The sequence below is a fragment of the Larus michahellis genome, unplaced genomic scaffold, assembly GCF_964199755.1.
Source record: "Larus michahellis unplaced genomic scaffold, bLarMic1.1 SCAFFOLD_69, whole genome shotgun sequence".
NCBI lineage: Eukaryota > Metazoa > Chordata > Aves > Charadriiformes > Laridae > Larus > Larus michahellis.
In genome coordinates this window covers 927,945-1,069,519 of record NW_027436445.1, presented here as the reverse complement: position 1 = coordinate 1,069,519, position 141,575 = coordinate 927,945, and the positions used below count along the sequence as shown (strand labels likewise).

The 141,575-nt window shown below is 52.3% G+C and overlaps 3 protein-coding genes and 2 long non-coding RNA genes across 5 annotated transcripts; 2 read left to right on the top strand and 3 right to left on the bottom strand.

The window, feature by feature from the left end:
- Window positions 1-23,422: 23,422 nt before the first annotated feature.
- Window positions 23,423-46,460, bottom strand: LOC141737450 (E3 ubiquitin-protein ligase RBBP6-like). Its single transcript, XM_074572153.1, is given in 19 exon segments — window positions 23,423-24,280; window positions 24,283-24,426; window positions 24,429-25,555; window positions 27,708-27,765; window positions 27,858-27,936; window positions 28,016-28,112; window positions 29,230-29,357; window positions 29,800-29,903; window positions 30,667-30,845; window positions 31,116-31,255; window positions 32,081-32,177; window positions 32,296-32,384; window positions 34,517-34,561; window positions 38,648-38,684; window positions 39,757-39,856; window positions 40,743-44,304; window positions 44,898-45,263; window positions 45,383-45,506; window positions 45,632-46,460. Coding segments are annotated over 16 exon segments (2,727 nt in total). The 5' UTR covers window positions 40,909-44,304; window positions 44,898-45,263; window positions 45,383-45,506; window positions 45,632-46,460; the 3' UTR covers window positions 23,423-24,143.
- Window positions 45,150-54,774, bottom strand: LOC141737444 (kelch-like protein 10). Its single transcript, XM_074572140.1, has 8 exons — window positions 54,770-54,774; window positions 54,508-54,651; window positions 53,499-53,996; window positions 53,098-53,198; window positions 52,940-52,982; window positions 50,875-50,900; window positions 45,383-45,506; window positions 45,150-45,336 (listed from the first exon to the last, which is right to left on the bottom strand). The coding sequence occupies exons 1-8, from the start codon at window positions 54,772-54,774 to the stop codon at window positions 45,150-45,152; spliced, it is 1,128 nt and encodes a 375-aa protein (XP_074428241.1).
- An 8,366-nt stretch (window positions 54,775-63,140) lies between these two features.
- On the top strand, window positions 63,141-92,691 carry LOC141737443 (uncharacterized). The gene is made up of 5 exons (XM_074572139.1): window positions 63,141-63,157; window positions 80,202-80,278; window positions 80,537-80,823; window positions 87,356-87,686; window positions 91,609-92,691. The coding sequence occupies exons 1-5, from the start codon at window positions 63,141-63,143 to the stop codon at window positions 91,899-91,901; spliced, it is 1,005 nt and encodes a 334-aa protein (XP_074428240.1). The 3' UTR covers window positions 91,902-92,691.
- Window positions 92,692-114,370: 21,679 nt separating this feature from the next.
- Window positions 114,371-122,405, top strand: LOC141737452 (uncharacterized). Its single transcript, XR_012585182.1, has 3 exons — window positions 114,371-114,468; window positions 115,534-115,903; window positions 121,767-122,405. It is a non-coding gene; the product is annotated as an uncharacterized LOC141737452 (long non-coding RNA).
- Window positions 122,406-126,246: 3,841 nt separating this feature from the next.
- LOC141737451 (uncharacterized) lies at window positions 126,247-134,917 on the bottom strand. The gene is made up of 3 exons (XR_012585181.1): window positions 134,818-134,917; window positions 133,128-133,306; window positions 126,247-128,285 (listed from the first exon to the last, which is right to left on the bottom strand). It is a non-coding gene; the product is annotated as an uncharacterized LOC141737451 (long non-coding RNA).
- Window positions 134,918-141,575: the final 6,658 nt, after the last annotated feature.

Below are 141,575 nucleotides of genomic sequence, written 5' to 3'. Positions count from 1 at the left end.
CCCGGCACCTTGGGGCTGTGTGCCCCGGTGTCCCTCCTGAGGCCAGCTGGGGGACAGGGCTCTGCATGAGTAAATAGGGTAGAAAATCTACCCTGGTACCACGAGCACGAGTGCTTGAGTTGCAAGTTCAAGCAGAGTGAAGAAAGAATTCTTCCAGGAGGTTGGCTGCTCCAGTCCATGGTAAGGTGTTCTCCGAACCAGATAGGAATCTCTCTGCTTATAGTGTGCACTGGTGCGCAGTGTACCCTATTGCCCTTGAATCATAAAGGGGCAAAATCCCACTATTTCTGGTGTGACAGGCGTGTCTCAAGAACTGACTGTACTGGAGGTTGAAGTGAGCCTAAGTGGGAATAAATGGGAGCCGCATCCCGTTTTGACTGGCCCGGTTGCTCCGTGCATCCTTGGCACAGACTACCTCAAGAGAGGGTATTTCAAAGACCTGAAAGGGTATTGGTGGGCGTTTGGTATAGCAGCTGTAGAGACTGAGGACGGTACACAGCTGTCTGCCTTACCTGGCCTTTCAGTTGACCCTTCTGTGATGGGACTGCTGAAGGTTAAAGAATAGCAGGTGCCAATTGCTACTGCCACGGTGCATCGACGATAGTACTGCACCGACCGAGACTCCCTGATTCCCATCCAGAACCTGGTTCGTCGGCTGGAGACCCAAGGAGTGCTCAGAAAGACTCGCTCACCCTTTAATAGCCCAATATGGCCCGTGTGGAAGTCTGACGGAGATGGGAGATTAACAGTAGACTACCGTGGCCTGAAGGGAAGCCACACCACCACTGAGTGCTGCTGTGCCAGACCTGCTAGAAGCGCAACATGAACTGGAGTCAAAGGCAGCCCAATGGTATGCTCCAATTGACACTGCTAATGCATTTTTCTCTCTTCCTTTAGCAGCAGAGTGCCGGCCACAGTTTGCTTTCACCTGGAGAGGCATCCAGTATGGACTGCCCCAGGGGTGGAAAGACCGCCCTGCTATTTGCCATGCGCTGATCCTGGCTGCACTGGAGAAGGGGGGAGCTCCAGGACAGCTGCAATACATTGACGGTATGATTGTGTGGGGCAATACAGCAGAAGAAGGTTTCAAGAAAGGTCAGAAAATATCCAAGATCCTTCTGAAAACAGGTTTTGCCATAAAAAGAGGTGAGGTCAAGGGACCTGCAGGACACATCCAGTTCTTGGGAATCAAGTGGCAAGATGGTCGTCGCCAGATCCCAATGGATGTGATTAACAAAAGAACAGCTATGTCCCCGCCTCCTAACAAAAAGGAAACACAAGCCATTTTAGGTGTTGTGGGTTTCTGGAGAATGCACATTCCAGGTTATAGTCAGATTGTGAAACCTCGCTATGAAGGGCCTGGAAAGAAAAATGATTTTAGGCGGGGTCCTGAGCAACGACAGGCCTTTGAGCAAAGTAAAGAGACCGTGCATGCAGTAGCTCTTAGACCAGTCGGAACAGGACAGAACATTAAAAATATGCTCTCCACTGCAGCCGGGGACAATGGACCTACCTGGAGCCTCTGGCAGAAAGCACCAGGGGAGACTCAAGGTCGACGCCTAGGATTCTGGAGTCGAGGCTATAAAGGCTCCAAGGCCAACTATACTCCAACAGAGAAAGAAATCTTGGCAGCATGTGAAGGAGTTAGAGCTGCTTCAGAGGTAACTGGTACCTGAGCACAGCTCCTCCTGGCGCGCCCATGGCCAGTGCTGGGCTGGATGTTCAAAGGCAAAGTTCCTTCTACTCATGACGCCACCGATGCTACCTGGAGTAAGTGGGCTACCTTAATCACGCGGTGAGCTCGAATAGGAAACCCCAGTTGTCCAGGAATTGTAGAAGTGATCACAAACTGGCCCGAAGGCAAAGGCTTCACAATGCCACCTGAGGAGGTCGTAACCCGTGCTGAGGAAGCCCCACCATATAATGAACTCTCAGATAATGAGAAACAGTATGCTCTGTTCACTGATGGATCTTGTCGTAGTGTAGGAAAACGCTGAAGGTGGAAAGCTGCTGCATGGAGTCCTACACGACAGGTCGCAGAAGCGACTGAAGGACAAGGTGACTGGAGTCAATTTGCAGCGGTAGAAGCCATCCAGCTGGCCCTAGACATTGCTGAATGGGAAAAGTGGCCAGTACTCTATCTCTATACTGACTCATGGATGGTGGCCAGTGCTCTGTGGGGGTGGTTACAGCAGTGGAAGCAGAACAACTGGCAGCGCAAAGGTAAAACCATCTGGGCTACTGGATTATGGCAAGATATTGCCGATTGTCTAGGGAAACTAGTCATGAAAGTACGCCATGTAGATGCCCACATACCCATGAGTCGAGCCACTGAGGAACATCAAAGCAATCCGCAAGTGGACCAAGCTGCTAAGATTTTCAAGACAGATTTGGACTGGGAACATGAAGGTGAACTGTTTTTAGCTCAGTGGGCCCATGACACTTCATGACATCAAGGAAGAGATGCAACATACAAATGAGCTCATGACCGAGGGGAAGATTTAACCATGGACGCTATTGCACAGGTTATCCACGACTGTGCAACATGCGCCGAAATCAAGCAAGCTAAAAGGTTAAAACCTTTGTGGTATGGGGGATGATAGTTGAAATATAAATTTGGGGAGGCCTGGCAAATAGACTACATCACCCTCCCTCAAACCCGTCAGGGTAAGCGCTGTGTGCTTACAATGGTGGAAGGAAGCACCGGATGGTTGGAAACCTACGCCATACCCCATGCTACTGCCAGAAATACCATCCTGGGCCTTGAAAAGCAAGTCTTGTGGCGACATGGTACTCCAGAAAGAATTGAGTCAGACAATGGGACTCATTTCAAAAACAGTCTTATAAGTGATTGGGCAAAAGAACATGGTATTGAGTGGGTAGGTCATATCCCCTATCATGCATCAGCTTCTGGGAAAGTTGTGCGATACAATGTATTGTTAAAAGCTACCCTGAAAGCAATGGGTGGTGGATCCTTTAAAAACTGGGACAAGCATTTAGCACAAGCTACCTGGTTAGTTAACACCAGGGGATCCATCAATCGAGCTGGTGCAGCTCAGTCAGACCTTTTACATACTGTAGAAGGCGATAAAGTCCCTGTGGTGCATGAAAGGATATGTTAAGGAAAACTGGTTTTTTACTGCCTCAGGCAAAGGCAAACCCATTTGTGGGACTGTTTTTGCTCAAGGACCTGGATGTACTTGGTGGGTGATGCTGGAGAATGGGGAAGCTCAATGTGTACCCCAAGGAAATTTAACCCTGGGTGAGAAGACTTAATTCCGAGCTGTATGATATTAACCGTTATATGATACTAACAGTGTTCTGTAAGTGTTTTTCAGGATAACACAGTAGTGATGAAACCTGAACCAGCTTCATCAAGTGATGTCCAGCACAACCCTTTGAGATGGACATGATACCCATGGGCACGAACCACACTGAATTTCATTCATCCCTGAGAATTTCATTTATCTTTCCTACCCTGAGATTCTGCTATGAGAGATGAAACTCTACAGTTACGAACTAAATGGACTTAGTGAACTTTTGTAGGTAAAATCATAACTGAGTAACCTGCATGTATCTATTTTTTTATATATATATATATATATATGGTATATGGATAGATTTGATAGACAAAGTATTAGTGATCTGAGCATGACGCAAATAGTATGGAATAAGGGGTGGAATGTCCTGGTTTGAGGTAAAACAGAACCAACTTTCTGTTCAGTAATTTTTACTTCTTAGCTAGGCCTCTTCTAACTCTCTGAAATTAACAGCACGTTGTGTCTGAAACGGTTCGTTCAGAGTGATAAGACAATTTGTGCCATGGAATGGTGTGCACAGAGGCTCTTATACTTATTGCTGTAACAACCAAGGTCAGCTAATTTTGTTATTTGCCCCGTTAGAGGGTGTCCTGGTTCCGGTGGGGATAGGGTTAATTTTTCCTGGTATTCCATGCCATGTGAGCCACGCCCACCCTGAGCTGCCGGGGGAGGGGGCAGGAAGTTGCTGCTTAAAAGCGGGCTGGGGCATCCCGGGTCTGGTCCGGCCGGTGAGCGGCGGGGAGCGGCGGTTCCGTAATCGCGTTTGTATATTCCCCTATCCGTGGTGTTGTTGTTGTTGTTGTTGTTGTTGTTGTTGTTGTTGTTTGCCTGTTCCCTTTACTGTCCTGTTAAACTGCCTTTGTCTCAACCCAAGAGTCTTGCCTTTTCTTACGATTCTTCCTGTATTAGGAAGGCGCGAGCGAGCGGCACGTGGTTCTTTGTTGCCGTCTGAGGCTAAACCACGACAGTCCTTTTTGGCGCCCAACGTGGGGCTCGAAGGGTTGAGATAACTGGTCATCATGTTGCTTGGTTTGTTCTCATGGCTGTGTTACATAAATTCCTATATGGCTTATGTACTCCCTGCGATGCTGTTTACCATGTCTGGAAGAGGGATGAGGATTATCATTCTCCTGTCCTGTGCATTATCTGTTTATGATATGATAACATCACTGTTCAGACGGCTATTTTGGGGTGTTTATGTGGTTTTGCTGTCCTGTCCGTACATTGGACACCATCTCTCAGAATTTGTTAATAATTTCCCCAGCCCTTTTGCCTCCCTTTTCTCCTTCGGGTCAGGTATGACAGCTTTTGAGAATTTTGAATATCCGTGGGATACTCAAACCAGCGTGTTCCTAGTGCTATGTCTCCTGAATACGTTCCAGGTCTTGTTTAGGGTTAAGCGACTATTTAAGACTAACACCTGGAGATCTCCTCCGAGGCTGGATAGTCAGGGGTGGCATGGCATGTGGGAGAGCATGGGCAGGTACCTAGAGAACCACTCACCTCCAATGGTCTGGGACTTCACCCCTGAACAATTACAGGACCCTGATAAAGTGGTAGAATATTTGAAGGGAAAATGCTGTGGCTATTCTAGAGAGGCACAACTCACCGCGCTGTGCTGGGCCCTGGCCAGTATCTACCAGGCACTGCTCAGAATTATGCAGCACCCTCAAGGGGAAGAGATGGAAACCAGACCAGCAGCCCCTGCGGCTGCTGCAGCCCCTGCGGCAGCCCCTGCGGCTGCTGCAACCCCTGCGACGGACACTGCGGCTACTGCAACCCCTGCGTCAGCCACTGTAGCTACTGCAATCCTTGCGACAGACACTGCGGCTACTGCAACCCCTGTGGTAGACACTGCAGTTACTCCAACCCCCATAGCAGCCACTGCCACTGAACCAGGGAACCAACCCGTGCCGGTATCAGTTGCCCCCATACAGAAGAAGAAGTACACAAAGAAATCAGTTCGCTTAGTAAGAGATGATGATGAACCAGGGCCATCACGAGAGCAGGAGGAAGAGGCAGAACCAGAGATAATTACTCGATCCCTATCCTTGAGTGAGCTGCGGGATATGCGAAAAGATTTCAGCCGACTTTCAGGCGAGCACATTGTCACCTGGCTGCTCCGGTGCTGGGATAATGGGGCCAGTAGCCTGGAATTAGAGGGTAGGGAGGCCAAGCAGCTGGGATCCCTGTCTAGGGAAGGCGGCATTGACAAGGCGATTGGGAAAAAGACCCAAGCCCTCAGCCTCTGGAAACGACTCCTGTCAGGTGTGAGGGAGAGGTACCCCTTCAGTGAGGATGCTGTATGTCAGCCAAGCAAGCGGACTACCATGGAAAGAGGTATCCAGTACCTGAGAGAATTAGCCGTGCGGGAGATGATTTATTATGACTTGGACAATGCAGACTTACCCACAGACCCTGATGAGGTGCGATGCACAAGGCCCATGTGGCGGAAGTTTGTACGGAGCGCACCATCGTCATATGCCAACTCCCTGGCAGTAATGGAATGGAAAGGTGAAGAGGGACCAACGGTGGATGAGGTAGCTGGCCGGCTCCGGCGATATGAAGAAAGTCTCTCTTCCCCCCTTGTCTCAGCTGTGGAGAAACTGTCGCGGAAGGTCCAGCAACTTGAAGAGAATATGTCCTACTCCCCACCTGCACGGGCCAGCATCTCAGCTATTAGAAGCAGGCATTTCCCCACTCAAGAGAGAGAGTACAGAGGGTACACACCACGAGGCACCCTGTGGTTCTACCTGCGGGACCACGGAGAGGACATGAGGAAGCGGGATGGACAACCTACTTTGATCCTGCGGACACGGGTACAGGAGTTGCAAGGAAGGACAACCATAAAAGGGGATCCCTCCAGGAAAAGTGCCGCCCCAGTGTCCAGCGGGCAGTTCCCCAGACAAAGCAGAAGGCCTGATCTTGCTTCTGATCCTCTTGAAGGAACTTCCAAGTCATTTATGCAAGAAGTGAGTAATGGATACTATGACCAGTATTAGGGGGCCCCTGCCTCCGGCCAGGTGGAGGAAAGGGACAACCGGGTTTATTGGACGGTGTGGATTCGATGGCCTGGCACATCAGACCCACAGGAGTATAAGGCTCTAGTGGACACGGGTGCGCAGTGTACTTTAATACCATCAAGCTATAGAGGGGCAGAACCCATTTGTATTTCTGGGGTGACAGGGGGATCCCAAGAGTTGACTGTACTGGAGGCAGAAGTGAGCCTAACTGGGAATGAGTGGCAAAAGCATCCCATTGTGCCTGGCCCAGAGGCTCCATGCATCCTTGGTATAGATTACCTCAGGAGAGGGTATTTTAAGGACCCAAAAGGGTACCGCTGGGCCTTTGGCATAGCTGCTTTGGAGACAGAGGAAGTTAAACAGTTGTCTGCCTTGCCTGGTCTCTCGGAGGATTCTTCTGTTGTGGGGTTGTTGAGGGTCAAAGAACAACAGGTGCCGATTGCTACCACAACGGTGCATCGGCGGCAGTATCGCACTAACCGAGACTCTCTGATTCCCATGCATGAGCTGATTCGTCAACTAGAGGTTGAAGGAGTGATCAGCAAGACTCGCTCACCCTTTAACAGTCCCATATGGCCGGTGCGAAAATCTAATGGAGAGTGGAGGCTAACTGTAGACTATCGTGGTCTGAATGAAGTCACGCCACCGCTGAGCGCTGCCGTGCCAGACATGCTAGAACTCCAGTACGAACTGGAGTCCAAGGCAGCCAAGTGGTATGCCACGATTGATATAGCGAATGCATTCTTCTCAATCCCTTTGGCAGCAGAGTGCAGGCCACAGTTTGCTTTCACTTGGAGGGGTGTCCAATACACCTGGAATCGACTGCCCCAGGGGTGGAAACACAGCCCCACCATTTGCCATGGACTGATCCAGACTGCACTGGAACAGGGTGAAGCTCCAGAACATCTGCAGTACATTGATGACATCATTGTATGGGGAAACACAGCAGAAGAAGTTTTTGAGAAAGGGAGTAAAATAGTCCAAATCCTTCTGAACGCTGGTTTTGCTATAAAGCGAAGTAAGGTCAAGGGACCTGCGCAGGAGATCCAGTTTTTAGGAATAAAATGGCAAGATGGACGCCGTCAGATTCCAATGGATGTGATCAACAAAATAGCAGCTATGTCTCCACCAACTTGTAAAAAGGAAACACAGGCTTTCTTAGGTATTGTGGGTTTTTGGAGAATGCATATCCCAGATTACAGTCAAATTGCAAGCCCTCTGTATCAAGTAACCCGGAAGAAGAATGATTTTAAATGGGGTCCTGAGCAACGACAAGCTTTTGAACAAATCAAACAGGAAATAGTCCATGCAGTGGCCCTGGGGCCAGTCCGGGCAGGACAAGATGTTAAAAATGTGCTCTACACCGCAGCCGGGGAGAACGGCCCTACCTGGAGCCTCTGGCAGAAAGCACCAGGGGAGACTCGAGGTCGACCCCTAGGGTTTTGGAGCCGTGGATACAGAGGATCCGAAGCCCGCTACACTCCAACAGAAAAAGAGATATTGGCAGCATATGAAGGGGTTCGAGCTGCTTCGGAAGTAGTTGGTACAGAAGCACAGCTCCTCTTAGCACCTCGACTGCCGGTGCTGGGTTGGATGTTCAAAGAAAGGGTCCCCACCACACATCATGCAACCGATGCTACATGGAGTAAGTGGATTGCACTGATCACGCAGCGAACTCAAATGGGAAACCCCAGTCGCCCAGGAATTCTGGAAGTGATCATGGACTGGCCAGAAGGCAAGGATTTCGGAATGTCACCAGAGGAGGAGGTGATGCGTGCGGAAGAGGCCCCACCATATAATAAACTGCCAGAAAATGAGAAGAAATATGCCCTGTTCACTGATGGGTCCTGCCGTATTGTGGGAAAGCATCGAAAGTGGAAGGCTGCTGTGTGGAGTCCTACACGACGGGTTGCAGAAGCCAGTGAGGGACAGGGTGAATCGAGCCAGTTTGCAGAGGTGAAGGCTATTCAGCTGGCTTTGGACATTGCTGAGCGAGAAAAATGGCCAGTACTTTATCTCTACACTGACTCATGGATGGTGGCAAATGCTCTGTGGGGGTGGTTACAGCAGTGGAAGCAGGGCAACTGGCAGCGCAGAGGCAAACCCATCTGGGCTGCTGAACTATGGAAAGATATTGCTGCCCGGATAGAGAATCTGGTTGTGAAAGTACGCCATGTAGATGCCCACGTACCGAAGAATCGGGCCACGGAGGAACATCAGAACAACCAGCAGGTGGATCGGGCCGCTAGGATTGAAGTGGCTCAGGTGGATCTGGACTGGCAACATAAGGGTGAACTATTCATAGCTCGGTGGGCCCATGACTCCTCAGGCCATCAAGGAAGAGATGCGACATATAGATGGGCTCGTGACCGAGGGGTGGACTTGACCACGGGCACTATTGCACAGGTCATCCATGAATGTGAGACATGCGCTGCGATCAAACAAGCCAAGCATTTGAAGCCTCTTTGGTATGGAGGGCGATGGCTGAAATACAAATATGGGGAGGCCTGGCAGACTGATGATATCACACTGCCACAAACCCGTCAAGGCAAGCGCTATGTGCTCACAATGGTGGAAGCAACCACTGGATGGCTGGAAACATACCCTGTGCCCCATGCCACTGCCCGGAACACTATCCTGGGCCTTGAAAAGCAAGTCCTGTGGCGACATGGTACCCCAGAGAGAATTGAGTCGGACAACGGGACTCATTTCCGAAACAGCCTCATAGACACCTGGGCCAAAGAGCATGGTATCGAGTGGGTGTATCACATCCCCTATCACGCACCAGCCTCTGGGAAGATAGAACGATACAATGGACTGTTAAAAACTACACTGAGAGCAATGGGTGGTGGGACTTTAAAACACTGGGATACACATTTAGCAAAAGCTACCTGGCTAGTTAACACCAGGGGATCTAACAATCGGGCTGGCCCTGCCCAATCAAAACTTCCACGTACTGTAGAAGGGGATAAAGTCCCCGTAGTGCACATGAAGAATATGCTAGGGAAGACAGTCTGGGTTAGTCCTGCCTCAGGCAAAGGCAAACCCATCCGTGGGATTGCTTTTGCCCAAGGACCTGGGTGCACTTGGTGGGTGATGCGGAAGGATGGGGAAGTCCGATGTGTACCTCATGGGGATCTGATTTTGGGCGAGAATAGCCAATGAATCAGATTGTGTGCTGTTAATTGCTAAGTAACACTGTCACTGTATGTCCTCATTGCTATAATTGCTATCAGTTGTACTACAAGTAAGGCACAGGGATGATGGGATAAGAACTGATCTCAGCAGCTGGCGCCCAGCAGTTTCCTCAAGATCTACATCTTCAGCCCACGGACTGCATGCATGAGCCACACCAGGTGCACCAGTCACAAGCTCCGAAAAATACAGCATGCAACAGACCAGCACCACCCCGCATCTCACCTGCCCTGAGAGACTGTTCTAACAGATGGAGCCCAAAGCCGTGGATTAAAAGAACTCAACGGACACTTTGGAGGGATGGCCCATAAACTAAGGGCATTATATGTGTGTATATATATATATATATAAAACAGGGGAAAGTGGTGGCAATTCATTGGAACCTGCTGGGCATGGCATAGATGGTATGGAATAAGGGGTGGATAATGTCCTGGTTCCGGTGGGGATAGGGTTAATTTTTCCTGGTATTCCATGCCATGTGAGCCACGCCCACCCTGAGCTGCCGGGGGAGGGGGCAGGAAGTTGCTGCTTAAAAGCGGGCTGGGGCGTCCCGGGTCTGGTCCGGCCGGCGAGCGGCGGGGAGCGGCGGTTCCGTAATCGCGTTTGTATATTCCCCTATCCGTGTTGTTGTTGTTGTTTGCCTGTTCCCTTTACTGTCCTGTTAAACTGCCTTTGTCTCAACCCAAGAGTCTTGCCTTTTCTTACGATTCTTCCTGTATTAGGAAGGCGCGAGCGAGTGGCACGTGGTTCTTTGTTGCCGTCTGAGGCTAAACCACGACAGAGGGTCAGAAGCGGAAAAGCGCAGAGGGGTCCCACCTGCGGGGAGGAGCGGACAGGACAGGTGACCCAAAATTGACCAACACGGGTATTCCATCCCATCTGCCCCATGCTCAGTGTGAAAGCCGAGGGATCAAAGGGTCAGTCTTTTTCTTCAAGGGCTGACGTCTGAGGAGGACGCTGTCTGTTATCTGCCTTTGATCCCGATCCGTGTGTTCCTGACTCCAAGTCTGTCCAACGGGTTCCCACCCGTTGCTGAGTCCAGTCTGGGACTTCCCTAGTGCCTGACGGTGACGTCATCCTGGGAGCTTAATAGGGTTTTGTATAAACTGTATCTGTTTCATTATTTTCCTTTTCATCTTATTATCAATATTTCATTAAAGTAGTTTAGTTTCTTCTAAACTCATAAATCTCTCTTTATCTCTCCCCCTCCTCCCCGTGCACAAGAGGCTGGGCGGGGAGCATCTGTCGCCGGCCATTGGCCAATTTGGCCAAAACCATGACAGAGGCCAAGGAGGCCAATGGTCTCCTGGGGAGCATTACGAAGAGCATTGCCAGCAGGTGGGGGGAGGTCATCCTCCCCCTCTACTCTGCCCTGGTGAGGCCACATCTGGAGATCTGTGTCCAGTTCTGGGCTCCCCAGTTCAAGAAGGACAGGGAACTGCTGGAGAGGGGACAGCAAAGGGCTACCAAGACGCTGAGGGGATGGAGCACCTCTCTGCTGAGGAAAGGCTGAGAGCCCTGGGGCTGTTCAGCCTGGAGAAGAGGAGCCTGAGAGGGGATCTCATCAATGCTCATCAATATGTAAAGGGCGGGTGGTAAGAGGATGGGGTCAGGCTATTTTCAGTGGTGCCTTGGGATGGGACAAGGGGCAACAGGCACAAACTGGAACACGGGAAATTCCATCTGAACATGAGGAAAAACTTCTTTACTGTGAGGGTGGCAGAGCCCTGGCACAGGCTGCCCAGAGAGGCTGTGGAGTCTCCTGCTCTGGAGAGATTCCAAACCTGCCTGGATGTGATCCTGTCCAACCTGCTGTAGTTGAACCTGCTTTGGCAGGGGGGTTGGACTAGATGATTTCCAGAGGTCCCTTCCAAGCCCTACCATTCGGTGATTCTGTGAGAGGAGCAGGCATAAACATCTTTTGCTTCCTGGTACTGAAAGAGATTTTCAGACTGTGGGAAAGGACGTAACTGTGAGATGCCAGAAACTGTAGAGATGTGAGGAGAACACTACACGGATGGGAAGAAGCAGGGGTCTTCCCGGGAGGTCCTGGGGCCACGCCTGGGGTGTGTGAGCACACGGCTCTGGGACGAGACGGAGAGTACAGGATGGGGGTCTGGGGGCACCAAGAGAGGACCCATGGGCCAATGGTGAGCTGGCTCCCTGCCCCCCCCAAAGTGGACGCCCTGCCCCTCCTGACCCGGGGAGCGGGTCTCAGTGGGGCCCTTTGTGACATCACTGCGTGACACCCCACAGCACCATAGAAAGCCAGCGTGGCTGCAGTCCTGCAGTGTCCGGCAGGACGGCGACAGGACAGGGCGGGAGTGCGGAGCTGGCGAGGAGACTCCAAGCGCAAGCCCACTTCTTTCCCCGCCACCCCCAGTAGCCCCACGGCACTGAGGTGTTCCCCTTAAGCTGCCCTCCCCTCTCCCCCACGCTTTCCTCCATTTGGCAGGATGGCGGAGAGACCCCCCAGCAGCCCCAGGGTGGCCTGGGAGGAGGTGGCGGCTCCCCAGGAGACCAGGTCTCCAGCGGAGCCCTACGAGGTGACCACGGTCCAGCAGCTGCAGATCGGTGAGTGAGGAGCCCCTCCGGGACTGGCAGGGCCAGCAAGCGCGACCGCCTCGATGCCGGAATCCCGTTTCCACGGCACACTGGCAGCAGGGGTCCCACGGGCAGGGGGCAAAGCGGTGCTTGAATGCCAGGGCCGCTCAGGGCTGGAGCCCTCCCCAGCACAGCCTCCTCCTCCTCAGCCATGCCGAGCTTAAAGCTCTTTCCACCCTTTGGGAAGCTTGTTGGCAAAGATGTTGTATCCTACTGACTCTTCTCTGTTTCCCCTCCTTGTAGGCAAGACACTGCCAGAGGAGAATCCAGAGCATCCAGAGCTCGAACCAGGATGGGATTCCGAGAGCAGCTGCTCGCTTTCTTCGCTTGACAGCAGCGAGTCGACCACGGTAACGAGCTGCCCCCTTCCTGGGACTCTTGTCCGTGTCACCAGCAGGAGGCTTGTGTGAGCAAAGGGACGCACAATCAGTGGGTCTCACGTGGCCTCCCTGTCCCCGGTGAGAGGGTTCCTGCTGTCCCCGCGCAGGGACTATGTGAGGGGGGCACTCCAGTGTCCCAGCAGCAGCTCCAGCCCTCCTCAGCAGCAGCGAGCCCTGGTTCTCTCTTGGGCCAGCACACTATGCCCATGAACCCAAGCCTCCTCCCTCACCCTGGGGACCCTCTGCTCTCATGCTCGGCCCTGCAGAGACTGCAGCCCCTGCTGCCACCTTTGCTGCGGGCACTGCTGACAGCACTGCCGGGCATCTGTCGCCAGAGCTCCTCGGGTGCTCAGTCTAGCAGCACCAGCAGGGTGCTTGGCATGACATGGCTTCCCTCCCTTCCTTCCTCCCGTAGGTGTTTGGACTACACCTTGAGCCTTCTCAGGTGACAGACATTGTCCTCATTGCAATCGAGGCCTTGACATCAGATGACATCTGTGACAGGCAGATGGGCAGCAGCATCCTGGACATGGTCGTGCTAGACCCTGGCTACTGGCTGACAGACGTAAGTGCCCTGTGGCTGGACTGCCCTGCCTGTGAGCCCTGCCAGGCCTTGCTCTTCCCTCCTTCCCTAAGCCAGCTCTCTCGGGCACCTGAAGCCTTTTCAAGGCAACAGAGAGGGATGGGAAGGGCAGCAGTTTCAGTCGCAGCTGGAGAAATGGCTGCACTCCAGTGGCCACACCATCCTCACCTGTGTCCTCTCCAGGTACCAAAGTTCATGAGGTACATCCACAAAAACGTGGAGTGCATCTGCACGGAGCCAGCCCGGCACAGCCTGGACTCACTTCTCCTCCGAATGACCGAGTGGTGCCCCAGAGAAGCGGTCAGGAGCCTGTTGAAGATCTCGCCAACCTGTGACAGGTACTAGCCCCGACAGCCTTGAGGGCTTGTGACCTGTGGGGAGAGGGACGCGGGGACTCTCTGGCTGCCAGACCCAAGGAATATTGCAGGACATCCCTGAGGAGCAGGGCCCTCCATCCCACCACGCTTCCCAGAACCAGTGGGTCACCGGGCCTGCAGCAGCCAGAGCTGGCCAAGCCAGAGCCCCACCACCACGCTCCTCCCAGCCCCAGGGGGAACACCACCGCAGCCCCCTGCCGCCTGCCCAGTCAGGGCCCCCGCACACCCCAAGTGAAAGGGCCAGGGCTTCAGCACAGCCAGGGCCCGGAGAGGCTGGCCCAGGCACGGCGCAGTGGCCGAGGCAGCCCTGCTGACCCAGCGCTCTGGGTCTGCAGCGCTGCCCTGGCCATGTGGGAGGTGATGATCTCCGTGCCTTGGATTTTGTGGAGCGTCTTGACGGAGCTGCTCAGCGTGCTCCAGGACCAGCGGGTGCGCAAGGTGTTCAGCTGTGCCACGGAGGACGCCTGCATCTATCCCTTGGCTGTGAGTGACCACGCTCATCCTCAGGGCTGTGCCTGCCTCCCCAGGGAAACGGGCACGGAGCCCTCCCCTCCGGTCTGCCTCCAAATGGCCACCTCCCCCCATACAGAGGGACACAGCCCCTTAGGGCCAGCAGGGCCTTGCCCAGCACCAGCCAGACCCCCTGCCAGACTCTTGGGGCCACCCTGGGCCCTTTTGACCCTGGTGCACAAACACAAAGCCTGCGCCTGCCCGGGCAGCGCTCTGATTCCCCCCGCCCCGCTCTGCAGCCCCAAAACCTGGGGCAGAGAAAGGGGCAGAAGCCAGAGCCAGGCCAGGTGCTGGGCCTGGGGCAGAGGCATGGCCTCTGCACAGCCTGAGCGGGCTTCAACTCTGGGGAGAGGAGACGATTGCCACCGCTGGCGGGTAACGCCTCCTTCGTGCCAGCGTGGCGGAGGGAGCCCCGCAGGCTCTGCTGCTCTCTAACCGCTGTCTTCGTTTTAGCTGCTGCTCTACACTGACATTGACACCGAGGAGTTTGCTGCCCTGTACAGAACCCAGAGGTACCTGAGGCGTCCAAGCTCAGTGATGCTCTCGCTGGTGCTCAGTGTCCTCATCACGCTTTTGAAAAAACCTAAGATGGTGAGCAAGGTGTAGCCAAGCGGAGCCACGTTGGCAGCTGGGGCCTGGGGCAGTGGGTGATGCGGTGGCTTGGCCTTGGCTGGGAGTCAGAAGGTGGGGTGTCAGGTCCAGTCACCCTCCCTGCTATGGAGGGGGCTGGTGGGTGCCTGGGGAGCCCTCCAGGCACAGAGGGTTACCAGTCCATCTGCCCCTTCCGCCTGGTCGGTAAAGGGCATGGCTGAGTAAGGGGACGCTGCTCTCCCGCAATCCCTTCCCTTCCTCCTGCTCTCCCTGCATGCCATCAGTGGCCAGTGCAGGCCAGGAGGCTGCTGCAGTGACTCCTGTGCCACCTGCTGGGAAGCTGCACGGGAGGCTGGTGCTTAGCAACCAGTGCATTTTTGCCAGGGTGGCCGTTCACCATTTCGTCATAAGGAAACTGTGTGTTTCATACAGGCAACAAAAATGCAGGTCCTGCTGCCAGACATCATGGAGAACCTGCAGGATGCCAACACCGATGCCAAGATGAAGGCCCTGGTGTTCCTCAGGAGCATGATGGGTGACATGAAGACTGAGGAGGCCAGCCTCATTGCTGTGCAGCTGGCGGAGAAGCTCCTACCCCTCTTTGATGATGTAAGGCTGCCGTGGGCACCTCAGCCCTACAGATGGGCGCTCTGCACAGACAGCTGCCCCTCAGCCCAGCCCGGTGGGCAGCACTCGGGCAGGGCTGCCCTCCTCGCTCCTCTTGCCTGGCCTTTCAGGGCTCTGGGGCCATTCAGCTTCAGCTGCACAGCGGGCCCACAGCTCCTGTGTTCGGGATCTGAGCCCAGAGCATCTCCCCTCACATCAGCCACGCTAGCGCCCTTGCTCACCGTGGGCAGGGAGCGGCTGTTGATGAAGTCCCCCTGTCCTCCTCCCTACCAGGAGTCCAGCCAGGTGCGGGAGCTCTCCATGAGCCTCTTCAAAGATGTGATGAAGGCCGTGGTGGGGACAAACAAGAAAAAGATGAAGAAGAGAGTGCAGTGGGTCCTGCTCCCGCTCTTCCTCCACATGAGCGATGAGATCGAGAGCGTGGCACAGGTACAGTGACCAGCGACCAGTGTCACGGGGAAGGGCGTGCTGACACCGCAGTCCGGCAGCGGACTGGCCCTGCATCCCCGCATCAAAGCTCTGCCCACCCTGGGCCTGGCCGTGAAGGAGCCGGGGCAGCCCCAGCTGGGCAGCCAAGCGTCCTGCTGGGGGATGCCCGTGGGAGGTGCTGCTGGCCCTGTCCTGCCCCGCTGTCTCTGGCACTCCCACCCTCCCTGCCTACAGCCCAGGGCCCACAGCTCCTTTGCCCTTCAATTTGCCCCCAGCCCTGGTGGCAGCTCAGCAGCTCATGAGGATCTCTCTTCTGCTGGCCGGCAGCATGAGACACCCGAGGTGGTGGCTGCCCCGTGTCCCTGCCCTGGGCACTGAACCCAGTTCAGCCTCGGTCCCCCGCTGCCTCTTCCCATAAGGGTCTGGGAGAGGCTCGGAGCCTGGCCAAGAGGAGGAGGATGCCAGCTCTCCTTCCCTGGGCTCTGGTGCCATCTCCCATCCTCCGCTTCTCTGCAGGCCTCTGGGGACACCCTCCTCACCTGTGCCGAGTTCCTGGGGTGGAGGAGGCTCAGCCACCTGGCCGAGACAAACCAGACGCACCTAATCGGAGAGTTCTTGGTGAGGACAAGCCCCAAGCCCCAGGGCCAGGTGGACAAGGGCTGCTCCAGGTGCCCGTGGGCCGCTGTGCAACTCTGCCTCTGCTCCCACCCGGAGCACACAGCCTGCAGCTGCATTCTCCTTCCCTGCCCTCAAGCATGGAGCCCCCAAGGGCTCTTCTCCAGGCCCCTCTCCCCTCCCTGCCCCCGGGGTGCTGAAGGAGACCCCGGCCCATCTGGGCCCTGGCAGTGGGACAGAGGAGTCTCACCGTCCTCGGGCCCCCTCTGCCTGCAGCTCCCTCTGGACCTCAGCCCCACAGGGCTCCTGGCTGGGAGACGGGAAGCGCCGGGAGGGAAGGGGGATGCTGGTAGGAGGGGCTAGTCTAGATGGCTGAGGAGGGTCTGTGCCAGCCCCGTTCCCTTGTGCTCTCTCCAGTTAGTGCATGACAGGAGCAGGGCGGAAGACTATCTGTTTCAGAGCCTGCTGTACCTGCACAACACTCAGGCCACCTTGCGAGAGGCGGCTGTCAGGTTCATCGGTGAGCCACGTCCCCCAGGGTCCCTCTTTTCGCAGCCAGGCCCCTGTCCCCACCGCTGCACTGGCAGTGAGGGGCAGCCCTGCAGTGCCAGAGCCCTGGCTGCCCTCTGCAGGGCCCACCACACAGGTGGGCTCGCTGGGAGCCCTGCTCAGTCCCACTGCCCTTGGGTGCTGCCATTCCCTGGGCTCAGCCCTGCTGAGGGGCAGGAGGGCGTGCAGCCCCGAGCTGGCAGGGCCAGAGGCCGTGCTGCCGGGCGTGTGCTGGGGAGCAGAGCTCTGACGCGAATTCTGTGCCTAGGGCTTGCCGTGCAGCACCTGAGGAACCTAAGTCAGACCAAAGTGTTGAATGTCTGCAACGGTGAGTAGGGGCAGTGCTGGGCTGGTGGGGCAGGGGACAGAGCCTGGGCAGGGTGCTGCCATGCCTAACCCTGCTCCAGGGAGCTGCTTCAGGGGCAAGAGGAACACGTCAGGGCCACATGGGGCATTCCTCAGCAACAGCTTCCAGCTGGTCTGTTTGTCTCACCTGCTCCTCCTGGCCAGGGAAAGAGATGAGTGGGACTGGCATGGTCTGGATGGAGGAGGTCTCTGCATGCAGTGGGGGTTCATGTCTGTTCTGCTTCCTTCTCTTGCAGCCCTCTTGCCCTTGAGGAGAGACAGCGAGCGCTCGATCAGCTCCCTGGCAGCTCAGACCGTATTTAACCTGACAAAACCCGTGAGAACACGAGGATGGAGCCTGCGGTGGCTGTGCTGCTGGCTCATCTGAGCCATGGAGAAGTGAAAGAATCCTCTGGAAAAGGGCCATAGATTTGAATAATTCTTTGTTTTTAATAAAGCTGGAATAACAAGCCCCGTCCCATGGTGTCCTTCCCATGGGGACCACCCTGAGTGGGCTGAGCAGACAGTGTCCCTCCTGGCCTCTGCTGCTGCCTGCAGGACAGCACCCGCGGACCCAGGCTGTCCTGGCAACTAAGCCCCAGCTGTGCCGCTAGACCACAAAGCCTGGAAGGAAGAGGAGAGAGGCTTTAGCCCAACCTGCCCCTCCTGAAACATCTCAGGGCACGGAAAGGCATCCAAGCTCCGCAAAGCTGGCGAGTCGTCATTTCTCCCAGCGTCCAAATCCTCTCTTGTTCTGTGGAGCTGTGCGGGTGTTGGCTGGGATGGAGTTAATTTTCTTCATAGTAGCTCGTATGGGGCAATGTTTTGGATTCATGATGGAAACAGTGTTGATCACGCAAGGATGGCTGAGCTGAGCAGTGCTTACGCAGCATCAAAGCCCTTTCTGCTTCTCAGCCCCCCCCACCAGCGAGCAGGCTGGGGGTGCACAGGGCATTAGGAGGGGACACAGCTGGGACAGCTGACCCCAGCTGACCAAAGGGACATTCCGTGCCGTATGACGTCGTGCTCAGTGACAAACCTGGAGGGAGGCTGGCAGGGGGCTGCTGCTCGGGGACTGGTTGAGCATCGGTTGGTGGTAAGCAAGTGCTTTCCTTTGCATTGCTTGTCTGTCTCAGGGTTTAGTTCTCCCTTTGTGTTATTTTCTTATTCATCACAATTTATTGTTACTCTTACTATCCTGTTGTTCCAATCATGAAATGGTTTTTACCTCAACCCACCAGCTGTCTCACTTTTCACCCCTCCGATTCTCTCCCCCGTCCCGCTGGGGGCAGTGAGGGAGCGCCTGTCTGGTGCTCAGTTACCGGCCGGCGTCAAACCACGGCAGTCCTTTCTCCACCCCTCACTCCACACCACGAACGTCAGGCCCAGGTCCCGCACCACCCAGTGCATCCTCAGGAGCCACCGCTCCCCTTCCCACCCTTTTGACAGGATGCACAGGCAGCACTCCCTCAGTCAACGGAGCACCACTGTAAAATGTCCATAAAAAGTCCACAAAATGCCCAGGGAGCCCATTCGGCCCATGCCTTCGGGCTCCACCCCTCATGCTGCTCCCTCTGGACAGGAGAGGTGGTGTCTTGCGGGCAGTTCCTGGACACCAAAGCCCGCTCAGGCCGGAACCAAGAGGTCGGTCCCCCTTGTTTTCAGGGTCCAAAGCGCCACTGTTTGCATCTAGCCCACCCTTTGCGTGCCCAAAGCCTCCTGTCCTCGGCCGAAATCCTCACGTTGAGGGCCCCAACCTGTCTTCGATGCCCCACGGCCTTTCCTCAGGGCCCACAGGCCCTGGGGCGGGTCCAACCCCTGAAGGTGGAGCCGGTCGCCTGGCAGCGCCCGCCCAGGAGGGGAGGCAGGGGCCCGGGACAGCCAATGGCCTCAGGGGAGGCGGGGCAAGGCATGCGATTGACTGGAAGCAGGCAGCCAATCAGAGGAAACATCCCCAGAGGGCAGGGCGGGAGGGGAGCAACGCCTCAGGCAGCCAATAAGAGAGAGCATCACCTCAGGGGAGGGTGGGCCTGAAACTAGGGCAGAGTGACAGCCCAGATGGCCAATCAGACATGAAGGGCGGGCACTGCAGCCCAGCAGCCTGCTCACCTGGGGCCAATCAGCAGCAGTAGCACCTCAGGGGAGGAGACTGACAGCACTCCCGACCTATGAGGGCAGAGATCGAGGGGGGAAGAAGGTGGGCTCTGCTGGTGGCCAGGCCCACCTTCGCCATGGCGCCCGTGAGGCCTGCCGGAGGCCCAGCAGCCCCCGGCCCAGGCCCGAGGCCCCTCTTCCCCCCCTCCTAGCCCTCCCTCCCCTCAGTCGCCCCCGTCTTATGGAACGCCCCATCGCCGAGGGAGCCACCGCGCCCCAGAGAGTCAGGATGCCCTGGCCATGCCGCTGAATGGCAGCCATGGGCCCCGGGGCTTCTGGCTGCCATCGCCACTGGCGCCCGCCCGACAGTGATGAGGAGGTGAGGCTGAGGCCGCTGGGATGGTGGTGGGGTGGGGGAGGATGGGTTGGAGTGATGCTTGCTGTGGGTCCGCCCGCCATCACATCCCCTCCCCGCAGCCCAAGTGACCCTGCAGTGGCCTGAAGGGTGTTGGGGAGGGGGAGGACGCAGCACCTCTTCCTCCTGGATTATGGTGTGGTGTTGGGGGAAACTGAGGGGATGGGAGGCACAGTTTGGGGTGGGGAGGAAACTGGGACACACACACACACACACACACACACACACACACAAAAACGGCAAATACAGCCCCCAGGCTCCCCCTCGGTGAACACAGAGTGGGGTAGGTGTATGACCTGTGGCTGGACATAGCCCACTTGGCCCCACAACACATTGGCCAATGTCCCCTAAGTGCACTCAAAACCCACTTCCTCAGGTGACCTGTGTTCTCCCACAGACATGGGGATGTGTCCTCCTCCTCCTTCTCGCACCCCAGGTGCGAGTCACTTGAGCGTATTTGCAGTCCTCCCCACCAGTCTTCCATTACTTTCCGACATATGATTTGCGTGAATACTGTGTTGAGGTATGGTAGTCGTAGTGCCATCAGAAGAAAGTGAAGAGAAAGAAGATGAGGATGGCGAAGATATTAAAAAGTGTTACAACCTTTGACAGTGGAAACATGTCATTTAGAGCTTATATGAACAGTTTTCCTTCAATGTACCATTCTTTCTAAAGATGAGGAGGGGACGGTTTGCTATTCCCACATCAGAGCTCACTGAGGTTTTAAAACAAAACCCCCAAACAAATGGGTGCTGGAAAAAAGAGTAATTAGACTCCAGGGGAGGCACCAGGGGAGACTCGAGGTTGACCCCTAGGATACTGAGGTCGAGGATACAAAGGCTCTGAGGCCAGCCATACTCCAACTGAGAAAGAAATTCGGGCAGCATGTGAAGGAGTTGGAGCTGCTTCAGAGGGAATTGGTACCGAAGCACAGCTCCTCCTGGTGCCCCGATGGCCACTACTGGGCTGGATGTTCAAAGGCAAAGTTCCTTCTACTCATCATGCCCCCAGTGCTGCCTGGAGTAAGTGGGTTGCCTTAATCACACAGTGAGCTCGAATAGGAAACCCAAATTGTCCAGGAATTGTAGAAGTGATCACAAACTGGCCTGAAGGCAAAGACTCCGGAATGCCCCCAGAGGAAGTGGTGTTTCGTGCTGAGGAAGCCCTACCATATGACGAACTCTCAGGTAATGAGAAACAGTGTGCCTTGTTCACTGATGGCTCTTGTCGTCCTATGGTTCCACTCCCTGACCAAGGGTCCCTCCCCGCCTTTCCTGTAGGCCCCCTTTAGGGACTGGAAGGTGGCTCTAAGGTCTCCCCGGCACCTTCTCGTCTCCAGGCAGAACAACCCTGGCGCTCTCATCCTGCCCTCACAGCAGAGGTGCTCCAGCCCTCTGAGCATCTTCATGGCCCTCCTCTGGACCCGTTCCAACAGGTCCATGTCCTTCTTGTGCAGAGGACTCCAACAAATATGTAAACACACGTTGTTCTCATCTGCGGCAGCGCTCAGGTTCCCACACTGTGCTCTCACAGCCAGAGTTTGCAGAGACAGGGCCGGGTCTGACACTTGTTCTTCAGTTTGAGCATGACTGTTCCTCCTCCTATTATCTCCTGTGTGTTTATACACTATAAAATAATTGGCCAAATTTGGAGTGATATTACAACAAGTATGTAAGCACACTCCAATTCTTTTCCCCTTTGAAGGTAGGTACAAGGTTTGCTCTTCAGTCGTCAGAGCTGTAACGCCATCCCTCAGTTTAAAAAAGGCCTTTTGCTCGTACCCTTACTAGTCAAGCAGTTGTTTTCTCCGAAACATTGTTTAACATACTCTTTTCTCTAGCCCATGATCCTGGTATTTTACTGACCTAAATTTCCCTGAAGCTGATTACAATCAACCTTTTCTGGTGAAGACTAAGGAAAAATGTATTTGCTACTACTGTTTCAACCGTTATTTCTTCTCTCTCATTAAGCAATGGATATAAGCTTTTCTTTCCTGGCCTTCACTTTTAAAATGCAAAACAATTACTAGGGGCTCTAACTAAAACTCATTTTGTGTCCTAGTTTTCCTGATTTTATCTCTACCCGTGCACCACATTATCCTGTGCCTTACGCCTTTGTCTTCTTCACACAGTTCTTTTTTTCAGAGCTGTGGATGATAACCTATGAGTCTGTCACCCACTTTAGGGTAGCTTTGTGTTTGGTCATTTCCACTTAGATTTTCAAACCACCTACGTCCCTGCCTGAGCTTTTCCAGCTTAAGAGTTGCCGCGTGTCAGTGTGTTCAAACCGTTCAGACGCATTCTGCCCCACCTGAAGAGGGGAGATGAGGTATCTTGGTCCAAGGGTTCTCTGAAGACAGACCGTGGGATCTGTGATCATTTCCATGGAACGGACCACACTTAACCTCTAGAAGATGACCAAGCAGTATTGTTCCAGAAGGAACATACTAAATTTAGTCACTGAGTCAACATCTGTTTCTTATGTCTGAACAACAGTCCAAACTGATTTTGCTCTGTAAGCATGCTCTCCTTCACTGCGGTTTCACCACCTGAACTGTATTTCGCCGCATGTGTTCCAGCATTTACCCTCACCCAGAGCGCCCTGTTTGGATACCTCCCTTCACACTACTGTTGGCACTGCCTAAAATCTTCAGAAAGTCGGTCAGGAGACTTCTAAACATGCATGTAGTAGAAATTACCTACTCAGGCCTGAGCATAACTGCATGCCAGGTGTTCTTCAGCTCAAAAAACCTGGAAAAAAGTAATCATAGAAACTCCATATGCAGAGTAAACTAAATTTGCAGGAGACTGAAAAATCACAGTAATGCTGTTATAGCGCTCTGAAAAGAGAGGAGAGTTTACCTGAGCTTGGCGGGCTTTGACTACAGCTTTTTCGGCACAAGGTCGTATAAAAATATGGGATTCTGCCTGGTTTTATGGAGCTATGCCATAAAGAAACGTCCAAAATTTTACTTCCATGCAATTACATTTAATTAAATTTATGCCTTCTAGATTGTCGCTGTTCAAAGCAGTTTAAAGCAGAAGCCTGACTTTCTAGTGGCCTTTCTTCTTATGCCAAACTCATCTGCTGAACCCCACTATTAATGGGTTAGTTCTGTGTCGTGGCACCACCATGTGAAAATACTGTTACTAAAGGTTCTGTTTAAAAAGCACAAGCATCTTGGGGATCAGCAGAGTTATGAGAGGAAATACAGATTACAGGACATCTTAAAGCATGTGCGTAAATGTTTGCTGGCAAATGACAACAGCTTTCTAAACAAACTGGAACAATGTTGAAATGTGACAGCTTCATACATAACGTTATTTTAAAATAGTCCCAGCTGTTAATACTGGCTGTGTGTTTGGGGCCATATGCTACCTTTTACAATATAAAATCAAGTCCACTTGGCACGTGAACAACGTGCAGCTCTTGGCAATACCTCCCCACGTTGTATCAATTCAAAAGATTTAAAGTCCTACCAGTCTTTTCAAAACTAAACGCGTTGCTATGTTATTTTTCACACATGTTAGCTACCAGCAAGCTTTTACTGCTGCCGTTTTTCTGTCACTAGTCTTTTCTCGGCTAATGTCCCGCTGTCACTGGAAATCTCATCACGTTGGACAGTTTACTGAAAACATTTTATTGTAATCAAAAAGTGATGTAACAGGGTTCTGTGTATTCTATAATTCATTCTGCTGATATTTTATAATCAGTTATAACAGCTGCTTCTGACAGGCAATTAAAAAACATACTCAACCATGAAAATGTTCACAGTACCTGAAACTCCACCCAAACTAATGAACGGTCGTTAAAACTAAGATGCCCCAGCAAAACCTTTCACGTTGCATGTCACAACTCACAGTTCTGTACAAAATGTTCACTTCTATAAAGCTCTGAAGTAAAAATCCAGCTGCAATATTTTAAGGGCAGCACAGTCTCCTCCATGCCATTATTTGCCATGCCTGAATTCGTTTACATTTTAACAAGATTTGATACAGACTTAAGAATTCAGTCATTTTTTCATTAGCTGTCATTCCATGTAGTGACAGATTTCACTTTTTGGTCATCCTTCTCTTCGCTCTTCTTCGATTTTTTTCTTCTTGTGTTTGTGTTTTTGGCTCTCTGCAAATTCTGTTTCGTTTCCAATGTGTTTCTTACGCTGCTTGTGTTTCTTATGCTTCTTGTGCTTTTTATTCTCTTTTTTCCTTTTCTTTTTCTTGCTGTCTTGACTCTCTCCTGAGCTGGCACTGCCACTGTGGCTTCGAGTCCAACTCTCAGAAGGGCTTTGACTGTGGCTGCGGCTAACGCTAGGACCGCTTTGACTTTGGCTTTGGCTTGCATCAGGCTGGTCAACTGCAGGAGGTTGCCGCTGTATCCTCTTTTGCCTTAGCAACAGCCTTGTCTTTTGGTTCTTTAGGATTTTTTTCTGCAGCGTCCTCATCTTTTGCAGACACAGTACTTCAACAGACGTCTTCAGCAGGGGCTGTTATGTCATTATTATACAGCTCCGTGGTCTTGATGACAAAACACAGTAATGTTCCTTATCAAAAATTTTATCTACTTTTCTTTTTCTTTTTTCGGGTTTTGCATCAGAAGGTTTGCTTTTTTCAGCAGGTTTTTTGACTTATGCTCTTTGCTGGAGGGCTTGTCCGACTTGGTTTCTTTTGGATGGTCTTTCTTGGCCTTTTCCTCCTTGGCTGGCCTGGTTTCTGGGTGATCTTTTGTCACTTTTGGGTGAACTTTCCATGGGGTAACAAGAGCCTTCTCATTGTCTTTGGCAACTCCTCCTTCACTTTTTTCACAGGAGGTTCCTGTGAAATACTGAGAGATTCTTCACAATCGGTGTCCACCTTCCCTTGGGAACCTTTAGCTTTTTTGTCTTTCTTGGGAGGCACCGCCACTTCTACTTTCATCTTCGCCTTGTCCTTCTCTTCTTTCTCCTTTTCAGACACCAATTGGAAAGCAATAGAATCTGCTTCCATAGGCTCATCTCGCACAGGGGTGGCATCATCTCTGCTTGGGAGCGTGAACAGAGAGTCTGTTTTAATGTCTTCTGCTGTTACTGGCTCTCTGTGTTTTCTTGCACCTTCTAAAAACTCAGCATTGGGAAATCCTTTATTCTCATCCCCTTTTCTTCTCTTCCGGTGTTTTTTACATTCATTTCCTTTGCCATCTTCCAGTGGATATTCCATGTCCTTCTCATTTGGTTTTGGTGGATCTTTCATGCCGTGGCGCTCTCTTCCAGAAGGTTTTTCAGGGTCATTTCCATCTCTATTACGACTTCTGTGGCTTTGCCCACCAGGATAGTCTTCCCTGCGTCCCCGAGCGTATGGCAAATTCTCTCGTCCAGTCCCAGGTGGACCAAACCTATCTGGAGAAGTGTTCTCTCTATTTACTGGTGGTCGAGGTTGAGCGCCAACAGCAAAGCCCTTGTAAAACTTTTCGTACCATTCTCTATAGTTCCTTTCCCATTCTCTGGGTCTCTCCTTTTCAAATGGATCTCTGAGGTCAACAGATCTGCCATGGTAAGCTTTCATATTATACGGGGGAACTTCTCTGTATCTGTTAAAGTACTGCTTTTCTCCATCCCCTTGAGGTATAGTCCATTTAGTGGGAGACCGGCCTCTAAACGCTGGAGACCTTGACGGTGGATGGTGTCTTCTGTATGGGGGTGACCGTGACTTTGAATGGTGATCACCGTGTGACCTTGACCTAGAGCGATAGTTACGACTCTTCTCTTTGCCTCTTCTTGGATAGGGTGGTGATCGCGAGAAGGAACGAGAACGGGAACGACTAAATGATCGAGAGTTGGAGCAAGGGCGGGAAGAACGTGATCTTGACTTGGAGTGGGTATACGAACTCCTGGAGGAAAATGAAGCACTAGAGGGAGACTTAGACCTTAGAAAATAAAACAACACAAAACCCGTAAATTAAGTTAATTCAAAACAGTCACTCTCCCGTTTTTTTTTTCCTCCCAAAATTACTTGTTTGGGTTGTTTTTTCCCCCTCTCCATATGCTTATGTCAAAGCTGCGTTCAGCTGCTGACATAACGCTACTGCAAATTGAAGACCGTGATAACATGTAAAAATTTCTGCTTACAAGAGAGAACACCTGCTGCTTTGATAGCGCAAAAGCATAGAGGAAGGGTAAGTTTATATCCACCATTTCTGTCACATGAACTACCACAGCTATGGATTGATTGAAGGTGGCGTATACTGGCTTCTGCTGGTACGTGAATGCACACGTGTTTCACTACTCAGCCACGACACGCAGTGCAAATCCTTTTTGGTGCAGTAAGATGCAAAAAGAGCAAGTCTTAATGGCTACAGTGCGCTATCAAGAAGACAGTAAAGCTCAATTTTAAAATGCTTGCTTAGTCGATTTAACTTCACTACTTATTTGGCAATTTGTACAAGATGCAAAATACGGATTGTACGGCAATCCTACATACAGGGCACTTATAGCCAGATGTCCTAGCAAAATTTTGCACATAATAGCTCTAACCAAGGGTAGTGACGGCTTCTGAACTCAGCCTCTAGGTCTATGACCCATTGCCATTACTCTAGGAAAGATACCGGCAGCGTTACTAATAGAGCTGTTCAGACTCCTGCCCACGTGATTTTTGGGGATAGAAGATGTCAGCTACCCTGATCTTTTTCTTCACAAGGTTTGCTTTTATTATTTTTTAAAGAACCATTTCACATTATTCCACGTGTGTTCATTAGCATCATTCCTCCCCTCAAAGTCCTTCACCCATTCAAGATTTCCTTACACGCAAGTCGTATCTTTCAATTCCTAAGAAAAGTTTAACAGTGTCAACAAAATACTAGCCAAAGCCACCAGTTTCCAGTGGTGGAGGATACAAGGGAGGTGGAGGCACAGGCACAAAGACTGGTGTTGATGCTGGTAGTGTTGGGGCTTGAATCCTCCTTTGGGTGCATTCACAGTGTGGGTGTCCTCGATTTGAACTTCTAAAGAAACCCCAAGATGCGTGTCACCATTTGTAATACTCTGCCCTGATTTTAAAGAGCAAAGAGAACGAAGCGGGAGCATGGTGGCGAGCACTTCTTGTTCTCAACTTAAGCATTTTTCTCCCTGCTTTCTGTTCATTTGAGACGACACTCATTTCTTGATCTTCATACTTGCCCTCCACATCCTCACTCCCGGCAGGTCCCTCAGTCTTCTCTCCTGATACTCAGCTTTGCGACTGTGCGTGGAGGCTGCCCGTGCTTAAAAGAGACTCCCATCTCCCATGTGCTGAGTGTCCACCGCTCCTCTGCCACTCCTTGATACACGTAATACTTCCCATGTTGTTGATGACGTATTTGGCCTGTTCTTGTCCCTGAATTATTATTTTCTTGCTTACTGAATTAAGATTTCAGACAGTCTGTGGGATGGATCCTGGTTTCTGTTATTTATTTATCCTAAGATTTTATAAACACGATGCACCCTTACAATCTACCTAGAACAAATTTATACCAAAAGGAAGGACTAGCTTGACACTGTGATAATAGATAAGACGGGCTCCTCTCTCTCCATCTGAGAGAAAGCAGCTTGGCTATTGGACATGACTACATTGAAGAAATTCAAAATTGTCAGAAAATAACAGCACTGACTTTTCCAATCATGTGCTCAATCAGTATCAACTAAGTTGTCAAAAAAAAAAAACCAGAATGTTGGAGTCTGGTTTCTATTGGGAAATCAATTTTTTCAGCTCCGTTCAGCCAGCAATCAAATGGGTGGCTTTCCATCCGATCCTTTGATTCTATTTCATTTTTATATGGAACTATAGCATCCTAAAAAACTGTTCATTTTTCAGAGTCCTCTTTTCAATCATGTACCGGGTTTTTATGTTAAATAATCTCACCGCAAGCACTGACTCCCTCTGTCAAAGCCAATTCAAATTAAGTCATTTAAAAATTAATTACCACTTGTATTCTCCACAGCTATCTGTGCATACTTTCTTCATTGTAAATCAGCTGTTGTATAAGTTAGGTGTTATGGCCTCGTTACAAGCAGTAATATATTGAATTGCTGTGGAATACTTACAGTTCCCAGCCTGGTCTGCCACCTGCTGAGCGAGGTGTCCTGGCTCTCGTTGGATGACCTTTTGGAGTCGGGAGAGGAAAAAGAGAAAAATCCCATTCAGTGTATCTGAAGGTAATTTTTTAAAGAAATTCTGAAGTTATAGTCACGTACCAGTCGTGGGCACTGATTGTCCTTGGGGGCCCGGACGACTCGGTAATGCTGGTTGTCTTCGTACAGGAACCTGACAGGCCTTGTGAGTAAATGCAAACGGTTGGAAAATAAGCTCCACTAAATGCAAGAATCACTGCATATGTTGAAATACAACTTACCTTCTCTTTCAACAAACTGCTGACTGACAGTGAGGGAGATGCAGAAGGTTCAGCAGCAGTCACCAGAGCAGCAGGAGGTATAACGCTAGCGGCATTGCTACAAAAAAACCCCAAATTTTTATTGTTCAAGCAGTCTTTTGAAGTGCTACTTGAAACGGAAAGTCCAAGATGAGAAAAGGCTGACTACTGTAAATGGACAAAAAAATTTACAAAATAATCTTCATGAGATTTACAGAAGTCAACTTGGCCAATTCCAAATGAAGCGCTGTCGAGAAGGCCATGTGGACTGCTGGCAGTTAAAGAGAAAGCTCACTGGAAACATATTTTATTAAGGTAGCTGCACATGAAAGGATTAGAGTACGTTTAACCCCCAGAGAGAGCCTCAGTTGTGGAAGACGGAAGCACTGCAATTCTATTAGGAAACGTTTCTGTGCTACTTCAGGGGCTGCCTTAGAGGTTCTTTTGGATTGCAGTCCTTTGTATTCAGCGGTACGGCTGAGCCTGACACTCTTCTGGACAGAGTGGCTGTTTGCATCCAAGGCACAAAGTCAAAGGATGTAAGCCCTAAACAATAGAACAGGTTTTTCACATATTTTCCTATGACTTCATGGGTTGCACACTTAGACGATCATGTTTGTAAATACTTCACATTTACAGTGGTTCAGTGTTTATTATCCAATCTGTATGTGTCGCTGACTGCGCTGTGTGTTACTGAGGATGGCTCTGACTTATCATAAGATTGATGGTAGAAATACTGCAGAAAGAAGTAATGTGAAAACACTTGGCCTATTTTACCCACAATTGTGCTTTTACACTTTCCATGAAAATATTATTTCCTCAGTACTAAAGAGAAATTAACGCACTCAAGAAGGTTTGCCATAACAAAATGGTTTCTTTAGGAATTGCTAGCCACTTCAAATGAAAGGGCTCCTGGGGAAAAAGCGCTCCTCTCTCCGGGTAAGCGTGTACGGAATGACTGATAAGGGAAGCAAACAAGCAATACTTGTGAGAACATTCTTGCAGGAGGCACACTTCCGACTTATCAAAGTGTCCTCATTCAAAGCGAGGACTTTCACAAAACAGAACTTCCGCAGTTATCTGGAACTGCCTCTAATGAGACATAAATCGCTGGTGGAGAAGCTCAAGAAGAAGAATAATGTGACTTTGGCATCTTGGTGTCGTTTATATTCATGTTGATCTACAGATTTACTTACTGAAAAGGTCCAGGAGGTGCAACAGTCATGAGTGGTGGTGGAGGTGGTGGCGGCTGCTGCTGCTGCTGCTGAATGGTCTGGTGGAGCCCTTTTGTGTAGCCAGTTCCATTGCTGAAGTTGTTCACAGCCTAGAGGCAGAAGAACATTTACCACAGGGTAACATGAAACTTCAGTAGATACATGAACAAAAGCCTCCACAGGGTAAAATTACTTGTGTAATCCCGTAAATGCTATCAATCCTAAAATGAATCAACATACAAATACACGAACACATCGCCTTAAACACTGGTAGTAACAACTGGTAACTCAGAGTACCTGTATTTAAAATACTTCAGTGTTAACACCGAATTTGAAAGTAAGGCAATCATGTTAAACAAAAGCGCGATCTGAATTTGCCCCATTGTCTCCAAAGAGTTGTCAGCTTCTCTAACAACAGATAATGAATTTGAAAAGTAAATATAGCCTGTTTAATTTAGCGGTTTTTGAGGAGATGTAAATTAATATTTTCTTCCCTTTTGGCTTTTTGCAAATAGACTTTTCTTACAGTTTACATAAAAGTCATCCTGTTACCTTGCATAGGAACTCGTTGGCAATTAAAGCATCAGGGGAAACGTCTGTCTGATGACACGTTGGGCATGTGTGTTCCTCAGATTCCAGCAATGCTGTTCTAATGCCTGTGCGTAATTAGAATCATCAAAGTAGGTTTAGCCAATGTAAGGAAATTCTGGGGGCTCCAATCAATCATAAAAAGACATATATGATTAATGGGGGAATATGGTCTCGAACTGAGAGCACGAAGCTATGAATGTTCAATAGTGTAACACACTTCTAGGATGCAGCAAATAACTGTGCAGTTTTGGTATTTTACTAATGTAGCGTTTGAAGACGGCTGCGTCTGGATGTTTCGACTATTCTTTTTTCCACTCTCTAGTACAGTGAGAAGTCACCACCCTGCAGGTTAATGAATAAAACACAGCTCAAAAGAACATCAGTAGCCTCGAGTTCTGAAGGTTTTAACCAGCTCTCCCGTGGAGAAGAATGTGGATTAAATGCCTAACTGTCGGTTTGTGGCAGACCACAGTACGGTTGGCTGTACTGAGCCAACCAGAGTTGGCCATACGATTTTGTGTGAGAGAAGGGGCTGTGAAAAAACCTAAATGTATTCAATATCTAATACTGTAATCACCTGCGCAGCTATGCACTCTCCTCATGCTTGTCCTTCTGCATGTAAAGAGGATTTAACTAGATACGTAAAAAAGGAAAAAAGCTTTCTGTCTTTTTTTTTTTTTCCTTTATACGAGAAGAGTCCTTTCCTATTCAGCGGATGCTTAAGTATGGAATAGAACTGGTAACAAAGAAATTTTGTCATCTCCTGTTTCTGCTTTCAGAAAATCAGATGTGGTGTTTGGAGTGAACAAACAGGGCAGTAACACTTACATTCGTCACAATAACTGTTTCCACAGCAGGGAATAACGGTTGCATCAGTCATTATCTCTTTACAAATGAGACATAACAACTCATCAGGAATAGGGTCTTCTGAGGAGGAGGAGGAGGAGGAGGACGGCTCCGCTGGTAAGAAGGGAGGCTTCTCCTTCTTTCCTCTAGCATAAGCTTCCCTGGAGGGCGGGGTGGGGAAGGAAAAAGAAAAAAGCTAACGATGGGTACAGGAAAGCTTTTCCAAGCTCTGGAGTTCCAGGGGCGTGAACAGCAGGACCGCCCTATTTTAATACGAGAAATTATCACAGATTTTGAGCTTAACATACAATGACAATGCTTCCTCCCTCGTGGTTACAGATGCCGGCCAACTTGGCTGCATTGCCACTCAGACATTTACGCATGGTTTCTCTCCTTCACCTTTTGGTCAGTCCAATTAGTTCCATACTTACGCATTATTAATTGGTATTGCATATGTTCCGCTGTTTGTGAGCATAGCACCCTTGGTATTGGGATCTTTCACCTCCGTCATGAAAGAGCTTGGAATTCCCGTGCTCTTCTTAATTCTGGGAACAGGCTTAAAATTTTTGTCCTGTTCAGAAAAGAAATGCAGACATAGCTCATCTTAAGACCCACACTTAAAATGACACTTTGATGATTAATTTAAGCAGCAAAAGCCCTTAGTCCTCTCCTTTTACCTAGCCTAAGGGTTACTCAACTAAAATACTTATTTTGCTACGGGAATATAGCCGGGATGTTTCAAAGACTTGAGCAGCATTTTGAACTCCGTGGACATTCTTTTGCTTAACTTCAGCTTCCGCAAGGATTACGTCTTGTTTAGCTCACCATCCACCCGGAGAAGAGGCACAAACCCGCTCCTCCTCCACAGCGCAATTCAGAGGGAGAGCCCAATTCAGGGCTCTGAACCAGTCACTGGAGAAACTTAAGTTCACCGTCGATACGTACGAAGGTTGCATATGCATTCGGTGACTAACATTACATGGCATGAATACTCAACCAGAGACTTGTGTAATTAAAACACGCAAATATTCAGTTGGTGGGGTCAAGAGAAACACCTTCCTTTTATGTGGAATTCTAAAAGCTGAGAACTGACATTAAAAAACGTTAAAACCAGGAAGATTTTCGATAGTATTGAAATATATAAAAATACGCATGACAGCTCACAGAGAAAGATCTATGGACGTATTGAATATCTACGACCAAGAAAAAAGAACATTTTAAGTTTTAAATTCCAGGTTTCCCTTGAATTTTGAAGGGTTTTGCAACATTGCCCTATAACCCCTGTATTTTACCCCAAGAGAAAGAATTCCTAATCTGAGTGTTCATGTATTTGTTACGTAACTGCCACGTGAAAAATGAAAAGCGAAGTCACAGCAGAAGTCCCCCGCAGTCTTACCCCATTCGTTGGGCAGTTCTTTATGTAGTGGCCAGGTTTTCCGCAACAAAAGCATATATAGGATGGTGGAGGTGTATCCCAGGGTTTGGTCACGTAACTAAAAGTTTTTTGAGAAAAGAAGAAAAAGGTATGCATGTGTCTCTCTTGTTCAAACAAATATCTCCACAATTTTTCCAGAATCTTCAAAGAACAGATTTGACATTATCGACACTTACTTGATTGGATCGTATTCACGGCAAGACTGTATCATCATAGCTTTTATTTTGTCTTCTTCGGAAGCATTGGCTTCAGCCAGATTGTCGGTCTGTTTAACAGGTAAGCATTTGACACACGCGTTAGAAACACATTTGCGCCCACACAGCCAGAGACGACACCACTCACCCCATCCTGTAAAGAGCAGCACAACGCTAGCTGGGGCTGCATGAGAACAGCTGCTTATAGAAAATACTGTTGTCCTGAAGATGTTCTGGGGAGTCCTTACGCCACCACATGACGTTGATGTGCCCGTTAACCTCCTGGAAAAGAGCATTCTTGGGCACTCAAAACCTTGGGTTCTGTTTGCACCTCACATAAAGACTTGTGTAACCACTCCAGTTTTCTTCCAAGCGGACTGAAGCCATGTGTAGAAAAAATTATGCTATGCAGTACTCTTCAACTGATTTTTAAGCTCCAGACTATTGGAAGGAGGAGATATCCACTGTACGTTTAATGAAGAAAGATGTATGCAATAATCGCTATTTACACTTTGCAGCGTTAAAAGGACACTCAACTCAAGAGTCGGGGAAGCTGCTTCTGCTCGCTGAAATTCAGCTCCAGACACAGAAGCGTTAAAAGGAATCAAGCTTTTTATAATCCCTCAGCAAGACAAAAGACTCTTTGCAGTAGAAGTTTGACCATCATGTGCTCTTGGCAGTCCAAACCGCGTGTTCTCCCCCTACTAACTTCTTCATATTAAGTGATTTAACTACAGTAAGCAAAACCTGCAGGTCTTTGCCAGTTGACTGTGTCCTTTTAACATACAAATTGTAATATAAGCCTTGTGCAGCACTAGATCTTCAAATTATTGAAGTCCGCTGGATTTATTTAAGCAGCATTTCTTAAAACGTTTTTATTAGACACAAGTGCAGTTACAAGCAGGGTCTAAGGGAGTACCTGTCAATGATTTGGACCTTCAGGTACCCATCCTTCAGATCAGCCACTCATGGGTTTGGTTTTATATGCATTCATTGACAAAAGCAACAAACTAGTTTCTACATTTTATTAATTGGTTGTTTCTTAGATGTAGTTTTTTCTCAACAGTAACATAATGCAGATGGACATCTCTGAAGTCATTTCCATTAACGTTTACAGAAAACTTTACAGATGCTTGACTCACGTGTTGGAACCCAAACGGTTTACAAAGCACGTCCAAAACCCACAAAACATTACTAGGAATAGACCAAAATTGAAATACAGCATTTAATACATCGTAGTAACAAACCAGAAGACTGATAACACATTGCCTCCATGCTAAGCCAGTCTGCACTAAAGAGGTTAGAGAAAGTAACAGGTTTGAGCTGCCGTATTTTTCTGAAATACTTAAATTGTCTCAAAAGCTTAAACATGTACCCCACTTGGACAGTTTTTCACAGTTTAAAGTAAAACTTCACGTGAGGTTACAGATTTCACAAGGTGCAATCGCTAGAGCTTTCCCAGACAAAGTTACGCATTGTTGAGCAAAAAATGCAAACAGTTCCAGAGCAAAACACAGTATTACAACGGTTTCAGGAGGTCACAGCTGCTAATATGCCACACATACACATTGGTATATTCCGATAAACGATGAGGTACGTTTTCAGAATTTACACAGTCGGTGTGCAAACAAATTAGTCTGTGTTGTTCACAAGACAAATTTTGTGTTGTGAATTTATGAAGTTGTGCAACTCTCAAAGAATGGATCTGTAACTGTAATGACTGGCAATTGAGAAATAGCCGTGCAAGTGTCCGTGTTACAGTATTTTGGCTGGGGCAAAGCCCCCTGAAATGTCCATAACTTGCAGCCAGTTCCATTCTTCTGTAAAAAATGTTTTAGTTTCCAACACAAAATTAATGAGACATGTGAAAAATGGTAAACAGCGTCTGAAGGGCTTCTTTTTTGTGTCTTGAAGATGAGTAATCCTGCAACGTTATGTTGAGGCTGATAAGGTACTCCCCTTCTCTCTGCCCAAACTGGGAACTGCTCTTTACAGGATAGTATCGAAACACACATGCATTTTAAAGTTAAAATAAATACTTTAAATTATTAAAAATTAAATTTAAGTTTTGTTCACATTACAACAGCTATCCAGCTATAGACCACAGCATAAGATTTAAAAATATAAAGCAAACACTTTTTTTTGAGGGGGTAAGTATTTGACAAGATTTTTTTTATATATATATATATATATATATATTTACCTTCACAAGCTGGGCCAGAGAAAGAGGTGCAGGAGAGTCATCAATCTGTTCACAAAAAATGAGACACATATTCAAGTTCCACAATCAAAACACAGCGATAGTCAACCTCTACTCTAGGCTGAGAGCAGCACTATATCCTCTGAGCGACACTGAAAGAGGCGTTTCAAACCCGGTGTAATTTGTCTTTGGACAAAACAAAGTCCAAAACTATGAGGGCTTAGGAGTGCCTGTGTGGTTAATGAGAAGAAACTAAATGAATCAAACCCGCTTGAGATCAGCTGCTTGCTCCCAAATATCTCAGAGAGGGACCCTTGTCAAATGCTCACAACTGCTTAAAAGTCGAAGAGGTAAGGCGGCTGTCAATTTTCATCTGAAAAGGTTTTTAAAAAAATATTTATTTGAGAAGGACTCATCACTGCGGGAAACTTGCCTTCAGTGTAGTTTGTAAACTAATGGTTAATTTCACATCATTGATAAAAGCACGTGATTACGCTTCTAGGAACAGAGTACAGCTGCCTGTCAGAATAAAGCACCGGCACATCGGCCCTGGAACAGGAACTCTGCCCCTCCGCTCAAGAAGGTTAAAAATGCCACGCTTGCCATACCCCACCAAGCCCAAACAAAAACAGCAATCCAAACCATCAGCCAATAAAAAAGAATAAGCGGCTCAAATTACTGAAATGAAGGTGTTCACCACGACAGAGATCCTTGCAGTCACTGGCACAGCCACACTAAAAGGATCCCCTTCCTCGCTTTGGCTGTAGTAACAGCAGGAGGCAGCACACATTTGCAAGCGGGCAATGACAGCTAACGTAAGAGCAAGGCGATGAAGAAATAGCCAAAGAATAAGCTTTTGTGCATCCTTTTTCAAAAAGTCTTAACTAATTTTACGTTTCCCGCTCTACGGTACAACAATAATTGGCAAACTTCCCAGTGATTTATTCCTACCACACTAAGATCCAGGTTCTGCTTTGAAATACATACAGAAACCTGTGTATTTATTTCAAACAAAACAAAACAAAATCCCCACACTTTTGACCAAGACCTGAGGTAGATTTCAGACTAAAGCTAATTGTGTCTCCAACACTAGAAGCACCTGAGGCTGCGCTGATTTACAGTGAGAGAGAGGACATGTAAAGAGCAATGCAAGGCTTCTGCCCTCCCTCCTTTTGTTTTTTGGTGGCTTTTTTGAGACACCTCTGTTGGCTGGTGGTAAGATGCCACTTAGAAATATAACGCAGACATGGCAGGGAACACACGAGCCTAAAAGAATGGTAACTTTATTTATGAGCATGTGACTTGTGTTTATACACGTGCTAGCAAGCAACGAGAAAAATAATGCTTTTCAAGAAATAAAACCCCATCTGAATCAGATCAAATACTATAAATGTGGCTTACATAAATTTGACTGGGTCAGTTAAACTAACTCCAACCCAACTGATCAGATCCAGTGATCCAGGGTTAGTGTAATGCCTCACACACCATTCTAGTGAAGAAATAAAGATGAAAAATTAAACGCTCCACACAGTAAGTTTTATACTACAAGGACTATTTTGAAACACACAGTTTCACACAGTATTCAAGCCAAGTGCCAAATCCAGACCTAGACCATTACAAGTCCAATACAAGTATTTCCCTGGGTTACTGATCTAGATTTTAGCAGCAGAATGACAGCGTTTTCAAACCTGAAGAAAAATGCTGCCCCTTTTCCCAATGTAAATTCAAAGTGGTGGTATACTAAAGAAAGGCTTAACCTTTGGGCAATGACAGCAGCATCCAACCCTGAGAACACCCAGATCCAAAACTGTACTGCAGGCAGAAGTTAAGAAAAGTGACAGGGATTTTACCCACAAATGCACCAGAGCGGCCAGGGGTGAGCGGCCCTGCTCCCTGCCCCGCAGGGGGACCCCGGGCACAGACCCCAGCCCCCCACACGCAGACCCCGGCCCCGCGCCTGCCTGGGCACCCAGAAGCTCCTTCCTCTTTGCGGGCAGCCTTTGGGCTCAGTGCTGCTCCGCGGGCAGGGATCATCTCCCAGGGCTCCAGCCTGGAAAGGGGCAGCGGAGGCACCAGCTCAGGCTGCGGGCAGCACCTGCCTGCTCCCGGCGAGCATCCTTCCGGCACCAGCCCAGGGACCCTGGGGTCCCCGGGGGATGTGTCCCCCGGTGCAGGGAGGCCCGATCCCAGCAGGGCATGAGCAGCCCAGAAAGGCTTCTCCCAGCCCCTGGCCTTGCAGGGGTGGGGGGAGAGGGTGAGCCGAGCTCCCAGCCCCGCGAGCTCCCCAGAGCAGGGTGCCCACCCCACTCCATCCCCGCGGTGCCTGCTCCAGCCTGCCCGGGCGGTGGGGGTGCCCACCTCCCTGGAGTGGGGCCCTACCTCTGGCAGCGTAAGTGTCCCCTCCTTTAGGGCTTTCATGATAACTCCTTAATGTCAGCACACGCAGAGAGGTGTCGGGAGAAGGGAAGGGCTGGGTTTGTTGTTTGAGGTGTCAGGAGCAGGGGAAAATGGCTGCGTGGAGAGCAGGGGAGCAGTGCTGTGTTGTGCCCGTCGCCAGGCACCCGCAGTTGCAGCTGGAACACAGGCCATGGCAACGGGAGCGCAGTGGGGACGGGGACAAGCCCCCTTAAAGCAGGGGTAGCTCAATACATACATACCCCCCAAAGTCAATAATCCCAACACATTAGACTTCCTTCCTGTCTTAAGCGCTTCTTCCTAACCATGCCGTCACTTAACAAGTGGGTTTGCCCAGAGCACTGCAGACTGTCTTTGGGATGCTGGGGCAAGTGCAGCACGTCCTTCCGAAGAAGTCTGGATGTACTGACACGCCAAGGAAAAACCCAGCCCGTCCTCATGTACAAGTGCTAGCCCAGGCTCCAGGCGGCACCTTCTGGGCCTTTGAGCCACCGACCCCTCACCATCCTCCATTCCTTACCGTCTCACCACACAACAGCTCTTGCGGGTTAGTAGATGAGCAGCCAGAACAGAAGCCCAAGGGCAAAACCCCAGAGGAAACGCAGCTACAATTCTGAAAAGCAATCAACAGGTCCCAGTGACACCAAGGGGGTCGCTGCAGTCTACGGGCAGGGCTGGAACTTGTACTTCTGGTGGCATTTGTTCCAAGGCAGCTCCTACAGAGCAGACAGCCCTGCTGGGACAGGAGATGCCCTCTGCGTTGCCTCTGAGGATGGTGGGACCCTTGGAGGTTTCCTTGAGGTACACATTGAGCTTTACCCACAAATGCACCGGGCTATAACCTTGTGCCAGAATTTGTACACTGGGGTTTAGATATTTTCATTTGGAGACAAACTGCTTCATCAGATAAAGTGGAAAGATAAATGCAGAACTTCAGAATACCACTTTCTGTAGCAAGGATATGTAAATTCACGTCAACCTGTTAAAGACACTGCGGTACTCAGAGGGGCCCAAACAGTATCACTTCAATTGTACAGTTTTTAGGAACAAATGCCCAAGTATTTAAGGACATGAAAAGGAATCAGAACTGTCCTCAAAACCTATGGGATATGTTGGGTTCGGTATTTGTTGAGCCCCTGAGTCACAAGTAAGAAACAGTACCAAGTTTAGCAATAATGGTTTCTCAGTCGTTTTTGAAAACATTTTCAAAAAGCATTAGGCAAAAAAGTACTTAAAAACAGAAGCTAAGTGATACAATGTGAAAATGAAAAAACACAAAACTCTCTAAACAATTTTTATTGCAAGAAACAAAAACCCCACACCCCCATACAAGCATACATATTGGCTAGCTATAGACAGACAGATGTAGCACATCAGTGTGCAAACCTTGAACCGGCGTGATCTAAAAACCATCATATATCACCTGTTCAACACAAAGTCATACAGGAAATAGCCCAGCGTGTTCAATATGAAATACAATGCGTTACGAGGCACAAATACCAATATTCACATTCGAACTGCGCAAGCGATGGCATTACTCAGTCTTTACTATGCTGAATTAAATACACTGCAATTGCAATATATACAGTGTTTTACTGGAAAATATATGAAGTTAATGTTTGCAAAATTAACACAAGGCTATTTGTTTAGAATTTCCTTAGAATTTCTTGTTTAGAATTAAAGGTGTTGAAAAAAGGGTGAGATTGTGTTTTTACATACTGCTTTTGATGTTCCACTCACCGGCTCAGTTCCGCTTCTAGAAGAAATAAAGGTGATCAGAACTTAAAATAAAGCACTTGTACCAAACATAAAGCAGTGAAAACAGATTACAAAACCTGAACATCAAGACATTATGTTCTAAATAATCTAGTGAGTATGGGAATTCATTTGCATACATAAACTGTTCCCTCTTGGTACGCTCAGTGCAACTAATAAAACCCTCCAAAGTCACGTTTCTACTTGATCACAATTTATTTGGCCATACAATGGTTTCTTCATTTATTTACCCCAAAGAACATACTACAAGGCACGTAACGCATGTTTGAAGGCCTCTCCACCGTTACAGCACACTTTCATCATTCCCAAACATCAGCCCCTCTACCAGTGGTTTCTGCCATGTGTCCAGCTGAAGGAACAGAAAGCTCACCTGCCTGGTTAATTGTCAACCAATTAGCACAGCAGTGCTGGTCTGTCCTTATCCCCACGTACGGGTGTCTATTTGACCTTCGATGCCAACAGCATCTATCCTCTCATTTTGGGGCAGCATGACAATACCCGGGGAGGGTGCCATCCAGCCAGAAACGGAGGATGCATTGGCAAGGCAGCACTAAGCACACATATTTCAATACATAAGTTCACCCCCAAAGCAAGGCCATGTTTATAAGCACAAGGCTGCCGTGTCCAGAATTATGAGGGAGTGCCTGAAGGCATCTCCTCTGAGATGGAAACAAATTATGAGTTTACACTACAATGGCTATCCGTCGTTCCTATGAAACCAATAAAAGCAAACGCATATAATACGGGATCTCTCCACAGAGAGGAAACAGGATCTACAATTTGGGTCTCAGAAGAGCCAACCCCAAGAACAAACCCAGTAGGATCCTCTTAAAAGTTACCGTTGATGGAGTTGGAACCCCATCTCCCAGCAGGCCTAAAAATGTCAGCCGACTTCAGGACAGGTACAGTAACATCTGCCCCACGACGACAAACACTTACTGCAGCTTTAACGAGAGAGATACAATCGGAATGCCTCTGTAAACTAATATCCACTTAAAAAGTTCACACGTGGAAACCCCTAACAAAGAAGTCAATGCTTTATGGACACTCACGCAGCAGATGTTTTGCCGGCAGCTTTAACTCCTCCAACAGGGATTCTTCTAACAATTACCGACGAGTTCTTAGCAATCAGGGCATTGTCATCTGTGTATTCTGTAACAACATAAACACAGAAAAAAAATCAGCCAATGTGTAAGAATGCATATTAATTTGTAATTACATAGCACTCCAGAGGATCCTCTTACAGATATAAATGCAAAATTCTATGTGTAACAGCGCGCTGTTATCGTCTCAACATACTAACAGGACTTTTCAAGAAGCAGATACTTCTTCATTGAGTTGTGATTACATAATGGAAACAAAGAAACACACTTTGTAAAAATGGTATTACGTAAATTACAGTAATACTTTGTGGGGTAATATATTTATGAGCATCAATTTTTCACCTAAAACTTTGCTTTCGGTTTCCCAACTGACATAACAGAATCTCCGTGTTTGGCCCATTTCAAAACATTTTTTCTCCTGGTGATAATAACTGGGCCCATCACAGTTTATTGCCATCTAACATTCTGGTTTTAAGGCTCTGCTTTACACAGACCCAGCCGCTACAGAAGTGACATCAGCCAGGCAGCCATTCAGCCTGCTGGCATTTGTCAGGATGGAAGTTCATTAGCAACCGAAGACAAATTCAGAGACCCTTCTGCAGCAAAGCCCTTAAAGCAAATTAAACCTTTTTCAAAAGCTCTTCACAATTTTATTCAACGCTACGAGGAAAATCCAGGACTTCTGAAATGCATCTCTACCTACTCTGCGAGGCCCCCAGCACAAGTCACAGCTCCCGGTGGCGGCCGAATCTCATCATGGCTTCCCGCCCCGTTTCATCCCCGCCCCGCATCCCTGCCGGTGCCCCCCACACCCATGACACGGACCCCGGGTGGACTCGGGCCATGTGGGGCGACCTGCGGAGAGCCCCGCATGGCTCCCGCGGGCCGCCCCCACCACGGGGGGTCCCCGAGGCCCCGTGCTGCGCCCCACGCACCTGCTCCGGTCTGGGCGTTGCTGATCTGCAAGTCGCTGGTGGCCCCCTTCAGCTTCTCGTGGGCCATGATCTGGCGCTTGAGGTCCCGCAGGCAGATGTTCACGCCGCTGAAGATGACGCTGTCGTACACCAGCTTGGAGGCAAACTTGTAGTGGACGCACGACATGTTTGTGGCCAGGTGGTCCAGGGGCCACGGCGTCCACAGCGGTGCAAAGTGTGGCGGCCTCTGTGCTGGGTTGGGCTCACGGCAGCGCAGGGAAGGGCCCGCCGAGGGGCCGGGGAAAGCAGTGCTGGCTGAGCCCTGCTCCCTCTCTCGCACACAGTGTTGCCAGGCCTGGCCAGTCACTATGGCCACTGGGCAACGGCCCACTGCCCCCCTGCCATGCCTCAGGGGACCCAGCGCATCATGACAAAAGGGCTGTCACTGCCCCTGGCTGCTGGTGTACCTGCTGTCCCCCGGCCTGTCACCAGCCACTGTCCTGTCACCCCCCCTAAGTCTGCGGGGTCCCTCCTGTCACCCCCAGGCTGTCACCCCCAGGCTGTCACCCCCGCCGTCCCCTCCTCCCGGCAGCCAGACGAGGCAAGACAGCCTGGGGAGACGCAGCCGGCTCTGCCGTGTGGTGCCCGGCTGCCCGCACCGCAGGGCCAGCGAAGGCAGGGGACATCTCGGGGGTCTGAGTGTGCCTTGGGGCAGCTACCGAAAGGTCAGACAAAGGGGCCAATGACCACCCAGTTTATGGCCACAAGCCAATGTACTTCCCAACTCTGGCACACCCACAGCGGCGTGAACTCTGTCTGTAGAGGAGGGCTAAGAAGTCAGGAATGAACCATCAGCGTTAGGAGCTGCCCCAGGACAACCTTTCTTGTGTTCTCAACCATCAGAGCTGCTGCTGCAACAGCCCTAGCGCAGGAAATCATGCCTTGAATTACGAGGTCGAGTTCTGTTAAATAATATGCTATGGCTTGCAGGCGCATCTGGGCCAACTGGCTATTCCTTTCTGTTCATATTAATATAAAAGGCTTGTTGTGGTCTGGCAGGGCTGAGGAGGGAGCTTCCACGACTGCTTGGTTTAGATCTTTAAATGCCTTTTGGGTTTCCGGAGTCGGGAAACCCTTTTGATTTCAGTGCCGTCCTCTGTATAAAAGGCATCATTAATTTTGCTCTTGGTGCCAGTTTTCCTGTTAATAGTCATTTGGAAGCCCAGGTTTCAATATGGTAGCCTTGCTCATAAGCCTGTGGTGGATTATACCTATTCATTCCACAACTCGCCCATTGCCACAGTCCAAACTACAGCAGCAGAGGAAAAAAAGCCCCACTGTTGGATATGCACTAAAAGCCCATCCTCTGCCAGAAATACCCTCCTGGGAATCTGTCCCAGTGAATTCTCATCCGTACAGGGACGGGCATCTGTGTTACGAATTTTCACTGAGGAAAGGAAGGACACCAGCCTTCCACCAAGACGGGTTTGTCACTAGTCTAAAGGAGATCCCTGGCTATGCCTGGAGAGCAAACCTGTGGACAAGCTCACACACTCTCCAGGGGCTGGGGACTGGCAATGCCAATAGAGCTCTTAGGGCCATACCGACGAAAAGAGGAGTCTTATATCTGGAACCTTCCATAGATTTGTTCCTATGCCTAAAGGCAATCGGTTTTCCTCCACAGACAGGCTGGTCAGTCTCACCTCGGTGCCCAGCAGGATCATGGAGCAGATCTTCCTGGAAACTCTGCTAAGGCACATGGAAAATAGGGAGTGCAACGATAGGACACAGGGCAACGGTTTCAAATGGAAAGAGGGTAGATTTAGGTTGGATATCAGGAAGAAATTGTTTACTGTAAGGGTGGTGAGGCACTTGAAGAGGTTGCCCAGGGAAGTTGTCGATGCCCCAACCCTGGAAGTGTTCAAGGCCAGGCTGGGAGAGGCTTTGAGCAGCCTGGTCTAGTGGGTGGTGTCCCTGCCCAGGGCAGGGCGTTGGAACTAGATGATCTTTAGGGTCCCTTCCAACCCGAAACATTCTGTGATTCTGTGATTCTGTGATCAGTGACAGCCAACATGGCTTCATTAAGGGCACATGGTGCCTGACAAATTTGGTGGCCTTCTACAATGGGGTTACAGTGTTGGTGCATAAGGGAAGAGCAGCTGACATCATCTGACTGGACTCAGGCAAGGTATCTGACACTGTCCCACACGACATCCTTGTCTCTAAATTGGAGAGACATGGCTTTGACAGATGGACCACTCAGTAGATAAGGAATTGGCTGGATGGCTGCACTCAAAGAGTTGCGGTCAACAGCTTGATGACCAAGTGGTGAGCAGTGATGAATGGTGTTCTATTTAACATCTTTGTTGGTGACATGGATGTTCGGATTGAGTGCACCCTCAGCAAGTTCGCCGACAACACCAAGCCGTGTGGTACAGGCTGGAGGGGAGGCTGGAGCCATCCAGAGGGACCCGGACAGGCTGGAGAAGTGGGCCTGTGCGAGCCTCATGAAGTTTAATTGGGCCAAATGCAAGGTCCTACACGTGGGCTGGGGCAATCCCAAGCAAAAATAAAGGCTGGGAGGAGAATGGTTTGAGAGCAGCCCTGACGAGAAGGACTTGGAGGTGTTGGTGAATGAGAAGCTCAACATGACCCAGCAATGTGCACTCGCAGCCCAGAAAGCCAACCACATCCTCGGCTGCATCAAAAGAAGTGCGGCCAGCAGGTCGAGTGACATGATTCTGCCCCTCTACTCTGCTCTTGTGAGAACCCACCTGAAGTACCGCCTCCAGCTCTGGGGCCCCAAACATGAAAAGGACATGGAACTGTTGGAGTGAGTCCAGAGGAGACCATGAAGATGATCCGAGGGCTCAAGCCCCTCTGCTCTGAGGACAGGCTGAGAGAGTTGGGGCTGTTGAGCCTGGAGAAGAGAAGGCTCCGGGGAGACCTTATAGCGGCCTTCCAGTACTACCTAAAGGGGGCCTACAGGAAAGGTGGAGAGGGACTCTTGGTCAGGGAGTTGAGCAATAGCATGAGGGGAATGGTTTTAAAGTGAAAGAGGGTAGATTTAGATTAGATATTAAGAAGACATTCTTTACACCGAGGGTGGTGAGGTACTGGCACAGGCTGTCCAGAGAACTTGTGGATGCCCCATCCCTGGAATTGTTCAAGAACAGGCTGGATGGGGCTTTGAGCAGCCTGGTCTAGTGGGAGGTGTCCCTGCCAACAGCAGGGAGGTTGGACTAGATGATCTTTAAGGTCCCTTCTAACTCTAACCATTCTATGATTCTATGATTCGTCAGCAATGTTTCAAGTCACACAATACTCAGTCGCGTTACGAAATGTCACTAAACTTAATGACAGCAGCCTCTTTGCAGGTTTCTAACTCAAAAGCGAAAACCAAAAAGCCTGGTCCTTCCCTGTGGCTGGCGTCTTCCCATGGCTCTTGCTCAAGGCAGGAGAAATGACCCTGAATTTGGAAGTCCACGGAAATTTAGAAGTACGCATAGTCCTCTGGCAGTCATTACTTATGGGCCAGAAGTCAGAAACGAGTCGGACTGCACCAGAAGTGGCACTGCCCCACCTGCAGTAGACATATTGAACCAGAAATTATCATTTCAAGATAGAAAACACAACACAATCCAGCAAAACAGAAAAAAAAAACCCAGACAAAACATTGTACACAAAACAAAGACCCCTGTCTAAGCCCTAAAATGGTAAACAAGCTGAAAAAGGGGACTCTCCACAAAAAAAAGACCATGCAGACCATGAGATAATGTAAAAATAACATAACCCCTGGAAGCCAGGGCCAACACATCCCGATCCTGTACATAAAAGTAAAACCTGGGTTAAACACTCCTGGGGAGAAAGGCTGAGGCCCTCGGAGACTTTGAACTGGACAGCCATGGCCACCGGGCTTCAGCTCATCACTTCTGTGTCAGATGACCCTGTCCTCCCTGCGAGACCCCTCAGAGCAGCTGTACCCAGCTCCAGGGGGGCGGATACGGCCTCGGCATTATGGTGAGGTGCTTCCTGGGAGCAAGATCTCTCATGGGGGCACTGGGAAACCCTCCTCAGGCCTGGATGCCCAAGAAACATCTCTGCACTGCTCCACATCTCACCAAAACCAGGGACAGAGGAAGGCTGCTGTGGTGGCCTCCAAGAGAACCAGCTCACCTGGGCTGTTGTGCAGCCACCAGGTGCCTCTGCTGACAGGCGGGTCTCAGCGTTGCTCTGCAAACGGCTGCCACCTCCCTGCAGGATGCTCTCCAGTGCACGGTACGTCTGCACTGAGTCTTCTCGGGGATGAAGTCCCAAAGGGAGGGATGGGGTTTGCTCGGCCCCCATTCCCAGGGTGCCACAAGAGAGAGCTGCCACCCCCAAATCGTCTGTGTGACGTGGACACCACACCCAAGCTGCAGACATGGGTCAGGACAGCTCTGGGGAGCAGCAAGCCATTCTGCGGTGCCCCCAGCGCTGGCAGAAAGCAGAGCCGGAGACAACGGGGAGAAGCCCAGGGTAGCCAACGGCAGGGTGCAGCGCCTGCAGAAACACCCAGCTCCTTGAGCCTCGGCCCTGGGGCTGCAGCTCGGGGCTGGCACTGGCTGGGGCTTCGCTGGGAAAAAACAGGCAGGGGTGACCCTGACACCCCGCACATGTACCTCGTCCCACGATCTGGGAACACGTCCCTCTGCCCATCGCCTCCACGGGGTGCAGAAAGCAGCGCCGCTGGCCCTGGCGTGATCCTGAGCCATGTCTCAACAGATGAGTCTTTAACCAGCAGGCCTAAAAAGAGGGAAAATTGCCGAGAATTAAGCTGTGCTCAAGTTTTTGCAGTCAGTGTGATTTTTTGAGCTGCCTGGCGGTGCTGCTCCTGGGGAGTGCTCAAGACCCAGGGCGGCTGCCTGTACCTGCGAGCAGGCGGTGGAGTGTGCGCAGCGGGAGCCAGCGGTGGTTTGTGTGGCTGTTGGATGGGTTTGGGCTCTAAATGTGCCCAACCTAGTACGCCTGGTTCCTTTCTCCTTACAGGTTGTATTTAGAGCTTAAATGGTATTATTTTAAAAAGCAAAACCAACAAGCAAACAGAAAAACAGCTGGGCGATTCCCCCCCGCCCCGAGCTGGGCTTTTTCCCCGCAGTCCTGGCCACTCTGCAAGTTCATCACCAATATTAGGCAGCAGGACTGAGCCCAGGGAAGGGCTTTTGCTGGCAGCGCGTTCCTTGAGGCGCCTGGTAATGCCGCTGCCGGGGGGTGCTCAAGAAATGGAGTCAGTTGCCCGTAATTGCTATTTGTGGTCCCTCCTCGTCACTCTCTGTCTGGCTCCCTGCCCCCATCTTTTAATTCCTCCCTCTCTGTCTCTAGCCCATCACTATTTTTTTCTTTCTCTTTCTTTCTCTGGACGGCTCCCTGACCTTATGTTTTTCCTCCTTCCCTCTCTGCCATACAGCCTGTTTTTGTCTTTCTATATTTGTCTTTCTCTGTCTGGCTCCCTGTCTCTCCTATAGCCCGTTGCTATTTTTTCCCTTCTCTACATCTCTCTCTCCCACTCCCTGTCCCTCTCTCTTCTCTATCGCTCTGTCCACCTTCCTGGCCTCATCTTCCTGGCCCACCTTCCTGCCTGTCTGCCTGGCCCTTCCCTCTTCCCTCTGGGCCTCCATCCCGCTCTCCGTCCCCTTTTGCTCTTCCCCCACCTCAGCCCTGGAGGCCGTCGCTCTTCTGTCCTTCTCCGCCTCCTCGTCCTGACCCTGTCCCCCGCCCTCCATCTCTTTCCCGCTCTCTCCACCTGCCCATTCCTCACCGGGATTTCTCCTCCCTCCCCTCCCTGCCCAGCTCCCCCCTGCTCTCCCCGTTGTCCCTCTGTCCCTTCCCACCCCTCTCCGCCGCTCTCTCCCTCTCCGCCCTCCTCCTCCCGGCTCCACCGGGGCTCCGGGGCCTGGCCCTGGGCCGGGGCAGCCCCGGGGAGGCGGCCCTGGTTCCTGCGGGGGTCAGAGGGCAGGAAGGGGCGCCCCGGGGCACGCTGGGAGCTGTAGTCCCAGCATGAGGCTCCCGGCGGCCATCTTGTGTCAGGAGCTGCAGCCTCTGCTCCCGCCGTGGCCCGGTCGTGTAATTGCTGTGATTTTCACTCTCTAGAGATCACACATGCTCTTATTTTTCTGACCACCAGTCTTAAATAACACACACAAAACCTATAGTAAGCCCATCATGAAACAGCTAAAAATTCGGAGTCGTAAATTGTAGCCCGATCCTTTAGCACCATCAGTGCTGCTCACCTTTCCTTTCTGAAGGGGTAGATTACTGACCTTAATGGCTTATGTCCCTTCAGCACTGACCTTTCAGCCGATGTCTGCTGAAATTTACAGAGACAGGCTTGGTAACTGGCTGGGTATGGGTACTACTACTATGGGTACTATGGGTACTACTACTATGAGTACTATGGCTGGGTAACTATGGGTAACTATGGAACGAAAGAATTACCTTGGCATCGTTCTTCCTTCTTAGAGACCTGATTTATAGAAGGTTCCTGCATCAGCTGAAAAGGCAATGGATGTTTTGGAATCTTTTTCAGAGAATCAAATGGCCTAAAGACAATCATACATGAGCCGAAAAAGGCTAACATGAAGGCTGTGTATTAAGTGTATTTTTATTAACGGAGCTCTCTACCCATTAGAGTACAAACCATCTCATGGTGCCTGCAATATCAATTCACAGTGTCAAGGGAAAGTGGTTGGAACAGCATTCATGCATACATTTACGTCTCAGAATCCCATCTTTAACAACCACCTAAACTAAAACTAATACAGTCCAGTAACTGAGTCATGAACATTAGACGAAAGGGATGACGTTTCCACAGTGAAAGTAAGCTCTCCAGCGAGGGCATCTCTACTTTTCTCCAAGCACCCGTAGCCTTTAGCCTAGAGAAACAAAAACTAAGAGAAGAGATGATTGCTCTCATCAGTGGGGCAACTGCCAAAGGAGGGAACAAGGACTTGTGAAGGTAAAGAATGATACTGGCAGAAGGACAAAGAGATGTAGCCTGGAAGTGAATAAATTTGGGCTGGGAATCAGAAGAGAATTTCCAAGCGTCGGAGGAGTGAAATTCTGGGACAACGCTGCAATAAGAGACAGAGTGTGGTACAAAAGAAACTTGTTTTTAAAACAGCAATTAGTAAGATTAAGAACGTGATTATCCAAAGCACTTGCTGTGACAGCAGGGCTCCTTCCAGCTCTACCCTGGTGGTTCGATGCGATTGACCCTGTCTTTGATTAGAAAATCAACAGAAGGTGCAGCTAAAGGCAGGGAGTATGTTTTTGATTGAGAGACTTTGTAGAATTTATTAGGAAAACACCTCTTTCAGTCATAGAGAAAGGGAATAGTGGAGCAACTTGCCAGCCGGCCATTGCAACTGAACAATTACTCAAAATACAACAGTTTTGCAAGATGACTTTTTTTTTAGCTAGATAAGAACTAGAAATCATGGACAAATGTTAAAAGTAGTTAATTTTCAACTTGATTTTTAGTTTGGCGTTTGTTGGTGGTTTTTTTTAAAGTAAAAGCCCGTTGAGAAGGTCAGTCAGAATATGACCAGGTAAATACCACTTACTTTAGAGAGCCACATTGATTTCAAAAAATTGACCCAAAAAACCCACAAATCCAAACCAGTTTCTCCAATAATGGATTGATGGTGATGTTCATCTCATCATCCGTATGTCAGGACTTTTCACATCCTGATCAGGCAGCGACCTTTAACAGATGAATCGGCAAGCTAATTCTCCATTTGAGATCTCTTGATAACTGCTCGGATCTGTAAAATTGATGCATTTGGTTGCAACCCTCACTTTGGCAAGCTGCTTTTAAAACTGCAGTGGAGGCTAAAACCTGCTTTTTCTGTGCATAAGACAATAGTGCCATCTCGTGGGAAACACGCTGCTTTGTGCCTTATGGCGGGGAAAAAGAGCTTGGAACCTTTCTTCACACAAATACCTCCTCAAGACAAATAGATTTTTATTTTTCTTTAAGTTGGCTCCCTCCGGTTAGCACGTAGAATTCCATCTAAAATGCCCACTAACCTTTTGTGGGTAAGGTTCCGTAAGGATTCGCCTCTGCTCCAAGATGCTCTCCTACAAACCCCGGCCCCAGCGTCCTGTTTGGGTACAGCCCAGGAGGAGCAGGAGGGTCCCGCGGGCAGGAGGGAGAGCACCCAGCCCAGCTCCGGCTCTGCCCGCAGGCAGAGCAATGCTGCTCGGCGTCTGCCAGCAAGACCAGCCTCGCTGGGCAAGCACGTGCCACGAGTCCGCAGGTCTACTGTATGTGCAGAACATACACACACAGTTGCCAGTCACATCTCAACCCTGCTTCTCCTGTCGACATTTTTGGTCCATTTTATCTGATTTTGTGCCCCTCTACCTTTTTTGGCAGAGGTGAAACACAAACAGCACTTGACACACCGAAGAGCACTGGAAACCTTTTTACATTTAAAATATCATTCATCTTACAGAGGGAAAACAACGAGGATTCATCTGTTTCTTCCACGAGCAGTGGAAGAAGCATGGCAGGAACAAGGCCCTTTCTTCCAGAGAGCTCTGCCTGCATGGCTCCTTGGTGCAGAAGGGAACTGATTAACCCCAATTGGCTTCCTTTTACACAAAGCAGGGGTTAAACAAAAACCCTCTGCCTCCTTCAGATTCCAGCCTTTCCTGCAAGGCTTCTCCTCCTACCGCCACTCTGGTCCTCATCTGGGCCCTGGTCAACCTGCTTCTTGGTAAGCAAGTCAAGGTAAATGCCAGCACAGCTTTTTTTCCTAGATGCCTGTTAAAGGTTGTGAGTTCTGGAGCCACCAGATAGATATTAACCATTAACCAAAAAAGAATTAAATAGGATCCTGTATTCACAGCAAGTTTCCGTTTGCAGCCTGCAGTCAGTGCTTCAAGATGCTCAAGAATGAATCTCAGGCTGGTACTTCCATGATGCTCTTGGTTCAGCATGACCGACAAAGCCGAGCGTCAGGAAAAATGGTAAACTATTACCTTCATTTATCATTTGTATGCTTTTGCCAGTATTATAAAATTGGGATTTCTATTTTAAAATACCAGTATAATAAAATAAGAAGAAACCGTCACACCTACCAATTTTGTCTTCCCGTATGAGGCTCTGGACTGTTTCCCTGGACTGTTATGCATGTAGGGTAAGACAAACACACGCTCCCAAGCTTAAAATTCCTGAGGTGGACAATCTATCACAACTCTTGATAAATTGTGCTGGTATAGTTACAACAGTATCCACAAAACAGACAAGCTTACAGAGAAGAGATGTCGCCTTGAGGTTTGGCATCAGATGTCCATTTGCAATAACAGCAATTGAGATCTTGTTTAATTTGATTTAAGCTAAATTCAGAGCAGGTCAGGTGCTGTTGGTGTGAGATACAAAGAGCTTAGGCTTGGTGTTTTATTAATTCTCTAACAAAATAACCAATTTACAACACAGTTTTGAGGTACTATTTTAAAACACCCTGTTCATTCAGACTAATTGAAACAGACATATTCTTTAGAGTCCAGTTAGTCATTCCTGAAATTCCAGTCTGGGTGAGAAAAACATACAGTACTAAATGGTATTAATCACCTGAAAATGGTTAAATTCAAAATTTCATACGCATTTCATTGATTTTATAGCTGAAGACGCTGAAAACAGTACTTCATTCAAAGCACAAGCTCTTCGGGTTGAGCAATACACCATACGCTGACTGGAAATGAGAATACTAATTGCATTTCTATCTTAAAGGACTGGCACAGCTCTATCTGCGTCCAGTTTTAGTTGCGTAGATTCCTGCCCAAATCACAGCAGCATGTGGAAATAATCGAGCTTCCTTTTCTGAGCGAAGGTGTGAGGTTCAGGATAAAGCTGAAGGCAGCGACAGTGTGCCTGGGGGAGGACTTTGCGCTGAACCAGCGAATGCTTCACATGCCCTCACGTCAGCAACTCACCTCAGCCTGAATAGTAATGCTTCGCTTCCTTGTGGCGTGTAAAGTGCTTCCAAAGAATAAAACATTCCATCGCTGATCGACACATAAAACCATAAAGCACTGATAAAGGTTTGGGAAAAGAAAGTCTGTCTACGCAACGTGCACTACAAGCAGTATTACAACGTGAACAACTTACCCCAAAAGCAGTCATAAAGCTTATACCTAAGAAACAGAGGAAAAAAATGATAAAATAGCCCTTCAGATTTTCTGAATTTTACATTTGCGTCACAAGAGATTCTGATAAGTCTTGGTTGTAACTGCATATTCTAATATTTCCAAAACAATGAGTATAGAAATTTTATACAGTAAACTTTGTGTGATTTTTCTAAACTGCAACCTTTTGGCTTACTTTTTAATTAACACAGTACTTGAGAATCACACTTTACCAGAAAATAGACAAAACTTGAAAAAGACTTGTCACTTTTTTAAAACTGTTCATTTTTTATTAACTAAAATGACTCAGCCGTAAAAAGTGCAAAGTGTATAAAAGTCCATAGGGCAAAAGGGTTTCTGTGAATAGAGGATGATGCTTCCAAATAATAAACGTTTGTTTTGTCCATGCTGGTTTGGGGGCACATGTATCATCAACACAGAAGCAGGTTTTCACTGAAGGTCCTGAATGCAGTACACATAGGGAAGCGTCATATCTGCTTGTGATAAATTACATTCCTCTAATCTAGAATGCTAAATGCCAGCTACTGGAGTCAGTCGCCGAGGTGCGCTGGCCCCATCCGCAGCAGAGCGGCAGAGCTTGATGCACAGGGGGTCTCCTGAGGCAGGGAAAAGCCAGGGCGGTGGAGAGACCCACCAGGAGGCAGCAGCTCTGGTGGAAGATGCTGACAAGGTGTGGGCATTGACAGAGCCACAGCGGCTACCCCACACCGATAAAAACCGCCTGGGGACTAGAAGTGACCAGGAGCGCTGCAAGCAGAGTGTGGCACAGTCTGCGTGGCAGGGCATCATCGCTCTACCAGCTCAAAAGTTGAGCTCCATTGGTGGTCATCGCAGTCTCAGAAGGAGCAGAGCTACCGTATCCACCTGGCAGAAAGCCACGTCGTCTGCACTCACCGGAATGGATGTGGCAACCCAGACAGAGCTCCAGTGAAACCATGCGGGTCTTGGGCTGCCAGGGCTTGCCAGAGAATTTCCCTCGTAACGGAGGGCAGCTGTGAGAACAGCAGCGTGAGGTGTGACCAGGTGGACGATCAGCTCAGCTCAGTGACAGGGCTACGGGAGGTAGTAGAAAGGTTAAGGAGCATCAGGGAGTCCAACAAAGAGACAGACTGGTGGAATCATGCTCTGCCCTCCCTGAGACAGAAACAGGATCAGCCACCAGAAAAACCCCAACAAGATCAAGGGGATCCTGCAACCTCCCCCTGCCAGGCTATGACAGTAGCTTCAAGGAAAGAAGCGAATGGAGGCAAGTCCATGCCCAGGATGGATGGGGAACCCCCTCCTTGCCCAGCCCACCTTCCCAGGTGCCGCAACACATAGTCCAAGGGCCACCAGAAGAGACTTCAGGGCCTCGGGACGGTTGGTAAGGAAATCTGAACCACAGGGTATTTTCTCCTCTCTCCTTCCCGTTGTGGGCGGCAACATGGGAAGAAATAGATGGACACAGTCTATTCATACATGGCTCCGTGGCTGATGTCACCCACACAATTTTGGGGTTTTTGAGAATGGGGCGGCCTGCACAGCATGAGGCTTGCTGGCGTCAGATGGGATTCACCTTTCTGAAAGGGGGAACAGGGTCTTTGCTCACGAGTGAGCAGAGCTCATTGACAGAGCCTTAAACTAGGCTTGAAAGGGGAGGGGGACAATATCAGGCTTGCCTGTGACAAGCAGTGGGACAACACACCAAGGCAGAGGGTTGGGGTGCTAGTGCGGGCCCTCAGCCTGTTGCTCTGACACGTGCTGGGAACACTGGAGGACGCTTGAAGTCTTCCAGAGATGAGGGAATGGCTCCTGAGGTAATGGGGGGGAGCCAAAGGGGAGGAGTCAAGAGGGGGGGAGAAAAGAGGGGAACACCAGTGAATAGCTCAAAGGAATTAAGGTGTGTTCCTCTAAGAAAGTGACATGGCTGACAGACCAGCAAAAGTGCCTCGACACCAATGCCTGCAGCATGGGCAACAAACGGGAGAAGCTGGCAGCCACCGTGCTGCTGCAAAGCTGACACCTAGTTGCCATTACTCCGCGCTCACAGGTTCTCGTCGTGCTGGGGGACTTCCGCCACCCCGACAGCTGCTGGAAAAGCAGCCCGGCAAGCTGTAGGCAATCCAGGAGACTCCCAGAGCCGAGTTCCTTGAAGATAACTTCTTAAACCAGGTCACAGACAGCCCCACCAGAGGAGCGGCCATACTGGACCTGAAGGGCACCAATGCAAATGAGCTGCTAATGGGTGACATCAAGATTGGAGGCAGCCTGGGCTGCGGTGGTCGGGCGCTGGTGGAGTTCACAGTCCTGAGGGGTGTGGGCGTCAGGGGGAAGAGTAAAGTCAGGACCCTGAATCTCAGGAAAGCAAAATTCCAGCTCTTCAAAGAGCTGGTCAATAGGACCTTCCGGGACACTGATGAAAATCTAGTTCCTATGAAACTGATAGACATGGCACTTGCAGATTTGCATGAGGGACGTGTAAGTACAGGGAACATGGACTACAAATTCATACCAGTGCACACACGTGAGTTCAAAAGTTTTAAGCAAAGTCTTAACTGTCAGTAACGCTGAGTTTATTTAGAGAAAACAAATCCCTTCTGTCCACACTTCCACCCTTCCTTGCCCAGCAAGACTACAACGTGCTGCCTCCTGCTCTGCAGGTCATGGGCAACCCATTTCAGAACGGCCTCGAACACGGCCTCTTCTTTCACAGGGAGCTCATCCTTCTCCAGCAGGCATTCCAGCTCATTGAAGGAGAGCGCCAGAAACTCTGTGGACACCCTGGTCACCTCCTCGAAGTGATGCAGGATGAACTCGTGGGCTGCTTCTCGCAGGTCAGGACAGTAGTGGTAGCCTGTGAATCTCCAGATGCCGATGCAATTTTCCAAGCACATCTGGGATTTTAAAAACTCGCAGCACAGTCTGACGATGTCCAGGACGTTGAACTGGTCTGCCGCGATTAGCAAACATTCAACGTTGTCATCCGTGAGCGGCACTGTCCCGGTGTAGGCGTATTCCATGAGGAGCCTCATCATTTCAGAGGAAGTGCCGGGGATTTGATAGACCTTCCTCTCGGCATTGCTCCAGCTGCTGGAGAACAAAGCCCTGAAAAAAACAAAGCAGTGCTGGGGAAGAAAGCGGCCTTGCTGTGTGAAACCCTGACCCCATTATCCCCTGTGCCTCCTTCCCCGGGCACCAATTTGGGCACTAGCAGTAGCCATGCTGGGAGGCCATGGAGTTTTATGAAGGAATGTTTTACTAGCCGGTTGTCTTAACAAGGAGCCACAGGGCGAGCGGGCACCTTGCTTCAAAGAGAAGAGCAGAGAATAACGGTGTGTGGGGAAGGAAAACCTGCCGCCTGGCAGCAGAGCAGCCAGGCTGGCCACGCTCTCAGCCCTGCACCGTATCTGGGGCTTTGCCAGACCCCACTTCCAGCGCTGCTGTTCGATCTTAGCTTGTGGATGAATTTTGGTGTCCGGGGAGGTACCAGCACTAGGGGGAACTGCTGGAGGAGAGTTGGAGTGCCGAGGGAAGCGCTGGAGATACGCGAAGGCACAGCGTGGCACAGAGCAGGAAATACTGTTTGGCCCCATCCCCTCCTCCTTCAAGCACTCACCTGAAGTACGGACTGCAGCTAGAGAGGATCATCTTGTGAGCAATGAATTCAATGCCGTCCACGCTGATGATCCCATTGCCCAGCTTCCCTTCTGGGCAAAGCCCGTGGAAGGCGGTGCAAGCCACAGCGCTCATCTTCCTCTCCCTGGGTGAGGAGGAGTATGTGGTGCGAGCCAAGCTGTCCCCCACCTCGACGCCTGAGGCACTGGGAGATGCTTCTCTCTGGGGTGCTTACAGCACTTAGTCCTTGCCCTCCCTCCAACGTCATAGTGGAACCCCTGCCTGTTCGGTGGCTCTGGAATGTGCCCCATAATGACATCACAGGCGTGGGGGGGAACAGGACCGGCCATGAGCCCCTCCACAGCCCCTCTGTGGGGCCGAGGTCTGGGTCCCCGTGGTCCATGTTGCCGTGGGGCGGAGCCGTGGGGTCGCTGGGCTCTGTGGACTTCCACACAGGAGAGGAAAGAAAAGATGGACACAGCACTAGGCACCGTCTATAAAAGACTCCAAGCTTTTAAAAGAAAGCAAAGAAGGGGAAAGAGACATTTGGGAAACAGGAAAACAGACAGAGAAAGCAAGCCTTCGAAACAAGTAGCAGCGTATACTGCTCATTGTAACACTTTATTGCCATGACCATCTACCCTAGCTAGAAAAGAAAAATTCTTGCCAGCCTCGCGTTGGAAGCTTGGTACCTGAAAAACACTTGTGTTTAACAGAAGCTCTCTCAAGAGCTAGCAGTTTGAAGCAGCCACGTTACCAGGTTCAAGGCCCACATCTCCTCAGAGCACAAGTCAGTTTTGCAAAGCCAGCCAGAAAGCTGAATGGAACCTAAAATGCAAACCGCCTCTTTCCACCAATGCCAGTAAAAACACCACAAATACAGCAGTATTGGAAGTTTTGTTGGAAATGCAGGAACTGCAACAAAATCCTAATCGTCTTCCCATTTAGTATTTGATTTTCAATCCCATACAATAAGAAAAAATGCAACGCCATTGGCAGTCTCCATAAAAGACACAATTCTAGCAGATAGGACCACATAGGAAGATATGTAGAGCTCAATACAACTTGGGGGGGTTCCCATGGGTCCTTTGGGATTCCCTATGAGGGATATTGAGGGTTTTTTGGGTCCTGTGGGTGGGATTTATAGAATCATAGAAAGGTTCGGGTTGGAAGTAACCCTGAAGATCAACTAGTTAAAACCCCCTGCCCTAGGCAGGGACACCTCCCACTAGTGGCTACCCTGTTTTCACAGGTTACCCCAGGGAATCCGTTACCCCTTGTCCTATCATTACCCTCCCTGATGAAGACGGCCTCCCCAACCTTCCTGTCGGCCCCCTTTATGGACTGGAAGACTGCTATAAGGTCTCCTCCGTGATTCTCTTCTCCAGGCTGAACAACGCCAACTCTCTCAGCCTGTCTGAATTACTTTTTCTATTAAATTTGTTTCTCTTTCAGCCCTCCTGTTTCCGTGATTTTTTCCCCATTCCCTTTCCCAGGTGGGGGGGGGGACATCGGGTGATGGACTCCTTGTCTAAACGACAAGAAAATGGGGGATGTGCAGAGCTGGCCTGCTCCAACATCTGCTCCAGCAGGCTCGCCTAGAGCAGGTTGCCCAGGACCACGTCCTGCTGAGGCTCGGCTCTCTCCTAGGAGCTGCGCCATGCGCTCAGAGCCAGGGCAAGACGTAGCCAGGGCTCGGTGGCCAGCAAGGGCTAAAAGTCCTTACGCAGCCACCGTCCCCTGCGGCTTGCTGTCCCCTGCGGCCAGCCGTCCTCCTGGCACACTGTTTGTGGGGCAGTTTCCTCAGCCCCCGCCAGCTCATGGCAATGCCAGGCATTCCCTTCCACGCTGGGCACCGTAAATGCCTCAGCTCACCCAAAAAGCTTTGGAAGCGGCTCCAAGAGCAGCCGGAGTGCTGAGGCTCTCAGGCATGCTAGTGGGATAGTGGGGATGCCCGCAGCGTGATGGAGGAGGAAGGGGGAGCCCTCTCCCCCTTGGGAGGGAACGATTTTGCTCACAGGCTGGTGTGGCTGAAGCCTGGCCGGCAGCTCAGCACCACACAGCCGCTCCCTCGCTCCTGCGCAGTGGGGTGCAGGGGGAGCGTCGGAAGGGGGAAAGGGAGAAAACTGGTGGGTTAGAAACCAGGAGAGTGGAAAAGAAAGCCCAAGGAAAACAAGGGATGCAAAAGAAAGCACTTGCTGACCAGCAAGCCAGCGATGCCCAGCCAGGCCCCGAGCAAGGGTAGCGCCCGCCAACCTTTGCCCGCCCCCCACCCCACCCAGTGGTAGGGTGTGGGATATCCCTTTGGGCGGTAGGGGTCAGATGTCCCCGCTCTGTCCCCTCCCAGCCTCTTGGGCACCCCCAGCACACTCGCTGGCTTGCAGTCTGAGGAGCAGAAAAGCCCTCGGTGCCGCGCAAGCACTGCAAGAACTAGCGCACCCCGGGGCTCTCCGGGCTCTTTTCCGCACAGCTGCAAAACAGAGCCCCGCACGAGCTGCTGGGAAGAATTCTCATCATTAAGCTCGAGAGACGCTCAAGGTTCATGACTTGTTTGGCACCCTTTTAGAACCCTCCCGGCCTTCACTCGCCTATGGCAGCGCTTGAGGCTGCTCTCGGTTCTGCCAGTCCCCCTGGGGCAGGAGGGTCCCAGCCAGACCAGCCTCCAGACGTGCCAGGCCCCGCAGACCTGGGCAAAAGGCCCGAGCAGAGAAGAGTTTCCCTTGGGGCGAGAGGATGTGTTGGGCTCAGCTGGCAGAGGAGAAGCTCAGGCAACACTTCAGCAAATGGCAGATGCCCAAGTCCCTGCTGAGGTCTTCTGCTGGGATGCCCACAGAAAGCAGGATGGGTGACCTTGGGCGGTCCATCACGGCTGCCACCAGTGCTGAGCCGGCACGGGAAGGTGTCCCCTACAGGCTCTCGGGCCGGGCATCGTGGAAGCAGCTGCCAGGTCTTTTGGCCCACATGGACATTTCCTGATTTCTGGGTGTCCCTGTTCCAGGTTTCACTGCGTTGACCGAGAAACTCGTCCAGAGGAGCGGCACGGACAGAGGTACTGATGAGCTGGTGCAAACGCTCAATGAGTACCTGTGTGATGTTTTGGAAGGTAAGAGCTGTGATGCAGGACTGTGTGACATCAGGGCGTGATGGTGGAGGGTGGAGGCAGCCAGGTCCTGCCTCCTTGGAAGGGCTGGGGCTTTCTGTGAAGAACAACAAGGGCAGAGAGGGTCTGCTGGCAGGTCAGCACCAGCGCGGGTCCTTTCTGCGCCCCGCTGCGGACGAGGAGCCACCCGCTTTCTCAGCAGCCACCTCGGTGCCTCTGGCATGAACAGCCGGCTCAGTGCTGCGTCAGGGCCCAGAGCAGGCTGAGGGCATCCAGCAAGTGCCAGCGCACCAGAGACGTGAGGATGCTGGCTCTGACACGTGCATGTGCGTTTGTGCGACCCTCACGAGCCCCTTTCCACAGGGAAGATCTTGGCCCTTCCGAGCTGACCATGAGCACATTGTGGGCTCCCCTTTGGCAGCACTGTTAGAGCAAAGCAAGAGAGTCCTCGCAGACAATGAAGGGTCTGGAGCATCTGTCCTGTGAGGAAAGGCTGAGAGAGCTGGGCCTGGTTCACCTGGAGAAGAGAAGGCTTGTGGGGGGACCTTAGAAACGTGCCTACAACCTGAAGAGAGGGTGCAAAGAGGACAGAGCCAGGTTCTTCCCAGTGGTGCCCAGTGTCAGGACCAGAGGCCACGCCACGGGCACGCACTGAAAAACAGGAGGTTCCCTCTGTGTGTCAGGAAACACTTATTGACTGTGAGGGTGACTGAGCACTGGCAGAGTGTTGCGTGAAAAGGGGCCAAGCGGTTTTGGCAAAAGATGAACCCCCTTGCGTTCTAACACTCCTCACCGAGGTGGGAGGCCAGGTGCAGCTGGGTTTAAATTCTGAGTGATGCCCAATTCAGCACTATCAGTCCAATCGCGTTTAATATGTATTAAACTGTCATGATTTGGATACACTAATAGTGGACTGCACCTTCAGTCTAGTCATGCTCATGAACTAGCACAGCCTCTCTCAAGTTTTTGGTCGTGTTCAGTGAGAAAGCGAAATGACTAGCTACTTAAACAGTGAAGTTTATTTAAACAACAGATATACAGGTTCTTTAGGATTGCCGGTGATAAATACACTGTCTGCAAAGCACGTGCAAATAAAGATATTGTTAAGTATACAAAACGCGCGACAAAATTATAAATGATACAGCCTGGCTATAAATGTAGGGTAGAGATTCTCTAGAGAAATTTCTAAGTCCCCGAGAAAGCACTCGGTGTAATCGGAGTCTTACCCAAAGGCGTCCCTATGCGGGGGAAGAAAGGCTCAGCCCATCGACTGATCCCGGAAATCAGCGATGGAATTCTTCGTGATGGTGTCTTCCCTGACATCCCCTCTCTCTTGGGCTACTTTATACTATTTTTTGTCTTCAAGGTGGAGTTTGAGTGACTTTAGTCATACGTACTTTTATTATGATTAATGTACTCAAGGAGGAGTGTTCACACCTCGGGGGCAGATAGCCTCCGGGATGGAGGTGTGTTTTGGTACATTGTGGTGAGCAAAGTTCGCACAAAGGACAGCATTTCATCAACATTTGACGAAATGTTGGCTTGGGTAGTGTGTAGGCCGCTTATCTGTTCCGTAGTACCATCTCGTCCCCATATCTGCTATTCGTCAAAAGGGAAGGCCACGGAACATGCTTGTTCCATTCCATCCCTCGTGTAGTTTCACAAACAACCTTGTACAGGGAATCACAGATGTTGCATTCTTCGTGTGCTAGCTGCGGCTGTATTCTACCTCAAAAGCCTCTTGATTTTATGACTTTCCTTAATGTGTGAACAATGCTGTATTTTTGTATTCTTGGCCAATTTAGTAATTATTCCACACAGAGGTTGCCCAGGGAGGTTGTGGACTCTCCCTCCTTAGAGCTATTCTGAAACCATCAGCCACCGTCCTGGGCAGCTGGCTCTGTGCAGCCCGGGTTGAGCAGTGGGGTTGGACCAGATGGACCCCAGAGGTCCCTTCCAGCCTCCACCTTTCTGAGGTTTGGTGGCATCTGGAGGCCCTGCCTCCCTGTCTGCTGTGCGGGTACCAGGGCTGTGGCCACCGTGAGCCTGGGAGAGAGGCCAGAGCGATGTTTTCCTGAGCTGTGCCCCACGGTGCACCCTTGCCCCGGTGCTCCTCCCCAGGCAGAGGGTCTTGCTCTGTGGCTTCTGGAAGAAGGTGTCCACATGACTCTTCCTTTTCTTCCCTCTGTACGCAGAGTTCCTGATTTTTGGAGGAGACATCTTGAAGTTTGCTGGTAGGTTCTTGGGACTACAGTGGCGGCCATTTGCTCTGCTCTCCTTCTCAAGAGGCTCTGCGCAGCGCCTTGAGCCAGCTCTTTGGCCAGGCACGCACCCCTCCAGCAGTGCCCTCTCTCCAGTGCTGCAGCTGCAGAGGAGCGCTTGGGGCAGGTGGTGCCACTGCTGCTGGCCGGCTGCTGCTGTGGCTTGCCCGGGAGAGGAGAGGTGTCCCGGTGCCCAGAACGTGGTCCTCCAGGATGATGGCCTCCCACAAGCCCATCTTCCTCCACACGGCGGCTGGTTTCTGCTGTCCCTGCTGCTGAGCGTAGGTCAGGGAGAGTCAGGTCTCGACAGAGCCTTTACCTTCCCTCCCTTTCCCCAGGAGATGCTGTGCTGCTGCTGTGGAGAACACCACCCCAGGAGGTGGCCAGGACCATCAGCCTGGTGCTGCACTGTAGCCGGCAGATCCAGAAGAAGTATGGAAGGTGTGACACGGATGTAGGGCAGAAGGTCCAGCTGAAGATAGGTACGGGCGCTGTGCCAGACGCAGATGTGTGGCACTCTCCCGTGCCACAGGCTGCTTCTGGTTTGCTGGGCTTCTGGGGCAGGCAGCTGGGGATGACACCCAGCATTCTCAACACATTCTCAGTGTCGACTTGGTTTGTCTATTTCTAGACGCACATTTCAGGGACTCGTGTCAGCATCTCCCCGAGGAGGAGGGAGGATGTTCTGCCCCTCCGTAATGCCCTGTCGTGGTTTAGCCTCAGATGGCAACAAAGAACCACGTGCCGCTCGCACGTGCCTTCCTAACACAGGAAGGATCGTAAGAAAAGGCAAGACTCTTGGGTTGGGACAAAGGCAGTTTAACAGAACAGCAAAGGGAACAGGCAAACAACAACACGGACAGGGGAATATACAAACGCGATTACGGAACCGCCGCTTCCCGCCGCTCGCCGACCGGCCGGACCCGGGACGCCCCAGCCCGCTTTTAAGCAGCAACTTCCTGCCCCCTCCCCCGGCAGCTCAGGGTGGGCGTGGCTCACATGGCATGGAATACCAGGAAAAGTTAACCCTATCCCCACCGGAACCAGGACATGCCCATCTCCCCACTGGGCTTCAGATGAGCTTCTGAACATCCGAGATGCTGGGGGCTGTAGAGTTCCAAATGTTCCCTGTGTCAGTTCTGCTTCTCCTTCTCCCCAGGGATCTCTGCAGGGCCCATGAGCCTCCTGATTTTCGGAGATGAGAGCTGGCAACACTTCTGCATTTTTGGCCTATGCCTGGCTGAAGTTCGTGATGCCGAACAGGTTGCGGGTGCAGGTGAAATTGTCCTCTCGGCAACCTGCTGGGAGCTCTGTGAGCAGCACCGGCTGAGGACCAAGTGTCTTGCAGGTGCAAGACCTGTGCAGGCAGGTGGATGGGATGGCCTCGAGAGCCATTCTGAGGGCCTGGGCCTGGCCATGAAGGAGGGAGGTGTCGGAAAGCTGAGGGGATGAATGTGGAGAGAGTTGTAGGTGGGAAAGCGGGCAGGCAGCTGAAGCTCTTGTCCTCCCATCTCAGGGGTAACCATGGGCTGGGCTTGCTTGCTTTGATGGGTCGGGAGGCATTGGGAGGGTTTGAGCCCCGGCAGCAATGTCCTCTGTGGGCCATGGAGCTGTGGTTGCTTGGAGATGGGCATGCTTGGAGAATGGCTGCCCAGCTCCGGTGCTTCTGAGGAAGCACTGCTGTCCCATCCAGCCAGGTGGGCTCCTTCTCCCCTTCTCTGGGCAGTGATGGTGGAGGGCAGGCTCTTTCCCCTGGGACTCCTGGGGAGGCCAGTGGCAGTGCTTTCATTCTGTGTGTCTTCAGGTGACGGGCATGGATCCGATGCCTTGTTCCAAATGCCAAAAGACGCCTTTACGCAAGCTTGTACAAGACCCAGTGAGCCACCGCTCAAAAAGGGAAGGTGAGTGCCCACTTCCCCTTGCTCTGTGATTGTCCCGAAAGGTGGGGCTTTGCTGTTTCAGGGGCCAGAGAGGAACCACCTCCTCCCTCTTCCCTCTGTCCGTTAGCACTCATGCTGTTGGGCCTCCCAGGGCAGCGGCTGCTGCCGCCTCCTCCTTCCAGGGGAGAGCTCTGCCCTCAGCATCTGGAGGTGGCAACATGAGCAAGCGCAGAAGACTCTTTCTCCCTCGATTCCAGGGCCAGGCCCTGCTTTGCAACAGCTTGTAGTCCCGTCTGCACAGCGACTACCTGCATTTTCTCTCCTCAGGTGCCATGAGGCCTGCACTTCTCTTGCCCAGTGACCTGAACGCCGAGGATGTGCTTAGGAAGTACATACCAGTCGCTGCTCTCGGGAAGGCACGGCAAGGTCACCACTGCTGGGGACTGCATTTTTGGAGGGCAGAAGAAGTGGTGCCTTGCAGAGATGGAGTTCTCACAGGAACAGACCAATCAAAGAAAATGCACCCTGAGACAACAACGCGGGGAAACTGAGCCCAGGGGTACTGGCGCTGCACCATTGTCTGCGTTGTCCTCAGAGAGACATGGGTGGCAGGAGGAGGACTCCTGTCTCTCTGTCTTTTCCATGGCCATGGTTCTAGATGTGCTGTGGACACGACGGTGGATTAAAGGGGAGATTCCCCTGAAGTCCCTGGAGCATCCCTGGGGTCTCCCCTCATGTCCGGACCGGTCCCCAGATGGCGTGTTAATGGAGCAGCCTTCTTTCCTTTGTCATTTGTGTTCTGACTCGGCGTCTGCCTGCCGCAGGCTGGGCGGCCTGCCCGCCCTTTGCACTGAGAGGAGGATTTGTCCCTTCCTCTGCTAGTGCCCGCTATCGCCAGCACGCCTGCTCTCCCTCGGTACTGGTGTGGGCAGTAAGAGCCCGGGAGAGCAGGCTGGTGAAGCCATCGTGCTCTTGTCTTCCAGCTCGATGCAGGACTGCCCATGGACCTCCTCTCTGAGCTACAGCCAGTCACCTGCATCTTTGTCCAGCTGCAGCTTGCTGCAGATACCAGCACGGAGCATCTCAGCACCATCCTCAAGGAGGCCATCAGGATGATGCTAGAAATCCTCTCTCCTCACAAGGGTCACATCAACAAAGTCCTCCTGTGTGATAAAGTGAGCGAGGGGGAACAGTCGCCTCCCCCAGCGCCAGAGGGCGGGCAGTGAGCACGAGGGAGAGACTCCCTCTTGGGCGCTGTAGCAACACGTTCCACATCCGTCCTGGGCAGGGCTGCACGTTCCTCTGCGTGCTGGGACTCCTTGGAAACAAGCTGCCCTGCGAGAGCCTTCACACCTTGCAGAGCGCTCTGGAGATCTTCAACTCGTGCTCCGCCATGCTCGAGGAAACAGAGTGAGTGTGTGGTGGGGGTCGGCGGGGTGCGTGCTGCCTGGGATGGCGCAAGGGGGCTTCCCAGAAAAAGATGTGCCTTCTAGTTTGCCCTCCCTTGTCCTTGGCAGGAAGGAGGCAGTGCCCTGAGAAGGTGGCAGGCAACCCCTGGGCTCAGCCCACGGCAGACAGATGGAGTCCCTCCAAGCACGCTCTGCTGGCCACTGTGCTGGAAAGAGCCCTCGTGAGGGCCAGAGGCCCCTGTGGCTAGAGGCAGGCCCTTCTGGGCCACTGGCCCATGAACGGGGATGGGGCCCAGCCACCTGATCCCAAGTGGCTGTCATCGCCAGGCGGTGACATGGCGGGCGCCTTCTTCTCTCTGTCTTTGTTCACGAGAGGGCTGTGGCCCTGCACGTGCTCTGCCCCTGCCCCTTGTCCCTTGCAACCTGCAGGTGTTGCACCCCTGAGCTCTCCACGTCCCCGAGACCCACGCTGGCAGGGCAGGACAGCTGGTGGCCCAGGCTGGCACCGAGGGGAGGTGTGGGAAGGGATGAAGCCGAGTGGGCAGGACTGCACCTGGGGCGCTGCTCAAGCCCTGCTGTTTCTCTGTGTGCCAGGACGATGTCTGTGGCAGTTACCAGAGGGATGATGTTCTGTGGAGTCACTGGCCACCCGCTGAGACACGAATACACAGGTATTGGCCTGGAAGGGTGCCGCGGGGCTGGTGGCGCAGGCCACACCAACGCGTGCTCTCTCTCTGTAATGCGTGCCTTCTCTTTGGCGGTCCTTGGCCAGAAGGTGAACTTGGCTGCCCGGATGATGGTGCACTGCCCTGGGCTGGTGTCCTGTGATGCAGTGACCTACGCCGCCTCTCGGCTGCCCACTTCCTACTTCAAGGAGCTGCTGGAGAGAGAGATGAAAGTCCTCAGCCAGCCTGGCCCTGTCTATCAATACATGGGGGTCACCAAGGAGAGGTGAGTGTCCTCTGAGACAGTCGGAAGCCCTGGCGCTTTTTGCCCCTCTCCGCTGCTGTCTCCAGCTGCTGAGAGAGCAGGAGTGAAACCACAGGGATGGGGAAGGTTTGTCTGTCTTGGTAGACACAACCTGGCCTTGTGGGCTCGGTCTAAAGGGCTTTGGGCTGTGCTTTTTGTGCTGTGCTTGCTCCACCACGTGCCCTGGGAATGCTGACCCAAGGAGACTTTTGTCCCAGCTGCTCTGAGCAGGAAGCTTTGGGCATGTCTGGTCCCCATGGGGAAACATGGACCATCGGGACACTCTTCCTCAGGTCTTCCTGCAGAAATCTCAGCTCTTCTTCTGGGACAGGATTTGACCTTCCCTTCAGAGGGTGGTTTGAAGGTTATCATTGCCGTCTCTTTGAAACTGTGGGAAGACTTGAGCCAAAGGTGCCAGTTGCTTGGCATCCCAACCCCTTCAGGGACACAAGTCCTCCTTTCAAAGACACTTTGTGTTCTTGGCCAACATGGTAAAGCTGTCTTTTAGCCAACAGCACGCCCTGGCTTCTTTCACTTGTCTTCTCCGATTTCTCTGGGTTTGGCCTCTGGGGATGGACTCTTGATATCTTCTTCTGTCCCACTGTCACCGTTGGGCTTCTTTACGCTTGAAGCTGTGGTAGTGTGTCAGCTTAAACTTTGGCTGGGAAAGTGTGCAGGGGATAACACCCTGCTCCAAAGAAAAGCCGGTACCCGAGGAGCACCTCCTTCCCTGCCACGCCAGGCTGCTTCTCTAGGTCCCCTGGCTTCTCACCAGATCATTGACTTGTGTTGTCGTTTCCCCTGCTTCTAGCATCTTTGGCATGGGTCTTACCAAGAAGAGGTGGGAGTACATCCCCTTGCTGGGTAGGTGGAGAATGCCTCGCTTTTTTGAAGCCCAGGTTCTTCCCCTTGGTAAGTTTTAGTGCCTTGCTGTGAAGGAAGAGGCTTTTACCAGGGATGGTGTTGCCTGCAGCAGCCCTAAGGAAGCGTCACCTGTCTTGGTCTCTGCTTGCTTGATATTTTTGGGGTGGAAATCGAGGTAGGGTGCCTGCTGCTCCCTGTCGTCTTCCAGACCTGGTAGGAAGGTTCCTTTCAACTGTGGAGCTGCTCACAGCCTGGGGGCTAAACTGATCCCTGTCTTTGGGGTCAGGAAAGAGATTTCCTTCTGCCAAACCAATGGAGAGTTTTGCTCCTCCTTGTACTCCTCAGAGTTCCTTTCTTGGCAGCATCTGCGCAAAGACATGGGAATGTCAGGACGCAGGGGATGCCTGTATTCGCTCGGTGTCTTGCCGAATGTTTTGGGCCCTGTTGTGGGTTAACCCCGCTTGGCAGCTCAGCCCCACAGAGCCGCTCACTCCCCACAGTGGGACGGGGAAGAGAATCGGAAGGGTTAAAGTGAGAACACTGTTGTGATGAGATACAGACAGCTTAATAGGGAAAGCAAAAGCTGTGCACACACGCAAAGCAAAATCAGGCATTCATTCACTGCTTCCCATGGGCGGGCAGGCGTCTCGCCATTTCCAGGAAAGCAAGGCTTCATCACGTGTGACAGTGACTTGGGAAGACAAATGCCATCACTCCGAACGTCCCCCCCTTCCTCCTTTCCCCCGGATTTTCTTGCTGAGCACGGCGTCATATGGTCTGGAATAGGCCTTTGGGCAGTTGGGGTCGGCTGTCGCGGCTGTGCCCCCTCCCAGCTTCTTGTGCACCCCCAGACTGTTTGCCAGCGGGGCGGTGTGAGCCACGGAAAAGGCCTCGACGCTGCGCAGGTGCTCTTCAGCCATAACTAAAGCATCGTTGTGTTATCAACAGCAATGTTTGGTCACAAATCCAAAACATAGACCTGTACGAGCTATTGCTGAAGAAAATTATCTCTAGCCCAGCCCAAACCAGTACGGTCCTGATGACACTGCCTTAGCTACTGGGAGGTGCTGTGGGGCTCATGGCACAGCGAGGAGATGCTTTGAGTCTGTTTGGGACGCAGCTGCCTGAACCAGCTGCAGTCCTCCCTTCCAGCCTTGTGCTGGATCTCTGCGGGGAGTCGCGTGGGGCCAGCGGAATCTCTGTGCCTGTGGGATAGGGGAGAGGGCGAGGGGGCTGCACTGTGGGGCAGGGGGCCAGGTGGCCCTGCGACCACTCTGAGGAAGGCAGAGGTGCCCAAGCATGGATGAGCGGGTGGGAAGGAGGCCTGGGTGCCAGCAGGCTGGCCAATGTGGTAGCGGGGAGGGAAGCTGCAGTGGAGGGTGCCCGCAAAAAGGACGGCTCTTTGCTTTTCAGCATGCTCCCAGCAGCTCGTTTTCTGGTTTGTCTTCGCAGGTCGGAAGCAGGAGACTGACCTCTTTGTCAGCTGCTCGAATGCCTACAGGGATTCAGGCCAAAGGAACATCCTGGCGTTTGAGGACACGATGGGCTCCGGAAAGAGCCACTTACTTGCTGAACTGGCCTCTTTAGGCCAGGATGCTGGCCACAGATACAAGTTTTCCACCTGTAGCTTTGGGACGCTGCCCCTGCCCATCCCCTGACAGCCGTGGAACGCTCCAGCCCCTCTGTCAGGGCGCCTGGCCCTTGGACTGCAGCCTCCCGACAGAGCCTCCTGGAGACACTGCCTGGGAGCACCTGCGTGCTCCGCTCCCGCCTCTGCCTCTTTGGGGAGTTGGAGGTGGCTTCTGGAGCCACGGCCTTTCCTCCTTCACCCCTGGGTCAGGCGCAGATAGAATGAAAGAGCCCAAGCTCAGTGCTTTTCATCCCACTCCAGACCCAAGAGACAGCAGGGCTGCCTGTCTTGGAAGCCCTGCTCACCCTCGGCCTGTTTCCCAGAAGGAGCACGGGGGCCTGTGCTCTGGCAGGCGGACCGATAAGGTCTGGAGCCCAAAGGCAAAGCTTCCGAGCAGGAAAGTGGCTGGAGAGAGACTTCATAACATTCCCTCAAGAGACGGAGGCTAAATCTCGTCCCCTGGAAGACAGTTGAGAATCCACTGGATTCCCCTCAGAGCAACCTGCTTTTTTTTCAGACCCTTACAGGAGATTTTGGCATATTTGTCATCGACAATGCCCATTTCATCGATCCTGACTCCTGGTTCATCATATTACCCGTGCTCCAAAAAGTCTCCCTCTTCACAGTCATGAGCTTAGCCCCGGGCTACGAGATAACAGAGAGCTTTTGCAAAGCCGCAGCAGACAACGCCGCGTCCTAGAAAATCACTTATCTTCATCTGGACAAGCTGAAAGCTTCAGCTGTGATGCAGAAAGTCTGCAAGGACCTCGGAGTGGTCAGCATCCCCAGGGATCTGGTGAGGTAAGTTGGAGGCAGGGGAGCTCTTCCTGAGGGCCTGAACCTCTGCTGACCGTGGTAGGGAATCAGGCCCCCAGGCAAGGGAGCGCAGGGCCACTAGAAGCATCCCGGACTCTAGCGAGTGCCAGGCGTGGGCGGCTTGTTATGCCTCACCCTGGTGGGTGTGCGCTGAGAGCGGGCAACTCCCGAGACACCCAGCCTGGGAGGTGTCAGCCTTGGCTGCCGCACAGGGAGGAAGGGAGGAAGAGTCCTGAGCCCAGCCGTGTCGGGGTGTGAACAGAAAAGGCCTTGGTCTGGGTGGCTGGGCTGTGGGGGAGATTCCCCGGGGCAGCGGTCCATCCGTTCCAGGCTCCTGAGGAGAAGAAAGGCAGGGGCTCGCTGCTCTGCGCTTTGGGCATTGTCCGCAATTCTTTTCCCATGGACTTCAGCAAAGGCTGGAGGTTCAGAGGGCACAAAAGCCCAAAGCAGCGGGAGGACGATCCCTTTCCAAAGTGAGGTGTAGCTGTGATGAAGGTGCTGGCTACCCTGGTATGCCTGAGTGACTGGCCGCCCACCTGAACTGTGTTTCACCTTACTTTCCTTGTGCTGGTCCCCGACGGGTCTGCTCCTGTGCAGATTCCTGATCCGAACCAGCTCAGGGATCCCATATTACTGCGAGGAGCTGCTGCGCTGCCTTCGTGCCAACAGCATGCTCCAGTTCTGCACCCGGAGGCAGTCTGGAAAAGCAAAGGACAACTGGGAGAGCCTGATCAGTAAGCACCTTGGCTGCGACTAGTGAGTTGCTGTGGCGCGTTCTCCACAGCAGAGTCTTGCCCCGTTGTTCCCCCATGGCTCTGGGCAGGGTCAGATCTTGGTCTGGCGGAGGTGTGGGCTCCTGCGCGCCTTGCTGTTGGGGCAGCCAAAGCAGGGGCAGTGAGTTCTGGTGGTTCGGAGGGACCTACATTCTTGGGGCGGGGGTTGCGGGGCTAAAACACGGGGGAAATCATTCCGAAGCACATGTGTTTGTGGTGTTTCTTAGGCATTCCAATTGGCATGTAGTTTAACTTGGCCAAAGGCTAGCTCACTTGAGAACAAACCCCAGCTTGAGGTGAGGGATGAGCTCGGGAAACTTGAATCCCAAACCATAAATCCCTACAAGGGTGCCGGTAGTGGAAGAAAACGGTGGTGATGCCATCCGAGAGAGCAATGCCAGCCAGAGTGCCGCGGCCTGGGGAAGAGCCAGGACTGAGGCCACATCTTGCGTGAGCACCAGCAGTTTCCCTGGCTGTGGAGGCGGCGCTGTCGGAGGCAGCAATGCTGCTGCTTTCTGCCCCGGGGCATTCTGTCGGCCCCTGGGGAGTCGGGAAGCTTTGACGGAAGGACTGTGTGGGAAAGCTGGTGTGAAGGCAGAACATCTTTGGGAGGGCTATGCCAAGAAATGCTTGCGGTGGGAACTGTTTTGCTCTGCTTCATGACCACCACGTTCAGGACAGGCACTGGACCATGTCAGAGGGGACTTGTCCCATCCCAAGTGAATCGTGAAGCGCCCGCGAGCTGTGAGTCGCTTTGCAAACTGCCTTATCAGTGCTCTCTTGCTCCGCCCAGCATCAGCAGTCGAGGCTTCATCCCTCGCAGCAACTTGGAGCTCCGAGGTGGGGAATGACGGCAGGGTCTGCCTCCTCAGGCCAGGCGTGACCCTGGAGAACACCGCGCTGCCCGTCCCCTTGAAAGGTGAGGGGCCGAGCACTGCTCTGCCAGCCGGCGGCTGTGCTGGGGCCCCTTCCCGGGGCAGGGTCTGGAGGGAGGCCGGGCATCCATGTGCTGCAGAGTCACCCTCTGTGGAATAATTACTAAATTGGCTAAAAATACAAAATACAGCATTGTTCACACGTTAAGGAAAAATATAAAATCAAGAGGCTTCTGAGGTAGAAAATAGCTGCAGCTGGCGTGAAGAATACAACATCTGTGGTTCCCTGATAAGGATGCGTGTGAAGCTACATGAGGTACGGGGTGGGATGCCATTATTCTGCGGCTTTGCCTTATGATGTATGGCAGATATGGGAATGGGATGATAGTGTGAAAGAGATAAGCTGCTGTTGGAGGATTTTTAGTGCAAAGGGGTCATCCTGTGAACACTCCAAGCACCAAAGAATTGCTAACAACTATGTAGGCTTTGTAAGTTTGAAGGATATGCAAAAACATTGTAGGGATGTTAGAAATGCTGAGACAAACAAGATATGAGAAAGTGTGCTGAACTCAGCGTGCGAAATGCAGAACTTCACCCAGGATATCGGAGGGGTGATTGTTCGCGTGGACAGATGCTTTAAGCCAATTATAATGTGTTGCTTACCGCATGCACAGCTCATGCAGCCAATCGGCAAATTGCCGGCGCGTGATGCGGAACCGGAACGTCTGTAATAACTGAGCTATCTGTGCAATAAAGTGGCATTAACCTGATCATATTGGTCGTTGTGTTATTGTCCGAGCCTTCCGCGTCAACAAGCTGCCAATTAGCTGCCCGCTCGATACTCGGGCAACATTTTGTCAAATTTTGATGAAATGCTGTCCTTTGTGCGAACTTTGCTTCTTACAATGTCATTATAATACCAAAACACACCTCCATCCCGAAGGCTGCCCACCTCCAAGGTGCGACCAGTCCTCCTTGAGTCTGAGCCCTGAATTTCTTGTAAACTCTACCTTTAATTGTGAAGCAAGAGAATTTTACACCAATCATAATAAAAGTATGTATGACTAAAGCCACTCAAACTCCACCTTGAAGATAACAAATAGCATAAAAATAGCCCGAGAGAGGGGGGATACCCAGGGAAGACACCATCGCGAAGAATTCCATCACTGATTTCCAGGATCAGTCGACGGGCTGAGCCTCTCTGCCCCCCCATAGGGACGCCTTTGGGTAAGACTTAGATTATACCGAGTGCTTCCTCGGGAAACTTAGAAATTTCTCTAGAGAATCTCTTTCCTACATTTATAGCCAGGCTGTATCGTTTATAACTTTGTCGCGCATTTTGTATATGTCACAATACTTTCATTTGCACGTGCTTTGCAGACAGTGTATTTATCACCGGCAATCCCAAGAACCTATCTATCTGTTGCTTAAATAAACCACACTGTTTCAGTAGCTGGTCGTTTTGGTTTCTCACTGAACGCGACCAAAGACTCGAGAGTGGCCGTGCTGGTTCATGAGCACGTCTAGACTGAAGGTGCAGTCCACTATTAGTGTATCCAAATCGTAACAGTTTAATATATTAAACGTGACTGGACTGATAGTGGTGAACTGGGCATCACTCAGAACTTAAACCCAGCCGCACCCGGCCTCCCGCCTCGGTGAGGAGTGTTAGAACGCAAGGGGGTTTATTTCCTGACAGAACCATTTTGCCCCTTTCACACAACACTCTCACACCCATCTCCTGGTCTGGATGAATTGCTTCTGCAGGTGATGATGACAGACACCGTTAGGAGAGGTTACTAGAGTCACTGCGCAGTCACTGGTGTCTCCAGAGCTCCTCACAGAGTGGAACTGAGAAACATGACCACTGTAGATCAAAACTGACATGATCATCATACAATCAGAGAGAAGGTAAAAAAAAGACAGAAACAAAGCAGCAATTTGTGTGGCAAAATGAAGGTCGCAGGCAGTCTGGCCAAAAACAGCCTGCCCAGACACGTCTTCCACCCCAGCCAAGGCAGTGAGTGCCCAGGGCTGGCCAAACACACCCCAGCCTGGCTGTAACCCAGCACCACCAGCCCCTCCCAAGCGTCTCTGGCCCATGGTGCCTCGACTCAGGGTCTCTGGGGGAAGGAGGGGGCTGGGGTCGGAAGACGTGCAGGAAAGGACAGGGCCCTGTTCTCCACTTACAAGTTTCTGCTTTTGAAAGATCCAGCAGTTTCATTAACAACACCCAGACTTTACTTAGAATCTAAGAATCATAGAATCAGAATGATTCCACCCTCAGCATCTTCAGCACCCACCGCAGCGTGAAGGGGTGAATTCTTTGCTGACAGTGGCTGGAAATGAGGACTGAGGTCAGGGTCTCACTCTCTGCTTTTTCTCCACCATGCCGTTCCCTTCCCTGGGCTCTCTGCAAACCAGAGAGTCTCAGCCCTGTCAAACCCCTGTCTCTGCCCTTGCTGTCTTTCCCCAGCAGCTCCTGCAGTGACTTTTCAGCAGCACCCAAATGCTCCTGTTCTCCAGCGTGTCCTGGGGTTTAGAGCAGTGTTCAGTCTCCCAGATGTTTTTTTCTCTGTGTCTCAGCTCTCCCTAAGGATTACTCTTAATAAACAGAAAATAATTGATTCCTTGGTGGAATGACAGCTCTGAGCTGGTAGAAACTGCGTTTCCATCTCAAGAACGGGCTGAGCTCCCCTAAAACCTGCTCTTTCAAAAAGGGAAAGTGAGGCAGAGCAGTGAGCACGGGCATGTCTGAACTTGGTTATCGGGAACACAACACGGGACAGGAGCCCAGAAATGGTATTCACCCCCCCTCCTCACAGATGACTGCGCTGTCATTGACTTTTAGACTAATACAGCCCTGATGGCCTGAGCCGGTCCCTCCAGCCTCCTCCAGTGGCCAGTGGGGAAGAAGAGGCAGAGCCAGAGCCAGGAGCATTTTCTCCAGCCACAGAGACTTGCCCTGTTGGATGGGTTGAGTCCTCCTTGGGTGCCAGGCTCTGTTCCCTGTTGGAAGAGGGCCTACAAACCTCTCCCTGAGGCACCAGGGTCTGGAGTGTGATAGGATGAAGGATGTGATAGGATGTGATAGGACGCTGTGTTCTCTGAGGTGTTGACTGGAGAACAAGGATCATGTCCCGTGACCTCCAGGCCATGTTCCTCTTCATGCAGCCCTCAGTGCTGTGTGCATTCCTTGCTGCTTGGTGTGAGAAACGCTCCTTATCCAATAACCACAGCTCAGGCAGTGACCTATACAAAGCACATTTTATTTAAACATTCTTGCAAGAACAGGTGTCCTAGTAGGTAAGCACACCTAAATTCCTGAAATAACCTCTGTTTATTTCCTGTCCCTGGCCGAAATGTCTCTCCCCTGTGTGGAGTAATTACTAAAATGGCCAAAAATACAGCATTGTTCACACATTAAGGAAAGGCATAAAATCAAAAGGCTTCTAAGGTAGAATACCGCCGCTGCTGGCATGCGAAGACTTCAACATCTGCGATTCCCTGTACAATATTGCTTACAAAGCAACATGGGGGATGGAGCGGAATGTGACCTTCCACGGCCCTGCCCTGTGATATACAGCAGATCTGGGAACGAGATGGAACCGTGGAACCGATAAGCTGCCTATTTGCTACCCTGAGCCAAGCTTTTGTCAAATTTTGATGAAATGCTGTCCTTTGTGTGAACTTTGCTCATTATAATGTCATTATAATACCAAAACACACCTCCATCCCAAAGGCTACCCGCCTTCAAGGTGCGACCAGTCCTCCTTGAGTCTACACCCTGAATTTTTCGTAAACTATACCTTTAAATGTGAAGCAAGAGAATTTTACACCAATTATAATAAAAGTACATATGACTAAAGTCACTCAAACTCCACCTTGAAGGTAAAAAATAGTATAAAAATAGCCGAAGAAAGGGGGGATATGAGGGAAGACACCATCGTGAACAATTCAAGGAGGATTCCATCACAGACTGTCCTGGTTCCGGCGGGGATAGTGTTAATTTTTCCTGGTATTCCATGCCATGTGAGCCATGCCCACCCTGAGCTGCCGGGGGAGGGGGCAGGAAGTTGCCACTTGGAGCGGGCTGGGGCGGCCTGGGTCTGGTCGGGGTCTGGTCGGGGAGCGGCGGTTCCGTAATCCTGTTTGTATATTCCTCTACCCGTGTTATTGTTGGTGTTTCTTGTTCCCTTTGCTGTTCTGTTAAACTGCCTTTGTCTCAACCCAAGAGTCTTGCCTTTTCTTCCGATTCTTCCTGTATCGGGAAGGCCCGAGCAAGCGGCACGTGGTTCTTTGTTGCCATCTGAGGCTAAACCACGACAGCCCTTTTTGGCGCCCAACGTGGGGCTCGAAGGGTTGAGATAACGACAGAATCCAACTAGACCTTGGAAAAATGAATTTTTTGTATGCATTTATTTTATTAGGTAAATAGTCGCTGGTCATCATGTTGCTTGGTTTATTCTCATGGCTGTGTTATGTGAAGTCCTGTATGGTTTATGTACTTCCCGTGATGCTGTTTATCACCTTTGAGAGAGGGATGAGGATTATCATTCTGCTGTCCTGTGCGATATCTGTTTATGATATGATAACATCACTGTTTAGACAGCTATTTTGGGGTGTTTATGTGGTGTTGCTGTCCTGTCCGTACATTGGGCACCGTCTCTCAGAATTTATTAATAATTACACCCAGTCTGTGGGGGAAACAGGGCGGGGGGACACTTTCCCCAGCTCTTTCGCCTCCCTTTTCTACTTCGGGTCAGGTATGACAACTTTTGAGAATTTTGAATATCCTTGGGATACTCAAACCAGCGTGTTCCTAGTGTTATGTCTCCTGAATACGTTCCAGGTCTTGTTTAGGGTTAAGCGACTATTTAAGACTAACACCCGGAGATCTGCTCCGAGGCTGGATAGTCAGGGGTGGCACGGCATGTGGGAGAGCATGGGCAGGTACCTAGAGAACTTCTCACCTCCAATGGTCTGGGACTTCACCCCTGAACAATTACAGGACCCTGATAGAGTGGTAGAATATTTGAAGGGAAAATGCTGTGGCTATTCTGGAGAGGCACAACTCACCGCGCTGTGCTGGGCCCTGGCCAGTATCCACCAGGCACTGCTCGGTGGTACGCAGCACCCTCAGGGGGAAGAGATGGAAACCAGACCGGCAGACACTGCGGCTGCTGCAACCCCTGCAACGGACACTGCGGCTACTGCAACCCCTGTGACAGACACTGCGGCTACTGCAACCCCTGTGGCGGCCACTGCAGCTACTCCAGCCCTTGCACCAGCCACTGCAGCTACTCGAACCCCTGTGGCAGCCACTGCCGCTGAACCAGGGAACCAACCCGTGCCGGTATCAGTTGCCCCCATACAGAAGAAGAAGTACACAAAGAAATCAGTTCTCTTAGTAAGGGATGACGATGAACCAGGGCCATCACGAGAGCAGGAGGAAGAGGCAGAACCAGAGATAATTACTCGATCCCTATCCTTGAGTGAGCTGTGGGAGATGCGAAAAGATTTCAGCCGACTTTCAGGCGAGCACATTGTCACCTGGCTGCTCCGGTGCTGGGATAACGGAGCCAGTAGCCTGGAATTAGAGGGTAGGGAGGCCAGGCAGCTGGGATCCCTGTCGAGGGAAGGTGGCATTGACAAGGCAATTGGGAAGAAGACCCGAGCCCTCAGCCTCTGGAAACGACTCCTGTCAGGTGTGAGGGAGAGGTACCCCTTCAGTGAGGATGTTGTATGTCAGCCAAGCAAGTGGACCACCATGGAAAGAGGTATCCAGTACCTGAGAGAATTAGCCATGTGGGAGATGACTTATTATGACTTGGACAATGCAGACTTACCCACAGACCCTGATGAGGTGCAATGCACAAGGCCCATGTAGCGGAAGTTTGTACGGAGCGCACCATCGTCATATGCCAACTCCCTGGCAGTAATGGAATGGAAAGGTGAAGAGGGACCAAAGGTGGATGAGGTGGCTGGCCGGCTCCGGCGATATGAAGAAAGTCTTCCCGCCTTGTCTCAGCTGTGGAGAAACTGTCGCGGAAGGTCCAGCAACTTGAAGAGAGTATGTCCTGCTCCTCACCTGCACGGGCCAGCGTCTCAGCTATTAGGAGCAGGCGTTTCCCCACTCAAGAGAGAGAGTACAGAGGGTACACACCACGAGGCACCCTGTGGTTCTACCTGCGTGACCACGGGGAGGACATGAGGAAGTGGGATGGACAACCTACTTCGATCCTGCGGACACGGGTACAGGAGTTGCAAGGAAGGACAACCACAAAAGGGAATCCCTCCAGGAAAAGTGCCGCCCCAGTTTCCAGCGGGCAGTTCCCCAGACAGAGCAGAAGGCCTGATCTTGCTTCTGATCCTCTTGAAGGAACTTCCAAGTCATTTCTGCAAGAAGTGAGTAATGGACACTATGACCAGTATTAGAGGGGCCCTGCTTCCGGCCAGGTGGAGGAAAGGGACAACCGGGTTTATTGGACGGTGTGGATTCGATGGCCTGGCACATCAGACCCACAGGAGTATAAGGCTCTAGTGGACACGGATGCACAGTGTACTTTAATACCATCAAGCTATAGAGGGGCAGAACCCATTTGTGTTTCTGGAGTGACAGGAGGATCCCAAGAGCTGACTGTACTGGAGGCTGAAGTGAGCCTAACTGGGAATGAGTGGCAAAAGCATCCCATTCTGACTGGCCCAGAGGCTCCATGCATCCTTGGTATAGATTATCTCAGGAGAGGGTATTTTAAGGACCCAAAAGGGTACCGCTGGGCCTTTGGCATAGCTGCCTTGGAGACGAAGGAAGTTAAACAGTTGTCTACCTTGCCTGGTCTCTCGGAGGATTCTTCTGTTGTGGGGTTGTTGAGGGTCGAAGAACAACAGGTGCCGATTGCTACCACAACGGTGCATCAGCAGCAATATCGCACTAACCGAGACTCTCTGATTCCCATCCATAAGCTGATTCGTCAACTAGAGGCTCAAGGAGTGATCAGCAAGACTCGCTCACCCTTTAACAGTCCCATATGGCCGCTGCGAAAATCTAATGGAGAGTGGAGGCTAACTGTAGACTATCGTGGTCTGAATGAAGTCACGCCACCGCTGAGCGCTGCCGTGCCAGACATGCTAGAACTCCAGTACGAACTGGAGTCCAAGGCAGCCAAGTGGTATGCCACGATTGATATAGCGAATGCATTCTTCTCGGTCCCTTTGGTAGCAGAGTGCAGGCCACAGTTCGCTTTCACTTGGAGGGGCGTCCAGTACACCTGGAATCGACTGTCCCAGGGGTGGAAACACAGCCCCACCATTTGCCATGGACTGATCCAGACTGCACTGGAACAGGGTGAAGCTCCAGAACATCTGCAGTACATTGATGACATCATTGTATGGGGAAACACAGCAGAAGTTGTTTTTGAGAAAGGGAGTAAAATAGTCTGAATCCTTCTGAAAGCTGGTTTTGCCATAAAATGAAGTAAGGTCAAGGGACCTGCGCAGGAGATCCAGTTTTTAGGAATAAAATGGCAAGATGGACGCCGTCAGATTCCAATGGATGTGATCAACAACATAGCAGCTATGTCTCCACCAACTAGTAAAAAGGAAACACAAGCTTTCTTAGGCATTGTGGGTTTTTGGAGGATGCATATCCCAGATTACAGTCAAATTGTGAGCCCTCTGTATGAAGTAACCTGGAAGAAGAATGATTTTAAATGGGGTCCTGAGCAACGACAAGCTTTTGAACAAATCAAACAGGAAACAGTCCATGCAGTGGCCCTGGGGCCAGTCCGGGCAGGACAAGATGTTAAAAATGTGCTCTACACCGCAGCCGGGGAGAACGGCCCTACCTGGAGCCTCTGGCAGAAAGCACCAGGGGAGACCCGAGGTCGACCCCTGGGGTTTTGGAGTCGGGGATCCAGAGGATCCGAAGCCCACTACACTCCAACAGAAAAAGAGATATTGGCAGCATATGAAGGGGTTCGAGCTGCGTCAGAAGTGGTGGGTACAGAAGTACAGCTCCTCCCAGCACCTCGACTGCCGGTGCTGGGCTGGATGTTCAAAGAAAGGGTCCCCACCACACATCATGCAACTGATGCTACATGTGTATGGTTGGACTCGATGATCTCAAAGGTCCTTTCCAACCATGAAGATTCTATGATTCTATGATTCTATGGAGTAAGTGGATTGCACGGATCACACAGTGAACTCGAATGGGAAACCCCAGTCGCCCAGGAATTCTGGATGTGATCATGGACTGGCCAGAAGGCAAGGATTTCGGAATGTCACCAGAGGAGGAGGTGATGCGTGCGGAAGAGGCCCCACCATATAATAAACTGCCAGAAAATGAGAAGAAATATGCCCTGTTCACTGATGGGTCCTGCCAGATTGTGGGAAAGCATGGAAACTGGAAGGCTGCTGTGTGGAGTCCTACACGACAAGTTGCAGTGGCCAGTGAAGGACAAGGTGAGTCGAGCCAGTTTGCAGAGGTGAAAGCCATTCAGCTGGCTTTGGACATTGCTGAGCGAGAAAAATGGCCAGTATTTTGTCTCTGTACTGATTCATGGACAGTGGCTACTGCTCTGTGGGGGTGGCTACAGCAGCGGAAGCAGGGCAACTGGCAGCGCAGAGGCAAACCCACCTGGGCTGCTGACCTATGGCAAGATATTGCTGCCCGGATAGAGAATCTGGTTGTGAAAGTACGCCACGTAGATGCCCATGTACCGAAGAATGGGGCCACAGAGGAACATCAGAACAACCAGCAGGTGGATCGGGCTGCTAGGATTGAAGTGGCTCAGGTGGATCTGGACTGGCAACATAAGGGTGAACTATTCATAGCTCGGTGGGCCCATGACTCCTCAGGCCATCAAGGAAGAGATGCGACATATAGATGGGCTCGTGACCGAGGGGTGGACTTGACCATGGACACTATTGCACAGGTCATCCATGAATGTGAGACATGCGCTGCAATCAAGCAAGCCAAGCGTTTGAAGCCTCTTTGGTATGGAGGGCGATGGCTGAAATATAAATATGGGGAGGCCTGGCAGATTGATTATATCACACTGCCACAAACCCGCCAAGGCAAGCGCCATGTGCTCACAATGGTGGAAGCAACCACCAGATGTCTGGAAACATACCCTGTGCCCCATGCCACTGCCCGGAACACTATCCTGGGCCTTGAAAAACAAGTCCTGTGGCGACATGGTACCCCAGAGAGAACTGAGTCGGACAGCGGGACTCATTTCGGAAACAGCCTCATAGACACCTGGGCCAAAGAGCATGGCATTGAGTGGGTACATCACATCCCCTGTCACGCACCAGCCTCTGGGAAGATAGAACGATACAATGGATTGTTAAAAACTACACTGAGAGCAATGGGTGGTGGGACTTTAAAACATTGGGATGCACATTTAGCAAAGGCTGCCTGGCTAGTTAACACCAGGGGATCCACCAATCGTGCGGGCCCTGCCCAATCAAAACTTCCATGTACTGTAGAAGGGGATAAAGTCCCCGTAGTGCACGTGAAGAACGTGTTAGGGAAGACAGTCTGGGTCAGTCCTGCCTCAGGCAAAGGCAAACCCATCTGTGGGATTTCTTTTGCCCAAGGGGCCTGGGTGCACTTGGTGGGTGATGCGGGAGGATGGGGAAGTCCGATGTGTACCTCATGGGGATCTGATTTTGGGTGAGAATAGCCAATGAATCAAATTGTGTGTTGTTAAGTAACACTGCCACTGTATGTCCTCATTGCTATAACTGCTATCAGTTGTACTATGAGTAAGGCACGGGGGTGATGGGATCAGAACTGACCTCAGCAGCTGGCGCCCAGCAACTTCCTCAAGATCTACATCTTCAGCCCACGCACTGTGGGCATGAGCCACACCGGGTGCACCCGTCACAAGCTCCGACAATACAGCATGCAACAGGCCAGCACACCCAGCATCTCACCTGCCCTGAGAGACTGTTCTGACAGATGGAGCCCAAAGCTCCATCAAAGATGAAAAGAACTCAACGGACACCTTGGAGGGATGGCCCATAAACTAAGGGCATTATATCTGCATGAATATATATGTGTGTGTATATATATGACAGGGGAAAGTGGTGGCAATTCATTGGAACCTGTAAGATCTGGGCCATACCATAGATGGTATGGACTAAGGGGTGGATAATGTCCTGGTTCCGGCAGGGATAGGGTTAATTTTTCCTGGTATTCCATGCCATGTGAGCCATGCCCACCCTGAGCTGCTGGGGGAGGGGGCAGGAAGTCGCCACTTGGAGCCTTGGAGCGGGCTGGGGCGTCCAGGGTCTGGTCGGGAGTGGCGGGGAGCAGCGGTTCCATAATCCTGTTTGTATATTCCTCTATCCGTTATTGTTGGTGTTTCTTGTTCCCTTTGCTGTTAAACTGCCTTTGTCTCAACCCAAGAGTCTTGCCTTTTTCTTCCGATTCTTCCTGTATTGGGAAGGCCGGAGCGAGCAGCACGTGGTTCTGTGTTGCTGTCTGAGGCTAAACCACGACACTGAAGTCACTCGAACTCCACCTTGAAGGTAAAAAATAGTATAAAAATAGCCCAAGAAAGGGGCGACATGAGGGAAGACACCATCGTGAACAAGTCAAGGAGGACTCCATCACAGACTGCCTTTGGCTTCTGGGACCAGTCAACGGGCTGAACCTCTCTATCTGTTGCTTAAATAAACCGCACTGTTTCAGTAGCTGGTCGTTTTGGTTTCTCACTGAACGCGACCAGAGACTTGAGAGTGGCCGTGCTGGTTCATGAGCACGACTAGACTGAAGGCGCAGTCCACTATTAGTGTATCCAAATCGTAACAGTTTAATATATTAAACGTGACTGGACTGATAGTGGTGAACTGGGCATCACTCAGAACTTAAACCCAGCCGCACCCGGCCTCCCGCCTCGGTGAGGAGTGTTAGAACGCAAGGGGGTTTATTTCCTGCCAAAACCATTTTGCCTCTTAATGCAACACCCTAAAAGTGGGGTACAGCCACCATAACGCTCCCAGTATTGGGGACCTGATACCATAACGCCCCTAATAGCTGCTTCAGGCACCCAGATGATCTTAACAGCAGGCTTTAGGTACCTTAACACCCCTAATATTGGGGTGCAGGTACTATAAGGCCCCTTATAGCTGCTCCAGGCTTGATACCAGGCTCCGAGCTACCGTCATAGCGGGGTCTAGCTCCCGTAATGCCCCGAATATTGGGGCCTGTTACTGTAACACCCCGAATAGCTGCTCACAATAGCTGCTAACAGCCTTCATATCACGCTTCAGCCTAACCCTCTGCTGGTGCCCCGCTCCCGTAATGCTCCTAATGCTGTCTCCAGCTACTGTAACATTCCTAACAGCCGCTCATGCGCTAACACCGCCTTGATTGAGGGGGGATGGGGGTCGCCCGGATGCCTGGGGACCTCTAGGACACCCCTCCCCCCACCACCCTCAAGGCCTGTGCGTGCCTCAGTTTCCCCTGAGTGTGTGCGGAGGACTCACTCCGCGGACGCCCGAGTACCCCCCCGCCCCCCGGCGGGCGCTGTCGCGACAAGACCGAAAAGCGCGTCCGGAAAGCGCAACGCGGGGGTGGGGCCGCGGGGTGGGGGCGTGGCTCAGGCCGCCGTTAACTGCTGGGGGCGTGGCCACGGCGGGCAGCGCGCGGCGGCGTTTCAGCGGGAGCGGCGCGCGGCGGCGTTTCAGCGGGAGCGGCGCGCGGCGGCGGCTCCGCGTCCTCAGGCTGGTGCGTCCCCAGGTCCCCTCCCCCCCCGGCCCCGGGCCCTCCTCACGTCCCCCGGGTACCCTCAGACCCCCGAGCACCCACAGCCCCCTCAGCGCTACCGGGTCCCCCTCAGCGCCCCAGTGTCCCCTCAGCTGCACCCCCCCCAACGTCTGCCCAGCCTCTCCAATGTCCCCTCAACACCCCCGTGTCCCCTTAAACACCCTCTGGCTGCCCTCAGGCCCCTTCGCCCCCGCTAATGTCACTTCAGCCACCCAAAATGTCCCCTTAGACACCCCTTAGACATGTCCCTTCAGCCTCCCGTAGCCCCTCGCCAATGTCCCCCTAGCCACGCCATGTCCTCTTTAACTCACTCTGGGGCCCCTCATTCCCCCAAGGCCCCACAATGTCCCCTCAGCTCCCCCATGCCCCTTCGGCCCCCCAGATGTCACATCAGTCCCCACTGGGTCCCCTTAGACCCCCCCAATGTCCCCTCAGCCCCCCCATACTCCCCCAAGTATCCTCTGAACCCCATATGTCCCCTTAGACCCCACCAGTGTCCCCTCAGCCACCCCCAATGTCCTGTCAACCCCTCCATGTCCCCTTAGACCCCCTCTGGGTCCCCTCAATGTTCCAGTAGCCCTCCCAATCTCCTGTCCGCCCCATGGCAGGGATTAGGGCCCCCCCACGCACGGCAGGACCCCCAGGAGGTGTTGCGGGGGCACCCCTAATAACACTCCCCCGAGTAATTAACAGCTGCTTTTAATTGGGGGGCGGGGCAGAGGATCATGGGAGTTTGGTCAAGCTTGGCGGAGGGGACCCAGGCATCTGGGAGGGGGTGACCCCTGCCCTGTGTTTGGTGACAGCTCTCAGGGGACCCAGGCATCCAGGAGCAGTGACCCAGGGGAGCGGGATGGGGGGGGACCCAGGCGTCCAGGATCCCCAAGTCCCTGTAGGGTGTCCCCCCACCCTTATAGGTGCCAGAGCCCCCTCCCCACCCCTTAGATGCCCCTTCCCCCATAGGGTGCCAGTGTCCCCCAGCCCTTAGGGACCCCCTCAAATCCCTATGGGTGTAACCACCTTCCCTATCCCTATGGGTACCTGTCCTGGTGGGTCCACCCATGGTCATGTGGGTCCCCATGGGTGCCCCTCCATGTTCTCCTGGTGGGCCCCCCCATGGTCAGCTGGGTGCTCTTCCTGGACATATGGGTCCTCTGTGGGTGGGGTGGGATGTCCATGGGGGAGTTTTCTCCTGGATGTCTGTGACCCTATAGGTGCTTCCCCTGGATCTCCTGGTGGGACTCCATGGTGTCCTGGTGGATTCCCATGGTCATCTGGGTTCCTTGGGGGAGGTTCTTCCTCTGGGTCCTCGTGATGGGTGGGGTGGGATGTCCACATAGGGTGAGATGTCCAGAGGGAGTGTTCTCCTCCTGGATGCCCAGGGTGGGCACCTGCGCCCTACCAAAACTCTTCTTGGGCTTGGGGATGAGCCTCACCTACACCACACTCCTCACCAAGACCAACATGATCTACAGGATCTTAAAGCAGAGTGAGTCACGGAGGGACACGGAGGTTTTGGAGGACGCGGGAGACCCGGGGGGGACAGGAGTCCAGGGAGGAACCCATGAGTTGAGGTTGAGGGACGTAGGATGGGGTTCCACCTACCCCATGCTCCTTACCAAGACCAACCACATCTAATCTGTCTTCAAGGAAGGTGAGTTATGGGGGAAACCAAGAGTTCTGGAGGACACAGGAGATCAAGAAGGACCCAGGAGTCCATGTTGTGGGGAGGATTTTGGGTCGCGGGTCAGGAGTTTGGGTGGAGGGTCAGGAGGGATGTAGGATGGAGTTCTGGAGGACCCAGGTGTCCGGGAAGGGGACCCAAGCATGTGAGGCTCAAGCAAACCAAGGGGATGGAGGCATATGGGCTGGTTCCTCCTCCTCCTCTAGGGAGGAATCTCGATGTTTGGGGGTGGATCCATGTGTCTGAAAAGGAACCCAGGCATCTGGGCAAACCCATGCTCTTCTCTTGATTGTCCTCCCCCCCCCACCGCCCCTGGCAAATGGTCGGTGACCCCTCCCCGTTTCATCAGCCCCATCTCCCAACTTGTCATCACCTTCACCTTGAGCAGCCTCTAACTGATGGCTGCTCCCATGTGGCTCCTCCTTTGCTCTCCTCACTCCCTCATCAACTAGAAGATGGGTTGAACCCCCAACCCTGAAGATGCCCATGGTGTCCCTAGGTGTGACATAGCCAAAGGTGGCACCTTGGGCTGATTGGCCTATGCCCTTCTTCTCATGTTGACCTGCACCGTCTATGCCGTCAAAGCCCGGGGGGTCTCTGAGGCCTTCATTGAAGCCAAACCCATCAGCTTCGCCATGTACACCACCTGCATCGTCTGGTTGGCCTTCAGCCCCACCTTCTTCACCACCCAGTCAGCCAAGAGGGTGATGACATTTCGGGGGGATCTCAGGAGATGGAGGAGATGGGATCTTGGGGGTATACAAGAGGTTGGGGAGACCCAGGAGGTTGGAAGTGAGTGTCTATGGGGGAAGCCAAGGGGCTTGGAGTGACAGAGGAGATTGGGGAGGTGGGAGGGAGATGGGTGACTGTGGGGGAACTGAAGAGTTTGGGGGAACCCATGACTTTGGGGGGACCCAGGAGGTTGGGGACAGGCAGAAGATGGTGGTCTGGGGGTGGACCGGGAGTTGGGTGGACCCAGGGGTTTGGCAGGGACACAGGTGTTCCGGGAGTTGGGTTTTGGGGGGACCCAGGGGGTTGGGAACAGGGGTGTCTGGGGAGACCGAGGTGTTCAGGGGGGACCCAGAGGTTTGGGAGGACCCAGGAGATCGGTGAGTTGGATTGTGGCCCCTCCTGCACCATCCCCCCACTCCACCCCCGCCCCCCCCCCGCAATCTTCCAGCCTCCCACAAACCCTCATGCAAGGCCTCGTGTGAATCTTCGTGTGAATCTCTGTGCGAGCCCTCATGCAAGCCCACTCATGCACTGCCCCACCCCCGAGTCCAACCCTCGACCCCTCCCCAAAACCCCAACCACCCCCAGGGACCCTTGTGTGAATCCTCCTTCCGGACCCCTGCACACACACACCCCCAGCACTCCCCCTCCCTCCAAATCCCCCCTCAACCCCCTCCTTCATCCCCCAAATCACCGCTCCCCCCCAGCCCCCTACAACAAGCCCTCGTGGAAATCCTTGTTGAAGGCCTCGTGCAAAAATGCCTTGCGCGACATCCATTCCCTTCCCCACCCCCAAATACCCCCTCAAACCCATCCCCCACCCCCCAATCCCCCCACGAATCCTTGTGCAAGGCCTCGGTGCGAATCCTCCTGCCAGCCCCCTCCTGTACCACCCCCCCAAATCCCCCCTCGACCCCTTTCCCAAGACCTCTAACCCCCAGCCCTGCAGGATCCCTCGTGCGAGCCCTCGCGCAAATACTACCGCGAGCCCCCTCGTGCGCCACCGCCCCCTCCCTCACCTCCCAAATCTCTCTCCCCTCCCCCACCCCCACCCTTCCCCACTCCCTTATGAACCCTTTTGTGAACCCTCCTGCAAACTCTTGTGCAAACTTGTGGGAACGCTCAAGTACCATCATCCACCCCTCCCCCACCTCCAAATCTCTGCCAGCCCCTCCCCCACCTTCCAACCCCTCCCAACCGCCCTGCAAACCCTTGTGACAGCCCCCACCCCGCCCACCTCCCTCTCCCCTCCCCCCAACAGCCCCTCCCCCACTTCCCTACTTCCCCTCTCCCAACCCCCCCAGCCCCCTGTGAACCCTTGTGCGAATCAGCATGCAAGGCCTCGTGCAAACCCCCTCCCCCCTTCCCAAATCCCCCCTCAACCCTGTCCCCCACATCCTCCAACACCCCCCGCTCTCCCTAACATAAGCCCTTGGGGAACTTGTCCTTCAAACCCTGGGGCAAAACCCCCTTGGACGACATCCACCGCCTCCCCCGCCCCCAAATGCCCCCTCACGCCCCTACCCCACCACCCCAGCCCTCCCTGTCAAACCTCATGCAAACCCTCGCGCAAGCCTCCTCCTTCGCCACCCCCTATATCCCCCTTGAACCCCCCCTTCACCCTCCAAATTGCCCTCAAACCCCTCCCCCACGCCCCTTCCCCCTACAGCACCCCATGAGCTGTCGTGCGAACCCTCGTGCAGGGCCCCGTGCGAATCCTTGTGCAAAGCCTCGTTCCAGCCCCCTCATGTGCCACCACCCACCTCCTGCCCCCCCCCCCAAAATGCCTCCCGTGAACCCTCGTGTGAGGCCTCATGCAAAATCCCAACCCCACACCATCATCCCCCTATGAGCCCTCGTGCAAGGTCTTGTGTGAGCCCCCTCCTGCCCCACCCCCCCCACCTACCCCCAACACGCCCCAAATCCCCCCCCACTACCCACAACACCCCCAGACCCCTACGAACACTCATGCAAACCCTCGTGCAAAGTCCCCTTGTGTGACATCTACCTCCACTCCCCCAGCCCCTAAACCCCACCTCAGCCCCCTCCCCACACCCCAGTCTTCCACCCCCCACAAGCCCTCGTGCGAACGCTCACATACCATCACCCGCCCCCTCCCACACCCCCCAAATTCCCCCTCAAATCCCACCCCCCAAGCCCCCCCGACCCCTATAAGCCCTTGTGCAAACACTCGTGTGAGCCCCCGACATCCCCAGCTCCCGGTGAACCCTGGTGCGAGGCCTCGTGCGAATCCTCCTGCAAAACCCCCTCACGGGCCACCGTCCATCCCACTCCCCCCTCCCCCACGCCCTAAGTCCCCCCTCAACCCCCTCCCCAGCCCCTACAAACCCTCGTGCGAATCTTTGTGCGAGCCCCCTCCTGCCTCACCCCCAGCTCCCACACCCCTCCCCCACCCCCAAATCCACCCCACCCCGTCCCAATCCCCTCTAAGCCCCTCCCCCAACCCCCCCAGTCCCCTAGGAACTGCCATGTGAGTCCTTGTGCGAGGCCTCGAGCAGAATCCCAATCCCACGCCACCAGTCCTGCTACGAACCCTAGTGCAGGGTCTCGTGCGAGCCCCCCCGTACCCCACGTCCTACCCCTCCCACCCCAAATCTCCCCTTCCACCCTCTCCCCCACCCTTGAAACACCCCCAGCCCTACAAACCCTACAAACTCTTGTGCGAGTCCATGTGCAAAATACCCTAAATGCCACCATCCCCCCTCCCCAGCCTCTGAACCCCCCCAAACCCTTGTGCAAACCCACCACCCACACCCCCCAAATTCCATCCAAAAACCTCCCCCAGCCCCCTACAAACCCTCGTGAAAATCCTCCTGCGACCCCCTCATGTGCCAACCCCCAACCTCTCCCCCCACCCCCGAATCCACCGTGAACCCCCTGCCCCACCCCTTCAAACTCCTTACAAAGCCTCGTACAAATCCTCGTGCAAACGCTCATGTACTATCATCCACCCCCTCCCCGACCCCCCAAAATCCCCCTCAAATCCCTCCCTCACCCCCTCAACCCCCCTAGCCCCTATGAACTCTTGTGCAAACACTCCTGTGAGACCCCTCCCCTACCCCCCAATCTTCCAGTTCCCCACAAAACCTTGTGCAAGCCCCTCCTGTGCCACCCTCCCCAAATCCCCCCTCACCCCTCCCTCACCCCACCACGAACACTTGTGCAAACCCTCGTGCAAACCCGTGTGCAAACACTCCTGGGAATGCTCCCCCAGCCTCTCAACCCACCCGAACCTTCGTGTGAACTCACCACCCCCCCTCACACGTGTCCCCCCTCAAGCCCCTCCCCCACCCTCTACAAACACTTGTGTGAATCCTGCAAGGGCTTGTGTGAATCCTCATGCGAGCCCCCCTCACGCACTTCCCCCCCCTACTCACCCCCACCCCCTGCCCCCTCCCAACCCCCCAAACCCCTCCCCCACCCCATCAAGTGCCCCCTCAGCCCCCCGATGCACCCTCGTGCAAACCTTTGTGCAATACCCACCACGCATCAACGCCCACCCCACCCTGTGCCCCTGATCCCCCGCCACCCACCTCCCCCGCCCCCTCATTTCTCCCCAGCCCCTGAAGAGCCCTCGAACAAACCCTGGTGTGAGGCCTTGTGCAAATCCTCGTGCCAAGTCCTGGGGTAAGAAAGGCAGGTATTGCTTTTGCAGAGGAGAAAAGCCGTTGCCATCAGAGGTGACACGATAAGGGAATGACTAAGACAAAGAGGCTCCAGCAAAGGCTTGTAGAACATCTCTTATCACACAGACAAAAGGACAAACTGATTCCTACTGGATTAGTGTCTAGAAGGGGAGTCAAACATTTAACCAGGGCTAATGAGATTGAGCAATCTTTTACCAAAAAGGAAAGAAATAAACTAGTCAGATAATCCCTTTGGGTGTAGCATAGAGGGAAGTAAACAGAGGCAGGACACCCGGGAAGAATTTTAGGCGCCTCAGACAGACTGTGAACCCTGGAGTACCCAACCAATGGGAAACAGGGGAGGGAAAAATTTGGCCGGGATTAGGGAATAAAAAGTTGTGTTTCAAGAACTGGAAGTGTGCCTACTTGCTAGGTCACCTGCTCTTGCAAGAACGTGAATAAAAACCTGCTTCACAGAGGATTCTGCCTGAGCCTATTTCATTCGGACCGGAACTTGTTTCTCACAATTTGGGGGCTCGTCCGGGAGCCGAAGTCATCTTCTTGGGAGTCCCTGTTGCCGAAGGACGGGAAGACGTGTCCTGTTGATTTCAAGGGTCTCGTGGATCGTTGGCAGGGATTCCGGGAGGAATCGACTAAGATCTCGAGACCCAGTTGGACGGCAGACTCTGTGAAGCACAGGGGGAGAAGGGGTAGGTGCAGTAGGCACAGAGAGTACGACCAGGCAACTCCGTGCACAGACCAAGGTAAGGAAAATCGGACTGTTAAAGTATTGCCTTGGTGGTCGGGACGTTCTAAGAGACTTGTGTGTGAGTGACTGAGACGTACTGCGGTACGAAGCGAGTGTGGAGTCCGGATCCGCGGTTCTGTAGTCCCGCGAGGGGCGCAGCTGGAGAAGGACGAAGCGAAAGGAAGGGGTGTAAGGAAAGTCTGTGTTCAGAATGGGAAATAAGGATTCTAGGCCTAGGGATGAAAAAGGGGAGAATAAGAAAGACCCCGGGAACATTCCCCCAGACAGTCCTTTAGGGGAGAATGTTGAGGTTTTGGAATGATTCTTCTTGTACAAGGGATAAAGATAAAAAGAAAATGATTTGTTTTGTTCGGACCGCATCCCGGTGGGGCCGGGGGCGGCTGGAGGGGCCATGGACATTCTGGGAAGGGTCTCAGGGGTGTCCTAGGGGTCCTGTGTCTGTCTTAGAGGATCCCAGAGGTGTCCCAGGGGGGACATGTTTGCATTTGCATTTGAATTTGTTTGGACCAAAGAACCCATAACATCTCCTAGTGTATTTTGGCCCAAATTTGGATCTGACGAAGACTGGGTCTGTCAGACTTTAAACATGTATGCGAATAATAAGGAATAATAAGGAATTAGAAGAAGGTGAATATGCTTCTTGCTGGGTCAAGATGCATAGATTCAGGATTCGGCGACGCCCAAATCCATTTTATATGTTCCCAGCCCAGACTGTCGGTGATGTTTCAATTGACAAAGAAACTGAATCCCCAAAGTGGGACCCCTTAGACTGTTACTTGGGGGCGAGGAAGAGGGGTGAATAACGGGACGAGGACTGCCCCAACCACTCCTACCAGCAGCTCGGGGTTCACCGGTAGGGTGTTATCATTGTGGGATTTACAGAATCCCCTAATTTGTTTGGCAAGTGTTAGAACAAGTGCTTGAACAATTCAGCCCTCCATTGGGAGTAGCCCTGCTTCAGTGTGTGGATGATTACTGGTATCTGGGGAGGAAGAAGGCAGGGTAAAAGAAGCCACGAATGAGTTACTGAACTTTTCGGGACAGTAAGGTTTGATGGTCTCAAAAAAGAAAAAATAATAAAAAAATTGCAATACGTGGAAACAGAAGTGAAGTACTTGGGACATCTAGTCAGTGAAGGGAGTCGAAAAAAAATAAATCCTGAGAGGATCAAAGGAATAGTAGACTTACCTCTGCCAAAGACCAAGAGGGAATTGAGAAAATTTTTGGGGCTGACTGGGTACTGTGGACTGTGGATAGAGGGGTGTGCTCAAAAGACTAAAGGACTATATTCCAAACTGTTAGCTGAAGAACCGAATGTATTGGTTTGCACAGAAGAGGAGGGTTTGGTGTAAGATTTAAAACAGCCTAATCAGAGCTCCAGTTTTAGCCTTATCTTCTTTGGAGAAATCTTTTCAACTATTTGTTAACTGTAGACAAAGGGGCTGCGTTAGGAACTCAAGAGTGGGGGGGGGATAAGCGGCAGCCAGTGGCCTATTTATCTAAACTCTTAGATCTGGTCTCCCAAGGGTGGCCAGGGGAATGATAGAAGGTAGCACCCCTCACCAAGTAAAAACCATTTTAGCCCAAACCACGGGAAAACGGCTAACCAATTCAAGAATACTGAAGTATGAAGGAATTTTAATCGAAAAGGATGATTTGATTTTAACTACCAGCCCTTGCCTTAACCCAGTGAGCTTTTTGTGAAAAAAAAAAAAATAAAAAAAAATAGAGAGAGGCAAAGGATGAAGAATTTACACACGAATGCTTAGATGTAAATTGAGTACCAGACTAAGATTTGACCTGACTTAAGGGAAGAACCCCTATCTGGGGGTCTTCATTTGTTCGTAGACACTTCTTCAAGAGTGATAGAAGGAAAGAGGTGTCATGGACATGCGGTGGTAAATGGAGTGAGTCAACTGTGGAATTTGGATAATGAGGTGAAGTCTCTGTGCTCAAAGAGCAATTCAGACTGGCTTTGCTATCTCTTGTGCAGCCCAGGGGAGTGAAGGCTTGTCTGGCTATCACAGGATACATAAATGACGGGGTAGTCTTGGGGAGCCAGGACAGCCCTGCTTTTCGTCAGCAGAGACAGTAAAATCAAGATAACAGAGACCTTGTGTAGCTCTTTGTTTCCTTGAGAGGCTGCCGTGTCTGGTAATTGACCTTTGCCTCGTTACCTGTGAAATGCATATTGAAGTTGACACCCCTGTATATGCTAATGAAGATTTTAGAGATCATGCTAAACATATATGGCTATAGCACTCATCTCTCCACCCAAATCATACTACACGTCACCTAGGGGAGGGAAACCTTGTAATTTTGGGGATAAAAGGATGGAGAAAATGACTGTTAAATTGGGAGAGAAGAAACTTGATACCTGACGGACCAGTCCATGGGCTGTGTTCTCTCCCTCCACCCCAGGCAGGGACGCCTTTCTGGGTAAGCGCTGCGCCTTTCACCCTCTGGGGAATGTTACCCCGGCTTGTTGTACTATCATTATTTTTGCTAGCAATATTAACCTTAAGTCATTAGCGCTATTGTAGTTAGCGAATTTATCAATGGCAATCTCGAATCTGTTCTGTCGCTCTCAATAAAATAACTAATTTTGATTATTTGTGAATCTGATTCAGTGAAAGTCCTTTGGTGGGACTCTGATAGTAAATCAGTGAAAGTCCTGGGACTCTGACAGACAAGTATCGAAACTACAGCCCTTTTAACGCGACACCAACAAGTAAAAGCATCTGAAAAATTACCTAGTGCATGGTCCGCTCAAATATGAGAGATGTATACCTTAAACCAGGCACTTAAATTAACTGGAGAAAGGGGAAGGAACAATATATACAGACTCTTGTTATGCCCTTGGGGTAGTGCATACCTTTGGTAAAATTTGGGAAGAACAAGGACTAATAAACAGCAAAGGGAAAGAACTTTTACACTAAGAACTTACACAGCAGGTGTTAGCTAATATATTAATGCCAAGTGAAATAGCAGCTTTACATGTTAAAGGTCACCAGAGGGGCAATTCAATTACTGCAAGGGGAAACAGATTAGTGGACAAGGTGGCAAAAGAGGCGGCCTTGGGGCAGGAGAAGCACTGACAGAAGCAGGGGCAGTGGAGACGTGGTAAATGGATTCTGCCTGATGGAAGGGAAATGGTCAACCAACAATGAGAGAAATAGTGACGGTGCTACAACAGGGAGGCCATTGGGGAACACATGCAACGTGCGAATGGTTTTGTGGAAGTACAGATGCTTTGGCATATAGACAATGGCCAAAGAAATTTGTGAGGGATGTATTATTTGTAAGAAAGCAAACAAGAAAGCCTTGAGAAAGCAATCTTCAGGAGGAGAACCCGACTTGAGACCGTTCCAAAGTATACAGGTAGTCTTCACTGAACTGCCACCAACAGGCAGGCGAAAAGGTCTTTTAGTCCTGGTGGAGCATCTTACTGGATGGGTGGAAGCCTACCCCTTGGTGTCAGCTACTGCAGCAGGGGTAATTAAGATAATACTAGAGCAAATTCTTCCCAGATACGGGTTAGTGGAGAATATAAACTCAGATCAGGGCAGTCATTTTACTTCTAAAATCCTTCAAGGAATTGCAGAAAGTTTAGGGATAGCATGGGAATTTCATACCCCCTGGCATCCCCCATCTTCAGGAAAAGTTGAGGACAAACCAGACCATTAAGAGACCATTGTTGAAACTGATTTTAGAAACCAAATTACCATGGACTAAATGTTTACCAATAGCATTGTTGAGGGTCCAGACTTCTAGAAAAGATACAGGTCTCTCGCCCTGTGAGATGCTTTTTGAACTACCTTATATGGGTAACGAGAAGACTTGCCTACTTTTGAAACTAAAGATATGTTTCTTAAGAACTGTATACTGGGGTTGTCGTCTTCTTTCTCTCTCCTCAGAAATAAAGGACTTCTTGCTCAAACTCCACCCACTGGAATTTGCAGTCCATGCCTTTCGACCGGGAGACTGGGTCTTGATCCAATCCTGGAAGGAAACCAAGCTCCAACCAGAATGGGAAGGCCCGTTCCAAGTGTTACTGACCACTGGGACTGCAGTGAGGACGGCCAACAGGGGTTGGACTCACTACACTCAGCTAAAAGGACCAGTTGAACCCCTGCCAACAGATCCAGTGGGACAGTGGACTGTACATTCTACTGACAGCCCGCTGCGAGTAACCCTAAAGAGACAATAAGCCGTAGGTTGGGGCGGGATGATCCAGTCGGGAGATATAAATCTGTGTATGCCATGAATTTTAAGAAGCATTTTGCGATGATGCTGGTCATAGGGGCAGCGTTGTGTTTCCCACTAGGAAGCTGGAGTGTACACCCAGATCACCTACGGAGTATACATCCAGATACCCCACAGACCATACGCTTTGATGCCTGACAAGTACTGGAGTGTGGGGATCTAGAGGCCCAAAGATAGTTGAGTGGCGAAAACAAGTACCCGTGCCCAGAAATTTGGAGGGTCGAAGAGAGATATCCTGAGCCTGCACTTTGTGAACAATGGAGTGGAGTGTGGTGGACCACCCAAATTGGAGGGTGGACCGTGGATGACGGGTGGATCAAGTGACCTAATATATGGAATAGGAGCAGATGCGTCTGTTGCGCGAAACGGGGCCAAGCGGTTTTGGCAGAAGATAAACCCCCTTGCGTTCTAACACTCCTCACCGAGGTGGGAGGCTAGGTGCGGCTAGGTTTAAATTCTGAGTGATGCCCAATTTAGCACTATCAGTCCAATCGCATTTAATATGTATTAAACTACTACGATTTGGATACACTAATAGTGGACTGCACCTTCAGTCTAGTCGTGCTCCTGAACTAGCACGGCCTCTCTGTAGTTTTGGTCGCGTTCAGTGAGAAAGCGAAACGACTAGCTACTTAAACAGTGCAGTTTATTTAAACAACAGATATACAGGTTCTTTAGGATTGCTGGTGATAAATACACTGTCTGCAAAGCACGTGCAAATAAAGATATTGCTAAGTATACAAACGTGCGACAAAATTATAAACGATACAGCCTGGCTATAAATGTAGGGTAGAGATTCTCTAGAGAAATTTCTAAGTCCCCGAGAAAGCGCTCGGTGTAATCGAAGTCTTACCCAAAGGCGTCCCTATGGGGGGGAAGAGAGGCTCAGCCCGTCGACTGATCCCGGAAATCAGCGGTGGAATTCTTCGCGATGGTGTCTTCCCTGACATCCCCTCTCTCTGGGCTATTTTTATATTATTTTTTTATCTTCAAAGTGGAGTTTGAGTGACTTTAGTCATACGTACTTTTATTATGATTAATGTATTCAAGGAGGAGTGTTCACACCTCGGGGGCAGATAGCCTCCGGGATGGAGGTGTGTTTTGGTACATTGTGGTGAGCAAAGTTCGCACAAAAGGACAGCATTTCATCAACATTTGACGAAATGTTGGCTCGGGTAGCGTGTAGGCCGCTTATCAGTTCCGTAGTACCATCTCGTCCCCATATCTGCTATTCGTCACAAGGGAAGGCCACGGAACAAGCGTGTTCCGTTCCATCCCTCGTGTAGTTTCGCAAACAACCTTGTACAGGGAATCACAGATGTTGCATTCTTCGTGTGCTAGCTGCGGCTGTATTCTACCTCAGAAGCCTCTTGATTTTATGACTTTCCTTAATGTGTGAACAATGCTGTATTTTTGTATTCTTGGCCAATTTAGTAATTATTCCACAGCGTCTGGAAGGGATCCAAGGGGAAGATTTAGAATAGACGTACTGGAAAATAGCAGTTAAGCAGAAGGGACAACTATGACTACTAAACTCCCAGTAATACAACAGTGGGAACCACCGAATGATCCAGCTTTGGTAACGGTTGCTGAGATTAAAGGTCTTAGACAAACATTTGAGATTGAAAGAGGGTACGGTGAGACGAATGCTTGGGTAAAATATACTGTTAATAGGGTGTAATATACTGTTAATAGTTTGAACCAAAGCAATTGCTCTGCTTGTGCCACAGGAAGGCCCCCAGCACAGATCGTCCCTTTTCCCTTAGGGTGGACAAAAGATTCCGTAGGGATGTGGTGTATGATAGGATTATACCAAGAAAAGACCGCCTGGGGAAATGAGACTTGTCATTCACTTTCCTTACTGTTTCCTGCCTTGGAGTCTAGAGACGTTAAATTTTCCACAGCAGTTGGGAACCGTCCAGCGTGCCTCTCACAGCAGGGTGTGAATGCTGCCAAACCTGGGGGGGATTTACCCTGTGCACTGAAACTCTGAATGTGACCAAGGATGTAAGAGGAAACGGCTCAGCGTTACGAGTGCCTCGGGCGGATCTCTGGTGGTATTGTGGAGGGAGGACTTTGCGATCTGTGTTGCCGGCTAACTGGAAAGGTACATGTGGAATGGTACAATTGGCAATACCATTCACCCTGGCATTTGAAAACGAAACAGGATCCCTGAGCTCAGGCAATAGAGTAAAAAGAAGTTGAGGTGTATCCCTTGATGAACGGATCTAGAGAGAGATCCCATTGGAGTCCCTAGAGGGGTCCCAGATGAACACAAAGCAAGGAATCAGATAGGAGCAGGATTCGAATTTGTCTTTTTCTGGTGGGTAACTATAAACAGAAATGTAGATTGGATGCATTATATTTACTATAACCAACAGAATTTTATTAATTATACCAGGGATGCATTAAAAGGAATAGCGGAATAATTGGATGCAACCAGCCGAATGGCATGGGAAAATAGGATCGCCCTGGACATGGTCTTAGCGGGGAAGGGAGGGGTGTGTGTAATGTTAGGGAATCGGTGCTGTACCTTCATCCCCAACAATCCAGCTCCAGATGGTACTATAACTAAAGCCCTTCCAGGGCTCACCAGTCTAGCTGATGAGTTAGCTGAGAACTCTGGAATAGACACCTCACGGACAGGTTGGCTGGATTCCTGGTTTGGGAAATGGAAAGGTGTGGCGGTATCAATATTGGCTTCTCATATAATAGTAGCAGGAGTTTTAGCGGCTGTAGGATGCTGTATCATTCCCTGTGTGCGAGGATTACTTCAGTGATTGATTGAAACTGCCCTAACTAAACAAATGGAAGCAGACCCTCCCCCATAGCTGGGAAAAATGCTTCATCTAGAAGAAGAAGAAAATAAAAACTGTTGAGAAGAAGAATGTAACATCATGCTGTCGGCCCTAGAGGCCTCATGTGGAACCATACCCTAGAAACGCAAAAAGCAGTAAGAATATGAAAAAGGGAAGGGAGAAATTGTAAGAAAAGCAGGTCTTGTTTTTGCAGTGGGAAAAAGCCGTTTCCATCGGAGGTGACACGATAAGGGAACGACTAGACAAAGAGGCTCCAGCAAAGGCTTGTGGAACATCTCTTATCGCACGGAAGAAGGACGAACTGATTCCTACCGGATTAGTGACTAGAAGGGTGGTCAAACATTTAACCAGGGCTAGTGACATTGGGCAATTTTACCAAAAAGGAAAGAAATAAACTAGTCCGATAATCCCTCTAGGTGTAACATAAGGAGAAGTAAAGAGAGGGCAGGACATCCAGGAAGGATCTGAGGCACTCCGGAGAGGCTGTGAACCCTGGAGTACCCAACCAACGGGAAATGGGAGGGAAAATTCGACCAGGGATTAGGAAATAAAAAGGTGTGTTTCAAGAACCAAAACTGTGCCTGCTTGTTAGGTCACCCGTTCTTGCGGGAATGTTCAAATACAACGTGCTTCATATTGTTCACGGCCTGAGCCGTTAGTGTTGCATAAGGAGCATTTCTCACACGGACACGTACCGGGGGGTTATGAGGGGGCCCAGGCACGTACCGGGGGGCCGGCGGGGCAGGGCCGGGGCCGGGGCCGTCGTGGGCCCGCACTCAGCGGGGGCCACCGCCGCCATGCTGCCGCACGCGGGGATGAGGGCAGGGGCCGGGCGGGCCACGTGACGGGGGCGCGTGTGCGGGGCGGGTATAAAAGGCCCGGCGGCGGCCAGGCCGCCTCAGAGCGGCGGCGGCGGGGCCGGGGCTTGTGTGTGCCCGGGCTGGGGGCGGCGGCCGGGCGGGCTGTGCGAGGGGTCGCAGCGCCGCTGAGGTCAGTGTCCGTCCAGCTGTGGGAGGCTCTGAGCGCTCTGCGGGGGAGCAGGGCCTGTGGGCTGGGGGCGGCCCTCAGGAAGGGCCTGGCCGTGGGGGCAGGACCCCCGGGGGAGGGGCTGTCCGTGTGGGGAGGGGCGGCGCGGGGCGGCCGGTGTGTGGGCCTTGCACCGGGGAGAGGTGTCGTCCCGTGTTGTGGCTCCTGAGGGCCTGTGTTTTGGGGCACCTCCTGGGTGCTGACCTGTGAGGCGTTCGGGATGAGCAGCAGCTGCTGTGCCGGGGGAGCAGGGCTCATCCTGGCTCGAGGGACAGAACAACCCCCCTAGAGGCCCCCATCTGGTGACCTCTGAGGGGTTCTGTGCTTTGGGGCTTTGGCTCTTCTGCCTCCTGCTGGCTGTCAGCTGGAGAAGGTGGAGCTCTCTGCAGAGATGCAGGGCGCTGGGTGTGGGCTTTTTTAATGTGGGGTTTTTTGAAGCAGTAAATGCAAGGCCTGGTTGCTCAGGGCTCAGCTGTCTCCCATTGCACAGAGGTGTAAATCTGCTTGAAGCTGTCCCGTGGGCAGAATTCTGTTGGTGCTGCTCCGGCAACAGGGTTTTCCACATTACCCTTTGGAAGCGTTTTCAAGCTCAGCCCAGCAGAGGTGTGAGAGGGCTTTGTGTTTCGGCTGCTGGTGGCCCATGGGAGGAACTGTTTTTTGCTCCTCCTTTGGTGCAGGCCGTTGTGCCTTCTTCCTGCTGTGGGCAGGCTGCAGGATGGATGGAGGAGCCGTGGGACAAAGTCACCTTCCCTCTGGGGGCTGGGGTCGTTCTCTGACATGGGCTGTAGCCAGCACAAAACTCACTGCAGATGTTTGGTGCTGCCACACGTTCCTGGTGGGTGTATGAAGGAGGCTGTGCTGCTAATGCAGCGAGCAAGGGCTGGTGCTCATGAGAGTGGCTGGAGTGCAAAGTCTGTCCTTGTGTTTGGTGTGTGGGTGGGAGTTCAGACTGAAAGACAGAGTGATGTGACAAGTGTGGGGTGCTTGGTGTGAGATGGCACTCTCTGACCTCTGCTTCCTCCCCTATAGCTGCCCCATCTTCCCCATGTGTTTGGGACCCTGGTTGCAGCCTCTCCAGCTCCATAGTCATAGAATCGGGTCATACGGAGGTTGGAAGCGTGTCCAGGGGAGCGAGGAGCTGTGAATCCTGTGTTGCGGCTGCCTGAGCTGGGTGGCTTTCATGGGCGAGTACAGTGCTTGGATCGCCAGAGCTGTCGCTTCAACATCCTTCAGCAGCACTAAAGCAGCTTTGAAGAAAACCACTACCCAAGAACTCGCTGGGAAAGGCCAAGTCAGGAGAAAAGGAAAGGCTGATTGCAGGAGAGTGTGATGTGTATACAGGGAGAAGTAAGTCAGAAAAAGTTGAGCTGCTTGAATGTCCAAGTTAAACAAGGGCCAAGTATTAACGAAAATCCCCCTTCAGCGGGGCTGTGGCACCTGGTGGGGGCCCATTCCCGCCGACCCCCCCCGCGCTCCCTCCCCTCCCAGACAGGCACGGATCGGGGCTGGAGAAAGAGCTTTTAATGGAAAAACACAAGAGAAAATGTCCTAACAAAGCCACTCTAAGCCCCCCTCCCCTAAACGCATCCCTCCCCCCACCCTCCCCAAATACACTCCGCCCCACCCCCTCAAATACACGCTGGTCCTCTAAACATATCCCTCACCGTGTCCCCCAGGTACACTGCCCACTACAACTTGTAATGGAAAAACAAGAGAGAAAAGGCCCTATCGAAGCTACTCTAAGCCCCCCACCCCTAAACACATCCCCCCATCTCTCAAAATGCATTACCCCACCTCCAAATGCACCACTCTCCCCCAAACACACCACCCCCCCCAGATACAATCCCTCCCCTAAATACAACCCTCCCCCACCCCTCAAATGCACCCCCCCTCTGCCCCCCATCATCTCTGTCTCCTCACTGGGGGGGGTCTCTTCCCCCCTGCCACCCCCGGGCAGCCTGCCAGAGCCCTGCGCTTGCTGGGTGGTGGCGACAGGGGGCTCGGCCCCGCTTTGTCCCCCGCTTCTCCACCACGGTGGGCTGGGCCGGCGGTAGCTCCATCCCCACGTCCCCAAACAGCTCCTGGGACTCCATCCCATAGAGGGATTCTTCTAGGATGCGGATGGCCTCCAGGGTCTCCTGCACGCTGTAGTACTCGAAAGGCACCTTCTGGGGCACTGCAAAGTGGCCGTCCTTGGCCCCGAGGGCTTGGCTGTGGGGGACAGCAGAGGCGCTGCTGGGGACATCTTTCTCCCAGGAGATGTCACTCTCGGAGAGGTTGTCGCTGCTCCAGAAGGTGTCACTCTTTAGGGAGATGATGTTGTGGTCTGAGCTGTTGTCTTCTGAGGAGATGTCGCTTTTTGGGGAGAAATTGTGCTCTGGGGAGGTGTCGCTCTTGGAGGAGATGTTGCGCTCTGCAGAGATGTCGCGCCCCGAGGAGGTGTCACTCTTTGGAGAGATGTTGTGCCCTGAGGAGATTTCACTCTCAAAGGAGGTGTCGCGCTCTGAGGAGGTGTCGCTTTCTGAGGAGATGTTGCTGCCCAGGGGTGTCTGCGTGGGGGAGGCCCTGCTGGAGCTGTTGATCACTGAAGAGCATTCCTCGGTGTTTTCAGAGGCAGGGATGGAGGTTGGCAGCTGGGTGGGTGCTGGGGCCACCGCTCTCCCCTCTCTGCCGGCGCCACCACGTTCCCCAGGTGTGGGGACACCGGTGTCAGGGTCCTGGCCAACCTGCCCTGCATCTGGGGAGGAACCAAAGAGCCTGAGGGCGTCTTGGGGAGCTGTGCCGGGCCCTGCTGAGGCCAAGGGGACTGCGCCCACCTGGGGCCCGCAGCAGTGTCCCTGGGGTTGCTCTGGGGCGGGGGCTCAGCCCCCGACGTTGGGGGTGCCCGGACGGGGACCAGGGACCTCCCCTCGCACCTTCTGCGCGTCGGACCCGCAGAGGGGCGGCCGCTGCCTGAAGGCGCCCTTGGCTGCGTTGGCCCCGGCTGTGGAGCTGGGAGGGGGAACGGGCAATAAAGAGCTGGGGTTTCCAGGCACTTTTGGTCCTTGCCGTGATTTCTTTATTTCTTTCCTTATTCCCCCCCTCCCCGGCTGGTGTCGGGGCTGCCCAAGGTGCAGGCAGAGAAGGGGAGGAGGGTCCCTGCCTGGCCGGCAGCTCCCCCCTGGCCGTTGTGGGTGTGATTTGGGGTGATGGGGCAGCGCAGGGAGGCAAAGCCGGGCTGCGGAGCCGCGGACGAGGGTGATTGTGCCGAGGCTTTGGGGGCTTTGCCCCGAGCCCTGTCCCCGCGGGAGGGGACGCTGGCCGGGGTCCAGCCGAAGGCCTGGCAGCCCTTGTGGTCATGTGTGTTTGTCCCCTCCCACTCCCCAAGGTCTGTCCTTGTCCCAGGGCCTCCGTGCTGCTTTCTGCGTGGGGCCGTGTCCGTGGGTCCGGCGGGGACCCATCTGCCCCGGCTGCCCCTGGGGAAGGGGACAGGGGAGTCCCCCCCCACTACTGCCACCCCGCTGGTGGTGACTCGGCACTGGGGGCAGCTCGGTGCCCTTCGGGGTCCCATGTGGGGCTGTGGCACCTTATGGGGGCCGATTCCCGCTGTCCCCCGCGCTCCCTCCCCTCCCAGACAGGCACGGAGCGGGGCTGGAGAAACAACTTTTAATGGAAAAACACGAGAGAAAAGGTCCTATAGAAGCTACTCTAACACCCCGTCCCTCAAACACGCCCCCCTCCCCTAAACTCACCCCCCCATCTCTTAAAATACACTACCCCCCCTTTAAATATACCCGCCTCCCCTAAACACACCCACCTCCCCAAACACACTGCCCGCTACAACTTTTAATGGAAAAACAGGAGAGAAAAGGCCCTATCGAAGCTACTCTAACCCCCCCCCCAAACATGTCCCTCTCCCCAACCCCCCCAAACACAACACCCCCCAGATACAGTCCCCTCCCTTAAATCTGCCCCCACACCCCTCCCCTAAATACAACCCTCCCCCCACCCCCTAAATGCACCCCCCCTCTGCCCCCCATCATCTGCGTCTCCTTGCTGGGGGGCATCTCTTCCCCCTTGCCACCCCCAGCCTGTCTGCCAGAGCCCTGCGCTTCCTGGGTGACAGCGACGGGGAGCTCGTCCCCCACTTTGTCCCCTGCTTTGTCCCCGGCTTCTCTGCCATGGTGGACTGGGCTGGTGGCAGCTCCATCCCCGTGTCCCTGCACGACTCCTGGGACTTTGTCCTGGAGAAGATATCTTCCAGGACGACGACGGCCTTCCGGGTCACCTCCACGCCAAAGTACTTGACAGGCACCTCCTGGGGCACTGCAAGGTGGCCGGCCGTGTCCCCGAGGGCTTGGCTGTTGGGGACAGCAGAGCGGCTCCTGGGGACATCGCTCTCAAGGTGGCCAGCCGCGTCCCCGAGGGCTTGGCTGTTGGGTACAGCAGAGGAGCTGCTGGGGACATTACTCTCTGGCCCATAGAGGAATTCTTCCAGGATGCGGGCACCCTCCAGGAGCTCCTCCATGCTGCAATCGAGCATCAGCAGCTCCTCAGGCAGCGAGAGCGAGTCGACGTCACAGAGGGTGGCGGCTTCACCGGTGCCACCGTGGTCACAGTCCAAGAGCCTCAGGGCCTCCTTGAGAGATACCTCGTGGGGCACGGCAAGGTGTCCGGCCGTGACCACGAGGGCTTGGCTGTGGGGGATGTCGCTCTCCCAGGAGTTGTCGCTGCTCGAGGAGGTGTCACTCTTTAGGGAGATGATGTCATACTCTGAGATGTCCTGCTCTGAGTAAGTGATGTTCTTTGGGGAGAAGGTGAGCTCTGGGGAGATGTCGCTCCAGGGAGAGATGTTGCTCTTTGGGGAGCTGATGGTGCTCCAGGGGATGTTGCTGCTCAGGGGTGTCTGCGCGGGGGAGGCCCTGCTGGAGCTCTTGGTCTCTGAGGACCATTCCTTGGTGTTCTCGAAGACAGGGATGGATGTTGGCAGCTGGGAGGGTGCTGGGGCCACCGCTCTCCCCTCTCTGACGGTGCCACCAGGGTCCCCAGGTGTGGTGATGCTGGTGTCGGGGTCATGGGAGACCTCCACCGTGTCCAAGGAGGAAAACAAGAGCCAGAGGGGCTCTTGGAGGATCATGTCCTTGGTGACTTCAATGTTGGCATCCAGGTCACCAGGAGCTTCTTTGTGGGGGGCAGCAGCAGGGCTGGGGGGGAAGTAGGTGCCCGTGGGGACACGGCTGGCAGGGGGTGCCCCCGCGTAGGTGACCTTGAGGTGCTGGCGGCCCGGGATGGAGGTGAGCAGCAGTGGGGGAGTTGCGGGCACCGCTGTGCCCTGGTGGCCGTAGTCTGGGAGCTGCGTCAGTTGGCAAGGTGGTGGTTGTCCCTGGGGGGTGCCAGGGGCTGCCCAGGCCGGGAGGGTCCCGCAGCCCCAGGGGCCCCACAGGGCAGAGCCTGGTGGAGCAGCGGCGCCATGGCTGAGGGTGGCAGTGGCCGGCGCAGGCACGTTGGTGACGGTCCACTCGACGTGGAAGAAGTGTGGGTGAACGCAGCAGCAGCCGCATAGGGCCCTGTATAGCCCTGTGTGGGTAGAATGGAGCCACACTGGGCCGGGGGCACCCTCCAGGGCACCCGCCGAGCCACCCCCCATGGCCATCAGGGTGCTGGTGGTGTCAGGGTGGCAGAGGGGACAGGGGTGCCATACCTGGTGGTGGGGCCTGTGGGACCTGTGGGGCCGCCCCCACTGGGGGTGCCCAGGCCGTGGGGAAGAGCAGCTGCTGCCCGGGCGGTGGGAACAGGGTGGCTGCGCCTGGAAGAGAGACAGGAGCCATGGTCACCTCCTGCGCTCTTGGCCCCGACAGCGTCCCTGGGCTGTGGGTCAGGGTCGTTCCCTGCCTTGGGGGTAGAAGGTTTGTGGGAGCACGAAAGCCTGAAGGCTCTGGGGCGCCGGGGGAGCACTGGTGCCGCGCAGTGGGAGCCACCGAGGTGGCAGCGCCATGGTGGGTCCCCTCAGTCTCTCTGCTGCTAAGGACTCTTTGGCGTCTCCAGGATGGAATGTTGGGGCTCCCTGTGCTCCGCCCCCTCCCAACGGCCCCCCCAACAGCCCCCCCAGCTCCTGCTGGGGAGGGAAGGGGCTCGGGGGGGCTGGGTGTCCCCGGATCCCACCAGGGGCTCTGTGTGCAAGTGCTTTTTGCTTTCAACAGTATTTTTCAGGGGGCGAAAGGACCAAGTTGGTTCAGCCGAGCTTTGTGGGGACGAAGCTGCACCCGCAGCCTCCTTGTGCCACACGGCAAATGCCTCTGTGACTGTCGCCTGTGCTGTGCTGCCTGGAGTGACGCAGAGACAGGAACAAGGACCTGGAGGGTGCGAGGGAAGGTCACGCAGCACCCCTCGGTGGCACGCTCCCCTGCCCAGCCCTCCCGCAAATCCTGCTCTCGGGTCTTTTAGTCTCCTCGTTGGGAAACAAGCAGCTCTGGGTCCCCCTCGGAGGGGGCTGTACCTTCCCTGGGTGCGTGACACCGGGAGGAGACGGTACCCACCGCTGCATGCTCCCAGAAAAGGCCGGGATTCTGCACAACATCTGCAGAATGGATCCGCATAGGGCCTCCTCAGCCCTATCTGTAGGAATTTGCCGTGTGTTTAGGCAGGAAGGTGAAGTTGGTAGCTACGGCTCCCAGAAGCAGCTGACTAGAAGAAAGAAAAGAACAAAAACAAAGCAAAAAATAAACCACGGAGAGGTTTGTGTCCAGTACAACAGAGCCACCGGTACCCTGTTGCATGGCCCTGTGGCTCTACAGCGAAGGTGATGGCAGTCAGATGTGTCAAACCAAGCCTCTACCCTCCTGAAAATTTAGGGCTGCTGCACAAAACCGCCTCCGGTGCTGAGCTTTGACCTGCTCCTGTCATGAAATAATGACAGCCTGCGGAGGCATAATTTAGCCCAGACCTGAAGACGTCTCTTTTAAGGTTAAAAAGTCCTCCCAGCTAAACTTTATCCAACAGCAGCAATGAAAAAATTAACTTGTCTGGTATTAATTTGGGTTCCTCTCATTAAGGAAGCCATGCAGGATCACAGCCTGGAGGGTCCATCTTTGCTTTATCCCAACTTCCCATATCCACTGCAAGGTTTAATTGGTTTCATGGCACCGTATCCCAACAAGGATTTAAAATGATCCGGTTGCTAACAGACCTGGTTGCTTTAACCCTGAACCCCAGCACTGGAGGGACGCAGCCTCCCGATAAGGACAATGCCCCTATTGCTGGGCAGTCACCCAGAATCGGTGCCAAAACGGGTTCTGAAGTTTGGTGACCTGAAGACCAGCCTCACCCCTGGCAATGCCATGCCGAGAGTCAGCAGGAGCCACTGAAAAGCTCCTCCCCACCTCTCGCCGTGCCTGTGCAGAGCCAAATCCCTGCCAGTGCCAGAAGGCATTGAGGGCAGATGTGGTGGTGTGCTCTTCCCTTTTTCCCCCCCCCCGGCTCCTGCTCAAGCCATGGCCATCAGCGGGAGTTGTGATGAGTCGCACTTGAACTGTGGGAGATGGCTGGCAACATAACCAAAACCCTGTCTGGAGTGGGAACCTGGGTATCTTGTTCCCATGAGAATATGACTGTAGGTCAATTCTCTTACTCCATAAACAGTGGACAGCCCAAGAGCCCTTTGAGCTCTCCTACACGGCAGCGGCTGCACGACAGGCTCTCCCCTGGAGCGGGGATGCTCGCTTAAGGTTCTTCTCCTCAAGGCCGAGAGATTCCTTGCCGCAACAGATTCTCGGTAAGTGACTAATAGCATGCTAAACTTTGAAATCTTAGCTAAGGGATCTAAGGATTGATTGCGCATCTAGAATCCTTTAGACATAAACCGTTGACCAAGTCTGGGACTAGGACTGGATCCAGCCGCAGCCAGACTCCTCTCTGAGAAGGAGTTTAGAAAGCCAGGGGGTCCTTTCTGAACCTCGTGACTCAACGGGAGGGTCTCCCTGAGAGCTTGTCTGACCCCGGCCTCTATGCAGTAAATAATCAAGTGTGCCCTGGCATCGAACCTCGTAAAACACTGTCGCATTCACTGCTAACTTTGTTAAATTACTGTTTTATGTTAATAAACATTTCACTACTCTCTTAGAAGTGAAGTTATTCACTGGGCTCGGCCCGCGACACCTGGCCTAGTCGGCAGGATGTCAGGAGTTATCACTGATTATTTAGGGAGGCATGGAGTGAACCCGAGCCCCAAATCCTCAGAGGAATGGGCTGGTGATAATTGGTCCAATTGGGAAGTCGTTGAAGAGTACTTGAAAGCCATTAGGGGCCCTACAAAGGATGGCAAAGATAAGGGAGTCCTCTGTAAAATATTAGGCACTTGTTTAGAAGCCGCGTACCAAGACAGGGAGAATAGGAATAGGAGAGAGCAGGAATTAGAGAAGGAAATAGAGAGCAGGAAGGCAGCTGAGTTACTGATACCTTTTAAAAATGAACAGCTGCAAAAACGATTGCAGGAAGAGAAGGAGAAAAGGCGGAAATTGGGAGAAAAGGTCAAAATGATGCTTATGCAGGCTCCCCACCCCCCTGACATTGTACAGATTAGGAAACTGATAGTATCCCCTGAAGATTGGGACGGAAACATTTGGGGTGATCCCGATGATAGCGAGTCAGAAGAAGACATTCCTTTTTTCCCCACAAATCCTCCCGAATATGAAGCCAGACCCATTGTTAAAACAGAAGGAACTGCGGGACCTCGGGGTGCTAATCCACGGCATACCACGCGAACCAGTCCCTGGGGTCCGCTGCAAGTGACAAATTTGCAAGAGAGATATAGCAGAAACCCCGGTGACACTGAAACTGAATCCTTGTGGCGAGTATGCTTAACTGGCGGCGACCGAATCATGTTAAGCCGGTGTGAAAAATAGTGAAGGTGTTGTTGGCTTTCGCCATAATAACAAGGCTATAAATCTTTGACTTATAAGGATAACTAACCTTTAGTAAATTAGGAAACATGAGAAACCTCAAAGATAACAACTAACGGCAACTGTGAAGAAAAACATCATGAAGAAAAACATCCGAGAGAAACAAAAGAGAACTTCTCCAAAAGACTCCACAAGTGATTAACAGAAGGAAACAGATGCAGAGGAGAAGAGAGCTGATGATAATCGATCCTACCAGAAGGAAACACATGCATGGGAAAAGGGAGCTGATCCTACCAGAAGGAAACAGCTGCATGGGAAAGGGGAACTGAAGATCATGGATCCTCAGAAACAATTCAGAAGGAAACACACACATAGAAGAGAAAAAGGACTAATAATAATCAATCCTTATCAACAATTACTCTGTCTAAAAGAGGGAATACGTATGCAATATTGAATGTATATAAGACATGGTTGAAGTGTTAGCTGGTGCGCCTCTGACTTGAGTCATGCACCCAGCGCTGTGCTTTTGCTTTATTGACTTTGTCCCTATAATAAAGTAAGTGCCATTTCTCTTTAAGAGATCTGGCAATTTATTACAATTTGGGGGCTCGTCCGGGAGAATTCACTTGGTCCCAGTGGGCTCCGAGACCCCGAGCAGGAGGTGCACCCCACCGATTTCGGCGGCCTGCTCGCAGGACTTCCTGGTGCCTGTTGAGACTCCAAGCTGATAATGCCACGAGAGGAGGGACTCATAAAGCAAAAGGGGTAAGTCTCCCCAGGAAAACCCGCGGTAGCCCATAATTCTTGTGCACGAAGACCCAGGCAAGAAAACAGGACTGTAAGTACTGCTTGGTTGGGCGGGTTTGGGGCTTGATTGCTGCATGTGTGGAACTCGGACCGGACGATCTGGATCTGGGGAGCGAGTGTGGAGTCTTTCTAAGCGCGGTTCCAATCTCCCGCAAGGGAATTGGCCGGTGAAGAGTCGAAGCGTCAGAGATTGAGTGAAAGACAGCCCCGGGAAAATTGGGTGCTTGACTGCTGTGGTGAGCGGAAGACAGCCCCAGGGAAAAGGGGAGCGGGAAAGTGCCGGCAGATATACCCCAAGACAGTCCTTTGGGGATAAAATTGGCTAATTGGAATATTGATCTGGCTACTAAAAATAAGGCTAAAGTTAAAATGATTCAGTATTATATGATAGAATGGACAAAGGAACCTCTACGAGCAGACCATTTGTATTGGCCTAGATATGGGCCCTTTGAAGGGTGGATGTGCCAGGCTTTAAACCTTTATGTAAACTCTAAAGAATCCTTCAGCCCAGAGGAGAGGGAATATGCCTCCTGCTGGAAAGGGGAGATTTGGCCAAAAGGAGTTAGTACCTTTCAAATAGCTGAGATCTCAAGGGAAGAAAAGGAGAAGCGGTGGGATCCTCTGGAAGTTTTGCCCCCTCCCTACCGCCTCCCTCCAACAGCCCCCCCTTCTCCTGGAAAAGAGCTGACACCTAGTGCTAGGAGAAGGTCGGACAGGTCTCAGAGGTTCATTGAAAAAGTATCACTTCCAAACTCTCCCAGGTTACGGCGGAAAACTTCTGTTAAAGTCAAGGAATCGGAAGACCAAGACACGGTGCAGGAAAGCCCAGGAGTTAGTTTATTCCCCTCAAGGGAAGTACCCCTGGGGGGAGCACAAGGGGGGATAGGATTTGTAAACGTTCCTTTGACTCCCACTGAAGTCAGGAACTTTAAAAAGGAATTAAAAAGGATTACTGGAAGATCCAATAGGCCTATCAGAACAATTAGACCAATTCCTAGGCCCTAATATTTATACCTGGGAGGAAATGCAGTCAATAAGAAGTATAATATTTTCTCCCGAAGAACGGCAAAGGATTAGAACAGCTGGGATGAGAATTTGGGAAAGGGAAAATCAGCAAGGCCCACCTGGGGACCAGAAGATGCCAATAGTACACCCAAATTGGAATCAAAATGATGTAGAGGGTCGCAGGAACATGAGTGATTATCAAAATTTAATTATTAAAAGTTTAAAAGAAGCCAATCCTAGAGGGCAGAATGTAACCGAAGCATTTGATGGGCAGCAGGGAAGGGAGGAAACCCCGACCAAATGGCCTGAAACGCTGCGACCTGACATGAGACAGTGCTGAGGAAGAGATTCAGAGAGTCCCGCGGGGCAAACATTACTGAGAGTTCCAGTTGTTACACGCGCCTGGCCAGGCATTCGAAGAAAATTAAGAGAAACCAGAGGACTGGCAGGATCAGGGCCTGAACGAATTACTGAGGGAAGCTGAGAAAGTATATGTACGAAGAGATGAGGAGAAGGCTAAAGCAAAAGCTAAAATCATAGTAGCCACTATGAGGGAAGGAAATATTCAGAAAAATCCCAGGGTGATGGGGGGGATGGGAGGGAATCCTGACAGGCGGGAGGAGACTTTTAGACGGAACCAGATCCCTCCCAGAAGGGGACCATCGGGAACTGAGAAAAGGAATGAAGGAAGTGGATGTTTCTATTGTGGGAAACTTGGGCATTTTAAGAAGGAATGTCCTCAAAGGGATAAAGATCGGGAAATGTTTAGAGAAATTGAGGATTAGGGCTGTCAGGGGCTCTACCTCCTGGAGGATAGCTATCACCTTGAGCCCTTGATAAACCTAAGAGTGGGCCCCAGGAGAAGGTATTAGAATTTCTAGTAGATACAGGAGCTGAGCGAACTTGTGTTTGTAACATACCTAAAGGATGCGTTATAAGTAAAGAAGTAATTAATGTAACGAGAGCAAAGGGGGAAAGTTTTAAAGTCCCGGTGATCAAGCAGGTGGTTTTTGAAGGTAATGACAAAATAGGTGTAGGGAATATTTTGCTAGTGCCTGGAGCTGGGTGCAATCTGTTGGGAAGAGACTTGCAGATCCAGCTGGGGGTTGGAGTAATCCCCGAGGAGGGGAAAATGGTTGCAAAAATATTAAGTCAGGAGGATGAATCCAAAATTAATCAGCAAGTTTTGGCTACAGCGGACATATAGGTTGGTGCAAGACTTACGGGAGGTGAATAAGAGAACTTTGGCTCGGTGTCCTGTTGTACCAAACCCTTATACCCTTCTGAGCAAAGTTCCCCCGGAACACAGCTGGTTTAGTGTAGTGGATTTAAAAGATGCGTTTTGGGCATGTCCCCTGGCTGAGGAAAGTCGAGATATCTTTGCTTTTGAACGGGAGGACCCAAACACCGGAAGTAAACAGCAGCTTAGACGGACAAAGCTCCCTCAAGGGTTTACGGAGTCTCCCAACCTGTTTGGACAGGCTCTGGAGGAGCTGTTACTATCTTTTCACACCCCTCCAAAAACTCAAATCACTCAGTATGTAGATGACTTATTAATATCAGGGGAAGAGGAAAAATTAGTCAGAGAAGTAACAATTCAGTTATTAAACGTTTTAGGAGAGAAAGGTTTAAGGGTTTCCAAGGGAAAGTTACAATTTGTAGAACCTGAAGTACGATACTTAGGGCATATAATAAGTCAGGGAAGTCACAAATTAAACCCCGAGAGGATTGCCGGAATAATATCCCTCCCACCCCCAACTACAAGAAGAGAAGTAAGGAAGTTATTAGGACTACTAGGGTACTGTAGATTATGGATCGAGGGGTATACCCAGGCGGTGAAATTTTTATACGAAAAATTGATGGGAGAAGATAAGATAGAGTGGACACAGAATGACGATGAAAAACTAGAAGAACTAAAGTCAAAACTGATAAAAGCTCCGGTTCTGAGCCTACCATCATTAGGGAAACCCTTCTATTTGTTTGTCAATGTGGAAAATGGGATAGCCCATGGAATTTTGGCCCAGGAATGGGGAGGGGTGAGGAAACCGGTAGCGTACTTATCAAAATTATTAGATCCAGTCAGCCGAGGTTGGCCAATATGCATCCAAGCGGTAGCCGCTACCTCGATACTCGTGGAAGAAAGTCGAAAACTCACTTTCAGGGGTAAGCTAATAGTTCACACTCCACACTCTGTAAGGAATATCTTAAATCAGAAAGCAGATAAATGGTTGACGGATTCTAGGATGTTGAAATATGAGGCCATTTTACTAGACAACGAAGACCTAACCTTGGTAACAATAAGAATCAAAATCCTGCCCAGTTTCTATATGGGGAACCTAAAGAGGAACTAGTACACGATTGTTTAGAAGTAATAAATTATCAGACAAAAATCAGAGAAGATTTGACTGACCAAGCCTTATCGGTAGGAGAAGAGATATACATAAATGGATCATCTAGGTGTATACAAGGGAAAAGAATGTCTGGATATGCAATAATAGATGGGAGTAACATGACGATTATAGAAAAAGGAAAACTGCCATCTAATTGGTCTGCTCAAAGCTGTGAGTTATACGCCTTAAAAAGAGCATTAGAATTTCTAGCATATAAGGAAGGAACTATTTATACAGATTCTAAATATGCATTTGGGGTGGTACATACTTTTGGAAAAATCTGGGAAGAAAGAGGATTACTAACTTCAAAAGGAAAAGGACTAGTTCACGAGGAGTTAATATTGGAGGTATTAGAAGCTTTAACTCTACCTAAGGAAATTGCAGTAATCCATGTAAAGGGGCATCAGAAAGGATTAACACCAGAAATAAGGGGAAATAATCCAGCTGACCAAGAGGCGAAAGAGGCTGCTGAAAATGGGGAAGAGAAATTATTAGTTGTTCAACAGAGAAAAGAGGAGCGAGGTAATATTCCTCAATTCACTGAAGCTGAAGAAAAGGAATTGACTAGAATAGGAGGAGAAAAGACTCCGGAAGGAAAATGGGTGCTACCTAATGGGCGTCAGATCGTAAATAAAACATTAGCAAGAAAAATATTGGAGGAATTGCATAGAGAAACCCACTGGGGAACGCAGGCCATTTGCGATCGCTTTCTTAGAAAATGTGGATGCATAGGGGTGTTCGGAGTAGCTAAACAAATCACCGAGAGGTGTATAACTTGCCAAAAGGTGAATAAAAAGGTAATGAGAAAACCCATCCATGGAGGGCAGGAGTTTGCCTTATGCCCCTTTCAAAATATACAGGTGGATTTTACAGAACTCCCACAAGTCCAAAGGTGGAAATTCCTCTTGGTATTAGTAGACCATCTTACCCATTGGGTGGAGGCAATTCCAGTCACTAGAACAGCGGCTAATGTAGTAACAAAGATCCTGCTAGAACAAATTATTCCTAGATACGGAATGGTTCATAGAATAGACTCTGACAGGGGAACACATTTCACCTCCAAAATAATCACCCAGAGAACTCAAGCGTTAGGTACTCAATGGGAGTTACACACTCCATGGCACCCCCAAAGCTCAGGAAGGGTTGAACGAATGAATCGGACTTTAAAAAGGGCTTTAACCAAATTAATGATAGAAACTCAACTGTCATGGGTCAAGTGCCTCCCTTTAGCATTACTCAGGGTTCGAACTCAACCCAGAATGGATCTCGGAGTCTCTCCATATGAAATGATGTTTGGTTTGCCCTTCTTGGCTTCACAGCAGGAAATGGCTACTTCTGAAGGAGGGGAGGCTAGTATTAAACAATACGTAATGCAGACTGCAAAGAACTTGGAACAACTAAGAAATAAAGGGTTGCTCCCACAAACTACCCTGTTGGATTTTAAGATCCATAACATTAAAATTGGAGAACGGCTTTTAGTAAAAACTTGGAGAGAGCAATCTTTAACTCCTCAATGGGAAGGTCCCTTTCAGGTGCTGTTGACTACGGAAGCTGCAGTATGGACGAAGGAAAAAGGGTGGACTCACGCCAGCAGAATAAAAGGACCAGTAGAAGAACCTAGAGATTGGACTCTGACTTCAACTCCCGGGGACACCAGACTCACCTTAAAACGCCAACCAACGCGGTGATGTGTGGGAGAGGAACTGAATAATAACTTAGAAATCACAGAAACTTGGGGAGTGAAACCAGAACTTTATCGTTGGTTTCGGGTACGGCCGGGGCAAACCTTAAGGAAAAGTAGATATCCTCCTTGGGGAAGAGCACTCCCGTTACAGACAGGAGGGTCAGGGTTGTATAAAACTGAAAACTCTCTGTTTGCACTTGCACGTGATTTATATAAAGAAGATAGTCGGCTATATCCTAACCTTGAGGAAGAACTACAGCCCCCTCCAGTAGCCCGTAGTATACCTTGTCTGATACATCCCTGTGCTAGACATCGTAGTTGGGTGAAGTGCGAATGCTTAGGTTGTAAGCAAAATTGGTATTACCATTCATCCCAAAGACATCCCTTCTGTTTAAATTGCTGGAAGCAAAATTCGAGTTTGGCTCAAACTCAGATATGATATACCAATATCGTAACATTGATTTGTGGGTGGGAATTGCTAGTGCCGGTTCTGTGGGAAATTCCTGAAGAATGGTGGGAAACAGTGGTTTATAATTGGAAAAAACGATTTTGCTTGGAAAAGAGATAAGAACCCTACCTGCTACAAGAGCCAGGGATACCGGATGAAAAGAGGATGGAGGGCAAGACCAGGTTGGCCACTGTACTCGCTGCCAAGAAGAATTATTTCTCTGCTGTTGGAAGCACCCCAATAGGCATGAGAGGTAGGAGTATAAGCCATACTGGACCTCCACTCCTCGTATTGTTATTAGCGGTATCCTTAGTACCCAGTAACGAATGCATGAAGTGTTACCAGCAGGTCTCCTGGAATAGGAAGATGGTTTCCACGATGGCAGTGCATTCGCATATCAACAGCCGCTGTTATAACTGCCGTGAGTTAACAGTGTGCAAATACGACCAACACGAATACTGGGTTGGGAAGAGTTTAGGAATGGGCGGAACAAGACTAGGAGTGCATTGTCCTAGAGGGGAGCAATGGCTCTGCTTTACTAAAGCCGGGCATTGGGACATATCAGACGGAGGTGGGGTACAAGATATGATAAAAGCCGAAATAGTGAAAAATAAAATAGAACAAATTAAGAAAAAAATAACTCCAAAATTTGATGGAGAATTGCATGCAAAAATCAGAAAGCAGTTGGAGGAAGAAATAGGACTCCCAACATTAGGAAAGAATTTGTTTGTAGATTTGAGGGAAAGAATAAGCAGAGAATTAAATGTAACAAATTGCTGGATTTGCGGAGGGCCTTTAATGACGGAAGAGTGGCCTTGGGAAGGGAGCAGTTTAGGGCCAGTGGAACTCCTTAAATGGAATCGTACCAGTAGCACACGAGAAGACCGACCTGAGGGATGGATTTTGAGTTCTATCACAATAGGGGAAGAATGCCTACGGAGAGAGGGTAAAAATTATTTAAAGAGTGCGGGACATTCTCCTTGTAAAAGACTTCAAATCAGCAATGGGACTTCCACCTGGTGGTACCCCGAAAAGCCAAAATGGGTATGGGCCCTAAATAATAATACAGGAAATTGTGAATATGACAGTATAACCAGACTTTTTAAATGTCAAAAAAGGGTCCTAAACCCTTATCAAAACATCCCAGAAATATCCAAGTTTTGGGAAAATATAGCGGAGATGCAGACAGAGTTTTGGAAAGCCCCTGAAGGGTTATTCTGGATATGCGGCAAAAGAGCTTATTCAGAACTACCTTCTAAGTGGAAGGGTAGCTGTACCCTTGGTATTATCCAGCCGGGATTTTTCTTATTGCCTGGACCAAAAGGGGATGATTTAGGAGTACCGGTATATGAGTCCTTAAAAAGAACTAAAAGAGATATTCTAGGAGGATCTCAGAGGTGGGGTGAAGAGGATTGGCCTCCTGAACGGATAATCCAAGCATACGGACCAGCCACTTGGGCTCAAGATGGCAGCTGGGGTTACCGGACTCCCATTTACATGTTAAACCGCATTATCCGACTACAGGCGGTTGTAGACATAATATCCAATAGAACAGCTCGAGCAATAAATCTAATAATGAAACAGCAAAAACAAATGAGGGCTGCGATCTACCAAAACTGATTAGCCTTAGACTACTTACTGGCGGAAGAAGGGGGCGTTTGCGGAAAATGGAACACTTCAGATTGTTGTTTAAAGATAGATGATAATGGGGATGCAATATTGGAAATAACAGAAGAAATCCAGAAAATTGCGCATGTACCGGTTCAAAAATGGGAATCTATGTTAAACGATAATTGGTGGAATAATGTTTTTGGGGGAAGCTGGTGGAAGAAACAAGGCTACATTCTCTTATGTTCAATTGCTGGTTTATTATTTCTTCCTTGCTTAATCCCTTGTTTTATACGCTTAATTGTAACAGTAGTCCAAAGCAAGCAAGTAGTTCCCATGCCCAAGACTCCAAAATTGGCAGCCTCAGGCTCAACTAAAAAGGTAATGATGGTATTAAGGAGAATAAGAAATACTCCACAACAATTGGAAGAAGCAGAATCGATCTATGAACAAAACAAATGGATTAAGCAAAATGAAAGTTATGGCTCAAGCCAAATGTAGTATAAAAGACAAAAAGGGGGAATTGTGAAAAACAGTGAAGGTATTGTTGGCTTTCGCCGTAATAACACGGCTATAAATCTTTGACTTATAAGGATAACTAACCTTTAGTAAATTAGGAAACATGAGAAACCTCAAAGATAACAACTAACGGCAACTGTGAAGAAAAACATCATGAAGAAAAACATCCGAGAGAAACAAAAGAGAACTTCTCCAAAAGACTCCACAAGTGATTAACAGAAGGAAACAGATGCAGAGGAGAAGGGAGCTGATGATAATCGATCCTACCAGAAGGAAACACATGCATGGGAAAAGGGAGCTGATCCTACCAGAAGGGAACAGCTGCATGGGAAAGGGGAACTGAAGATCATGGATCCTCAGAAACAATTCAGAAGGAAACACACACATAGAAGAGAAAAAGGACTAATAATAATCAATCCTTATCAACAATTACTCTGTCTAAAAGAGGGAATACGTATGCAATATTGAATGTATATAAGACATGGTTGAAGTGTTAGCTGGTGCGCCTCTGACCTGAGTCATGCACCCAGCGCTGTGCTTTTGCTTTATTGACTTTGTCCCTATAATAAAGTAAGTGCCATTTCTCTTTAAGAGATCTGGCTATTTATTACAACCCGTTTGGTGGGGGGCTCGCTCTGGCAGCTGCCGACCTCCTCCTCCTCCTCGCCCCCGCCGCTGGGCTCGCCCCGGGCCCGCAGGTAGGCATGGAACTGCTCCTTGGAGGCGAGGAACCTACAGAAACATCACACCCCTGTCACCCCAGCCATGGGGGGAGCGGTGTGACAGGGCCATGGGGGACAGGGGGCTGCTGGGGGGACAGCGGGGCCGGGCATGTACTGGGGGGGCAGTGCAGAGGCTTGGCATGTACCGGGAGGGGGTTATGGGGGGGCCGTACACGTAGTGGGGGGGTTATGGAGGGCCCTGGCCCCTACCAGGGGGGTTATGGAAGGGCCATACCTGTACCCGGGGGGTTATGGGGAGGTCTGCGCATGTACTGTGGGGGTTGGGGGGGGGCCTGGCACGTACCGAGGGGGGTTAGGAGGGGGCCCGGGCACGTACCGGGGGGCCGGCGGGGCAGGGCCGGGGCCGGGGCCGGGGCCGTCGTGGGCCCGCACTCAGCGGGGGCCACCGCCGCCATGCTGCCGCACGCGGGGATGAGGGCAGGGGCCGGGCGGGCCACGTGACGGGGGCGCGTGTGCGGGGCGGGTATAAAAGGCCCGGCGGCGGCCAGGCCGCCTCAGAGCGGCGGCGGCGGGGCCGGGGCTTGTGTGTGCCCGGGCTGGGGGCGGCGGCCGGGCGGGCTGTGCGAGGGGTCGCAGCGCCGCTGAGGTCAGTGTCCGTCCAGCTGTGGGAGGCTCTGAGCGCTCTGCGGGGGAGCAGGGCCTGTGGGCTGGGGGCGGCCCTCAGGAAGGGCCTGGCCGTGGGGGCAGGACCCCCGGGGGAGGGGCTGTCCGTGTGGGGAGGGGCGGCGCGGGGCGGCCGGTGTGTGGGCCTTGCACCGGGGAGAGGTGTCGTCCCGTGTTGTGGCTCCTGAGGGCCTGTGTTTTGGGGCACTTCCTGGGTGCTGACCTGTGAGGCGTTCGGGATGAGCAGCAGCTGCTGTGCCGGGGGAGCAGGGCTCATCCTGGCTCGAGGGACAGAACAACCCCCCTAGAGGCCCCCATCTGGTGACCTCTGAGGGGTTCTGTGCTTTGGGGCTTTGGCTCTTCTGCCTCCTGCTGGCTGTCAGCTGGAGAAGGTGGAGCTCTCTGCAGAGATGCAGGGCGCTGGGTGTGGGCTTTTTTAATGTGGGGTTTTTTGAAGCAGTAAATGCAAGGCCTGGTTGCTCAGGGCTCAGCCGTCTCCCATTGCACAGAGGTGTAAATCTGCTTGAAGCTGTCCCGTGGGCAGAATTCTGTTGGTGCTGCTCCGGCAACAGGGTTTTCCACATTACCCTTTGGAAGCGTTTTCAAGCTCAGCCCAGCAGAGGTGTGAGAGGGCTTTGTGTTTCGGCTGCTGGTGGCCCATGGGAGGAACTGTTTTTTGCTCCTCCTTTGGTGCAGGCCGTTGTGCCTTCTTCCTGCTGTGGGCAGGCTGCAGGATGGATGGAGGAGCCGTGGGACAAAGTCACCTTCCCTCTGGGGGCTGGGGTCGTTCTCTGACATGGGCTGTAGCCAGCACAAAACTCACTGCAGATGTTTGGTGCTGCCACACGTTCCTGGTGGGTGTATGAAGGAGGCTGTGCTGCTAATGCAGCGAGCAAGGGCTGGTGCTCATGAGAGTGGCCGGAGTGCAAAGTCTGTCCTTGTGTTTGGTGTGTGGGTGGGAGTTCAGACTGAAAGACAGAGTGATGTGACAAGTGTGGGGTGCTTGGTGTGAGATGGCACTCTCTGACCTCTGCTTCCTCCCCTATAGCTGCCCCATCTTCCCCATGTGTTTGGGACCCTGGTTGCAGCCTCTCCAGCTCCATAGTCATAGAATCGGGTCATACGGAGGTTGGAAGCGTGTCCAGGGGAGCGAGGAGCTGTGAATCCTGTGTTGCGGCTGCCTGAGCTGGGTGGCTTTCATGGGCGAGTACAGTGCTTGGATCGCCAGAGCTGTCGCTTCAACATCCTTCAGCAGCACTAAAGCAGCTTTGAAGAAAACCACTACCCAAGAACTCGCTGGGAAAGGCCAAGTCAGGAGAAAAGGAAAGGCTGATTGCAGGAGAGTGTGATGTGTATACAGGGAGAAGTAAGTCAGAAAAAGTTGAGCTGCTTGAACGTCCAAGTTAAACAAGAGACAGGTATGAATGAAAATACCCTTTCAGCGGGGCTGTGGCACCTGGTGGGGGCCCATTCCCGCTGACCCCTCCTGTGCTCCCTCCCCTCCCACACAGGCACAGAGTGGGACTGGAGAAACAACTTTTAATGGAAAAACACAAGAGAAAATGTCCTAACAAAGCCACTCTAAGCCCCCCTCCCCTAAACGCGTCCCTCCCCCCAGCCTCCCCAAATACACTCCCCCCCACCCCCTCAAATACACGCTGGTCCTCTAAACATATCCCTCACCGTGTCCCCCAGGTACACTGCCCACTACAACTTGTAATGGAAAAACAGGAGAGAAAAGGCCCTATCGAAGCTACTCTAAGCCCCCCACCCCTAAACACATCCCCCATCTCTCAAAATACGTTACCCCACCTCCAAATGCACCACCCTCCCAGATACAATCCCCTCCCTTAAATCTGCCCCCGTCCCCTAAATACAACCCTCCCCCACCCCTCAAATGCACCCCCCCTCTGCCCCCCATCATCTCTGTCTCCTCACTGGGGGGGGTCTCTTCCCCCCTGCCACCCCCGGGCAGCCTGCCAGAGCCCTGCGCTTGTTGGGTGGTAGCGACGGGGGGCTTGGCCCCCGCTTTGTCCCCCGCTTCTCCACCACGGTGGGCTGGGCCGGCGGTAGCTCCATCCCCACGTCCCCCCACGGCTCCTGGGACTCCGTCCCATAGAGGGATTCTTCTAGGATGCGGATGGCCTCCAGGGTCTCCTCCATGCTGTAGTACTCGAAAGGCACCTTCTGGGACACTGCAAGGTGGCCGTCCTTGTCCCCGAGGGCTTGGCTGTGGGGGACAGCAGAGGCGCTGCTGGGGACATCTTTCTCCCAGGAGATGTCACTCTCGGAGAGGTTGTCGCTGCTCCAGAAGGTGTCACTCTTTAGGGAGATGATGTTGTGGTCTGAGCTGTTGTCTTCTGAGGAGATGTCGCTTTTTGGGGAGAAATTGTGCTCTGGGGAGGTGTCGCTCTTGGAGGAGATGTTGCGCTCTGCAGAGATGTCGCGCCCCGAGGAGGTGTCACTCTTTGGAGAGATGTTGTGCCCTGAGATGTCACTCTCAAAGGAGATGTTGCTCTTTGGGGAGGTGTTGTTCTTTGGGGAGATGTTGAACGCAGAGATGTTGCTCTTTGGGGAGATGTCGCTCTTTGGGGATAAACTGCGCTCTGGGGAGATGTCACTCTCGGAGGAGATGTTGCGCTCTGGTGAGATGTCATGCTCTAAGGAGATGTCGCTCTTTGGGGAGGTGTTGCTCTTTGGGGAGATGTTGAACGCTGAGACGATGTTGCTTTTTGGGGAGATGTCACGCTCTGAGGATGTGTCGCTTTCTGAGGAGATGTTGCTGCCCAGGGGTGTCTGCGTGGGGGAGGCCCTGCTGGAGCTGTTGGTCACTGAAGAGCATTCCTCGGTGTTTTCAGAGGCAGGGATGGAGGTTGGCAGCTGGGTGGGTGCTGGGGCCACTGCTCTCCCCTCTCTGCCGGCGCCACCACGTTCCCCAGGTGTGGGGACACCGGTGTCAGGGTCCTGGACGACCTGCACTGCGTCTGGGGAGGAACCAAAGAGCCTGAGGGCGTCTTGGGGAGCATCTCCTCGGTCACTTCAATGTTGGCATCCAGGTCGATAGGAGCTTCTTTGTGGGGGGCTGCAATGGGTCTGGAGGAGACGCAGGTGCCCGTGGGGATGCGGCTGGCAGGGGGTGTCTGCACAGGTATGGCCGTGCCGGAGCTGTTGGTACCTGCAGGCTGTCCCTTGAGATGCTGGCGTCCGGGGATGGATGTGAGCAGCAGCGTGGGGGCTGCGGGCACCGCTGTGCCCTGGTGGCCGTAGGCTGGGAGCTGCGTCGTGTGGGGCAGTGGGTGTTGTCCCTGGGGGGTGCCAGGGGCTGCCCAGGCTGGGAGGGTCCCGCAGCCCCTGGGACCACACAGGGCAGCGCCTGGCGGAGCAGCAGTGCCATGGCCGAGGGTGGCGGTGGCCAGCGCAGGCACATTGTTGACCGTCCACTCGATGTGGACGAAGCTTGGGTCGATGCCGTAGCCACCGCATGGGGCCCTGTGCAGCCCTGTGTGGGTAGAACGGAGCTGTGCTGGGCCGTGGGCACCCCCCGGGGCACCCGCCGAACCGCCCCCCATGGCCATCAGGGTGCTGATGGTGTCAGGGTGGCAGAGGGGACAGGGGTGCCATACCTGGTGGTGGGGCCTGTGGGACCTGTGGGGCTGCCCAGGCTGCAGGGAATGGCTGCTGCTGCCCGGGCGGTGGGAACAGGGTGGCTGCTCCTGGAAGAGAGACAGGAGCCATGGCCGGCGGTCACCTCCTGCGCTCTCGTCCCCGAGAGGTGGCCCCAAGTATTGTGGAAATTCTCAGGAACTGGGATTCACTGGGCAGGCGAGGGCAGGGACACTCAGCCGGGCTTGCTGAGCCCCCGTGCCAGAACTGCCGGGGGGGGAACAGGGGAGGTGGGATGGTGAAGGTGACCGTGGAGAGGGGAGGGGGAGGCTGAAGGTGCCCAGGGTTCTTGGGTGCCAAAAGGTGTTGGGGCGGCCGAGGGGACAGGGGTGCCATACCTGGTGGTGGGGCCTGTGGGGCCGCCCCCACTGGGGGTGCCCAGGCCGTGGGGAAGAGCAGCTGCTGCCCGGGCGGTGGGAACAGGGTGGCTGCGCCTGGAAGAGAGACAGGAGCCATGGTCACCTCCTGCGCTCTTGGCCCCGAGAGCATCCCCGGGCTGTGGGTCGGGGTCTGTCCCTGCCTTGGGGGTAGAAGGTTTGTGGGAGCACAAAATCGTGCAGGCTCTGCGGCGCCGGGGGGACACGGGGGCCGTGCAGTGTGAGCCACCGAGGTGGCAGCGCCATGGTGGGTCCCCTCAGTCTCTCCGCTGCTAAGGACTCTTTGGCGTCTCCAGGATGGAATGTTGGGGCTCCCTGTGCCCCGCCCCCTCCCAACGGCCCCCCCAGCAGCCCCCCCAGCTCCTGCTGGGGAGGGAAGGGGCTCGGGGGGGCTGAGGGCCTGCAGCCCTTACAGGCAGCTACCGGGGGCTGTGAGTGCAAGTGCCTTTGGCTGGAGCCTTGGTGGCTTCCCAGAGCTGGGGTGTCTTTGGGGTGAGTGGGGCTCGGTGGGACGGTCCCACGGCTGAGGGGCTGCACTGGAGGTGCCGGGCTGTGTGTGGGGGGGTGGCAGGGCAGGGGTGGAGGGGTCGCACTGTGCCCAAGGGAGAGGTTTGATGGTCCAGCCACGATGGTGCAGTGGGGGTCTGCGACCCATCGCCCAGCCAGGATGCCGGCACTGAGGCCATGAGTCTCTGGATCTCTAGGGGATGAGGAGACACCTCTGTGTCAGGAGCCCGTCTCCTTATGGCAGATTTCATCTTCCCAGACAGCATGTGGGAAGCCCCTGGTGCTGTGAGGAGCAGGGCTGGGCAGTTCCTGCAGTTTGTGGGAAATGGGAACTTCTTGTTGGTAGCGCTCGGGGGCCATCGAGGAAAGATGCCCTGGGAGACATGGTGGTTGTGAGCGGAGAAGGACTCGTGGGAGACGGGAAGGTCTTGGCTGCAGACATCATGAAATGGTTGAGTTTCAAATTGTCAGAAAAAGGGTGGGCAGAGCTGCTCCCCTGGATTTTGGGAGCTGAATGCCCCATTAGGAAGGTTGCCGGTGATCCCAAACTGGGAGGTGCTGTTGAGTCTGTTGAGGGCCAAGAGGCCTTGCAGAAGGCTCTAGATGGCTTGGAGCGTTGGGCAATCCTGAGCGGCGTGAAATTGAAGCAGTCCAAGTGCCGTGTTCTGCAGGTGGGAGGGAGGGAGTAACGGCGGCAGCAGTGGGAATGGGGAGGGGGCGTCTGGGGAGCAGCCCTGCAGAAAGGGGTGTGGGGGTGGTGAGCAGCTCAGGAGGAGCCAGCAGTGTCCCCTGGCAGCAAGAGGGCAAGCGCATCGTGGGGGGCATCAAAGACAGTAGAAGCAGGCGGCCAAGGGAGGGGATTGTCTCACTGTGTTCAGCGCTGGCGCGGCTTCACCTGGAGCACTGTGTGTGGTGCTGGGCAGCCCTGCAGTTAACTCATGGTCAGCCCTGCAGTTTGGGTTCTGGTCTTTCTCTTCCCTTTTCCTCCTTGTCTGGCGCAGAGCAGCTCCCCGCGGCCCCTGAGAGCTGCGGGCGGTGGCGGTGCAGCTGCTGCAGGGGACGGGAGTTTTGGGTGCAGGAGGGTGCTCGGGGCGGGGGGTTGGGAGGCCGGACACGGAGCAGCAGCGGTGCCGGGAGCTGTGCCGGGCCCTGCCGAGGCCAAGGGGACTGCGCCCACCCGGGGCCTGCAGCGGCTCCCCCCGCTCCGGCAGCATCACTCGGGCAGGGGCTCAGCCCCCGACGTTTGGGGGTGCCCGGATGGGGACCAGGAACCTCCCCTCGCACCTTCTGCGTGCCAGACCCGCAGAGGGGGGGCCACTGCCCAAAGGCGCCCTTGGCTGCATTGGCCCCGGGCTGTGGAGCTGCGAGGGGGAGCGGGCAATAAAGAGCTGGGGTTTCCAGGCACTTTTGGCCCCTGCCATCATTTCTTTGTTTATTTCTTTCCTTATTTCCCCCCCTGGCTGGTGTCGGGGCTGGCAAAGGTACAGGGAGAGAAGGGGAGGAGGGTCCCTGCCTGGCCGGCAGCTCCTCCCTGGCCGTTGTGGGGGTGATTTGGGGTGATTGGGCAGCGCAGGGAGGCAAAGCCGGGCTGCGGAGCCGTGGACGAGGGTGATTGTGCCGAGGCTTTGGGGGCTTTGCCCCGAGCCCTGTCCCCGCGGGAGGGGACGCTGGCCGGGGTCCAGCCGAAGGCCTGGTAGCCCTTGTGGTCATGTGTGTTTGTCCCCTCCCGCTCCCCAAGGTCTGTCCTTGTCCCGGGGGCTCCGTGCTGCTTTCTGCATGGGGCCGTGTCCGTGGGTCCGGCGGGGACCCGTCTGTCCTGGCTGCCCCTGGGGAAGGGGACAGGGGACCCCCCCCCCCCCCCCCCCCGCCACTGCCACCCCGCTGGCTTTGATTCGTCCCTGGGGGCGGCTCGGTGCCCTTCGGGGTCCCATGTGGGGCTGTGGCACCTGGTGGGGACTGATTCCCACTGTCCCCCGCGCTCCCTCCCCTCCCAGACAGGCACGGAGCGGGGCTGGAGAAACAACTTTTAATGGAAAAACACGAGAGAAAAGGCCCTATCGAAGCTACTCTAACCCCCCCTCCCCTAAACATGTCCCTCTCCTCACCCCCCCAAACACACCACCCCCCCCAGATACAGTCCCCTCCCTTAAATCTGTCCCCTGTGAGAAACAAGTTCCGGTCAGAATGAAATAGGCTCAGGCAGAATCCTCTGTGAAGCACATTTTTATCCACGTTCTTGCAAGAGCAGGTGACCTAGCAAGTGGGCACACTTCCAGTTCTTGAAACACACCTTTTTATTCCCTAATCCTGGATGAATTTTTCCCTCCCCTGTTTCCCATTGGTTAGGTACTCCAGGGTTCACAGTCTGTCCGAGGCACCTAAAATTCTTCCCGGGTGTCCTGCCTCTGTTTACTTCCCTCTATGCTACACCCAAAGGGATTATCTGACTAGTTTATTTCTTTCCTTTTTGGTAAAAGATTGCTCAATCTCATTAGCCCTGGTTAAATGTTTGACTCCCCTTCTAGACACTAATCCAGTAGGAATCAGTTTGTCCTTTTATCTGTGTGATAAGAGATGTTCTACAAGCCTTTGCTGGAGCCTCTTTGTCTTAGTCATTCCCTTATCGTGTCACCTCTGATGGCAGCGGCGTTTCTCCTCTGCAAAAGCAATACCTGCCTTTCTTACAACTTCCTCCTTTCCTTTTTCATAATCTTATTGTCTTTTGCATTTCTAGGGCATGGTTCCATATGAGGCCTCTAGACCTGACAGCATGATGTTACATTCTTCTTCTTCTCGAGAGTTTTTATTTTCTTCTAGATGAAGCATTTTTCCAGGGTATGGGGGAGGGTCTACTTCCATTCGTTTCATTAGGGCAGTTTCAATCAATCACTGAAGTAATCCTCGCACACAGGGAATGATACAGCATCCTACAGCCACTAACATTCCCACTACCATTAAAAGAGAAGTCAATATTGATACCGCCACACCTTTCCATTTCCCAAACCAGGAATCCAGCCAACCTGTCCGTGAGGTGTCTATTCCAGAGTTCTCAGCTAACTCATCAGCTAGACTGGTGAGCCCTGGAAGGGCTTTAGTTATAGTACCATCTGGAGCTGGATTGTTGGGGATGAAGGTACAGCGCCGATTCCCTAACATTACACACACCCCTCCCTTCCCCGCTAAGACCATGTCCAGGGTGATCCTATTTTCCCATGCCATTCGGCTGGTTGCATCCAATTGTTCCGCTATTCCCTTTAATGTATCTCTGTTATAATTAATAAACTTCTGTTGGTTATAGTAAATATAATTTATCCAACCTACATTTCTGTTTATAGTTACCCACCAGAAAAAGACAAATTCGAATCCTGCTCCTATCTGATTCCTTGCTTTGTGTTCATCTGGGACCCCTCTAGGGACTCCAGTGGGGTCTCTCTCTAGATCCGTTCATCAAGGGATACACCTCAACTTCTTTTTACTCTATTGCCTGAGCTCAGGGATCCTGTTTCGTTTTCAAATGCCAGGGTGAATGGTATTGCCAATTGTACCATTCCACATGTACCTTTCCAGTTAGCCGGCAACACAGATCGCAAAGTCCTCCCTCCACAATACCACCAGAGATCCGCCCGAGGCACTCGTAACGCTGAGCCGTTTCCTCTTACATCCTTGGTCACATTCAGAGTTTCAGTGCACAGGGTAAATCCCCCCCAGGTTTGGCAGCATTCACGCCCTGCTGTGAGAGGCACGCTGGACGGTTCCCAACTGCTGTGGAAAATTTAACGTCTCTAGACTCCAAGGCAGGAAACAGTAAGGAAAGTGAATGACAAGTCTCATTTCCGCAGGCGGTCTTTTCTTGGTATAATGCTATCATACACCACATCCCTACGGAATCTTTTGTCCACCCTAAGGGAAAAGGGACGATCTGTGCTGGGGGCCTTTCTGAGGCACAAGCAGACCAATTGCTTTGGTTCAAACTACTAACAGTATATTTTACCCATGCTACCCAAGCATTTGTCTCACCGTACCCTGTCTCAATCCCAAATGTTTGTCTAAGACCTTTAATCTCAGCAACCGTTACCAAAGCTGGATCATTCGGTGGTTCCCACTGTTGTATTACTGGGAGTTTAGTAGTCATAGTTGTCCCTTCTGCTTAACTGCTATTTTCCAGTACGTCTATTCTAAATCTTCCCCTTGGATCCCTTCCAGACACATCTGCTGCTATTCCATACATTAGGTTAGCCGTATCATCCCCCTGGGTTACAGTAATCCACAGAGGATTACATTCAAAAAGGCCACGCTCTGGGGAAGGTGGTCCTTTGTAAAAATGTATTTTCTTTTTGAGAGGGTAATAATAAGAAGGCTTGATCCACTTATCAATGGCCCACCCTCCAATTTGGGTGGTCCACCACACTCCACTCCATCGGTCACAAGGTGCAGCCTCGTGATATCCCTCTGTGACCCTCCAAATTTCTGGGCACGGGTACTTGTTTTCACCACTCAACCATCTTTGGGCCTCTAGATCCCCACACTCCAGTACTTGTCAGGCATCAAAGCGTATGGTCTGTGGGGTATTTCCTTTAGTGATATTTATGATAAGTCTAACCGGGTAATCTGGGTGTGCACTTCGTATGTGATCTAGGTATACAACACCTCCCCTATGACTAGCATCATCACAAAATGCTTCTTAAAATTCATGCCGTACACAGATTTATATCTCCCGACTGGATCATCCTGCCCCAACCTACGGCTTATTGTCTCTTTAGGGTTACTCGCAGCGGGCTGTCAGTAGAATGTACAGTCCACTGTCCCACTGGATCTGTTGGCGGGGGTTCAACTGGTCCTTTTAGCCGAGTGTAGTGAGTCCAACCCCTGTTGGCCGTCCTCACTGCAGTCCCAGTGGTCAGTAACACTTGGAACGGGCCTTCCCATTCTGGTTGGAGCTTGGTTTCCTTCCAGGATTGGATCAAGACCCAATCTCCCGGTTGAAAGGCATGGACTGCAAATTCCAATGGTGGTGTTTGGGCAAGAAGTCCTTTATTTCTGAGGAGAGAGAAAGAAGACGACAACCCCAGTATACAGTTCTTCTCTGTTACCCATATAAGGTAGTTCAAAAAGCATCTCACAGGGCGAGAGACCTGTATCTTTTCTAGAAGTCTGGACCCTCAACAATGCTATTGGTAAACATTTAGTCCATGGTAATTTGGTTTCTAAAATCAGTTTCAACAATGGTCTCTTAATGGTCTGGTTTGTCCTCAACTTTTCCTGAAGATGGGGGATGCCAGGGGGTATGAAATTCCCATGCTATCCCTAAACTTTCTGCAATTCCTTGAAGGATTTTAGAAGTAAAATGACTGCCCTGATCTGAGTTTATATTCTCCACTAACCCGTATCTGGGAAGAATTTGTTCTAGTATTATCTTAATTACCCCTGCTGCAGTAGCTGACACCAAGGGGTAGGCTTCCACCCATCCAGTAAGATGCTCCACCAGGACTAAAAGACCTTTTCGCCTGCCTGTTGGTGGCAGTTCAGTGAAGACTACCTGTATACTTTGGAACGGTCTCAAGTCGGGTTCTCCTCCTGAAGATTGCTTTCTCAAGGCTTTCTTGTTTGCTTTCTTACAAATAATACATCCCTCACAAATTTCTTTGGCCATTGTCTATATGCCAAAGCATCTGTACTTCCACAAAACCATTCGCACGTTGCATGTGTTCCCCAATGGCCTCCCTGTTGTAGCACCGTCACTATTTCTCTCATTGTTGGTTGACCATTTCCCTTCCATCAGGCAGAATCCATTTACCACGTCTCCACTGCCCCTGCTTCTGTCAGTGCTTCTCCTGCCCCAAGGCCGCCTCTTTTGCCACCTTGTCCACTAATCTGTTTCCCCTTGCAGTAATTGAATTGCCCCTCTGGTGACCTTTAACATGTAAAGCTGCTATTTCACTTGGCATTAATATATTAGCTAACACCTGCTGTGTAAGTTCTTAGTGTAAAAGTTCTTTCCCTTTGCTGTTTATTAGTCCTTGTTCTTCCCAAATTTTACCAAAGGTATGCACTACCCCAAGGGCATAACAAGAGTCTGTATATATTGTTCCTTCCCCTTTCTCCAGTTAATTTAAGTGCCTGGTTTAAGGTATACATCTCTCATATTTGAGCGGACCATGCACTAGGTAATTTTTCAGATGCTTTTACTTGTTGGTGTCGCGTTAAAAGGGCTGTAGTTTCGATACTTGTCTGTCAGAGTCCCAGGACTTTCACTGATTTACTATCAGAGTCCCACCAAAGGACTTTCACTGAATCAGATTCACAAATAATCAAAATTAGTTATTTTATTGAGAGCGACAGAACAGATTCGAGATTGCCATTGATAAATTCGCTAACTACAATAGCGCTAATGACTTAAGGTTAATATTGCTAGCAAAAATAATGATAGTACAACAAGCCGGGGTAACATTCCCCAGAGGGTGAAAGGCGCAGCGCTTACCCAGAAAGGCGTCCCTGCCTGGGGTGGAGGGAGAGAACACAGCCCATGGACTGGTCCGTCAGGTATCAAGTTTCTTCTCTCCCAATTTAACAGTCATTTTCTCCATCCTTTTATCCCCAAAATTACAAGGTTTCCCTCCCCTAGGTGACGTGTAGTATGATTTGGGTGGAGAGATGAGTGCTATAGCCATATATGTTTAGCATGATCTCTAAAATCTTCATTAGCATATACAGGGGTGTCAACTTCAATATGCATTTCACAGGTAACGAGGCAAAGGTCAATTACCAGACACGGCAGCCTCTCAAGGAAACAAAGAGCTACACAAGGTCTCTGTTATCTTGATTTTACTGTCTCTGCTGACGAAAAGCAGGGCTGTCCTGGCTCCCCAAGACTACCCCGTCATTTATGTATCCTGTGATAGCCAGACAAGCCTTCACTCCCCTGGGCTGCACAAGAGATAGCAAAGCCAGTCTGAATTGCTCTTTGAGCACAGAGACTTCACCTCATTATCCAAATTCCACAGTTGACTCACTCCATTTACCACCGCATGTCCATGACACCTCTTTCCTTCTATCACTCTTGAAGAAGTGTCTACGAACAAATGAAGACCCCCAGATAGGGGTTCTTCCCTTAAGTCAGGTCAAATCTTAGTCTGGTACTCAATTTACATCTAAGCATTCGTGTGTAAATTCTTCATCCTTTGCCTCTCTCTATTTTTTTTTATTTTTTTTTTTTTCACAAAAAGCTCACTGGGTTAAGGCAAGGGCTGGTAGTTAAAATCAAATCATCCTTTTCGATTAAAATTCCTTCATACTTCAGTATTCTTGAATTGGTTAGCCGTTTTCCCGTGGTTTGGGCTAAAATGGTTTTTACTTGGTGAGGGGTGCTACCTTCTATCATTCCCCTGGCCACCCTTGGGAGACCAGATCTAAGAGTTTAGATAAATAGGCCACTGGCTGCCGCTTATCCCCCCCCCACTCTTGAGTTCCTAACGCAGCCCCTTTGTCTACAGTTAACAAATAGTTGAAAAGATTTCTCCAAAGAAGATAAGGCTAAAACTGGAGCTCTGATTAGGCTGTTTTAAATCTTACACCAAACCCTCCTCTTCTGTGCAAACCAATACATTCGGTTCTTCAGCTAACAGTTTGGAATATAGTCCTTTAGTCTTTTGAGCACACCCCTCTATCCACAGTCCACAGTACCCAGTCAGCCCCAAAAATTTTCTCAATTCCCTCTTGGTCTTTGGCAGAGGTAAGTCTACTATTCCTTTGATCCTCTCAGGATTTATTTTTTTTCGACTCCCTTCACTGACTAGATGTCCCAAGTACTTCACTTCTGTTTCCACGTATTGCAATTTTTTTATTATTTTTTCTTTTTTGAGACCATCAAACCTTACTGTCCCGAAAAGTTCAGTAACTCATTCGTGGCTTCTTTTACCCTGCCTTCTTCCTCCCCAGATACCAGTAATCATCCACACACTGAAGCAGGGCTACTCCCAATGGAGGGCTGAATTGTTCAAGCACTTGTTCTAACACTTGCCAAACAAATTAGGGGATTCTGTAAATCCCACAATGATAACACCCTACCGGTGAACCCCGAGCTGCTGGTAGGAGTGGTTGGGGCAGTCCTCGTCCCGTTATTCACCCCTCTTCCTCGCCCCCAAGTAACAGTCTAAGGGGTCCCACTTTGGGGATTCAGTTTCTTTGTCAATTGAAACATCACCGACAGTCTGGGCTGGGAACATATAAAATGGATTTGGGCGTCGCCGAATCCTGAATCTATGCATCTTGACCCAGCAAGAAGCATATTCACCTTCTTCTAATTCCTTATTATTCCTTATTATTCGCATACATGTTTAAAGTCTGACAGACCCAGTCTTCGTCAGATCCAAATTTGGGCCAAAATACACTAGGAGATGTTATGGGTTCTTTGGTCCAAACAAATTCAAATGCAAATGCAAACATGTCCCCCCTGGGACACCTCTGGGATCCTCTAAGACAGACACAGGACCCCTAGGACACCCCTGAGACCCTTCCCAGAATGTCCATGGCCCCTCCAGCCGCCCCCGGCCCCACCGGGATGCGGTCCGAACAAAACAAATCATTTTCTTTTTATCTTTATCCCTTGTACAAGAAGAATCATTCCAAAACCTCAACATTCTCCCCTAAAGGACTGTCTGGGGGAATGTTCCCGGGGTCTTTCTTATTCTCCCCTTTTTCATCCCTAGGCCTAGAATCCTTATTTCCCATTCTGAACACAGACTTTCCTTACACCCCTTCCTTTCGCTTCGTCCTTCTCCAGCTGCGCCCCTCGCGGGACTACAGAACCGCGGATCCGGACTCCACACTCGCTTCGTACCGCAGTACGTCTCAGTCACTCACACACAAGTCTCTTAGAACGTCCCGACCACCAAGGCAATACTTTAACAGTCCGATTTTCCTTACCTTGGTCTGTGCACGGAGTTGCCTGGTCGTACTCTCTGTGCCTACTGCACCTACCCCTTCTCCCCCTGTGCTTCACAGAGTCTGCCGTCCAACTGGGTCTCGAGATCTTAGTCGATTCCTCCCGGAATCCCTGCCAACGATCCACGAGACCCTTGAAATCAACAGGACACGTCTTCCCGTCCTTCGGCAACAGGGACTCCCAAGAAGATGACTTCGGCTCCCGGACGAGCCCCCAAATTGTGAGAAACAAGTTCCGGTCCGAATGAAATAGGCTCAGGCAGAATCCTCTGTGAAGCAGGTTTTTATTCACGTTCTTGCAAGAGCAGGTGACCTAGCAAGTAGGCACACTTCCAGTTCTTGAAACACAACTTTTTATTCCCTAATCCCGGCCAAATTTTTCCCTCCCCTGTTTCCCATTGGTTGGGTACTCCAGGGTTCACAGTCTGTCTGAGGCGCCTAAAATTCTTCCCGGGTGTCCTGCCTCTGTTTACTTCCCTCTATGCTACACCCAAAGGGATTATCTGACTAGTTTATTTCTTTCCTTTTTGGTAAAAGATTGCTCAATCTCATTAGCCCTGGTTAAATGTTTGACTCCCCTTCTAGACACTAATCCAGTAGGAATCAGTTTGTCCTTTTGTCTGTGTGATAAGAGATGTTCTACAAGCCTTTGCTGGAGCCTCTTTGTCTTAGTCATTCCCTTATCGTGTCACCTCTGATGGCAACGGCTTTTCTCCTCTGCAAAAGCAATACCTGCCTTTCTTACCCCAGGACTTGGCACGAGGATTTGCACAAGGCCTCACACCAGGGTTTGTTCGAGGGCTCTTCAGGGGCTGGGGAGAAATGAGGGGGCGGGGGAGGTGGGTGGCGGGGGATCAGGGGCACAGGGTGGGGTGGGCGTTGATGCGTGGTGGGTATTGCACAAAGGTTTGCACGAGGGTGCATCGGGGGGCTGAGGGGGCACTTGATGGGGTGGGGGAGGGGTTTGGGGGGTTGGGAGGGGGCAGGGGGTGGGGGTGAGTAGGGGGGGGAAGTGCGTGAGGGGGGCTCGCATGAGGATTCACACAAGCCCTTGCAGGATTCACACAAGTGTTTGTAGAGGGTGGGGGAGGGGCTTGAGGGGGGACACGTGTGAGGGGGGGTGGTGAGTTCACACGAAGGTTCGGGTGGGTTGAGAGGCTGGGGGAGCATTCCCAGGAGTGTTTGCACACGGGTTTGCACGAGGGTTTGCACAAGTGTTCGTGGTGGGGTGAGGGAGGGGTGAGGGGGGATTTGGGGAGGGTGGCACAGGAGGGGCTTGCACAAGGTTTTGTGGGGAACTGGAAGATTGGGGGGTAGGGGAGGGGTCTCACAGGAGTGTTTGCACAAGAGTTCATAGGGGCTAGGGGGGTTGAGGGGGTGAGGGAGGGATTTGAGGGGGATTTTGGGGGGTCGGGGAGGGGGTGGATGATAGTACATGAGCGTTTGCACGAGGATTTGTACGAGGCTTTGTAAGGAGTTTGAAGGGGTGGGGCAGGGGGTTCACGGTGGATTCGGGGGTGGGGGGAGAGGTTGGGGGTTGGCACATGAGGGGGTCGCAGGAGGATTTTCACGAGGGTTTGTAGGGGGCTGGGGGAGGTTTTTGGATGGAATTTGGGGGGTGTGGGTGGTGGGTTTGCACAAGGGTTTGGGGGGGTTCAGAGGCTGGGGAGGGGGGATGGTGGCATTTAGGGTATTTTGCACATGGACTCGCACAAGAGTTTGTAGGGTTTGTAGGGCTGGGGGTGTTTCAAGGGTGGGGGAGAGGGTGGAAGGGGAGATTTGGGGTGGGAGGGGTAGGACGTGGGGTACGGGGGGGCTCGCACGAGACCCTGCACTAGGGTTCGTAGCAGGACTGGTGGCGTGGGATTGGGATTCTGCTCGAGGCCTCGCACAAGGACTCACATGGCAGTTCCTAGGGGACTGGGGGGGTTGGGGGAGGGGCTTAGAGGGGATTGGGACGGGGTGGGGTGGATTTGGGGGTGGGGGAGGGGTGTGGGAGCTGGGGGTGAGGCAGGAGGGGGCTCGCACAAAGATTCGCACGAGGGTTTGTAGGGGCTGGGGAGGGGGTTGAGGGGGGACTTAGGGCGTGGGGGAGGGGGGAGTGGGATGGACGGTGGCCCGTGAGGGGGTTTTGCAGGAGGATTCGCACGAGGCCTCGCACCAGGGTTCACCGGGAGCTGGGGATGTCGGGGGCTCACACGAGTGTTTGCACAAGGGCTTATAGGGGTCGGGGGGGCTTGGGGGGTGGGATTTGAGGGGGAATTTGGGGGGTGTGGGAGGGGGCGGGTGATGGTATGTGAGCGTTCGCACGAGGGCTTGTGGGGGGTGGAAGACTGGGGTGTGGGGAGGGGGCTGAGGTGGGGTTTAGGGGCTGGGGGAGTGGAGGTAGATGTCACACAAGGGGACTTTGCACGAGGGTTTGCATGAGTGTTCGTAGGGGTCTGGGGGTGTTGTGGGTAGTGGGGGGGGATTTGGGGCGTGTTGGGGGTAGGTGGGGGGGGTGGGGCAGGAGGGGGCTCACACAAGACCTTGCACGAGGGCTCATAGGGGGATGATGGTGTGGGGTTGGGATTTTGCATGAGGCCTCACACGAGGGTTCACGGGAGGCATTTTGGGGGGGGGGGCAGGAGGTGGGTGGTGGCACATGAGGGGGCTGGAACGAGGCTTTGCACAAGGATTCGCACGGGGCCCTGCACGAGGGTTCGCACGACAGCTCATGGGGTGCTGTAGGGGGAAGGGGCGTGGGGGAGGGGTTTGAGGGCAATTTGGAGGGTGAAGGGGGGGTTCAAGGGGGATATAGGGGGTGGCGAAGGAGGAGGCTTGCGCGAGGGTTTGCATGAGGTTTGACAGGGAGGGCTGGGGTGGTGGGGTAGGGGCGTGAGGGGGCATTTGGGGGCGGGGGAGGCGGTGGATGTCGTCCAAGGGGGTTTTGCCCCAGGGTTTGAAGGACAAGTTCCCCAAGGGCTTATGTTAGGGAGAGCGGGGGGTGTTGGAGGATGTGGGGGACAGGGTTGAGGGGGGATTTGGGAAGGGGGGAGGGGGTTTGCACGAGGCCTTGCATGCTGATTCGCACAAGGGTTCACAGGGGGCTGGGGGGGTTGGGAGAGGGGAAGTAGGGAAGTGGGGGAGGGGCTGTTGGGGGGAGGGGAGAGGGAGGTGGGCGGGGTGGGGGCTGTCACAAGGGTTTGCAGGGCGGTTGGGAGGGGTTGGAAGGTGGGGGAGGGGCTGGCAGAGATTTGGAGGTGGGGGAGGGGTGGATGATGGTACTTGAGCGTTCCCACAAGTTTGCACAAGAGTTTGCAGGAGGGTTCACAAAAGGGTTCATAAGGGAGTGGGGAAGGGTGGGGGTGGGGGAGGGGAGAGAGATTTGGGAGGTGAGGGAGGGGGCGGTGGCGCACGAGGGGGCTCGCGGTAGTATTTGCGCGAGGGCTCGCACGAGGGATCCTGCAGGGCTGGGGGTTAGAGGTCTTGGGAAAGGGGTCGAGGGGGGATTTGGGGGGGTGGTACAGGAGGGGGCTGGCAGGAGGATTCGCACCGAGGCCTTGCACAAGGATTCGTGGGGGGATTGGGGGGTGGGGGATGGGTTTGAGGGGGTATTTGGGGGTGGGGAAGGGAATGGATGTCGCGCAAGGCATTTTTGCACGAGGCCTTCAACAAGGATTTCCACGAGGGCTTGTTGTAGGGGGCTGGGGGGGAGCGGTGATTTGGGGGATGAAGGAGGGGGTTGAGGGGGGATTTGGAGGGAGGGGGAGTGCTGGGGGTGTGTGTGTGCAGGGGTCCGGAAGGAGGATTCACACAAGGGTCCCTGGGGGTGGTTGGGGTTTTGGGGAGGGGTCGAGGGTTGGACTCGGGGGTGGGGCAGTGCATGAGGGGGCTTGCATGAGGGCTCGCACAGAGATTCACACGAAGATTCACACGAGGCCTTGCATGAGGGTTTGTGGGAGGCTGGAAGATTGCGGGGGGGGGGCGGGGGTGGAGTGGGGGGATGGTGCAGGAGGGGCCACAATCCAACTCACCGATCTCCTGGGTCCTCCCAAACCTCTGGGTCCCCCCTGAACACCTCGGTCTCCCCAGACACCCCTGTTCCCAACCCCCTGGGTCCCCCCAAAACCCAACTCCCGGAACACCTGTGTCCCTGCCAAACCCCTGGGTCCACCCAACTCCCGGTCCACCCCCAGACCACCATCTTCTGCCTGTCCCCAACCTCCTGGGTCCCCCCAAAGTCATGGGTTCCCCCAAACTCTTCAGTTCCCCCACAGTCACCCATCTCCCTCCCACCTCCCCAATCTCCTCTGTCACTCCAAGCCCCTTGGCTTCCCCCATAGACACTCACTTCCAACCTCCTGGGTCTCCCCAACCTCTTGTATACCCCCAAGATCCCATCTCCTCCATCTCCTGAGATCCCCCCGAAATGTCATCACCCTCTTGGCTGACTGGGTGGTGAAGAAGGTGGGGCTGAAGGCCAACCAGACGATGCAGGTGGTGTACATGGCGAAGCTGATGGGTTTGGCTTCAATGAAGGCCTCAGAGACCCCCCGGGCTTTGACGGCATAGACGGTGCAGGTCAACATGAGAAGAAGGGCATAGGCCAATCAGCCCAAGGTGCCACCTTTGGCTATGTCACACCTAGGGACACCATGGGCATCTTCAGGGTTGGGGGTTCAACCCATCTTCTAGTTGATGAGGGAGTGAGGAGAGCAAAGGAGGAGCCACATGGGAGCAGCCATCAGTTAGAGGCTGCTCAAGGTGAAGGTGATGACAAGTTGGGAGATGGGGCTGATGAAACGGGGAGGGGTCACCGACCATTTGCCAGGGGCGGTGGGGGGGGGAGGACAATCAAGAGAAGAGCATGGGTTTGCCCAGATGCCTGGGTTCCTTTTCAGACACATGGATCCACCCCCAAACATCGAGATTCCTCCCTAGAGGAGGAGGAGGAACCAGCCCATATGCCTCCATCCCCTTGGTTTGCTTGAGCCTCACATGCTTGGGTCCCCTTCCCGGACACCTGGGTCCTCCAGAACTCCATCCTACATCCCTCCTGACCCTCCACCCAAACTCCTGACCCGCGACCCAAAATCCTCCCCACAACATGGACTCCTGGGTCCTTCTTGATCTCCTGTGTCCTCCAGAACTCTTGGTTTCCCCCATAACTCACCTTCCTTGAAGACAGATTAGATGTGGTTGGTCTTGGTAAGGAGCATGGGGTAGGTGGAACCCCATCCTACGTCCCTCAACCTCAACTCATGGGTTCCTCCCTGGACTCCTGTCCCCCCCGGGTCTCCCGCGTCCTCCAAAACCTCCGTGTCCCTCCGTGACTCACTCTGCTTTAAGATCCTGTAGATCATGTTGGTCTTGGTGAGGAGTGTGGTGTAGGTGAGGCTCATCCCCAAGCCCAAGAAGAGTTTTGGTAGGGCGCAGGTGCCCACCCTGGGCATCCAGGAGGAGAACACTCCCTCTGGACATCTCACCCTATGTGGACATCCCACCCCACCCATCACGAGGACCCAGAGGAAGAACCTCCCCCAAGGAACCCAGATGACCATGGGAATCCACCAGGACACCATGGAGTCCCACCAGGAGATCCAGGGGAAGCACCTATAGGGTCACAGACATCCAGGAGAAAACTCCCCCATGGACATCCCACCCCACCCACAGAGGACCCATATGTCCAGGAAGAGCACCCAGCTGACCATGGGGGGGCCCACCAGGAGAACATGGAGGGGCACCCATGGGGACCCACATGACCATGGGTGGACCCACCAGGACAGGTACCCATAGGGATAGGGAAGGTGGTTACACCCATAGGGATTTGAGGGGGTCCCTAAGGGCTGGGGGACACTGGCACCCTATGGGGGAAGGGGCATCTAAGGGGTGGGGAGGGGGCTCTGGCACCTATAAGGGTGGGGGGACACCCTACAGGGACTTGGGGATCCTGGACGCCTGGGTCCCCCCCCATCCCGCTCCCCTGGGTCACTGCTCCTGGATGCCTGGGTCCCCTGAGAGCTGTCACCAAACACAGGGCAGGGGTCACCCCCTCCCAGATGCCTGGGTCCCCTCCGCCAAGCTTGACCAAACTCCCATGATCCTCTGCCCCGCCCCCCAATTAAAAGCAGCTGTTAATTACTCGGGGGAGTGTTATTAGGGGTGCCCCCGCAACACCTCCTGGGGGTCCTGCCGTGCGTGGGGGGGCCCTAATCCCTGCCATGGGGCGGACAGGAGATTGGGAGGGCTACTGGAACATTGAGGGGACCCAGAGGGGGTCTAAGGGGACATGGAGGGGTTGACAGGACATTGGGGGTGGCTGAGGGGACACTGGTGGGGTCTAAGGGGACATATGGGGTTCAGAGGATACTTGGGGGAGTATGGGGGGGCTGAGGGGACATTGGGGGGGTCTAAGGGGACCCAGTGGGGACTGATGTGACATCTGGGGGGCCGAAGGGGCATGGGGGAGCTGAGGGGACATTGTGGGGCCTTGGGGGAATGAGGGGCCCCAGAGTGAGTTAAAGAGGACATGGCGTGGCTAGGGGGACATTGGCGAGGGGCTACGGGAGGCTGAAGGGACATGTCTAAGGGGTGTCTAAGGGGACATTTTGGGTGGCTGAAGTGACATTAGCGGGGGCGAAGGGGCCTGAGGGCAGCCAGAGGGTGTTTAAGGGGACACGGGGGTGTTGAGGGGACATTGGAGAGGCTGGGCAGACGTTGGGGGGGGTGCAGCTGAGGGGACACTGGGGCGCTGAGGGGGACCCGGTAGCGCTGAGGGGGCTGTGGGTGCTCGGGGGTCTGAGGGTACCCGGGGGACGTGAGGAGGGCCCGGGGCCGGGGGGGGAGGGGACCTGGGGACGCACCAGCCTGAGGACGCGGAGCCGCCGCCGCGCGCCGCTCCCGCTGAAACGCCGCCGCGCGCCGCTCCCGCTGAAACGCCGCCGCGCGCTGCCCGCCGTGGCCACGCCCCCAGCAGTTAACGGCGGCCTGAGCCACGCCCCCACCCCGCGGCCCCACCCCCGCGTTGCGCTTTCCGGACGCGCTTTTCGGTCTTGTCGCGACAGCGCCCGCCGGGGGGCGGGGGGGTACTCGGGCGTCCGCGGAGTGAGTCCTCCGCACACACTCAGGGGAAACTGAGGCACGCACAGGCCTTGAGGGTGGTGGGGGGAGGGGTGTCCTAGAGGTCCCCAGGCATCCGGGCGACCCCCATCCCCCCTCAATCAAGGCGGTGTTAGCGCATGAGCGGCTGTTAGGAATGTTACAGTAGCTGGAGACAGCATTAGGAGCATTACGGGAGCGGGGCACCAGCAGAGGGTTAGGCTGAAGCGTGATATGAAGGCTGTTAGCAGCTATTGTGAGCAGCTATTCGGGGTGTTACAGTAACAGGCCCCAATATTCGGGGCATTACGGGAGCTAGACCCCGCTATGACGGTAGCTCGGAGCCTGGTATCAAGCCTGGAGCAGCTATAAGGGGCCTTATAGTACCTGCACCCCAATATTAGGGGTGTTAAGGTACCTAAAGCCTGCTGTTAAGATCATCTGGGTGCCTGAAGCAGCTATTAGGGGCGTTATGGTATCAGGTCCCCAATACTGGGAGCGTTATGGTGGCTGTACCCCACTTTTAGGGTGTTGCATTAAGAGGCAAAATGGTTTTGGCAGGAAATAAACCCCCTTGCGTTCTAACACTCCTCACCGAGGCGGGAGGCCGGGTGCGGCTGGGTTTAAGTTCTGAGTGATGCCCAGTTCACCACTATCAGTCCAGTCACGTTTAATATATTAAACTGTTACGATTTGGATACACTAATAGTGGACTGCGCCTTCAGTCTAGTCGTGCTCATGAACCAGCACGGCCACTCTCAAGTCTCTGGTCGCGTTCAGTGAGAAACCAAAACGACCAGCTACTGAAACAGTGCGGTTTATTTAAGCAACAGATAGAGAGGTTCAGCCCGTTGACTGGTCCCAGAAGCCAAAGGCAGTCTGTGATGGAGTCCTCCTTGACTTGTTCACGATGGTGTCTTCCCTCATGTCGCCCCTTTCTTGGGCTATTTTTATACTATTTTTTACCTTCAAGGTGGAGTTCGAGTGACTTCAGTGTCGTGGTTTAGCCTCAGACAGCAACACAGAACCACGTGCTGCTCGCTCCGGCCTTCCCAATACAGGAAGAATCGGAAGAAAAAGGCAAGACTCTTGGGTTGAGACAAAGGCAGTTTAACAGCAAAGGGAACAAGAAACACCAACAATAACGGATAGAGGAATATACAAACAGGATTATGGAACCGCTGCTCCCCGCCACTCCCGACCAGACCCTGGACGCCCCAGCCCGCTCCAAGGCTCCAAGTGGCGACTTCCTGCCCCCTCCCCCAGCAGCTCAGGGTGGGCATGGCTCACATGGCATGGAATACCAGGAAAAATTAACCCTATCCCTGCCGGAACCAGGACATTATCCACCCCTTAGTCCATACCATCTATGGTATGGCCCAGATCTTACAGGTTCCAATGAATTGCCACCACTTTCCCCTGTCATATATATACACACACATATATATTCATGCAGATATAATGCCCTTAGTTTATGGGCCATCCCTCCAAGGTGTCCGTTGAGTTCTTTTCATCTTTGATGGAGCTTTGGGCTCCATCTGTCAGAACAGTCTCTCAGGGCAGGTGAGATGCTGGGTGTGCTGGCCTGTTGCATGCTGTATTGTCGGAGCTTGTGACGGGTGCACCCGGTGTGGCTCATGCCCACAGTGCGTGGGCTGAAGATGTAGATCTTGAGGAAGTTGCTGGGCGCCAGCTGCTGAGGTCAGTTCTGATCCCATCACCCCCGTGCCTTACTCATAGTACAACTGATAGCAGTTATAGCAATGAGGACATACAGTGGCAGTGTTACTTAACAACACACAATTTGATTCATTGGCTATTCTCACCCAAAATCAGATCCCCATGAGGTACACATCGGACTTCCCCATCCTCCCGCATCACCCAAGTGCACCCAGGCCCCTTGGGCAAAAGAAATCCCACAGATGGGTTTGCCTTTGCCTGAGGCAGGACTGACCCAGACTGTCTTCCCTAACACGTTCTTCACGTGCACTACGGGGACTTTATCCCCTTCTACAGTACATGGAAGTTTTGATTGGGCAGGGCCCGCACGATTGGTGGATCCCCTGGTGTTAACTAGCCAGGCAGCCTTTGCTAAATGTGCATCCCAATGTTTTAAAGTCCCACCACCCATTGCTCTCAGTGTAGTTTTTAACAATCCATTGTATCGTTCTATCTTCCCAGAGGCTGGTGCGTGACAGGGGATGTGATGTACCCACTCAATGCCATGCTCTTTGGCCCAGGTGTCTATGAGGCTGTTTCCGAAATGAGTCCCGCTGTCCGACTCAGTTCTCTCTGGGGTACCATGTCGCCACAGGACTTGTTTTTCAAGGCCCAGGATAGTGTTCCGGGCAGTGGCATGGGGCACAGGGTATGTTTCCAGACATCTGGTGGTTGCTTCCACCATTGTGAGCACATGGCGCTTGCCTTGGCGGGTTTGTGGCAGTGTGATATAATCAATCTGCCAGGCCTCCCCATATTTATATTTCAGCCATCGCCCTCCATACCAAAGAGGCTTCAAACGCTTGGCTTGCTTGATTGCAGCGCATGTCTCACATTCATGGATGACCTGTGCAATAGTGTCCATGGTCAAGTCCACCCCTCGGTCACGAGCCCGTCTATATGTCGCATCTCTTCCTTGATGGCCTGAGGAGTCATGGGCCCACCGAGCTATGAATAGTTCACCCTTATGTTGCCAGTCCAGATCCACCTGAGCCACTTCAATCCTAGCAGCCCGATCCACCTGCTGGTTGTTCTGATGTTCCTCTGTGGCCCCATTCTTCGGTACATGGGCATCTACGTGGCGTACTTTCACAACCAGATTCTCTATCCGGGCAGCAATATCTTGCCATAGGTCAGCAGCCCAGGTGGGTTTGCCTCTGCGCTGCCAGTTGCCCTGCTTCCGCTGCTGTAGCCACCCCCACAGAGCAGTAGCCACTGTCCATGAATCAGTACAGAGACAAAATACTGGCCATTTTTCTCGCTCAGCAATGTCCAAAGCCAGCTGAATGGCTTTCACCTCTGCAAACTGGCTCGACTCACCTTGTCCTTCACTGGCCACTGCAACTTGTCGTGTAGGACTCCACACAGCAGCCTTCCAGTTTCCATGCTTTCCCACAATCTGGCAGGACCCATCAGTGAACAGGGCATATTTCTTCTCATTTTCTGGCAGTTTATTATATGGTGGGGCCTCTTCCGCACGCATCACCTCCTCCTCTGGTGACATTCCGAAATCCTTGCCTTCTGGCCAGTCCATGATCACATCCAGAATTCCTGGGCGACTGGGGTTTCCCATTCGAGTTCACTGTGTGATCCGTGCAATCCACTTACTCCATAGAATCATAGAATCATAGAATCTTCATGGTTGGAAAGGACCTTTGAGATCATCGAGTCCAACCATACACATGTAGCATCAGTTGCATGATGTGTGGTGGGGACCCTTTCTTTGAACATCCAGCCCAGCACCGGCAGTCGAGGTGCTGGGAGGAGCTGTACTTCTGTACCCACCACTTCTGACGCAGCTCGAACCCCTTCATATGCTGCCAATATCTCTTTTTCTGTTGGAGTGTAGTGGGCTTCGGATCCTCTGGATCCCCGACTCCAAAACCCCAGGGGTCGACCTCGGGTCTCCCCTGGTGCTTTCTGCCAGAGGCTCCAGGTAGGGCCGTTCTCCCCGGCTGCGGTGTAGAGCACATTTTTAACATCTTGTCCTGCCCGGACTGGCCCCAGGGCCACTGCATGGACTGTTTCCTGTTTGATTTGTTCAAAAGCTTGTCGTTGCTCAGGACCCCATTTAAAATCATTCTTCTTCCAGGTTACTTCATACAGAGGGCTCACAATTTGACTGTAATCTGGGATATGCATCCTCCAAAAACCCACAATGCCTAAGAAAGCTTGTGTTTCCTTTTTACTAGTTGGTGGAGACATAGCTGCTATGTTGTTGATCACATCCATTGGAATCTGACGGCGTCCATCTTGCCATTTTATTCCTAAAAACTGGATCTCCTGCGCAGGTCCCTTGACCTTACTTCGTTTTATGGCAAAACCAGCTTTCAGAAGGATTCAGACTATTTTACTCCCTTTCTCAAAAACAACTTCTGCTGTGTTTCCCCATACAATGATGTCATCAATGTACTGCAGATGTTCTGGAGCTTCACCCTGTTCCAGTGCAGTCTGGATCAGTCCATGGCAAATGGTGGGGCTGTGTTTCCACCCCTGGGACAGTCGATTCCAGGTGTACTGGACGCCCCTCCAAGTGAAAGCGAACTGTGGCCTGCACTCTGCTACCAAAGGGACCGAGAAGAATGCATTCGCTATATCAATCGTGGCATACCACTTGGCTGCCTTGGACTCCAGTTCGTACTGGAGTTCTAGCATGTCTGGCACGGCAGCGCTCAGCGGTGGCGTGACTTCATTCAGACCACGATAGTCTACAGTTAGCCTCCACTCTCCATTAGATTTTCGCAGCGGCCATATGGGACTGTTAAAGGGTGAGCGAGTCTTGCTGATCACTCCTTGAGCCTCTAGTTGACGAATCAGCTTATGGATGGGAATCAGAGAGTCTCGGTTAGTGCGATATTGCTGCTGATGCACCGTTGTGGTAGCAATCGGCACCTGTTGTTCTTCGACCCTCAACAACCCCACAACAGAAGAATCCTCCGAGAGACCAGGCAAGGTAGACAACTGTTTAACTTCCTTCGTCTCCAAGGCAGCTATGCCAAAGGCCCAGCGGTACCCTTTTGGGTCCTTAAAATACCCTCTCCTGAGGTAATCTATACCAAGGATGCATGGAGCCTCTGGGCCAGTCAGAATGGGATGCTTTTGCCACTCATTCCCAGTTAGGCTCACTTCAGCCTCCAGTACAGTCAGCTCTTGGGATCCTCCTGTCACTCCAGAAACACAAATGGGTTCTGCCCCTCTATAGCTTGATGGTATTAAAGTACACTGTGCATCCGTGTCCACTAGAGCCTTATACTCCTGTGGGTCTGATGTGCCAGGCCATCGAATCCACACCGTCCAATAAACCCGGTTGTCCCTTTCCTCCACCTGGCCGGAAGCAGGGCCCCTCTAATACTGGTCATAGTGTCCATTACTCACTTCTTGCAGAAATGACTTGGAAGTTCCTTCAAGAGGATCAGAAGCAAGATCAGGCCTTCTGCTTTGTCTGGGGAACTGCCCGCTGGAAACTGGGGCGGCACTTTTCCTGGAGGGATTCCCTTTTGTGGTTGTCCTTCCTTGCAACTCCTGTACCCGTGTCCGCAGGATCGAAGTAGGTTGTCCATCCCACTTCCTCATGTCCTCCCCGTGGTCACGCAGGTAGAACCACAGGGTGCCTCGTGGTGTGTACCCTCTGTACTCTCTCTCTTGAGTGGGGAAACGCCTGCTCCTAATAGCTGAGACGCTGGCCCGTGCAGGTGAGGAGCAGGACATACTCTCTTCAAGTTGCTGGACCTTCCGCGACAGTTTCTCCACAGCTGAGACAAGGCGGGAAGACTTTCTTCATATCGCCGGAGCCGGCCAGCCACCTCATCCACCTTTGGTCCCTCTTCACCTTTCCATTCCATTACTGCCAGGGAGTTGGCATATGACGATGGTGCGCTCCGTACAAACTTCCGCTACATGGGCCTTGTGCATTGCACCTCATCAGGGTCTGTGGGTAAGTCTGCATTGTCCAAGTCATAATAAGTCATCTCCCACATGGCTAATTCTCTCAGGTACTGGATACCTCTTTCCATGGTGGTCCACTTGCTTGGCTGACATACAACATCCTCACTGAAGGGGTACCTCTCCCTCACACCTGACAGGAGTCGTTTCCAGAGGCTGAGGGCTCGGGTCTTCTTCCCAATTGCCTTGTCAATGCCACCTTCCCTCGACAGGGATCCCAGCTGCCTGGCCTCCCTACCCTCTAATTCCAGGCTACTGGCTCCGTTATCCCAGCACCGGAGCAGCCAGGTGACAATGTGCTCGCCTGAAAGTCGGCTGAAATCTTTTCGCATATCCCACAGCTCACTCAAGGATAGGGATCGAGTAATTATCTCTGGTTCTGCCTCTTCCTCCTGCTCTCGTGATGGCCCTGGTTCATCGTCATCCCTTACTAAGAGAACTGATTTCTTTGTGTACTTCTTCTTCTGTATGGGGGCAACTGATACCGGCACGGGTTGGTTCCCTGGTTCAGCGGCAGTGGCTGCCACAGGGGTTCGAGTAGCTGCAGTGGCTGGTGCAAGGGCTGGAGTAGCTGCAGTGGCCGCCACAGGGGTTGCAGTAGCCGCAGTGTCTGTCACAGGGGTTGCAGTAGCCGCAGTGTCCGTTGCAGGGGTTGCAGCAGCCGCAGTGTCTGCCGGTCTGGTTTCCATCTCTTCCCCCTGAGGGTGCTGCGTACCACCGAGCAGTGCCTGGTGGATACTGGCCAGGGCCCAGCACAGCGCGGTGAGTTGTGCCTCTCCAGAATAGCCACAGCATTTTCCCTTCAAATATTCTACCACTCTATCAGGGTCCTGTAATTGTTCAGGTGTGAAGTCCCAGACCA

Bases quoted from the DNA above. Each gene is read 5' to 3' on its own strand.
- LOC141737444 (XM_074572140.1), bottom strand. The intron at 53,997-54,507 runs GTGAGTGCTTGA...TGTTTTTTTCAG, and splicing joins AGCTGCAGTCCGTACTTCAG to GGCTTTGTTCTCCAGCAGCT. The intron at 50,901-52,939 runs GTGAGCGCGGAG...TCTGTTTCTTAG, and splicing joins CCCCAGCACGACGAGAACCT to GTATAAGCTTTATGACTGCT.
- LOC141737443 (XM_074572139.1), top strand. The intron at 80,824-87,355 runs GTGCGTCCCCAG...CCTACTTGCTAG, and splicing joins GGCTCCGCGTCCTCAGGCTG to GTCACCTGCTCTTGCAAGAA. The intron at 87,687-91,608 runs GTAAGGAAAATC...CTCTCTCCTCAG, and splicing joins AACTCCGTGCACAGACCAAG to AAATAAAGGACTTCTTGCTC.